Here is a 140,640-nt window from a genome sequence, read left to right as displayed (position 1 = left end):
TTTCACTTTCGAGTTTGGATTTCATGTTGTTGCATCGGTGGGATCCCAACCAATTAGAAAACTATACTCCCTCCATCTCAAAATAACCGAAACACTTCTTTTGGGCACGAGATTTAAAGAATTGATATTTAAAAAGTTAAATTGGATAGAGTAACATACCAGAGATAAAGAAAAATAGAGGAAGAAAAATAGAGGAATGAAGAGCGAAGCACATTGTTGCATTCATTTTGTGCTTTCGGGGTAATGGATGTTATTGGAAGACCATAAATATTAATATTTAGAGTGAACTACAAAAATAGTCCTTGGACTATGCGTCTATCTCGCCAATGAACTCTGGACTTTAAAAATATCCCCAGACAATCCTGGACTAAACATTTATCTCGAAAATTGTCCTTTTTCACTGTTTTGTGACGAAAATACCCTTTTAGGGGGTTTTGGAGGGTTTGGGCAATTTGGTCCTTTTACATTTTAAATATGATATTATTTCAGTTATGTACTAAATCTGATATCAAAATTATCATTCTTCTTCCCTTTTGGCATCCTTCACTTTGTTTCTTTATTTCAATATTAGATTTAATTTTATAAAATTAAATTTTGAATTTCGAGTTTTAAATATCAATAAATTTTTTTAATTATTAAAATTACTATTAAATAACAAATTAATAGTTTTAATCAATATTTGATAGTGTCTACTCCCTCCGTCCCGAATAATTCGTCTCAGTTTTCCATTTCGGTCCGTCCCACATAATTTGTCCCATTTCACTTTTACCATTTTTGGTAGTGGACCCCATATTCCACTAACTCATTTCTACTCACATTTTATTATAAAACTAATATATAAAGGTAGGACTCACATTCCACTAACTTTTTCAACCCACTTTTCATTACAATTCTTAAAACCCGTGCCCGGTCAAAGTGACCCGCATTATCCGGGACGGAGGGAGTAATATTTAATCAATAAGGTACGATTGACACCTTAGATTTAATCAATATTTAATACTAGTTTCAATCATAAATAGATCATATAACACGATTTATTCCGAAATAACTATGCATTTAATGTATAGGAGAATTTGACTAAAAATATTATGAAATTGACTAAATCGTGTTATATGATATATTTATGATTAAAACTATTAAATATTCATTAAAATTAAGGCGTCATTGTACCTTATTGATTAAATATTAGATACTATCAAATATGGATTAAAACTATTAATTTGCTAATAGTAATTTTAATAATTAAAAAAATTTATATGAAAGAGTTCTGACTCCATTTGGATGGAGAGTAACTGGAGAATAATGAACTACATGTGTGGATGCCCAAGAGGAAGTGCTATTTTATTGGTTATTATAACTAATAAAGAACACTAGAAATATAAACATTAAACTCAATAATTTATATTGACGATTTGCTAGTTCCCATTTATTATTGCTTTTCATTTTCCTTCATGGCAAAAAAGTGGCGTTTTGCTAGTTCCATAGTTATTATTGCTTTCATTTGCCTTCATGGGAAAAAAGTGACATTTTGCTAGTTCCCTATTATTGCTTTTCATAATCCTTCATGGCAATGATAGTGATGTTTTACTTGTTCCCTAGTACTATTGCTTTTCATTTCTTTTCATGACAATGGATAAATAGGGAGTACTCCCTTCCCTTCAATTAAAAATAAAAAATAAAAGAGAGAAGATGGTAAATGAAACGAGTTTTAATGTATTGATTAATTAAAAAAGAGATAGAAAATGTAAGAGAGAGAGGGATGAAAAATGTGGTGAAATGTGTGTTAATGGATTGTGGGGTTGTGGCCGAACCAAAATGACAAAACTTGTCTATTTTTCGTAGACGGAGGGAGTAGTATTTTATAAATATAATTATTGATAATGATTTTTTGCATTTATTGAAAAAATGGTTTGCAACTGTTTATTGTATTGTCTTGTAAAATTTAATTAAGCCAATTTTTTACACACAATATGAATGTTTAATCGCGAGAAAGAAAGATGCTTTATTAGATGTCTCAACTCTTAGATGGTAGACCAGCTATATTCGGAAGTAGTTTAAATTTGGCTTGGTGTCTTATATTTTTGGTTCAACTTTTTTAAAACTATTTAAAGGCACTTCAAAATCAGCTTAATTTTAAGCCGCATCATTTTGGTCAGTACTATTATTTTATCAACAGACTATTTTTAAGCCACAACCCTTTCTCCGCTTTGTATTATTTTTCATGATATATTTTAATTTTTTAAAACTATAAATCAAATAAAAATACAAAATAATTAAAAACTATCAAAGCTTAAAAACTGTAACACCCGCCCTTTTTGAACCATAATCGACCCAATATCACCTTGCATTAGTTGTTATTTCTTGTTTGTTCGGTTTAAAATGTGTGCGATCTCGTTAATCAGAAAGAAGACGTTTAATAGTTTTGCTAAATAAAAGAAAAATCTATGAGTTCGTTTAACACAAGTTCAAATAGAATTTTGCAAAGTCCTATGCTATTACAATTTGAATATCGAGAATATAGCAAAAAGAGGAGACGCGCCCCGAGTCTCGGCGGTTGCGTACATCCCGGACCCCCACCTTCATTTCGTGCTCCTATCTGTTGCTACATCGCATACTTCTGGAACCTACAAAAGATAGATAAATATTAGTCGCATCATTATCACATCTTTCAAATCAATACAAGACTTTTGACGAAATTACATTACATCAAGCACTTTACCAAACGACGATACATGTTCCCAAACGACGGCCGTACTTGCTAGCTGTAATTTTGAGTGACAAGATGCAAGATTCTCATCATTTTTGATATATTGAATGAGTGATTTGCCAACTTGCCTCTTCTAGTAAAAAGTCTTTAACTCTTGTTTAATACTCCCTCCGTCCATAAAAATAGATCACTTTTGTCATTTTAGGACGTCCACAAAAAATAGATCACTTTCTAAAAATGGAAAGTTTATCTCTCATACTTTTTCCACTTTTTCTTCCTCTCTCATACTTTACTCACATTTTCTCCCCACCTCTCTTACTTTACCTACTTTTTCTCCTCTTTTATGGACGGAGGGAGTAGTTTGTTCCCTTTGAAACATATAATTATCTATGTAAAACCACGTGATCTATTTGTCTATAAATAATGTTACACCTCACTCTTTTGATCCACCACAAAAATCTCCAATATCTCGTAGTGAGGATTTGTCATTGGCGAATGTATTTGACAAAAATCTCACAAAACTATGTTTCCTAACAACAAATCTACGTGACTAAATTTTGTACAACCAAAATCTAGTTTATTTGACCAAAAATAGGTTTATTTATGCATTTAATTAAAATATTTAGATGCATATATAATACATGGAAAGTGCATAATATTGTGGTCATATATTTATAATTTTTGTATAATTTTTTTATTTTCTTAGAACCATAAATATAATTAGTGCATACTTTAATTCAAATATTAAAAACAATAGAAAGAAAATTCAAATATAAATATAAAAAATGAGGTTAAAGGCTAATAAGTCTTTTTAACTTATCCACTTACTATATTTATAATTTTAATATATAACTAATCCATCAAATTATTAATATAACCTTATTTTGATTGTACAAAATTTGATTATTTATCATTATTTTGAACAAAAATCTCATCCTATTAAAATAACTATGTGTGACAAATATATTTTGAACTATTGGTCATGAAATTCATTGGCGAACCACCAGAATTCCACATTGTTACATTATTGCATGTCAATCGTATTGAATGAGAGTGTGTGATAATGACAGCTGACGGGGGTCATGGTCTCATGGATTCTACTGGGCACGCACGCCACAAGGATTATTATTCATTGTACAAATTTTGAGATGAAAATATGGTATCTATACATAAAATAATATATTAAAAATTATATAAAATATTTTTTTTAAAATCAGAGATGCGGTCATCGAATAGGCTTCGTCTGATTTTGGGGCCGCCGCAAAATTTCTTCATCCACAATAAGGCCGCAAAGTGATGTCTGCAACCTTATTGTGTATGCTTTCTTTAATCTATTGATCCAATATAGAAGTTATTAAAAATTAAGATATTTAAAATTTAAGTGGCAAAATTTTGATTAAATTACTACTTCATTAAATTTGAAATACTATATACTACTTCCTCCGTACCGGCTAAGATGGCACATTGCTTAGCCGGCACGGGATTTTAGGAGTTATTGGTTAAAGTGTTTAATTGGAGAGAGAGAAGGTGGGTGTGAGTATTAAAGTAGAGAGATAAAGAAAGATGAATATTTTAATAAGAGTGAGAAAAAGTGGTTGAGTGTATTAATTGGAGAGAGAAAGTTACCAAAAAAGGAAATATGTCATCTTAGTTGGGACAAACTAAAAAGGAAAACGTGTCATCTTGAGCGGGACGAAGGGAGTATTACTCAACTGTAAGTACAAACAATTTTGTAAATTCAATCATTAATATTGATCTTTGCCCATTATTATATACTAACAATTTTGTAAATTCAATCATTAATATTGATCTTTGCCCATTATTATATGAAGACAAAATGGCTTGCAGTATTTTATTAGTACATTGTTTTGTCAAGGGGACTCCGACGTGTGAGACGGGGCCGCGTGTGAAGTTTGGAGATGTTTTTTTTTATTGTTGCTCTGTGCATCTTTTTTTTGAACTATATATGTTTTTTTAATGAGATAAAATGGTTGCACTTTTTTCGTATTCGTGTTGAATTTTTAATTCCGTATTTGTAAATTTATTTGATTGGCTACGGCGTCGGCTAGTCCTCGTGCTAGTCTATTACTGGTCTGTGGAAAGTCCTGATGATGTTGCATGTTGTGGGAAGTCCTAGTGATGTGGCAGAATGTGTTTTTGGTTAGTCCTAGTGCTAGCCTATTGGTTAGAGCGTCTTATTCTGGATGCTAAGGAACGACGGATGTGGATGACCAAGAGGAATTAATATTTTGTTGCTATATTTTATTATGATAGCTACTAGTGAACTCTCAAAATTTAAACCCTAAAATCATGTATCTAAACTAACGTTTTGCTAGAACGTACCCTAGTTATTATTGATTTTCATTTCCCGTCTTTGCAAAAATTGTGTAACCACATTTTTATTTATTTCATCATTAATATTGATCTTTTGCATTCTATCACCTGAAAAAAATTAGTCTTGTCAAAATTAGTTAAGACTATTTTTTGACATGATAATTAAGAAATACTGCTCCATATTGACTAACAACGATCGTTGGTCGTAACAATTATTATCGAGGAATAAACCGTCAAATTTTAACGACGGATTCCGCAGGCCTAATTTCGGATGGGTGAGAGTAGACCTGCCCAAGGTTTACTGAACAGGCGGTTACAACCGAAACCGTGAGAATTTATCCGATCCGAAACCGTCAATTTTTGAACCGTGGTTCGGTTCAGGTTCAAAAAATTTTGAACCGAAACCGGGCCGGAACCGCGAAAAAACCGCCGAAAAACCGTGAAACCAAGCCGGAACCGCAAAAAATCGACGGTTCGGAACCGAAACTGAAATCGGCGGTTTTGGAACCGGAATCGTAACCGCGAAATACCCTTACGGTTCGGTTCCGGTTCAACAATTTTCAAAATCGGAACCGCCGGTTCCTGAACCGTGGGCACCTTTAGACGAGAGAGTAATCGGTGGATACGGAGCAATGGATATGGTCCATGTGGCATCCGATCGATTTGACATCTAGAGATGAATCATAATAGAATTGATTAATTAATTGCATATTTAATCTCAATAATAATAATATAAACGTAAGGCCATCCGCAACACTGTCTCTTATCCGTCTCAACTCTTAACTATTCATGGGCCCCACTGTACTTTTCAGCTCATCCCTTAACTAAGAGACAACACCTGCATCCCTCCATCTCTTAACCATCTCTTGTCCATCTCTTAACTATTCATTCAATTTCATTTTTTATTTTTATTTCCTACAAATTCAATTAATAAAAACACACTTCATTAAATAAAATAAAATACAATTTAAAGGCCTAAAAAATTATAAAATACATAATTAAAAAATAATATAATTAAATAAAATAAAGGCCTAAAAAATTAAAAAATACATAATTAAAAATTAAAATTTACAATTTTTTTTAAGAATAAATAAATTATGACGTCATAATTCCGACGCTCACTCACGGGCCGGCGAGTGGGCGTCACGCCATCGCTTAGCGTGCGCCACGTGGCTGCGCGCGTCGTCTCGCCAGCTCGAGGCCGGCCTCTTCCGAACGCGTCGCGCGACGAAATGTCTCGTCGAGACGAGCGTCGCAACGCTGTCTCGATGCTGTCTCGTCTCGTCATCGAGCCGCGTTGCGAATGCCCTAAACAACATTTGTACGTGTACGTTCAATAATACTCCCTCCGTCCACGAATAAGAGTCCCGTTTTTCTATTTTTGTCCGTCCACAAATAAGAGTCCCGGTTCATAATTACCATAAATGGTAAAGAGACCCCACATTCCACTAACTCATTCCACTCACATATCATTTAAAACTAATATATATAAGTGGGACCCCCTATTCCACTAACTTTCTTTCATCCACTTTTTTTAACATTTTCTAAAACAGTACCATTTAGAAATGGGATTCTTAATTGCGGACGGAGGGAGTACTATTAATAGGAGTACAGAAAAGGAAACCTACGGCAATGTCAGAGTATATGAGTTGCAGCCTTTTCGCAAAAATAGTTCTGTTCTCACTTCTCACCAATCTGCTAACTTCAGAATTATAAATCCTAATAATTGTTAATTTAACTTAATTAATGGAGTAATTTATAAACTGTTTTACTATGAAATTTATTAAAGTACCTAAATAATAACGGAATTAAATCGCGTGTATAGAAAACAGGTTATCCATTTGCGTTTTTTGGGAATCATTTGTAATTGGTTAATAAATTAAATAAATATTGTAAAATTAGCCATTTTAAAATATTGGAGTATATAATTGTACTCCTGTTACTTTAAAAAAAATATACTCCTAGAATTTCATTTACTTTTTATTATCCGGTGATGGAATACCCATTTTGGATGAGACAAAATGGAGGCGTGGACATATAGTAATAATCGACTGACACTTGTCAATTTAACTGTTATATTTTATAAATTTCTCTTGTGCGATATTAATGGATAACTATAAGTCTATGACTATGCATTAATACTGTTACATTTAATGAATATTCAGTTGAGTTACTACTTCCTTTATCTAATGCCCAATGCAATTGAAACTGTTTTTTAGTAGTAGTATTTTTTAAATAATTTATTAGTAACATACTATATTAAATCAACATTTATTATTAACATCGTTTAGGTACAAATAAAGCGATCACATAATTTAGACGATGCTTCTTACTGTGTCTCAAATCATAATTTTTTAAAGATATTAACAATAAAATGGAATAACTTAAATAAGTGCAATAAACAAAAATAAGAAATAAGGTAAAAAAAACACTTTTAAGCTTTTGATAAATCTGGATATTCCAAAAAACTCCAAATATCTTGACAGATCCAAATCAAACAAAAACCTTAAATGTCAATACTTCAAAAACGATCACCAAATCCCCCAAAAAACGGTGACAAACTTTTGTTATTTTTGAAATCATTTGGCGTTTTCCCACAAATCGATTCATAAATCTCAATTCTTGCTGTTTTTTCTTCTTACTTTTTTGTATTTCATCAAAATTCTCACTGTCTGCAGCCTGCATAAAAATCCACTTTTCCCCTCTGTTTCTGGAAATACTAATACTCTCTCGCTTTTTCGCTGAGACATTTCGTCGAACGCATCGTAGACTTCCTTGTTGTCTCCAACAAGCAACAGTTTTTGCCGTTTTAAACAAAGATTCACTTCCCAATTGAAACGGGTTTGACCAGGAAATCCGTTTCTGATCACCGGATTCTTGGCTTCATCAGTAGTTGATCTGACAGTTTCCGGTTTCAGCTTAAACACCTACCTGAAACGATGGTGCTGCAAAAGGAAATCATCACAAATAGATGCAACAAAAAGGGACTGTTTTCAGACAGAATATCTGATGTTTTATCTACTTCTAAGCTGTAAGAAAAAGCTGGCTCAGATTAGAGTTGAATTCATGTTTCTGTGTTTAGTTTGTGTAAGTATTGATTATGGAAAGATATTGATAATCTTTTAGATAGTGTTGCAAGTAAACAAATTAATAGACAGTATATGCTATACTATTTCCCTATTTACTAGAGTTCACTTTGTCTGCTTTCTAGTAGGACTACTCCCTATGATTTGCTATGGATATGTTCTTACTCATTTTATTATCATTGGATTTTAAATGTTATTTTTAATTTTAGAAACTCATAGTACTAATATAGTAATTACAATTGAAATTGTAATTACAAGAAATGAGAGCTATAATTATGAAGTGCTTATACGGTATTTTTATATGTAAAAGTAGGTGTGTGACTCATGTATTTATACGGTATTTTTAAAGATCTTGACATAATCCGCATAAAAAGTTTTGTACTTTAAAACTAAGGAGTATCACTCACAACTAGTTTCTCTATATTAGTTCGTTTTCTTTGAAAGAGGATAACACGTAGTACTACTATCGAAGAAAGGGAGCGGGAACGGTAGGAGGAAAGAAAGTGACAATTTAGTTAAGGGGTAAAGAGACTCGTTTATGATGTGACGGAGGGAGTACTAACAACTTATAAAATTAAATAATAAAATAATCAAATTATATTCAAAACTCAAAGGGAAAATTGCTATTCATATCAGATGATTAATAATAGTTTTTCATATATCTCGTGAATTTGTAATAACTCGAACCCAAGCATATTGGATAGGAGAACACTTATAATTCGGGTTGTGCTACATAATGGCGATTAATCTAGTTTTATTTAAATTGGAAGAGTGAAAATCTTATGACCTCGTTTTAGATGTTACTAATGTTTAGATTTTCTCTCTTTAGTTCCTCAGTTCTTCTAATTGTCATACAAGTGAGAGAGAGAGAGAGTCGTGCAGCCCAGTGAAGATGGGCCAATGGAAGTATAATCCCCTACATTCAATCTAAATGGGTCAGTTTGGGCCTTATTTTATCTTAGAAATTCGAAACTGGTCCAGCCCAAATTCAAATCCGAGTAATTATTCAAAAATAAAATTGACAATGTTATCATTATTTAATCATCAATTATAGAAGAATAAAAAAATGTGAAAGTTATGTATCCAAACTATTTTTAAAAAATTATGGATAGTGCATGGTTATTCATTTACCAAATGATGATCCAAACCCCAACATAGAGGTGTTATGTTCCCTATATCCCGACTAACAGAGTAATAAGAATAGTGTGTTTGGTTTGAAATTTCCCTGCCTAACTTAAATGCCCATATGAAATAGCAACTTAGTTATGTGGAATCTATACAACGTGGAGGGTGATGAATCGTGGGAGAAAGTGTCGTTTTTAGATGTGATATGATGCCGTGTTGCCCATACTTTGAATTCTTATATTTAGTCATCCAATCTTAATAACATCAAACCGTGTGACAAATCTGCGGCACCACACATATTCCCATGCTTGTTCAGCTCAAATTGAAGACGCAATTCCCTCGTGTTTGGAAATACAGCCACAACTCCTCATGAATATAATCAAAATAAATAATTGAGTTGTTAATTGCTTCGATGCTCGTGTAGTCGTGTATGTGCGTTGAGAATACACTTGAATAACTTTATACAGAAAATATAACGACTCATAATGTCTCTCTCTAACAGAGACTAGTCATTGGTATCTACAAACTACAATATTCCATGTCTATATGGACCCATATTTTCATAATTCAAAAAAGTTTAATCTATAATATCGCTACATATCCAGTTATCCAAAGAATCCGGCTCAATTAAATAATCCACCTAAGAATTCGTCAAGACGATACACCACCCATCACTGCTTATTTCTAAAGCTAACCATATACTACTATCAAACTTCTCTGGAAAATAGATCATTTTTGTACTACTAATAAATAGGTGAGATTACGAAATATTTTTTGAAAAATGTATAGAAATTCCGACACATAATTTAATCAATTCAAATTCGACCGCGAACAAGTTTATCTAATAAATTTAAATACATATATACAGAAGATACAACAAAACCCCCCTATCCAATCGTACCACACGACAATATTTTTAAAAAAATTGAATGGTACTACTATTTGACATTTAATTTGATGCGCAACATATAATATGATGATAGTAACGATTGATTGAAGCAAAAATGAGACAAGACACTGGTTGATAGGTCGAACATCATTCGACCATATGATCCCATTTCATTTTGTGATCACAAGAAAATAAATAAAAAATTGTAAAAATCCAATCAAGGTCATATTCGTCATTTTCTGCATGCAATTTTCCGAAGCTCACATGCATTGTGGGTCATTTCATCACGTTCTCGACGCCAATAGCTACTTCCACTCTTGTGAGTGTTTATCTCAACCTATTATATCTATATCACTATGTGGACTATATAATCTCATATATGTGATGTTTATTAGTGTACTTTATTTTTTTCCTTTGTGGTGATAGAGTTATGCATACAGTATATATATGGCTCAAGGAATGATCCACTTTTTTGGTTGAAAAACATGTTTCCATCATCATATGGTTGGAGGGAATGGTATTCTATTTGATTCTTTCAACTTGGAAAGATAAGTTTTGATGATTTTTTTTTAAATATTCTTTCCACCATATTATATTGTTGGAGGGATTGGCATCATACATGATGTAAACTAATGTTCAATTTTGTTTTTGTATTCGTTATTATGCACAATTGACCTTATAGAATCACCAAAAGTCATATGGTAGAAATGTTGGTAAATGAAAAATAAACAATATCCAATATTTTCTTAAGGAAAGAACTGAAACTAGTATAGAAGTTACATGGAATTAGAAAAAGCCCAAATTTATATAAGAATTAAGGAAAAAAAATAATTATAGTATTACTCAAAACTAAATTACTCTTTTTGTCTATAATCAATAGTCATGCTTTTCCATTTTCGTATGTTGGACTGAATTATTTACTTTCTAGAAGTAGTACTACGTTTCATAACTTTCTCATACTCAATACTTCCACCTATTAATATCTTACACCAACATGTCACACCACTTTATATTAATTAAACAAACAAATCACGCTATCAAACCAAATAATATCCCAATAAAATCCATCCAATTAAGTTAGTAATCCGATTAAACCCAACTCAACCCTTCTCCATAAATTCATTTTTCGGAGTGTAACGTTAAAACTTAAAAGAAACCAAATACTCTACTATTATCCAAAAAATCGGAAATGGAAATTCTCAAAAACAAAAAGGGGGAAAGATGGAGCTGACTTCAAAGAAAATGCCAAAAAGCAAACGCCAAGTGGAATGGAGTTTGTTCTGTTTAAAATGCGAATCGCATTACGTGGCAGAAAATGATTAACTTAAAACCCTGGCCCAGCTTCTAAAATAGAAATTCCATAAATCAAATTATCAGTAAATAAGGGATAGGTATATATATTTAGATGAATAGATATCTATATTTAAATTGAATACTTTTGTAGTCTGATAATTTTACAATTATGAAGTCCCAAATTTGAAATTATGTAATACTCCCTCCGTCCAAAAAAAATAGGATACATTGTGAATGACACGAGTTTTATTGTAAAATTGATAAAATAAGAGATAAAGAAAAAAAATAAAAGAGAAGTAGTGTTAATGGAATGTGGAGTTCATATTATTAGTAAGAGAGAAGGAAAAAAAAAATAAGAAAGCAGTTGTAGAAAACTATTCTTTTTTTAAATATAGTCTATTTTTCGTGGACAATAATAAATGACAAATGTGATCTATTTTTCATGGATACATCGAAGTATCTATTTATAGCAGTATTATAAAATATGTACTCCGTACTATTTGTTCCCAATTATTGAGCTTTAATCAAACTAAGCAATGGTCAATAATGTATGTCGTTGGTGCAAAGCTTACTTATTTTTGTTTGAAGATTTTTCATCTTGGAAGTGATAATGAGTGATATATTTTAAAATTACCTAAAAATTGAGATAATTTATAAATCACATCATACTGACAGAAACATCTAACAAAATAAACTCAAAAAATAAAATTCAAATACTCCACAAAACAAAGCAGCAGTCGTCCAAGGCTTGAATATTGAATAGGGATATCTATCAAATTATTTATTTTTTATGTTATCTCATAAATACCAATCACTTATAAATGACTAATCACGAACAAAATTAGTCCAATCTAGCTAGTTCTTGATATGCATATAGAATAATAATTTATCATATGTCTTATCGAGTTATTGTCTAGCATGAATCAACCTTTTTAACTACATCATACATCATATACTCCGTATATATATTTCTTATGATAGTTAAGATATGGTATAACTAATTAAACTAAACATACTTTATAAGTATATATAGTTTAATCAAAGACTTATCATCAACTTAAGACAAGGACTACAATATTCCCAATAAAAATGTCTTTGACCTTCAAGATTTGTAACAAAACACAATTTTTCAAAGATGTTAATGGTTGAATACAAAATTTATCTGCCAAATTAATGTAAATTAATTAATACCAATAATATTGTTGGAATATTCCGAAGGTAATGATGTTTTCACAAATACTCCAAGTTTAGGTGATAATTAATCTGATAGTAACCTAATATATATGGAGGAGATCTTCATCACGTCTATATATATATATCTAAGAGCTTGAAATTAAACTAGTATTTTAAAAGTTTGATTTATTTTATTATTTGGAATCATGCAACTTGTGCAAAAGCACAACTTGTCAAAATCTAAGTATCCACATTATGTTATAACATTACATACTAGGAGTAATAGAGATGAGGAAATGATATATTTTAATAATTAAAAACTATAGAACTAAATCTATGGTTTTAGAAACACAAGTAACTAATATTGCTGCATTTTGTAATGTTAGTGTTAGGGCCTAAAATCTCACCGACAAAAAGTACTTCAAATTGAATTTCTTTTAAAACTTTAGAACTCTTTTCAAATTTTTGGGCCAAAGTTAGATGCTTTAGAATTTGGTAGAGCCTCATTCATAGTCTTCTAGAAAAAGTAAGTAACAATGATCAATTGAAAATAACCGATCGATCCTACTAATCTTTTACCCACAAAGTAAAATAAAATAACTAAAGGATTAATCCTACGTAAGTTTTACCCGCAAAGTAAAAAGAATCAAATACTACATCCATCCTTTAAAAATAGAAATTATTATTTCGACTTTGAGTCATCCTTTAAAAATAAAAATTTTCTATACTTTCTATTTTAGGATATGAATCCCATAATCCACTAATATTATTTTCACTACTTTCTCTTCATCTCTTACTTTATCCATTTTTCTCTTTTCATTTCTTAATTTATCAATTGTGCATTAAAAGTCGTGTCATTTCAAAAGTTTTTATTTTTCAAAGACAGAGGTAAATATATGATATCGCATAAATTATTTGGTTAAAGTGTTTTTCTTCCAATCAGTATACAAGAGTTTGAGTTTGAGTTATTATTATTCCTTTTTAATCATGTAAAAAAGAAGCTAATGATCAAATATAAACAATTATAGTTGTTGGATGGACATAATAAGACTTCATGTAATTTTAGTATATTAAAAAGGGTGACCCCAATTAATAATAAGAGGTGGTCATTTGGAATTTATGAAGTGTGAGAGAGGTGGCTCAGCCTCAATTTATGGTCATCCACCGCCAGTCACCACCACTACCATCTAATTTTAGTCTTAAGAAATAGACCACTCTATAACAAGACTAATGGCTCATCGATAACCAAATTGCTCAAACCTGAGTCATATACTGGGATTTTTCATAGATATGGGGCACCTCAATCAAGTTGGAATTCTTTTTTTGTCAAAAAAATGGAGAAATGTTTGATATTGAATAATTAAGTTAGACTTCAAATAAAGATTCTATAATGTGGAAAATATTTAATTTTCCTTTTGTGGACTAGTACAGCTTGATTATTGATCTGTTGATTATAGTTTATGACCAATCCTTTTCATATAGGACTACACATATAACACAATCAGATTAAGATTTGCGTGTGAAGGTCAAATTTATCTTTTTTTGAAAAAAAGTTACTGTGCTGAATAAATTGGATTATGGAGTTGCAACGTTCAATTGTTGATCATGGTAAAATTTTCTACTTATAGAAAATGAAAGTTGGTAAAAAGAAAAGAAGTCTAGAGGATGATATTTCAAGTAAAATGAAAGTTGGTAAAAGGAAAAGAAGTGTAGAGGATGATATTTCAAAACCAAAACAAATTTTTTTATGATGTGTTACACATAAAGAAATTTCTACTTCTGTTACCTCTTTTTGACAACTTTTACTTTCTAGAGTATGAATGTCCAGTTAGGCTGAACATCAAAGTCTACATAAGTCTACATGCATCTCTAATTTGAATTTCACTAGAATACTCATAATTTTTATTTTCAAAAATAAATGCTATAGACAAAGACCTTGAGAGAGTAACTATAATTTTCATAAAAAAAGACTGTGGAAATATGAAAATTTTAAATTAAAAACTATAAAAATTATTAATAGCTGCTAGATACCACAAAATATTAAAATTGATACTATGTGAAATAACTCAAGACATAGGTCTTTGTCTACACATGATTAGTCTTGCACTATGTGATGAGATTTTCATGTCCGCCCTCCACAAAATGTCTGGTTTCTCTCTCACCAAAACAATTTAAGTCTTTTCAATTTTACATAATTTAGGGCATCCACCACACAACGCCGGAGTAGTGTGATGTGCATCCGAAAAAAATCGAAGGCCTCTTTTGTGTATAAATTCAATATACTACTAATTTAAATGAAAAAAAAACTAAGTACTCCCACTGTCCAAGGAAGATGACCCCTTCTTTGGGTGGCATGAGATTTTTTTATGCAGCTTTATTTTGTGTGTTAAGTAAGAGAGATGGATAAAATAGAGATAAATGGTACTCCATGACGTTAGCGGACATTAGGCTGCAACTGCAACTAATCTCGCAGGCCAACCTTCCCACAACGCGGCAATGTTCACTGCAAGCCCGATAGAATTGGCTGATGAGCAACAATGTGGATTGATGTTAAGAATTAACGGATGATCATCTTTGTCGCAATGTGATTTACAAGTATTGCATACTAAAAACTTAACTAAGCATACCGAGCTTGAGATTGTTATGTTTGCTATTAACAATTACTTGGCCCGATCCGGTTCAACTCAGTTTAGTCGTTGTTCTATTCAAATAAACATAATAAATATACAAATATAAATTCAACTTAATTATTGTTTTTTTTAAAAATAAGATCAATAATAATTTTTCATTTAATTTTATGATGACTTGAACCCTCAATTATCGGATGAAAGGCAAACATCTTATCGTCAATTTATCTTAACAAGTTGTTACCAAATATTTTCCCTAATTGTGGTTGATCTATTATGGTCTTTAATTAAAACGTATTACCAACCAGATTACCTGAGAAAACCCACAATTGAGTGGATAAAGTCACAACAAATAATTTTCCAATTTGATATTTCTAAAAAGGACACTGCAAAACATTAGAAGAAAATAAATTGTGTGATTGGGGCGAATAGGACAATTACATGGAGTATACTAGAGCCTCATGTCTGAATATTCCAACAATGGGTTGTGATCGTGGGGCCCAAAGACGGCAACCCTCTAAATTCGAATGGAAGAATATTAAAGAGTCAGCATGTTAACTCTAGTTTGACGAATTTTTTTTTTATAATTCACACATTGTTGAATGAAAATTACTAGTAATTTGATAGGGAGTAGTCGTGATTCGTGAGCATGAGTGCCACGGCCGGATGTGCGAGCACATGCCTTTACACGACGTTATGCACAAATGTGCACATCACTTGACGAGAGCAGAGAATGACTATCCATTTTCAATTTTCTTAATTTATACGAGTATTTGAAAAACAAATTCATTTATGTTTTCAACCTTGTTTTTTCTTTTCACCGATATCAGATTATCATGTACTATTCTTTTTTATATGAGAAGTTCAATTGCATTTATTTCTTCAATTTTTTGTTTTTTTTTCGCAAATCAGTATGATTTGTTCGCCTATTCCTGTTAAAAATATTAAGTACTAGATTTTTGGTAGATACTTATGTTCTTAATTAGTGCTGAGAGTTTTTTCCCCCCTATTTTGGCCAAACATATATACATGCATATAATTGCATTAATAAACCACATTTTAAATTAAATCAAAGTTTTATATTTTTAATAAAACGCATTCTGAATTAAATTGTATTTTAAATTAGTTGCAATATAGTAGAATTCTAAATTATACTATGAAATATAAATGAATTAGAAAACTAAAATAAAAATGTACTCTAATTGTGATGTGCTCCATAATTGTGGATATAGGATTTAGGAACACTAAGCTAAGTGTACCTATGTTGTGATATGATAAAGGTATTCCCCCTTATCACGATGCCGGTGGCGAAAAAAGAAGTTCCGGGAGGCGAAATCCTATAGACAACCAGGGTTGATAAAAAAAATGCAAGTAAAAAATATTAGGCGAAAATTATGATATTCATTGATTGGAAAATAGTATCACACACCCATTTATAATTCTAAGGACCCTAGAATTGGTTCGATATACGGGCTAGGAAAGAACCAACAAAGAAAACCCAGTACGGAGCATATTAATTTGCTCGACTCAATAGTTTAATTAAAAAACAATAATTCAAAAGGAAATAACTAACTTTGACTAACTTTGCCCACGTAATCCTATCGCGAGACGAAGTCTCCGAATCAATTTCGGGGCCTGGTGCGCCTTCTCGATCGGTCTCTGCTGTTTACTCGCGGATCGAGACGCCGGTCTTTGGCGTTCCACCATTTCAATCGACCACTCTGGTTGCTTCTGCTGCTTGGACTCTTCCATAGCATCTATGGTTTCAGAATGATCAACACATTGTGTTGTTTTACTTGTATCATCATGATACCAGATACTCTTATTATAGGTGTGTTGTGATCAACATTTATGTCCTAACATGTTGAATCATTACTCTTTAATCGTCTTTTATACTTACTTTATTATACATGGGCATCATAATGTGATCCGTGTAAGGTAACACTTAGTTAAGTTGCGCTCGTCCCACGTGCAGTCCTCCAACATGGCCAAGAGCAACTGTGGATATATATCAGCATAACAAAGCTCAAAATTCTATGCAATAAAAACAAACCATATAAACTAAGGCAAACATACTATTTTTCCAAGAAGACACTCTAAGATTCTTTTAGGTACAGTTACTACAAATCAATTTTTTTGGCACACATATTTTTATATATTTACAAAACATCAATGCTTCATATGTTTGGAAATAAGGTCCTTGGTTGGTCGAATACCTCAACAATATTAAACCTGATTAAGTTGGAAAAAAAAACTATTAGGAGTAATTACATAACCTTGAAATTTCCCATATTTTATGGAATATGCAAATAATATAAAAGGAAAGTTGATAATACTATCGTTTTCCACAGTTGACAAATGTATGAATACAGATGCCAATATGCTTACCATATTTAACCAAATGGCAAAAAGAAAACTAATCAAGTAATAAAACTAATTAAAAATTAATCCACACGTATATTATTGATAACTCTCAACTCCAAAAATATGGAGACTTTTATTCTATTTTACCTACACCAAGCATAACTCAGATTCTACAATCAATAATAAACTTTCATCAAATTCTACTCTCAGTTATAAATCATATTTTAAATATTCGAACTGTTGATTTGTTTTGATTTCCAGCACTTACATGACTTGGTATCACTTATGTCAACAGTAAAATAATACTATTATAGAGAGAGAAATGATAGTTTAATTTATTGAATTCTCTTAAGTCTCATTTTTTGTTAATATAAACTCTAATTTTACAATTGAAATTGTATAACCAATCGAATTCTACTAGTAAAATGTAGTAAGTGTTAGAATCATGATTAGTTGTACAAACAAGAACAAACTAACACTTGAATGATATTTTTAAAATTACTAGTATTAGTATCAATACCATAACTTCCATAAGTCCATATAATAGTAGGACGGAAGTTTATAAATTTATAGTAGTAGTGAAACATTAAGTAATTTATTTATTTTGAGAAATTACCCATTAATTAACTCCACCTAAGCTAGAGGCGCTCGTTTAAGTTCAAAACGGTCGGAGAATCGTCACACGTGGCAAGTTTTGTAAGAAAACCGAAAAGCAGGGGCAAATTCGTCAATAAAATGCTCATATTCTTCCCATCTCAGGCGGCGCCGCCGTAACTTCACGACGGAGTCAGATACAGATTCCTCCGTCTGGACAGCACCCCGTGAGGGCATATTCGTCATTTAGGATACACGTGCATGTAGAGTGTATATGGTATAGCAGCATAGACGATTGGTCGATGATATTTGATTGTTGTATGTATAGGCGTCTCTCCCAATGCCAGCTGAAACAAATGCGAAGCCGGCTAATTTAATCTCTCTTTTCTCTCTCTCTCACACACACTAATTCATTTTATTTTATTTTATCTCACCTTTTTTAATCGTATTTTAATTTTGTCCAGATTGCTTTTTCATTGATTTCCATTTTCATCTCTCTACACAAACCTGACCTCTTCTCTGCTGTTTGTTGGGATTCCAATCTCTTCTCTCTCAAGTCTCACCACATTCCAAATGCTGCCGGACCTCCAATTTTCTCCTTTCCGCCGGCACTAAAACAGAAGAAACAACTAGCTTATCTACGCCATTGACGGAAAAGGGGGGGAAAATGCCGGAAAACAGAGTGAAGGAGCCAAGCGATGACGACGGCAGTCTAGAGAGAGAAAATCAGAAATCAATCGACGCCGCGATAACGACGACCACGACGCCGAGGTCAGTGCTCATCATTCCGCGGAGCAAGTCTCAGGCGACGAGCCGCCGCGTGGCGCCGACTTCTTCAATCGAAGACGCTGCTGGCTCAGATAGGGTTACGGAGAAGCGGCTCCCGAACGGAGATCTGTACATCGGGACATTCTCGAACAACAGTCCGCACGGATCGGGGAAGTATCTGTGGGAGGACGGGTGCATGTACGAGGGCGAGTGGAAGAAGGGGAAGGCGAGCGGGAAGGGGAAATTCTCGTGGCCATCCGGCGCTACTTTCCAAGGGGAGTTCAAATCGGGCCGGATGGAAGGAACGGGCACGTTTATCGGGGCGGACGGGGATATGTACCGAGGCTCGTGGTGTGGGGATCGGAAGCACGGCTATGGAGTGAAGCATTACAGCAATGGCGATTACTACGAGGGGCAGTGGAAGAGGAATTCGCAGGACGGGCAGGGGAGGTACCTCTGGAGCAACGGGAATGAATACATCGGTGAATGGAGAAACGGAATTATTCACGGAAGAGGCGTTTTGGTCTGGAACAACCGGAATCGATTCGATGGAAATTGGGAGAACGGCGTCCCCAAAGGGCAGGGGGTTTTCACTTGGCCGGACGGGAGCTGTTACATCGGGAGCTGGGCGAATGATTTGTGCTGGAGCAATAACACTGCGCAGATATTGAACGGCACATTTTATCCTGCACACACCGTGAGAAGCGCCGGCGGCGGGGATGAGGGGTGTTTTAGCCAAAAACTGTCGGCGCCGGTGGGGGAGGAGGGCGTTGTTGCGGTGGCTGGTGGTGGGAAGAAGCGGGCGTCGGTGGACGGAGGGGCGGCGGAGAGGGTTTTTCCGAGGATTTGCATTTGGGAGTCGGATGGGGAAGCTGGGGATATTACTTGTGACATTGTTGATAATGTCGTCTTCAATCAGGATGGGATTAAGCAGTTTAGGAGGAACCCTTGTTGCTTTAGCGGCGGCGAGGCGAAGAAGCCGGGAGAGACGATTTCAAAAGGGCATAAGAATTACGAGCTCATGCTCAATCTCCAGCTCGGGATAAGGCATTCTGTAGGGAAGCATGCTTCTAACTTGCGCGAGCTCAAGCTGAGTGATTTTGATGCTAAGGAGAAATTCTGGACTAGGTTTCCTTCGGAAGGGTCGAAAATCACGCCGCCGCATCAGTCCGCTGAGTTCCGGTGGAAGGATTATAATCCTGTGGTGTTTAGGTAATAAGGGACTTGCAGTTTTAGTCATTTCGTATCGTTTCTTGATTTGGGTTTATTGCTGAATATTCAATCTGAATTTGTGAATCATCAGACATTTAAGGCAGCTATTTCAAATAGATCCTGCGGATTACATGTTAGCCATTTGTGGAAACGAGGCGTTGAGGGAGCTTTCGTCTCCCGGGAAGAGTGGGAGTTTGTTTTACCTAACACAGGATGATCGTTTCATGATCAAAACTGTGAAGAAATCAGAAGCCAAGGTTGGTTGCTTTGTCTTTATGACTTGTTAAAGTTTGGAAAATGAAGAAAGTTGATTAATTGTTTGTTCTTTTTAGGTGCTTATAAAGATGCTTCCTAGTTACTATCACCACGTCTATCGCTACGAAAACTCGCTGGTGACCAAGTTCTATGGAGTTCATTGTGTGAAACCAGTGGGTGGTGTCAAGGTATGTGGTTGTTGCTGGAGTTTAATTACTGTAACTTATGTTTATATCTATATATGTCGAGTCTAAATTATTTCGTGTTTGTTATCTACTAGACACGTTTCATTGTGATGGGGAATTTGTTCTGCTCAGAGTATCGAATCCATAGAAGATTCGATTTGAAAGGATCCTCCCATGGCCGCACGACTGATAAGCTTAAGGGAGATATTGATGAGACCACAACCTTGAAAGACCTTGACCTTGATTATGTATTTAGGCTGCATACAAATTGGTATCAAGATCTTATCAAGTTAGTTTGCATTTCTCTTCTTTTACGTGTAGTTTATTGCATTTTGTCACATTTGCTGTTTCCTAATTCCCTGCATTGAACTTGCAGACAAATTGATCGCGACTGTGAATTCCTGGAGACAGAACGAATAATGGATTACAGCCTCTTAGTTGGCCTTCATTTTCGTGATGTTAGCACTGGCGACAAGATTGGTTTATCGCCATTTCTTCTGCGCACAGGTAAATTGAGTTTTAATCCATTTCTTTATGTGTATAGACGAATTACTTTTGTGGTAGACGAAGATTGCTGATGACGAGAGATATTGGTTCCTCAGGGAAGAGTGATTCATACAAGAACGAAAAGTTCATGCGTGGCTGTCGTTTCCTTGAAGCCGAACTGCAAGACATGGACCGGGTCCTATCTGGCAGGTATGCACCTTTCACCTTACGCCTTACATTAAATATGTATTTAGATAACATCACTTCCTAATGGCTGAGATTTGATTTGTTTTATGATCGACATTGTATTATTACTCTTTGATATAATTGGGAGGGCCTTCAAATTGGTGGCAATAAATCTAAGTGGTTGTTGATCAATTGTAATTATGTGGGGTATCTATGTGCCTTAGAGTTTGGTCTTGTTTGTAACAGTATTTGCATTGAGTCAAATTTAAGATTTCCGAAGCACACAATTAATGTAGTGTATCTATGGTTTATCAGGAAGCCATTGATCAGGCTAGGGGCCAACATGCCGGCACGAGCCGAGCGAGCGGCTCGAAGGAGTGTGGACCAATGCACACCGGGAGGCTTGAGCAGCCTGAAATCCTCACGCAGTGGTGAAATCTATGAAGTGGTCCTCTACTTTGGCATCATAGACATTTTACAAGACTATGATATTACCAAGAAGCTCGAACACGCCTACAAATCGTTGCAAGTTGACCCCGCCTCAATCTCAGCAGTCGATCCCAAGCTCTACTCGAAGAGATTCCGCGATTTTGTTGGGAGAATATTCCTTGAGGATAGATGAGAGCACGCACGAAAGCTCCTACATCGAATCATGGCTGCAAGAGCAATGCCTGCCTCGGGAGGCACTCGTGGGTGGGGAGGGTTCAGATTCTTGAACCGGACTGAGTTTTTTGTGGAGCCAGGCTGTTGATGGAAGTAAGTTATAAGACTATAGTAGTGGAGTACTCCATGAGATTTTGTACATGGAATTGGTGGGTTGGTTAGGGTGAAAAAATTGGTTGTGGGGTATTTTCTTTTTGAGCCATTTTTGGTATGTGCACCAAGAAGATTTGAAAGAGAGGCATAGGGAAAGGAGCTAGCTCAACTGTTTCCCCAACAAAAAAAGATTCAAAATATTGGTGGAGGGATTTCAATAATGAAGTGTACAGATTACAGGGGAAAAAGTGTTACATATTTTATTTATTTTTTGTTGAAATATCTCATTTCTTTGATATAAAAAGCCCTTTACCCCACACTAAGAAGAAGGGTTGTTTGCTTGTGTAAACACATGAAAAGAAGAGAAAGCAAGGTGAAAAGAAGTGCTTGGTGTTTCTTATTGTTGCCCACTTTGTTTACTCAAACCCCATATCATCACATCTTTCTACAGTACTTGATTGCTAATTATTGTAGTAGATGAAAAAAATTATCATATGAAAATAGGATTTTGTTCTGGGGAAAGGATATATAAATATACTCTTTGAAGCTGTAACTCTTCTCTTCGTCTCTTTTAGATGTCCGTCTTTTCTTTTTTATTTGTCACACTCAATATGTTTATTTTTTATGTTTCAAAATAAATTTCTCTCTCCTTTCTTTTTATTAAAATATTCAAATACTCTTTTATCTCAATTTATTCCATCTAACAATTCCTTCTAAAATCTCATGTCACTTAAGAATGTTGATATCTTAAGTGGGAGATAGGAATCAATATGAATAAGTCTTTTAACTTAGTTTTGTGAATGTTATTCAATCGGCATGATTCGATACTTTTTAATTTTGAGATTGGTCCTAATTTGTGAGTGTTAGTATAATCTTATTCTTATGATGAAAATTAGTTTTTTCCTACTAATCTAGATAGATTCAATTTAATCTTGAACTATTGAGTCGTATGAGGGGCATTTTTGTCAAAAAGATATGTGGCACCGGTCAAAGTTGAGATGGAGAGGTGGGGCCCGTTTACTGTGTGGCTTCTCTTTTGTGGGATTGGGATCTCTCGTCCTATACATCAGTCTCTGTCTCCTCTGTTATTTCTTTCTCTTTTCCTGAAAAAGCTTCAATTTTATTACTATTACTATTACTATTACTATTATTATTATTACCTACTTATTTACGTTTACCACCAGCAGTACCCCATCTGTTCCATTAGAAATGAAACGTTTTCTTTTTGGTCAGTCTTATTAAAAATGAAACGTTTTTAAAAATGGAAACAATACTCTTCTCTACCTTTTCTTTTCTCTTACTTTACTCTCTCTTCATTAACTAACAAAATAACACTACATTAAATCTTGTGCCGAAAAACAAATGTTGCATATTTAATGGGACGGAGGGAGTATTATTTATTCTTCACGTACTGTATTAAGAATTTAAGATACTAGATGCACGTCTTTTGTTTTTGCTTATTGAGATCATTCTTGAAATTGTGACGACAATTTTAAATTTTGATTATATTAAATAAATTCATAGTCCATATATTCATCCTTATTAAGTAAAGTAAAATCAGACTGCCATATATGTTAATTCTAATTTATTATCCCTCTCCTTTTCGTCAAATAATCATAAAGCTTTGATTATTGTGTTAATCTAAATCTTTATATTCTAATTTCCCCTTAATAATAGAAATGGAAAATTGTGCGGTAATTTTCTGTTTAATTACATTAATTGTGTTTTCTTAGTATATGTAATTAAAAAGGAAATGGATTAAAATTTTAAAAAATATTGTAAATCTGACTGTCGGTTTAGATTAGATATATATAATGTAGAAATTAAAAAAGGGTAAACATATGTCACGTGTCACACGCATAGTTCATAAATCATAATGTTTCCTCTAAACTAAACTGTCTTTGTTATCGACTGTGTACACCAAATCTTGATTTCCCCAATTTTTTTTTTAATAATAGGAGTAGTTTGTAATTGATTGGTTTATCTTATTATAATAACAATAATATTAATATTATTGGTGTTTGACAGAATATATCGAAATGCCCTAACCTCCGATTTTGCCCCTCATCTGATCCCATAATATTTTGCCAGCTCCAATTTTGATGCGTTACACAAACTCATAGTAGTATATGTTTATATAGTTGTATTATCGAAAATTGATTTACCCAATGTTGTTTGATTAATAAATAATTTGATAACCAATAATTGATTAAAGTTTGCACTTAATTCTGCCACCCTGTGGGCACTTTGTCCCCTTCATTTAGGTCCCCATATGCATACCTTCAAATAAAGAAAAAGTGCAAAATATCATTTTGATTTATTGTGTATCTTAAGTTGTGGATGCAACCATCGAGGTCTTATTCTTGGAGTCATTTTTTTAGTGCCCATTTTATATAAATATGGGTGGACATTTTCCTAAAGCAATCATTTGAAAAAAAAATGGGGGCATTTTTGTGCAATATACTCCCTCTTTCTTTATTAAACAAGCATTAGATTATAGTATTTCATAACATACATAAAAATATATAGTGATCTTTAAAAATAAAATACCATCTCACTTCTCAATATAGGTGTATATGTAGAGGAGATTATTGTGTCCATTTACTTCGATTTATTCATCAAATACGAGCAAATGCATTTTAGTGTTTTATATGCATAATGTGAAGGTGGGAGTATAATTACAGCAAAAGGAATCCAATCGAATTGTATCTATTTTCCAATTGCTAAATGTCAAAGGAAAGCACACATATTACTACATAAGCCGTCAATCTTTCTTGTTAGACATGATCTGATTAATTATGGATTAAACCATTTTTTCCAAAAAGAGTTTGGATAATAAAAGGATAAAACCTATCCCAATAGTATATGATCGAGTTGAAGGAATTCATCCATTCTTAATCAAAGGGTAGATGTTCAATTCTCGAGTTTAATATGGAGCAACTTAAATGTCAAATCCTTGGGCCAATTGGGTAATACTCTTCGAGATGCATATAGATTACTGAAAGATTAGTCTTGTAGAATTGCTGTTGGATAATTGGTGTTTGAAATAGAAAGGATAAGAGTTGAAGATGGAATCCTTCAAAGTTGAACTGTCTCACACCTAAGATATGAATTTGAAGATAAAAGAAAAGTGCATTGCATTAATGGAATATATTGGTGGATTTAAGCTGTCATTTTCTTTTGCATACCAATTATTGGATATTGATATTTGTATGTTATTCTCTCTTATTTTACTTATCCTCAATTATTATTTTTTCAAGACACATTCACAAGGAAATGTTTTATTCATAATGGAACATATGAATTGCTAAAGTTGATTAGATGCAGATCAAATAAATCGTCACAACTCACAAACAATCTAAATCTCCAATCTAAACCCTAAACCCCAACATTTCATTAATCTATATTTTGGTGTTAAAGTTAAATAAGTTAATTACACATAATAATGCAAGCTGTTTTCGGCAATTGTCTGACAACAAATACAGATATTATACTACTTAGTATGTAAATTAAACTATTGACATTAAATGAAAGTACAATTAGATTGTTTGGCGCAGGTTAGACAAATGTATTATATTTAATTAATTATTCATATTGCGGGTTCTCCGTAACGTTGGTTAGTAAAGAAAGATAATGTTTTATATTCACATGGTAAAATTTTCTTACATTCAAATAAATTAATTTGTACAGTATAAAGTACTGTAATAAGTAAGTACTATTGTAACTTCATATTCAATTATTCTATTAGTACAGACCCGACACAATTTATTTGATGTTTAAATGAACGAAATCGTGTCGGAGTTAATATTTCATTTTATTAACTACGTAGGTTAAAGTTTAAACATAATTAAGGGCCACTTAACTAAAAATAATTGAAACAAAAAAGGTTTATAAGTATAAATTGATCATATTAAATTATTAATTAACTTGATGGGTAATAGTATATACTAATGCATGTAAACCAATTAAAACAAACTTTCGTATACGTCAAAAGTAAAACTCACGAGCATAGTCCAGTCCAAAATAAAGTTTTTAAATCAAAAAGAGTGTTTCAAAAAACAATTTATATATTTATTCGTAAATATTTATGCGTTTATCTCCTAGCAAATATACATCGTATATTTGTACATGTGTCTCCTCTCTTTCTCTCTCTTTGGGTGGTTCAAGCTTTTATTTCCTCAATGAATGAGTTTTTAGGGTTGTCTGTATTGCAAATCAGGTAATACAGATTTATGCCTAAAAAGTGTATAAAATGAGCATTTTAGAAGATCTTGATTTGATATTTAAGTGCTGTAGTGCAGTTGTGACAGTGCACCCATGACCCATCTATATCTATCATTCAATTTACGTTAATTTACTGAAATTGGGCTACTCAAATTATACCCTATTTCTGTATATTTTCGTACAATTACTTTTGTCTTAAATATTAGCCGCCTATGCAGATTATACCAATATAGTTATTTTACTGCACACGTCATTTAATGTTCCTTTTTCAGCTTTAACGTATTTTGGGATTCAATTTGCTTGCTTAATTGGTTCTTTGAAATTCAAACATTGAATCTTGAGAGTTTGCCCAGTTTGATGCCTGAATGCTTTGGTAGACTAAACATTTAACACATTTTCCAAGATTAAGACGATATTAACTTGCTAGGAAGCCCAGTTTATGGGTAACAGTATTTGGATTTTAACCAATAATCAATAGTGTAAATACATAATTAAAAAGAGAAAATATGAAAAAGAAAACAACAAATGAAAAAATATAGTAAAAGCTTTATTTCAAATAATTCTACAGCACAAATGGAAATCACTGGAAATTAGTTTGTTAATAAAAATTATACAATCTATGTTAAAATACCTTCCAATATTTTATAACAGGAGTATTTTCAATTCTGATTTTTATCTTACTCAGCAACAAACTTCAAAAGTTGTACTCCGTATGAAGCATCATAAATATTTCACTGTTGTCAACGTAGAATAAGTTTTTTGTTGAAAATATCTTATTTTTATCGGGTTGAGAAATATAACACATAATAATGTAAAAGAATGAACTACATAAAAAGTCTCTAACGCTTCCGTTTGTGTCACTGCAGGCCCCTAGGGAAAAAAATACCTCCACACAACCCTAACCTTAAACATAATCACATATCTGACTAAAATGCCCTTAAGCCCTAAAAGAGCATTTTTGTCATTCCATTATATTGTTGACATGTGTTTTCTGAGACATTTTTGTCAAAAACTTCTTATGCAATTTTCTAATAAGTTCTGGTACATAATACGTAATTAAAATTTTATCATTATTTACACTTTCTAATTTTTTTTATAGTATACATATTTATCAATAACAACATTAATTAATATGAAAATAATAAAATGAGACCCTTTCTTCCTTAAGACTCATTTTCTGATATTTTTTTAATGTTTTCTATTTCCCCTAATTTGTATTTGTTTTTTACCTTTGATTTATAGATCGATTTTATTTATTATGAAAGTATCCAATTTTGCATTATTAATTTATAAATTTACACTGTCTTAATTTCATATACTATTATTAATAAACCCTATATATTCATATGATGTTAAAAATTTCAGTTGGAACAAAATTAAAATTCTTAATAAAATATCCATAAATATAAAATTGTCTTAAAGTTAGGCTTAGATTAACAAATTAGTTCGATGATATATAATGAAATAATATTTTAAATGTCAGTGTTTTCAAGAAAATAATTATTGTATTATTTGATTAAATATGAAATACTATTTTTTATCCTATGTATTATTGATTCAGATTTTATTTCATAAATAACTTCATTTTTTCATATTTTTTGTTGTTTTCTCAATGAATTTCCTACATGATATAATATTGTTACCACTATTTAGAAATAGAGGAATATAAGAAGTTTTTTTTGTATAGAAATATTGACAAAACTTTAATCACGTATGAAGTACCAAAACTTATTAGGATATCACATAAGAAGTTGTTGACAGAAATGTGATATAATTCACATGTCAGCGAATTTAGGGATTGCCAAAAATGCCCTTCAGGGCATTTTGGGCATTTTGGTCCGAAAAATGGCTACAAATATACGATATGTGGTTATGTTTAAAGTTAGGGTTGTGTAGAGGTATTTTTTTTCCCTAGGAGTCTGCAGTGACACAAACGGAAACGTTAGGAACTTTTTATGTAGTTTACTCAATGTAAAATTTGTTATACTTTAAAGTTCATCTTAAGAAACATAATTGGACTAAGCTTTATAGTTTAAGCAACCAAATATCCCTAAAAACTATAATTAACTCTGTAATTAATGAATTCGTACACACATCTACGTTTTCCAGATTGTTCCAGCCATGCGTGTAAATCATTGGAGTAAATATTTGCTATATACTATCAGCATCAAATACAACTGGTGAATTAAACCTTGATCACTTTTGAATATGGGAAAAGGACTAGTGAATTAGAAAGAAAATGTTCTCCCATTTATGCATGGGAATTATTTCTCCACGTAGTCAATTGCACATGCCATGCATGTACTTATGTACCATGCCCATATGTATTAATGTATCTACAAACATTGAATTAAACACGCGTTTTCCTGTATTAGTATTATAATATACTCTTAATTAGTTTTTTCTTTATTTCGATATTTGATTTGTACATTCTAGTTCGTCAAATCTTGACTTGAGCTACTATATTTCTTGTATCAAGAAAAACTCTTCAAGTACGCAAATAATAGTTCAAAATTAGTTTTTACACAATTACACATATTCACAAATCTTCTTGTCTTATACAATGAGACAAATTTTCTTTTATTTGAGCATGTAGCAACTAGCCATCTTAAGGGTCAAAATTCTCATTGATCATGAATGATTCTCTGAGGCCACCACTCTAAATTAGTAAATTGGCTTCCAGACATTCTCATTTGTTACGACCGACTATTTCGTTAGGCCCCCACTTTCAGTCGTCCGACCTATCAACGAAAACACCAATGTTTAACAAACAAACTAAATATGAGAATTCATCAAATTAGACTAGCCTATTAATAGAGTCAGTCAATTAAATCTACAAACATCTTATATGTTGTCGTACATAATCAATATGGGATAAATCTCCTTACACATATAGTAGTACTAACACTGAAGTCCTAACATATATACTAGTTCTAAGGCATAAGTTGTTCTAGGTGTTCCCCCAGGGAAAAAATTGTACTCCTATTAGCTTCTTAATTCTAAATTACAATTAAAGAATCATTCAATTTAAATAACCAATTAAATAAATAAAACATATATATAGGACATGAACTAAGTTACCTAGCTAAAAATTAAATGGGAAAGTTAAATACTACTAACACAACTATCTCTTTCATTGATGAATGTATATGGCAACATAATTAAACTAATGCAGCTATATGTCGGGTAAAATGGCAAGCATTTCCAGCACAAGGCTTGTCTAAAGGCAGACAAACGCCGCCTTCACCAGTTGAAAAAAAACTACGCATTACAATAAATATTTAATTTAATAAGTTCTCATCATCTTATTAACTTTTTAGTTAAAAATAGAGTCAATCATCTAACTCAATTATTGTGAAAAATTTCCCTATAATAAACTATGAATGTGAATGAGCAATACGTCTCAATAGTGGTCATTTTATTTTGATTGTTTAATAAGAAACGATGTTAGAAATTGTTGCATTTGGCTCAATTTCCAAAAGTTTGACACTACAATCCTCATGTTTTGTGAGTTAGCTAAAAAGTGTAGTTGCCATTGTAAATATAATATAGTATCATTGTACTTGTGTGTTTTTGTAATATTTGGTGGGCTTAGTTCACTAAATTATTTTATTAACTAAGTTTTGTAGTTATGTGCTATTATGGCCTACTAAGACCCTTATTTTTTTTTTATTTCTTTTTCTTGGTCATTTTAAAAATTGCAAGTGATTGGAATTGAAAAGCTTAGGGTCGCATATGGGTCACCATATCTCGAGTATATGTAGATCATGATTCATGAGCAACCGTTGATAAGGATGGCTCGATTTTAAATGCTTCTAGTTCAGATTGGGACTCTGAGTCACCTCGGATGTGTGTGAGAGTTGTAGAAAAGAAAAGAAGCAATTCAGCTATCTTAAATCTTACTAGTATATAAATTAAAAAGGTAAATGGTACGTTTAAAACCGTTGTTTATTACTCCATTTACTTGTTAACATAGAAACGCATTCCATAAAGATCTTTAATGGAAAACGTTTGTTAATTTATCACAATATTCGTAAAATAACCGTTGTACTATATTGTATGTAACTTTATGCATAAAAACTGTAGGAATGCATGAATATGATCACAATTTTCTCGAAAAAAGAAAAGAAGGTAATGATAAAAAAAAATTCAATATACTATAGTCAAACATAATGGCATGTTTGTCTTTAGTGGATATCCATTAGATAAATTTGTTTGAGATGGATGCACAAAGTCCAAACTCCCCATGCTTTTACAAATAAGTATTTTCAAAAAGTTTATGTGGAAAATATTTAAAATAGTATTTTCCATCACCCTTGTCCCTCTTAAAAGTCCAAAGTTGCATTTATACTTACATGCATGTCTCATTAATAATGCCCATATAAAATTATAATATGATGTGCTTGTGCATATTTATACTAGCATATTTTAATTGTCACATTTTTTGTGGTTAATAATAAAATGCTAAATGAATCTCGAGTTTTTAGTAATATCCGAATCTTAGACAATAGATCTTGTTTAACTAGAGCATCCCAAATAACCTCGGTTATATTTCAATTCATTAACTTGTTTAATAACTATTCAGCACCCACATAAGAATTTCAAAATTAAAACCTCATGGTATACTCGATTAATATTTAATATCAAGTTAATTTATAAAAAACTCGTTATTAAGTAATGTCGTAATACAAATTCATAAAAGTTGCTTTAAAAAAATTAAATGTAATAGTTACGCTAAACATGAGGTTCCAAGAGAGGGGACAGTCTCCACCCATTTTTCTACTTGGTTACTAAAAATCAACATTTCTTTTTCTTATTGAATACTACTAATACTACTAAAACAATCCAACTCTTTATAAGTCATCATTCTGCAACTACTTGTCCATAATTAGACAGTAAAGCAATATCATGATAGCTTCTCTAAAGTATTAAAATATTAATAAAGGATTCTCTACTAATTAGTACTATGAAGGTTCCTATTCTTTTCTAGTCATTGGATCCCAAAATATCAAGAATTTGTATTTGCAAAAGGAAAAAGAAGACGAAAGTTTATTCGTTTTTCATTTAAGAACACACGAGTTTCTTTTTTTGCATAATTTTCTAACGAATTCACAAAGTAAATAGGTAAACAGAGGTCTTTTTAAGTATGCTATAGAAACAAATACTGCTACAACTTTTCTATAGAAAAACCGAATGTAATACGGTTCCGTTTAAAAGTTATAATTGGGCTTTATAACATTTTTAGACAATGGGCTTTTCTTCCATGAATGACTGCTTTAAGCTCAACTAAAGCCCACTTAGAATTAATGTAATTATATTTTCTAGAGATATAGTATTATTTATTGTCACATGCACACTAAAAACAAATGAAAAAGGAGCATTTCAACAAATTTAACTCTCCTAAAGCCATGAATAAATAGGAGGAAAGGAAAAACTTGAGATGCTTCTTCTCTCTTCAGCTATATCAGTTGGTGCAAATTATTAACAAAGAAAACTGCATGGAGAGATGTGATCGGTTCAGTGACTTACATAGTATGCAGAGAATGATCTTCATCATCAGAATACAAGTTCAAAGGTGATTCTCATTGTCTAAAACCGAGACGGTATAGCACATCCTTTAGTACTTATATCTCACAGATGCTCCAAACCACAAACTATCCATATCCTTCAGCAAAGCCTCTAGTGCACACCGCTACTTGAAACACATCCTCTACATCACAGAAACAAATAAAATCAGCAAAGCGTGCCTATTAAACTGACAGCCAATGATGCACTGCAAGTTTTGAATACCAAAAAGACACACATGCATAGAGAGCAAACACAAATCTATAATAAATGGTTGGTGCGGTATGTTAACAGTGGTGACAGAGTGCATGGTCTATTTTCATAGTTCTAGCATGGAAAAAGTCAAGTGAACTAATAGAAATCCACAGGGTTCCATCCTAAGACCAATTGATGATAGGAGGAGTGGCCCATTAAACTTATATATTGGTTTCAGTTATCTCTTTAGACGTGGGATACTGTTGTATTTATTTTTCTTTCATTTGCCAACATTAACAAGACATGGGGCTAAAAGACATGAGAAATATGTAAAATTTCTAATTACCAGACATAACAATTACGAAGTGACAACAAACTCGCATGCACACGATATAGCAACCTTCAAGCGAAATCGCCAGATATTCACAATACACAGAGCTGTAAAGTAAAAGGGCAACAAGAGTAAACAAAGGATAAACAGACTCACTAGGTCAATTATTTTGGGAAGATGAAAAGTTTCTATATCCCCCAGATACTTGCCCAAAACCTCCATCTTGTGAAGAGCCGTAATTAGTATCTTGCGTATATCCCCTTTGTCCAGGTCGTGCATGGCTCTGAGTCTGATGTCTTCCCTGTTCCTGTGCATAATCAGTCTCAAACTCTGCTTGGTTGAAGTTTCCCTGAAAAGAAGGCGTAGCATTTCTTTGATTGTGTTCTGAGATACTATAGCCACTTCTTTCACCCGATCCAGCCGAACTATTATTTGGATGAGGTGGTAAATTAGGTGAATTTGGATAACCTCCACGTGGGTTTGGCACATAGCTCTGCTGTGATGGAGATCCGTAGCTGTGTTGTGGCTGTGGTGTATAACTGGTCTGTGGTGGCTTGTAGTTCTGCTGCTGAGGTGATGCACTGCTCGGGTAGGGTGGTGACCCATAATTTTGCTGGGGTGGAGGCCCATAGTTCTGCGGAGGTGGTGTCCCAAAGTTCTGCTGGGGTGCTTGCCTGACATTTTGTCGTAGTGGTTGCCCATAGTTCTGTTGTGGTGGTGGCCCGTAATTCTGCTGCGGTGGTGGCCTGTAATTCTGTTGTGGTGGTGGCCCATAATTCTGTTGTGGTGGTTGCCCGTAGTTCTGCTGTGGTGGTTGCCCATAGTTCTGCTGTGGAGGCGGCCCATAGTTATGCTCTCTTGGACGCCTATCCCTGTTGCTTCTTCTCCCATAATGCACTGGAGGCGGTCTTGGAAAAATCTCTCCATTGACATACTTGTCCCCTACAAATGTGATGGCCATGCTTACAATAAGTAAGAACAATGGTTCAATCCAAAAGACACATTCAGAGAGTCAGTAATGGAACTAACCTCCGTATTCCTTATTTACTGGATCAATATAGGAATCTGGCAATACAAATACCACTTGCGGAATGCCTAACGACAGAAACTTTTAGTCAACAAATGGCTGAAACTCCACTGTGCAGTGTAATTGTCGCAAAAGCTACACTTACTTTTAAACTTTTCAGATGTCTCTTCTGAACACTCAACCTGAAAACCTTGATATGTTGTTGTACTCAGTGCATATATTTTCTTCTTTGCCTCTTCGACACTAAAGAAAAACAATCAAAGGATGAGTCAGGCAATGTATCAAGCTATGCTCACAGCCCTAAATGCATTTACAGTATGAACTGGTGCAGCCAACAGTTGTAATAGTATAATTAAGTGCAGGGAAATCAGTACACTGTGTTTAGCTCCAAATTATCAAGAGAAAATATACCCAACAAAAAAAACACCATTTATACTAGCTTACTTTTCCAAGAAGTTATATCGGAAATTCGGAACACCCTTCCTAATTTCTAATCAGTAACAACGGACAAAATGAAGAGGAAAAACAATAATGATAATACATGGTGTGAATATAACCGCATCGACATTCAACATATAAGCATGTTATGTTGATTTGATTGAAGTGTCAAAAGCCCCCGTTTGATCCCTAACCTTAAAGTTGTTCCTCTAAGATCCACCCAATTTTTTGCTCTGGGAGGGAGCCATTCCTTAAATCATCAAATAATTCATTATCCTAAAGCGAACACCAATCAGCATCAGTCATCCCAATCCCAGCAGTTTTTATCAAATATAATTAAATACTGTTCAGAAAGCACGATACGGTGGCACTATAACCACACTCACTGAAACCAGCTAGCATTTCGACTTCTGTTCAATTGATGAAATAGTGACCTATCCATTCACTAACGGTACAAATCACATTTGAATTAGCCATAATTTGATCACAATTTAACAGAAATAGGGATGAACCGACAGACCTGCCGAAGACTTGTGCAGCGATATTGATATAGGTTTCGATCATCTGTTCGCGTGGAATACTGGAATCCTTGGGGAAATCGACGGTGATGAGCCAGTGGTTGTAATCGCAGCCTTCGAAGAGGATTGTGTCGGGCCCGATTTCGTCCGTCTCCGGATCGAATCCCTTGCGGAATAGGGTGGTGGAAGAAGTGAAGGAGCGGCGCGTAAAGTGCGGAGGCGGGGTAGGGGATGGAAGAAGGCGAGCGGCGGAGAGGAAGGACAGTGGTTTGGGTTTGTAGCCATAGCCATGGACAGAGTGGTCTAGAAGGGAAAGAAGGCGTCGGAGACGAAGTGGACGGAAGGCCATAGCTTCAGAGAGGGAAGTTAGGGCTTTTTGGGGGTTTAAGGATTTGGAAGTTACTTGTAACTAGTATCAGGGAGATGATCCATTTATCATGCGAGATTAAATGTAAATTTGTTTTTAGTGTTAAATAAAGAAGAATAGAATATCGTACTAATATGTTTAATTTTAGATATATAGTAGTTCGTTTTGTCAGAGACAAAGTAAAAATAAAAATAATTCTTCATTGAAAAAACATAAATTGAAACTACATAAAATAATTCCTCTTTTGATATCATGCACCCTTTGCAATATCGATCAATGTTTGATAGTGATTTCAAATCCCCTCATAATCATGGACACTCGAACAAAATTATCACTTTCTACCATTAATTTTTGAATATCCGACGATTTTGCTAATTGTCTTGCTTATCGTATTTATTTAGTGCTTTTCTGTAATTGTATCGTGCTTTAATCTATACTAGGACTACCAAATTTCAGGAAAGAGGAAGAGAAGATGAAAAAGTGTTCAACTTTAGCAAATGAATAGTATAACACCCAAATGAATATGCAATGAGTACGTATTTAAGGTTGAAACAACTTCGCTGCTTCATCTTTGCCAATACATTCGATTTCAGTTTATATAGGAGACATACACACTTATATATATTCATATATGTATATTTGCAACTCATACAGACCAATCCTCATCATTTCCTAACTACTACCAACGAACAAAACTAATCAAGGACCAATTTCCCTCTCTACGTCAGTCTATAGTGTGATCAGAATGTATATTACCAAAAACATCGTGGCATGCTTCCCAGTTGCCCTGTTCCCTAGCTTCCCAGTATCCACCAACATAACGGTATGTCTCCGATCCTTTGTCTTTCGCAAACCAACGTGGCTTCCACCCCTTCTCTTGCATCGACCTAGCCTGTGTTCCCAATCAAATCCACCACATGCTTTAATAGATTGAACAATCTTCACCATGTCATTTCTTTAAATACTCAATCTAATGTGTTGTCAATATAATGTATCACTCAAAGTAAACGCCCCCGCCCTCATGGCTTTATATGATAGCCGAGAGGATACGCACATGTTGCTGAACTTTAATGTTTAATCAGAGAAGTATCATGGAAGCTTATGGGCTAAAACGGCTGAAGCCTGCATTAGTCGTAAAAATGTTGATCACGCGTGTAATTTCAAGATCAAACTAGTTACCTGTCGTTGACGTTGCTCTAGCCGCAATTTTTCAACGTTCGCCTTCTCGTACTCACCATTTTCCAAGCACCTCTGGTCAGGTCTCAATCTTGAATCTGTTGGGGGTAGCTTCTCCTGCAAAAAGGTGTTGAGTCGGTGTCAGTGAATCCAATGTCAATACAAAACCATAAAACGAGTAATGACACATATACATTCTGGGATCCATGTCATGGAATCGAGTCCACAAGACTAAACAGAACTATTTCACAATAACATGCTGTAATATATTGTAGGCCAACAAAACTGGCTTCGATAGGTAACAAACAGGACAACATTTGTACAAAATTAATTCGTCTCCAAAAAGATCACCTTTAATCCTGGAGTAAGCTCATTCATTGTGATGGCAAAGCGAGTCAAGTTATAACGTGTTGGGAACTGCGGAGGCTTGCTGCGTTTCCATAGCAATCGAGCTTCAGACAGAGATTCATGACCTTTTCCTTTGGAGCAATCTCCATCAACATAGTGCATGCTCTCATCCCATTTCCCAAACAATGTTGCCACCGTCTTTCCACTCTTGTCTTGGACAACTCCATGCACCTACATTCTCAAAGTTGTTTTATGGAGACACCCTTAAGAATAATACTCCAGAAGCCTAATTACTAAGAAGCATAAAAATATATGCTTAGACACTATTTGATTGCAGATTATTTGTTTTACAATTTCACATGGAAAAAATTAAGATAGTTCAGTTCCATAAAATATGCCGTTCCATTTCCTTATAATTTCCAACTATACATGAGTATGAGAGAGCACCTGATGAGGATTCCGGTCTATGATGGACTGCTCCTTGAATTTAAGCTTACAAGAGTAGTCGTAATTTTCTTGTATCCGCATAGTACCATAGTGGTCACAATATAGTTTTCCCAAAATGAGATTATATATTGATGTTGTAACCTGTCAGATAAAGGTCTTTGTTTGTCTATGAAATAAACTTGGAGAAGATAAAAATCAGCAATGATTTGTGAGAATACCTTACTCCATTGAAATACTGTTCCATCATCGAATTCGACAGTCAGAATGCCCACTGGATCAAGCTGAATGGACCGACCCCAGAATTTGCTTTTCAGATTACTATCGCCATAAAATCTCCAGCCTGTGCCCTCGCAATGGCATGCTACAATCATGGGGTGATGACTCACCTGATCCAAAGGAGCCACTTTCGTACACATTGAAAGTAAAAGAAAATAAAAAAAAGAAATTCACTTATAACTTAGCACTCTGTTTAGATTAGAAGTGGTAAGTTCTTTGTTTTGAGCTATTGTGCAGTTATAACAAATTCAGACAATTTTTACAAGATTGTAGCCAGTCAAAGATCTCCAAAGCAAAGTCAACAAAACTATCTTAGCAACCAAAATTTTTAGTTCCTCATAACAAACTGATACCTTTTCTGAGAAAAATCGCAAGCCTTTGTCTGGATAATCAGCTTCATAAGTCTCCCCTAACAATGGATTAAAAGGTTTGCAAATTCTTCCTTCTGTAGAAGCATAGCCAGATACAGCAAATGCAGCTACATTTAGAATCCTCATTAGGTTGTTACCCTAAAAAGAATTTAATAGTAAATCATAAGTCAGTTGCTAAAGGGTGAAAACAGAAGCATCTTGCAAGAGGAGCACCCATGATACATCAAACTCTAGAAACTAGATTAATATGTTAAGACCAATTTTATCGAAAACGCAATGCAAATCAACAACAAAAATTCAGACCTCAGAATAACACAGGTTATCTGCACCATAGCACCAGCTGATTGGACGAAAAAAGCTAGAAAGGTAATACATACTAGTATCAATTATGAAACTTTCTGTTGAACAAAATGGATGTCACTTTCAATGACTACAAGGAGGGTGCTTTGATGTATAGGAAATGCAAAACATCATAACTTATTTGGCTAACATGTAGTGCACCAAATTCAACCCTCAATTCCCAGACCTATAAAAACCAATTGCAATGAAATATCAGAGAACACACTGTACTAACTTTCTATTATGTCAACTATATAGAGAGAGATGTAACAAAGAAAACATGTCTGATGCAATTGTGCAGCCAGTGTATCAACAAAATAAAGTACCAGCAGATAATAAGATAAACATTAAAATCATTACCTTCTTCCCCCATTCATAAGCTCGATCAAGAAGATATGAATATTCAACATCTTCAAAACATTTTTGCAGAGAAGAGAGAGGCTCATTGAAGTAGACAGGGAGACAAACTTTCGTGAGATCCTTCCCGATGTTGTCTTTGATCATTGACCATAAACTCACTCCTTTCTCCTTCTCGACAGGATCGGGTAATTTTTTCCTACGCTTAACATGAGGAAAGTTTCTTCCGGCAGATCTAATGTCAGGATCAATACCATCCTCAGATTCAAAAGTACTAAGATCGTCACCAGATGACAATGACGATGTCCTAAAGTCGGACTCATTGCTCTTAAAAGAGCTAGAAGAAAGAAAATCCTTGGTGTCAAAGAAAGTATTATCTTCTTCATCTGTGTCTTCGTCAGCTGCACCAGCTCCTTCATTTTCATATTCAGACTCACTGGCACTTTCTGATAGAAGTATACAGAAAGGTAGTGAGGAGTGGCTCAGTTTATTCAAACACTAAATTGGAGATGCAAGATTTACCATATACTAGTATTTATGGATGTATAATAATAAAAAATTTAAAACTAACAAAACAGAATGAAAAGTTTGACAGCATTAGGCAATCAAACATTGTCACTCCCAGTATATGCTACAAACTAACGAATTGCAAAGTCTAAATTTCAAAATACTCCATGATAAGCGGTATTTACATGTACATTTACGAGCTTTTTAGTCCAACTTGTTGATCAAATCCATTGAGATCCCCCCAAACAAAGATGATGGCAAAGGTTGTCAGCATGAAACAATATGTAAAAGAACTACAGACCTACTGACAACAGAAAACTTGGGAGCTTAAATAAAATACCATTCACATGGTCTCGGTCATCAGGACTTAAGAAAATCATGATTTGGCTTAATGATGTTAAGTCAACCAAAAAAATTAGAATGAATGGGGAAGCATACCACTATACTTATCTTGCCTTGATCTAGAGGATGCTCCAATTTCTTTTAACTGCCTCTGACTCTCGTCAACAACTGTATTCTCCAGATCCACTTTTTCTGTCTACAAATTTAGCAACAATGTTTCAGCCACAAACTAATGAAAAACAATAAGTAAAGAAATAATATTGTGAGTCTCGATATATCTTCTGCAGGATGGTTCAACATAATGCACAAGATATACCCATTCCAGAAAGTGGTATTTGCATAAAATAAACCATATGCCTTTAACTGAAATGGCAACAAAAGAATGAGTGGGTATTTTAAAAATTGTATACTACTCCAGAAGGCTAAAAATGAAACTACAGCCAATGAGGCCATCACAGAACTTAGTCACTGAGTATATGATTATAAGAGAAACATTGGGTGTATAAAAAAATGTAAAGGGCTTGAATTAAAGGTATCCAGGATGGGTATGATATGACACAGAAGAGCACCTCACACAATCAACAATTATCAAAATCTAAAGAAGCTAACTCTATGCAAGTTTCCCTGCATGCAAACATATAAAAGGTGGAGTAGTTTTTATTGATATGATGAGCAACAACAAAGAAATTATCAAAATCAAGGATTTTCACAAACAAAAAGTATCGAGTCAATCAACGTTACGTACAACAGAACCAATGAAAAAAGACATAAGAACGATGATGCATCTACCTCTTCAGAGCAATAGAAGACAACACCTGCCAAATGATAACTGGTGGCTAATTGTGAAAGACGTTGAGAAACCATTAATGAACTGTCAGAGTAAATTCTGCTACTGAGGAATATTATATTGTTTTAAATAAGATGGTTGACGATAAAACCCACTTGTTTATGAGTGAGTGAAACCAGAAATTATCATTTATATGGTACAAACCAGAGCAACCTTAGATCATCAGATCTGTGCCGATGGGACTTCCAATTTCAACCAAAAATGAACTTATCTACCACATTATCCATTCCAATGACCCCAAGAGACCAACATCCCAGTAATTATAGATTATAGGTATAGGGTAATCCATTTCTTACAACGAGGGGAGCTAAATCTAACAGCCTATGCATACTACCAAGTGTTAATGAGTAAAAACTTAAATTAGGATAAGATAATTAATATAATAATAATAATTATTATTATTATAATAATAAATATTTAAAAAGAATAAAAAACACCTTGATGTTGTACAGGCTGAAAATAGAGCAAAGGGAGAAATAAGCCTCAAAGGTGCCTCACTAATATAATTTATACTTTTAAGAATATAGTAACAATGAGTACAGTGACATTCAGAACCAATTCTAGTTCTAGAGATCTAGAGTGTTTATAGTCAGTCTACAACAAGAAGAAAAAAATCACTCAAAACACCAAGTCAGCCACTAAAAGATCTAAATGTACAGCACTTTAATGTGCATAACTCTGTGAAGAAGCTATAGAATAACTCCGAAAAGAATTTGTAAGAGAATTTCTACTAATCTTGACATGTACCTCTAACTGCCGCAATGTGTCCATGAGAAACCAATGCTTCTGTTTCAAGAGCATCAGCTGATTCTGCAGTGAAGAGAACTCATCCTTCATGATCTGCTCACTGTCCTGAATTACAGCCTCGCTCACCCCTTCTTCCAACAACCTCCGCCTCAGCTTTTCAGTCGATACAGCTAGGTTGTCCACGGGAGCCATTAACTCACTGTTGGACATCCTTGGAAACATGTCCTTCATAGTCTGCAATACCTCCATCCATGCTAATTTATCCTCTCTGCTCTCAGCCCTTAGATGGAGCCTCTTTGTACCCGTAAAAATAGAGAATCTCCTATCATCTGATCGGCTCTCTCGAATAGACGAGACCTGAACAGAGATAATCATTTTTTAAAAGACCTAAGACACATTTCTGTAATATTGTACTAGTATCAAATAAAATCCTAAACATGTTGCTGCAAAGTTGAAACCAAGTTAACCAACACCAAAACAGTAAGTATTAAATGAATCACGGTGATGCAAATCAATAAATACAATGCATTCTTGAGCATTACTAATGTAATAAGACTTGCGTTCAGTGGCAACACATGGCCAATCCTTTCATTCCAATTTTCCAAAACAAGATGAAGCAAAGAGGAAAATCTTAAGCTGAATGAACAAAAAATAAAACCAAAATCTTCATTCAACAACACTCAATTTCCCAATTCAGAGATAAAAAACATAGTCCGCAAATCACGAATGCTGATGATGAACTACAAAAAGAAGGTTTAGAAAAAGAGAATCGAAACCTTCAAATGAACTTCACCAACTGGCGTCCGGCTCTTCCCCGGAGAAGTTCCATTCCAGTGATGATGATTCTGGTAGCTATGCTGCCTCATAACCCGCCGCATCGATGTCTCCCCAATCACCCTAGAACCGCTCTCCGTCTCCTGATTAACAACAATCTTATCCGGCCCATGGATCTTATAATAGCTCAACACTCCGTCTTGCAACACGAACCACCGCGGCCGCCATCCCCTCCCGTAATTCACCCACTTGTACAGAATCCCCGAAACCCCGTCCCCAACTATATCGTTAATCTTCAAATCGCGGCTCTGACCATGATTATGACTGTGGCGATTGCTGTTCGAATTGCTCAAGCTCACAGCACCGGCGCCGTGATCGGCGGCGGAAACACGCGCCGACGAAACCCTCGAGGTCGCGGCGGCGGCAGGGATGGAGGAGTTGCTGATCGCCATTGATGAGACGCAGCAGAAGGGGTACATTCCGGAATCCAGCATAATTTACAGCTTCGATACTCGGATCATTACTCCTTGCCTTCTTAAAAAAATTGGTGGAGAAAATCAAAGATGAAAGAAAGGAATGAATAAGAAACAGTAATTCAATTTTGTTAGAGAGAGTTGAGGTGTGAATAGATACAGGATACAGAGGAGAGTGGTGAGTATAGGTTGGATATGAGATTGATATTGAATTTGGAAGAGAGAAGTTAGGGGCTTCGCGGAGAGTTTTCCGGTGAGATGATGAGGTGGCTTTGGGGCGGAGATGTAGTCTTTGTTGAGGCCGCCGGTGAATTCATTTTATTATGCTGCTCCTTTTTAAAACGGCATATATATAATTACGTGGAGTACTAATTTTTCTTTTCTTTTTTTAAATCTATCATGGTATTTTGGTATATTCTACTGAGGTTCTCTAATGCTTATAACAATATAATTCAAAACTAAGACTAAATTTACACTCTTAAATTTTGAAATGAGTGGATGAGATTGCTAATAAATTTTCAATAATTAGTAGACAAAATATCAACAAAAAGTAATATCGGGATTATGTTATCATATGATAATTATGTTTTTTATATCAACATAGTGTATTACAAATATCAACAATATAACATGACATTATCAACACAAGTACAAGAAAATATCAACACGGTTTTATTAATATGTTACTTACATTATATTGAAATTTTGCATACACTATATTGATATTTTTTTTGCATTTGTTGATAAAATCTGCTTATCAACATGTACGAAAATTGAAATTTAATTTATCAAATCTCATCTCCCGAACATCGTCGGAACATTTGCAATTGAAATCTCGTTGGAATCCTTATAAAATTATCTTTAATTTGATATATTTTTTATGAAAAATAATTTAAATCGATAGAGTTACGTAAATTTAAAGTTTTAAGATGGTTTTAATGAGAGTGAATCGACGTTAATACCCTTTAAGTTTATTTAATAACTTTTTTTAATTTAAAATATAATTTATGTGACATTATTTCTATGACTAAAACTTCTAATCCAATAACTAAAATTTAATCTTAATTTGTGATGGCTAATTAATTAGCAATTGATGATACAAAGTTACGCTATTTTGTGATAGCTGAGCGGCGTTAATACATTAAGTATTTTTTTCATCTTTTCATTTTAACGAGTGAAAAAATATAATTCAGATATTAATTATATTTAAAATTTATGAGAGTTATCAAAATTTAAGTAATTTTCATGATATTATTTTTAAATATTTGATTGTGTTTAGTTATATAGTAGATGCTGGTCATATGATATGATTGGCTTATTATGAGGTGGTCGATTTTAACTTTATGCATATAATAATTGGTACTTAGTGGAATTTACATACAAATATAATTACTAGTATATAACTATAGTTAAAGTAGGCGTGACAGTTATTTAGTGATCGTCATATAAATTTTATATTCATTTGACATATATGTGATTTCGTGTATGGTTGAAGCTTTTAGAAAGTGATCATATCCTTGTGCAGTCACTATATGGTTTTTTAAAAAAAGCTATTCAATTATTCTATTCGATTCCGATATTAAGGGGGTGTGTCTTCCTTATAAATAGAAACTATAAAAAATTAAAAGTCGTTAATTTTTGTGAAATCTTTGAAATAAAGAATATATTTAATCATCGACAGATGGAATAGTAATTCTATTGAAATTTGAAAAAATCTACGAAACCATATTTTCAACACGTGGTATAGAATGACTAATGAGAATGTATGTATCGAAATTACGACTCCATAGTCTCATTTTAGAGTAAAATAATGAATGTGTCTATTTATGAAATAGTGCCACCATTTATCTAGATTCTACTAGAGTAGTCAACAAATACCTTTTTCTAATTTTATTTCTTGGTCATGTTTGAAAACTCAACTCCTTCTCCAATTAAGAGTAATATAGTTGTAAAAAATATTTAATACCCATAAAATATCCCATTAGTAATATATGTATCATGTGCTACTGCTAGAGGTTGCAGCTTTAATTCAAGTAAAACATCACATGATTATTTTAATTAGTTGGTCGTTAAATTTTTTTTTCCATTCAAATTTACAGCTGGTACTGGTATGAATATTGTGACATGTAACAGAAATCCAATCTCATTTGTACATTCAAAACAATGATATGTACATTCTGATAATGAAAATTTAGACTCGTGACATTGTGCTATTATAGATTTTCTTCTCACTTTTGTAACACATACTACAAATATCCAATGTGAATTTGTTCACTAAAATTTGAATATTGTAAATTAGTTAATTAAGGAAATAATGGTGTCGTGCATAGATGAAATTCAGACAACCTGTAAAGTCGTAACTAATTAAGGAAAAAATGGTGTCCTAACGACATTATTTAGTGTCCAAATCTATCGATTTATGTAACTATTGTATATTTATACATAAATGTATGGAATATTTCATAATTTAAGGCTAGACTGTTTAGTTCCAGCTGGTTGTGTTAGGAAATTTTGCTGTCACACTTATCTATACATCTTTTTTTGGTAATTTGCAATTTGAAGATTTTGGAAATGCCTATTGTAGATATGAAAATAATGAAATTATTTGTGATTGAAAGTTGGGAACGTGAACTTTTATATAACTTGTGGTTATAATTGGCGTAAATGAAATTTAAATTAGTATTTTAATTTGGTCTTGGAATGTCAGAACGGTATTGCAGACTATGATTTTGCTAGGTGTAATATTTGCTTGTGTTTTTTACTTAGTAGCAATTGATTAGATTCTTCACTAATTTCTGTCTTTGTTTATTTATTGTGGATTCTTTGGTGATTTTAGCTTTATCTTTAGCTGATTGTTGTAGATCTTGTTTAGAATATACTAATATGGCAATCATCAAAATAGTTCTCTTTCGTTTTTACACGGATTAAAAAGGTAAATTTAATATTCTTATATATGATTATTTTATTTTGTTCTTATTGTTCCACATTTTATTTTAACAAGCAATAATAAACTATTTAGATAGATTAGTCGATCTAAAATTCAATGAAGTGAACTAGAGCTTTAGTCTTACCAAACCAAATTTTTTTTAGAAATCATCCTTATTAGTCATTAGTAATTATCATTATGGAGCTTAAACGAACTTTTAGCACGGTCAAAAATATTGTTGATCTCGCTAAGCATACAATATAAGTATATAAACTGCTGATTTTTTACAACACATGCATAATCTTAAGTAACTCAAAATTTTGATCATAGGAAAATAAAAAAGTTAAAAACTCACTACCGAAAATGATGAAGTTACTCTAATCTTTTCTTCAAGTTCAAACAGCACAAACGACAACTATGCAAACCAAATAATATCATTCGAAAATTGAGGACTGCGACATTATTAAATCATGGATATTAATTTGTAAAATTATTTAGGATCTATATTTATTTAATCTTAATTATAATTTTTTGATGGGTATATAAATGAATAAAAATTTAAATTATTTATTTATGAAACGCCAGCCTTGAACAACGAAATATCGTAGTTTAAAACGTTATTTTTATCTATATAATTATTTTTGCAATTTGGCCTTTGGTATGAAATTCAATATGTCAAATCTCAAATCACAATTAGCACGTATTCACATAACGAAGCATTATTCTCGATTCCATCCTAAATTAATAAACTGTAGTAACATTAATAATAATAAAAAATACTCAATTCTCTCGTAACAATATGCACTTTTAACAATATGCACTTTTGATTGGATACAAATTTTAATATACAATTAATAAAATAAGAGAGAAGTTGAAATAAAAGTAATTAAACTATTGTTAAATGAGTTTAACCTTATAAGAGATAAATTTTTTTTATTAAAATTAAAAATTGCATACTAGAGGAAAGAGTGTATATTTTTGTGGGACGGACGAAGCAGCAGTCAGTTTCCCAAATTCATCTAGGTTAATCATGCTTTAAATGTTATAAACTAAATTGGGAGTCTAGACCATGGACCCCTATGATGGTAGCTAATTATTGTCATTAATAAATCTAGTAAGTAGGTATTTAATTAGGGTAAAAAATCTACAATGTTATACTAGTATACTACCATGTGAAGTAATAATCATTACGTACGAAAAGGAAGCAAATATATCGATTTTCAAGTTGAGCGTGGCGCGTCACTTTCTTCGAAATTGTTATAGTAGTATAAATTAGATCAGCCATTCATCATTAACTAAAGTGAAAGATGGTAAGACAATAGTAGTTTTTTAAAGGGTCCACTAAACGTGATCAAGCATGTGAAGTTTTAAAGGATGATTGACCAAAAATGGTGGAGATCCAATATCTATTAAAAGACCCATGATTTCATTGATTTGATTAAAATGCAAAGCACGATTTTATTTGCTTTATCAACTCGACAAATAGGATCTTTGACTACAATGTATTAAATAAATATAAATATATCACAAGCATTACAAAGAAATTGGCTTTGCCGAGCACTCTTAAGTCGTAACCAAACACTTAAAAAAAAAAATTCAAAAAATATTGAACACTTTCACATTATACTCCAAGCTTATTACGATAGCTTCGAGCATTTTTCCTAGTACCAAAACACCAATACTTGAGTTTGTCGGTGTTCATTTGTTAAGTTTATTCTCCACAAATACTCTTTCGAAAAGATTAATTTAACCCTCAATACAAATACTCTTGAAATGATTAATTTAACCCTTAATTAATTTTAATTTACGAATCGAGCGTTTCTAATAAACTCTAGTTGTTGCTCAATTTTATGCTTCGCCATTATTTATTATCCAATCATTGGAATCGAATATATAATAGCATTATCATCGGATCGAATGCGAATAAACTTTTCTCTATTTTAATTAATTTCCCGACATTAATTTAATTTGATTCGTTTCCAACATATCGGCAGCAGCCCATTCCTCATAAGTCGTGACGATTATTAATCACCATTCCGTATTTGGTAGACCAACAAACATTCAATCTCTATACTAAATTTACAATCCAATACATAAGTGGCCTTTAATTTGAACACAACTAATTTTTAATACACAAACTAAAACAAGACTAATCCCATACATGTAACGAGCCTTATCCTATATGTCTCTTGACATTTGTGTTATAGATATAAAATCATATCGTTTGATGTTCTCGAAGGGGCTTGTGGTGTTAGAGCATCCCCAACGGCACGTTCCAGGGGCAAGATGGCAAAGGGATGCGTTGCAAGGGACAGAGCTCGATCGGAAGGGATAAATCCACAAGCTTTCGCGGCCAATTTCTTTGTAAATATAATTGTGTTAATTTATATGGAAACCGAATCAATGAAACCCAAACCAGGCACTTCATCTTTTCATTTTTCTTTGATTTTTATCAATAAATGGTATATTTAATTTTTCTATCATGTGAATTTAACTACGCATATAAACTTAAGTCATAGCATACAAATGTAATTAGCATATGAGTTTAATTAAGATATAAAATTTAAAATGTAATTAAATTTATTTTCGATATTAATTTATGAGGTTACTATGATAAATTTATAATGAACATAGTAGTGCCATTAAAATTTAAAATATAGTAGCTAAATTAAAACAAGACATTTTATACAGATATAAAAAATAATAAAGAAAGAAGTAAGCAAAAAGTCGATCCTGTTGAGTTGCATGTCTTCTTCGAACTAATGATTCAAAATCAAAGCTTGTCCTTTTTCGTCAAAAAAGCCAGGCCAACCTACGAATTTAATCATGCCAAAACTGAGTAAAATGATTAAGTTAACTGTGACATGTAAAATAAAGCAAGAAAGAAAAAAGGAGAGTCAAAATTCATGAATTCACATGGAGAAGATGCTGATGTCCTCCTTTTTCCTTTATAGGAATGAAACTTGTTCAAGCCAATTTCCTTCTGACCAGTCCTTGAAAGAAATCGAAACTGTAACAAAGTAAGAGCATCAACACACGCGGATAGAAAAAAAAGCCACATAAATGCATATGACGAAATTGCATTAAACACTTGAGGGCCATGGGTGTCCCATGCCCCCCGTCTACATAAACGGAATAAGGAATGTGAGGGGAAGTAGTGGCATTGTTCTTCTCTTTCCGTTTCCGAGTAAAATTTATGAAGAGGGCGGCTGAATAGTGTTAAATAGAATATCAGTGTGATAGCACAGTGCTTGTTAGGTAGCGAAAGGGAAAGGCGGAAGGTGCTTGTTCCTGATGGAGTTTAGAGCCTCTGCCAGATCGATAGAAACATAAGTTCGCAGTCTAGTTGTGATATCTAATAGTAGTAACGGTGGAATCGCAAAGGAATCAATCTAGTATCTTTCTGAACTTCTCCTTCTATCCTTTCTTAGGTATGGGAATTCGGGAAAGAACAGGAAAAGTTAGAACCACGGTGCACAAAAACGAGCAGGAGCTACATGTCTTCATGTTTCACATGTGAAGAATATTTGCCATTTGGCATTAAGACAAATGCAACAGAGATGATAGCTACAAAATACCAAGCACAGGTACACCTTCTAGTTGCGGGCATCACTTTCAATCATTTAAATCAGAAACAGGACAAGCAGGAAACATCAAATCAACGATCTAACTTGATGAAACTTACAAAGAAGTTCAGGGTAATTTTTTTAAAAAAAGATAAAAAAGAGAATATCACACAGGATTAACACTTCTTATAAACCCGAAACCTGAAATCAACTGCATTATAGTGTTTAACAGAAATTGGAAGGCTAACAACGAGCATGGCTTGCAAAGGATAAAAATAAGAACTACCCACTAGTCTATTTAGACCAGTACAATAATTTCAATTGTTCAGAAGTTTTGAACAAAAAAAATGATAATTTTAAATTCTCTAGCTACACAAGTATTGATTTTGACGTGCTAAAAAAATTGACATGCGATTAAAATTTCACTGCTAGTTGCCTATAAAAACATGTTATATTTCAATAATGTTCCTATTTTAGGAAACTATATTTGTACTATAAATAAGCAGACTATTTCATGCTTCTGTAGTCATACTAGTTGAATTGCTGGACTGCTTAAAGATTAGAAATAGCGGGATATATGTATACCTATTTCCATCTGGATGAAGCTCACATATCTGACCATCATCAGTGGCAGCCAATAAATATCCAGAAGGAGTCAATCCCTGAGAAGCAGAAGGTTTTTGGTGTAACGATAGGCACTTGGACAATAATAAGTACTCCTCCGGTCCCACAATAAGAGTCACATTTCACTTTTACCATAAATGGTAAGTAGGTTCCACATTCCACTTCACTCACATTCTATTATAAAACCAATATAAAAAAGTGGACCCAATATTCCACTAACTTTTCCAATTCACCATTCTTTACATTTCTTAAAACCCATGCCCACATCAAATGTGACTCCTATTGTGGGACGGAGGGAGTAACAGTAAGGTCACTGTTATGGTAACTTCAGTTATTTTACACGTACTTTACACGTTCATACTAAATAGGCTAATTCTTCCTAACTCAAGATATTTTTCTGTAAACAAAAATAATAGGTTTTCCATATCTGTGCAGCTCTTATGTGCTTCAGCAATCAAATGAAAGTAATAGTAAACACAAAAGGTTAAAAAAAGCAGGGGTAATAAGAAAAGCAAAGAGCTGTTGTTAATGGATGCAAGCTAGGATTTCTTAAAATGTGCATTCTATCTTCCTTCAGAAAAGAGCTCTCAGTGAAGTGGCCCCTCAATAATGACAATTCAGAGGGGTGGCACTGTTAGGTTGTTAGTTCACTATATTATCTCTGTGAAATTAAAGCTGTTCAAGTGTAAATTTGTTGTGGAATTGTTCTGAACAATCAAGTTGAATTTTTTAAAAAAACTGACATTTACCTTGTAGTATTGTTTCATGTAAAGTTAGAGATCATTAAACAAACTTTCTGAAGTGAGATTGTAAGAGTCACCACCAAATGCTCGAGTAAAAAAGCAAAGTAGATGCTCTGGTGAACTGAAGAGTTTTTCAAATAAAATCTAAAGGATAAATTGGATTATCTTGTGCCAATGTTTCAATAATATTCACCTGGATTGTGACAACATTTTCAGAAACTTGGTCTTCGCTCTCATTCTTTTCCTGTACAATAACTCGCTGTCCACTGCATGCAAGTTACATAATAAGAAGCAAGGAAACCACCACATTCTAGTAAATCATTGTTAATAAATATTCAGGCCAGATCTTTACAATACTGGAAACTTTAAACTAGTATATCTCTTCTTACGAATCAAAACCTAGTTCTTTCATAAATAAATAACACGAGAATTACACTGTACATAATAAATGACGTGAATACTTTGCCTTCCTTTTTTCATCTTCTTTTTCTTTTTCCAGTTTTATGAATGCAATGCATATAGGTGGTCTAAGTAATGAGTAATGACAAGACAAGAGATAATGACATGGTGGTCATCCATAGGCCAGATATATTCATTTTTTATGTAGATTCAGTATTATAAATGCACCTCTTCTGTACCAACAGAAACATGTAAGACAATAAATTTCAATCTATTTTTTAATGTACTTCTTCACTTCCATTCCTTAGTTTCAAAATGCAACATTCTAGAGCAGGAGATATAAGCATAATCATTTTTCGCTTGTGAAAGCCTGAATATATGTTTCTGCATCCCTAGGCATAAACTTAGATGAAAACATCATATATTTTCCTGGTATTTCCTTTTTCATAGGTCATCAATAAGGATCTTATACAACTTCTATAAAACAATTGGAAAGTATCTATATACACATTGATGGCAGTCAGTCTCTAGTCACAATTATCAAACCATGTTCAGGGAATATACAAGGAAATTTGAAAAATAACAAATAAACATAAAAATACGGTAACTTCATATTTTTCAAATTTACTAATAGTATTATCAACCTAATCGCACAATAGAGAAACCCAAACATATTTTCGTAAACTAGATACAAAAGGCTACATGTGATTTCTTTCTCAGCCATAATCGATATGGCTTGTGCCAGGAATCACCACTTTATAGTCTTACCTGTGAAGCCATGTTTTGTAGTAGAGATTCTCCAGTGCTTGAAAGCCTACATAACAATATTAACCATATAATGTTCATTCAATGTCTTGATAAGTTGAATATATTTATATTGGTTGAATTGATAAGCAGGTGTGAAAGTGAAAAATAAACCCAAATGGAATTAAAGAGTGCCATACTGAAAGTTAAACTGTAAACATCAAATCCCAAGACCTATTCTTTTTGGCAAAACAAAATCATGCGTATGAGCACAAATTAAATTCTTAGGAGATATATTTGGTTGTTCAATGGCACAAAATACATTGTCATTGTTTTAATTCATTAATTGAACTGAGAACCATGCAGAGAGATTTGAACAAAGAGATGATTCTGATACCCAAATAGAATTTTTTATGTCGAAACCAAACTCTAGATATAAAAGAATATGTCACCTCCAATGTTTAATTCACATAGCACGTTACAGCCACGCAAGATAAAGAAAAAACCTTAACAAACTAGCACAGAGAGAGAAGAGAAGAAAAATGATCACCTTGGCTGAGGAACATATCATGAAAGACCTCGAATTTATTAAAGAAAGCTGATATGATATCTTCACGTTGCAATTGATTCGCAGCATATCCCAACCTCTGCAGAGCAGCATTCAAGCATGTTGTCGGTTTTTGATTATCAATATTCAAGCCGATTCCTACAAATATAAGACAAGTACCTCAGTGGAAACCCTTGTGATTTGACTATTGTTTGATGTCATACCAGTATATAGTAATATGACCATACATGACATGACTCAGTTTCAATAGGTGGGAAGGGGGTCTGTCAGAAATAAAAGAGTGAATATACCAAAGCAAGTAAATACATGGAGAACTTGTCTGCTAATAACGCATAAAAGAGAAGAGTATTTACCAGCACTGATATTAAACTTTTTGGACTTATACGTTGATGTGCACAAAATGCCACCCACTTTAAGACCATCTAAATATAGATCATTTGGCCACTTTATCCGGACATCTAGAGAGGGCATTCCCTGAAATGCTACGGGTATTAAGATGTGAATAACAAAAAAGAAGTACGGAGTAGAAAAAAAGATAAAGAATAAGCTAAAGATATGCACTGTAAATTGGAAAATGAGTTATCAAAACTAATCAACAGATAAAATATAATATACTACCCCTGATTTTAGAATCTAAAGAAGCAAGAGAATATAGCTTAATCATTTGCAGAATAACTCAGTTTCTTTATGTAAAAGCACAGTTTCTTGATACAATGAGTTAACCCCTACCATATTCTCTCATTGGAAAAGCACACAATGTCCTGCTCAGAGTCGTGGACACTAGATTGAATTCATCAGAACTACTGAAGAATATTAGCCTACTTAATATATAATTTCTTGATGATGAAATTCAATCAAATTGAAGAATTTCACATCTACGAACTTATGTAGTTTATAAAATTGTACATGAAATTAGACATAATCATTGGTAAAGAAGTCATACTCCACACTTACACATTGTAGCGAACTCAGTTGTATTACAAGTTAGTAAGTTACAACCTTTATACCAGCCACACTTGTGACCATAGCCTAAAGAAACATCACGTGCCTAACCTCTACTGAAAAATTCCAACAATAAGATCAATTTTCAACATTTCATACACTCAGTTCGCATGTAAGCTCAGTGTCTGCAGTTATAATTGCATTAAGCCCCTCGTGATGCAATTATAGCTTACAGAAAGGCTTCCACAAACAATGCTCTTTGTAAAGAATGGGCCTTGACTCAATGTTGTGTGTGTAACTAACATTAAACTAGAGACCCTTGTGCTAGAGCTGAACTGCTGACGCACTTGCATAGCAAATGCATTAAGAAACTATCATAACAAACTAAGTTTGTAACATAACGTGACATCTCAAATTTGAATTAGTAGAAAGGATAATCCACCTAAACCTAATTTGGATCTTGATTGGAGCATGCATGAAAATAGTATTTTGATCATCCACTCAGCCTGAAATTCTAATGAACGATTAATTTCAGGCTACTCCTCAAAGTTATCATCATCACTGGTTGCCACCAGTTGATATGCAAAATCTCTATTGGCCTCACTTATTCAATTAGTGAAGCATGATACATGATTCGTGTATCTTTGTTATAGATGTCAATATCTACACAGGTTAAAAGTTGAGCACTGTTTCACATAGCTTGGGCAGCTAAATAGTTTTATCATGTAACTAACTCATAAAGAAAAGGCAATCGGCACATTTCATAACCATGCAAACGATGTTCTATCCTACTTGCGTTTGACAAATGGACACAAACGAACTCAGAAAAAGCACTTACATTTCTTCGACAGGCATCATTAACTGCTTCAGTCATAGCCAAAGAAACCACATACTGCACAAGTGGTACCACTCTCCCATCCTCCATCTGTATTGTGAATGAAAAGAGAAGGCATCCCTTTGGTGATTCCCACACATTCTTCGACCGGCCTTGAAACCCGAGCCAGATGTAATCAACAATTACACATAACATGAACATATAGATGCATTCCAACGCACAATATGAAAACACAAATCAATACCTCTGCCCTTAAGCTGCACGTCAGCAACACACACAGAGCCAATAGGCAATTCACCAAAATTACTGCCCAAAAAAGTCAAAACAAAACATCACAAATGAATAAACTCATATTAACATAAAATACATTTACGGTTCAGGCAAACTAAGAATGCAATAAACGGAAGCCTTACTTGGCAACAACATCATGCGTGGAAGCTAATCGTGGAGAGTAAACCAGCAGCCTTCCGAAACGAGAAGTCGAGATAGAATTCATGTACGAATTCACACGAAAAACATCGTCGTTATCATTACCAGCTCTGTCACTCTCCGAATGCAAATAGACAGTCACCGGAGATCCATCGGGGAGCTTCAAAGCGTTGTTCGCCTTCAAGCACCGCGCCAATTCATCCTCCGCAGCCGACTTCCCGCAAAGCATGAGCTTTGTGGATGATTCTGACTCCATTCCTGAGATGAAAAAGTTAGTTAGGTCTTCATATCACAATTCACAAACACTGATCGAGGAAGCTAATTGAGTTATACGCGTTGATAGGCAGAGATTCTTCGGGGAGAAACCAAGGTTTTGCAGAGAGAAAAATGGTGGAGGTTTGATTAGAGAGAGAAGGCGAGGGGAGCTGATTACAAAGAGCATGGTAATGAAGGCGGAGAAAACAATTTTCAGTTTTAACATTCAAAACGGGTCGGGCCTAGTTAAGCTGGGCCCAATTAATAACGGCCCGAGAAAATAGAAACTTAAATTCCTACTGTCTCTGCAGCTTTACACAGTAGTGAAATTCGAGTTTCGGCGTCAATGGACGAACTAAAGAAGGCATTAAACGAAAAAGGTTTAAAATTTTCGACGCTTCCAGAAAAGGGCCGCTGCCTTTTCGCAGCGCGTGATTTCTCCCCAGGTTTGTCAAGAAAGATGTTGCCTTTTTTTTTCTTTATCTTCGATAATTTGTTTGAGTTGTTGCAGCTATTGATTTTGATTGTATCGAGCTGTAGGGGAAGTGATATTGAGTGAGAATCCATATGTTTGTGTCCCAAACAAGAACAAGTGTGAGTGGTGCTTTTCATTAACCAACCTGAAGAAATGCTCTGGTTGCCGTGTTATTTGGTATTGTAGCAGCGAATGTCAGGTGAATATGTTGATGTTTGGTGTGCTTTTGGGTTGAAAAGAATGGAGAATTTTTTATCTTGAACACGAGTTTAGTTTCTTGTTTTGCGGATTTTCTGGGATAATTTTTGTATTGTGTGTGATAAGTAGCTACATTTTCTGATTAATTTCAGAGGTCAGATTGGAAGCTGCATTCTGCAGAGTGCAGGGTGCTGTCGAAGGTCGACAAGCAAAGAGTGAATTCGCTCACGCCATCCTTACGATTGATGGTGAAGCTTTGTGTAAAGCGAAAGCTGGAAATTGAGAAGGTGAGTGCCTGAGCTTGATTATTGTTGATGGTAAAGTAGCAGATTCCATGTTAGACTTGTAGAATCGAAATTTGGATCAAGAAGAAAAGGTTAATGAAGAAAATTGTAAATGGATGTAAAAATGTAGTAATAGCTCATGTCTCTTTCAAGTGAGGAAGGCTTTCACCTATCCCTGCCCTGGCACTGCATAATTATGTTAAGTTGCATAGAAATTCTTCATGTAATAGATACACTGTTTCGATTCCCCGTTTAGCATCGTTGTCTAACCTGAATGTTAATTTTATTTGTGGCATTCACAAGGTTTTGATGCACCAAGTGCATTTTGAGTAGCCTAATATTTTCAATTTCAAGCTAGTTGCTAAATCAAATAGAACACTCGGGAAAATCTATAAATCTTCAACTTATGTATTGGAAGTTTATCTGTCATGGAATTTAACAACTGCCCTAGGTGTTTTTATCATTAATGTATGCTTAATTAATTGCTTTGTCTTTTACCATATTTCTGAAGTTCTACTCTGTTGAGGGGTAAAATGTTCATGCTCAACTCATACAGATAATTGCAATGAGCCCAATGATGGTTGATGATTTTAATGCTACTAGGTTATCCCTACATCTGCTACAGAAAGTTACAAGTATGTGGAAGCGTTGGTTTCTCGTATCCTTGGGAAGTGTTTAGTCCAGACTTATGCATTCTATGGTATAAAGCATGTTAAACTTCTACAGCTATTGTATTCTTAACAAAACTAAAATAGATATGTCAGATATCAATGAGAAACAGCTGCTGCTGTATGCACAGATGGCGAACCTTGTCAATTTGATACTCCCGTGTCCCGATTTCGAGATCAACGTCAAAGAGATTGCAGAAAATTTTTCTAAGGTATTTAATGAACTAAAACATCATTTTTACATTTTTAGTTGTCTCTGCTCATATATTTCATGTCTGGGAGATTTCTCGATATCCCACTCGTTGCTGAAGTTACAGCAGGAAATGTTATTCTTTGTTGCATTAAATCCGTATTTTGTTAAATGGCTTTAATGTGTAGTACTATGAAATAAGGCATTTGGTGGTTAGAGTCACATATAAATTTAGAAACTGAAGCATTAGGAAAGTAGTTTGTACTTTATTTACTGACTATTGGGATCATTTGAGTGTCAGTTCAAGTAAATGTTCCGGTCTCAATGAATTATTATCTCATTTTTTATTTTCAACACCCAGCTAGCATGCAATGCACATACTATTAGTGACAGCGAATTGAGGCCCCATGGAACAGGGCTGTACCCTTTCATTTCTATCATCAATCACAGGTATTTTCACAGATAGTCAATAATCTGCCAAACTGCAACACAGCCTTGCCACAATTGTCTTTCTGACTAGTTTTGGCTATTTTAGCTGTTTACCAAATTCTGTTCTAGTATTTGAGGGAAGACTTGCAGTTGTACGGGCCATGCAGCATATACCAAAAGGTACTGAGGTAAATATCTGATGATGTCCTTTTGTTTGATACATCTGCAAGTTTTTGAGTGTTGAAGGTGGTTATGCTATCAATGGTTCTTCAGATTCGATGGGTATTCTCATGCATTGTTCTCACTGCTTTCTGAAGGTATTAATCAGTTATGTAGATATTGCTGGAAGCACTTTAACACGGCAGAAGGCTCTTAAAGAACAGTACTATTTCAATTGTGCTTGTTCTCGCTGCATAAAATTGGTACTTTTGATAGCCCCTCTCTGTTTCTTAGCATGATTCTTTAACAAATTTGAGAATCCATCTACTGTTTTCTGGTCTTCTGAACCAGTGCGTTCCATGCTTAAGGGACAATCTGATGATATTCGAGAAAGTGCAGTTCTGGAAGGTTATAGGTGCAAGGATAGTCAATGTGATGGATTTCTGCTACGCGACTCTGGTACACCTTTGTTAATAGAGAATGTTGTTACCTTCTGTATCCCTCTGAAGTCACTTTGCTAATCTCTATTATTTAACGACAGATGACAGAGGGTTCATTTGCCAGCAATGTGGACTTCTTCGGGAGAAAGAAGAAATTACTAACATCACTATAAAATTGAAATCTATGTCAGAAAAAGCCTCCACGTTGCTTTCTTCTGGTCGTATCCTTGAACTTTCTGATTTAGTTACTTGCATTGTTCATCTCTCCTCTCTAGTAGGGCTGGGAAACGGTCGGTTCCCAACTGAACCTAAATGTCGGTTAAACAACGCGGAAAATGACGAAAGTCGAAAATGGGACCGAAACCGAGACGGAGGTGCGTTCAATTAGTCGGTTCCATTTTTAGAACCGAAATCCAGCCACTGTCCAAAAATTTTCTAAAATTGTTACAGCAGGGATTCGATCTCGGGTGAAAGCACTAGAATGAAGGTAGGCTATTTGATTCTCGGTTCTAACCAAGAATCGACGGAAACATAATGCCCCAAGCCGAAACCAGACCTTGACCTCTGATTTCGGTTCTTGGTTAACCAAGAATTGACATTTTCAGGTTCAGTTCTCGGTTAATTGAAAACGGAAAACCGTTTCCCCAGTCCTACTCTCTAGTAAGGTAGTTGATAAAGCTTCTGGTTTTCATCAACACTAGTATATGGAAGTCAAACTGAAAGAATGAGAAGCAATGAGATCCTTAAAATGATTCAGATAAGACTGAGGCAATTGAGGCTTATAAGATGATTGAAGGATTGCAATTACAGCTGTACCAGCCATTATCAATCAGTCTTATGCGAAATCGGGAGACTCTCATTAAGGTTGTTTGCAGTTTGAAATACTTTCTTAAAAGTATTTTTTGTTTTGTAACTGTTTTCCAAATGACAAGGTTGGATCCTTTCTTTGCCACTGACTATTCTATGTATTGTACTAATTTTTATTCGGAAATCCTATTTCTTTAGATAATTATGGAGCTGCAGGATTGGAGGGAAGCACTTTCATATTGCAGACTAACAATTCCAGCATATGAGAGTATGTACCTCATTTATCAAATGCTCCGCTCCTCTAAGCGGGAATATGTGAATTTTAGATGAATGCTGATGTATAATATTTCGGGCTTTTACTCATATACTAGCATTCCAAGATGTTTTAAACTGATAGTTGACGATATGATATGCTACATGAGTATAGTGCATCTGGCTTGTTTGATTTTTAGTTCTAGACGATCTTCATGTGTTGCCGTTAAGAAGAATAAATAGATGTTGCAGCTGCAAAGTTGATGTTTGTGATGTGCTATTCCACCTATTGGTTTCTGAGTGATTTTGTATACCATTGTAACTTCAACAGCCCTCACCCCCTTCTTGCGTTGCGGCTTAAACATTCTTTTGGTCATGCAGGAGTCTATCCAAGATCTTACCCTCTGGTTGGACTACAATATTATATGTGTGGGAAATTCGAATGGTGAGAATTTTCTCCGAGTCAAGTGGGCATGAAATGCCTCTCTGTAGAATAGTTGTAGCGATCAATCTAGTTGGCGCCCACCTCCTTGATCTACCATGGCCACCCTAGCTGAGTCGGCATGTCTGAATTTGCAGGTTGCTGGGAGAGACAGAAGCGGCAGTTAGATCACTGACGAAAGCATTGGACATATTGCGAGTGACTCATGGAACAAAGAGTCCGTTCATGGTGGAACTCGTGAATAAGGTGGAGGAAGCTCGTGCAGAGGCTTTGTACAAGCTTCATTCTCAAGTCGAAGACCAATCCTCGACTCTCACTGCTAATCCTCGATTTGAAGAATGGTAATTTGACAGTCATTGCAAGATTGTGTTACTGCTGCTAAAATGGTGTTCATGTTATGTAAGAGTTACCAAGTACTATTAGAGTGCTCTACCAAAAAATTATCGGCACTTTTATAGTGACTGAAACAGTCAACTTTTTGATTATACTACATCATTCCCTTTTTCCCTTATTAGTGGCATTCGAACTCAAAGCAGATAACATCAGATGCTTATTCAACTGATAAAGTTGATCAGTTCAAATAGGTTCAGAAAATTTTGCTTCAAAAGCTGAATCCAACAAAATATGCTATTACAGCTGTAGCTACAACATGAAAGGATGTTTGTGAAGATGGTGGCATTTCTTAGTACTGCCAAATATTCTACACATATCTATCTGTATATTACAAGGCCAACTCTTTCCACAAATGAATAAAGCTTAACAAGGGAACCTAAACCACAATAAGATTGTCACAGAAATAAACAACTCTAAATCTTTTCAAGAAAATGAAGCATTGATCTGGTCTTCAAGTTTCTTCGCGAGCTAGCTAACTGTTCCCAGAGCTCAAAGCAAACGGTTGAGGATTTGCAAAAACTTGCGCAACTGGTCCCTTGATACAGACGCTCTTGGGCCCGTTAGCATGCCGTGAAGTTGAGAGCATAGCAGCGCACCCTTTTGATCGTCTGCGGTTGATTCGGCAATTAGTTGAAGCAATGTACAAAGTTGGTCAGGAGGGCTAGGTGATTTAGGTGGAACAGGAGGAACGAGAAAAGGGTGTTGGAGTAGTTGAGGAATCCTCCAACGCTCATTCCGGTCCCAAGCAAGACATTTCTTCAAGAGATCCAGAAGCCATGGGTTGGGGAGAGGTTCATATATGATCTCATGATTCGGATTAGTAATGACTTTGAATTTTGCCCAGAAAGTTTCGTATTTTGCAAAAGGTGTTCATCCATAGACCATTTGGTAGAGGATGCAACCAAGGGACCAGATATCAGAAGAACGGCCACATTTTATTGTGTTTCCGTTAGCATCTGTCTCATTACACATATATGCTTCTGGAGACATGTAACTTAGAGTCCCGACCTGCAATCCTTATTCGTAATGCTAATATTAATGGGTACTGTCGTGAAAAAAACTAAAACCTCGAGCTCAAGACATAAATTTCTCAATGAAAATAGTACTATTATAATAGCCAGCGTAAAGACTTGAAAGATCATTGGGGATTTTAAGAGAATTTTTGTTAATGCTCAATTTTTTTAGTATAAAAGACAATGTTATCATATTTTTATGGATTTAATGACTTTCTGGCATGTAAAAAAATACTTGCAGGAGGTAACTACTAACTAGCATCCCAGAGTAAATACAAGTTTTAAAATGATAGAAGGGAACCTGCGAGTCCCGTTGAATGTTTGTCGTGTCACTCATTATAGCCTTGGCAATCCCAAAATCTATTAGCTTCAGGAAACCTCTCACCAGAAGAAAATTAGCTGGCTTCAGATCAGAATGCACGATACGCTCCTCATGAATAGTGTTTACTGCTTGAAGTATTTGCTACAACATAATATGCAAAATGAGATGTTAATATAATAATAATAATAATAATAATAATAATATTATCATCTTGCTTTATTCTTTGGCAATGGCCAGTTTCTAGAGCAAGTATAGAGTTAATGGCGGAATGGAGTTCGTGAAGGACCTGCCAATAAAATCGGAGCCAGTTCTCATCTATAGTTGCATTAGAACCATCCAGTTCCTTCCATTTTTGAGCTAGCATGTGGGCTAAATCAATTTCTCCATACTCAAGTACCATGTATATAAACCCATCATCTCTAACCCTGGCTTCCTTATTGCTTATTGAACCATGCATCACTTCCCTGAGTAAAGTCTTATCTGTCACCTAAAAACACAAGAAGATATAAGTTTGTATTTTGTACATGTAATATTCACATAAAAAATAGCACGAAGAAGTTCTTTCACTTTAAATTATAATTTCAGCAAATGATTTCCTTTCATCTCGCAGAACATTTTACAGCACCTTATATAAGTGTTTTATTTCTCAAATCAACTTTGTAACCAATTTGTTTAGAAAATCTTACCAACAGCTCAAATATGTGTGTGTACATATTATTTTAGTGCATTCTAATGTAATTTTGGCAATCTCTACAGTGTGTGAACTAGTTAAGCAGAGTTAATGCTGCTTCATTTATATTCACATAAAGTAAACCTAGGTTGTTCTCTATATTAGCGGACCACTTGAAGACAGGGAAACAAAAATTGCTGCATCTATTCCAATCAGTTAAAGTGAACATCTAACACTTATGGTGGTGCCACACCTGTGACATAACCGGGGTAAACTTATTTGGGAGATTGAAGCACAATGGTTATGTTCTTATTCTTGCTAAAGCAGCATTTGCTTAGTACTACTTGCCATTTATGAACGAATACCTCTATTTTAGCGGACCACTTGAAGACAGGGAAACAAAAATTTCTGCATCCATTCCAATCAGTTAAAGTGAACATCTAACACTTATGGTGGTGCCACACCTGTGACATAACCGGGGTAAACTTATTTGGGAGATTGAAGCACAATGGTTATGTTCTTATTCTTGCTAAAGCAGCATTTGCTTAGTACTACTTGCCATTTATGAACGAATACCTCTATTTTAGTAACGACTAACAAACCAAGTGATAAGGATCTCTTACAACTAATTGGCAAAAGCATCAAGTAAGCATGTCTGCAGAGGAAAAAGTATGTTCAGTATGCTAAAATATAGGTGAACTTGTCCATGATATGGTTATAATTCCAAATTTATAGTTCAAAGCTACCTTTCACAACAAATCGAAGGAGGAGGACCACAGTGTCATCAAAATAAACTAGTTAAGGGTATTAATTCAAGCATACTTTCAGGATGCAAAAATGTTCAGACACTCCATCCCAAAACATAGGCCTAATGGGGTGTGGCACTGGTTTTAATAAAAACAGTTGGTGTGTTGTGAGTGGAGAAAGGATCTCACCAAGGGGTAGTGTTAGTAATGATTAATAAATGTATTGTGAGTGGAGAAAGTGGTGGAGAAAGGGAAAACAAATTGATATATTGATGATAATAGGGACAGGGGAGTAGTTGATATTTAAAACACATAGTGTGACCTAACAAGTTCTAAGTGGTATAAATACTCAGAGTTAGAATCTGATAGAGATAGTACCTCATAATCAATCAGCTGAATGATGTTGTTCTTTCCCCTCAGTATGGTTAGGTACTCTATCTCTTGGCAGAATCCAAATGCAGTGGCATAGTCACGGCCTTTAAGTTTTATCCTCTTCAAGGCATAAATTGTGCTATCGGATGATATAACTTTGTGGACCTCACTACTTCCACCACTACCTATCTTGCCAAGTCTTTGATAGAGCTTTCCATTAACTTTGAAAAATAAGTCAGGATCATAACCCTTCTTACGAGAAGTTGATGTTGCTTTACCAGTAGCCTCTCTTCCTGGTTTCTCTGACTTAGAATTTTCCAATTTTTTATCTGATAGAGGAACATCTGATGGTTGATGTTGAGATTTTACATTGGGAATATCTCCTTTGACTGGATAGCTGTTGTCCAATTGTGCAGAATCTTTAGCAATACTATAATCATGTGGCAAACTAGTGTGTAACTCCTTACATGAACCAGATGATTTATTGACTTCCATTGCTGTTGCAAGAGCAGAGCTGATAGCTTGTGAGGTCACGGCTGATTGAGGAGCTGATTCTCCACCAGAGTTCTTGGATAAAGAACATGATGGCTGCACAACGTCCATTTGACCTTCAGCTTCTTCAGCTGGCCCAGTGCCCAACTGAGCACTGCCTGCTTGAGATTGCGAGCAATAAGTTGTTGAACTAATCATAGGAGAAGAGCTTGAGTTCATCAGCGTTGAAGTAACACAAGATGATCCGATCACTGAAGACTGTGTGATGGCATTATTTAAATCATTATGTAAAAAGTTTCCAAACTGATGGAGCTGATCACGAACACCTATTGTCCCTCCAGTCAATATAGAAGAAATACCTCCCTCAGACCTAAGACTGTTTTCCATTTCTATGCTTTGAAAATTATGGTTTCTCCAGTCCTGATTGACAGCAGCTGAAGCATCCACTTGATTACCCATACCCGTCTCTGTTTCTGTCAATGCAAGTGAATCCATATGAGACAACAAATCACCTGTTCCGGTAGCCATTTGATCATCAGCCCCTGCATAGACAATTTGCAGTATCTTCTATAACTGAGAACTGCTACTAACCCCTAGTTTTACCACTCTACTTGGCATCCATTTACATAACATTTTAAGTTAGTTATCTCTTTTTTATTAATTAAACTTGCAAAACATTCTGACATCCCATTGAATCATTAACTAACAAATATGATCGATAATTACCACGAGATGTGGCAATGTCATTTCTAGAAAAATGAACCTTCCTCTGTACTTCCCCTTGAGCATTCCCAGGGACTGGTCTCAACGAAGCAACTGCATCATTGATCTGAGGCCTAGTAGGTTGGTCTACATCATGTGCATTTAGAGTGGTAACCCCTTCTGAAGGTGGAGTTATTGAAACATCGTCATTATTGGCACATCGTCGCAATTGTATCCTCCGACTCTGCAGGATATCCTCTTTGCATTTTTTGGGTTCAAATATTGATTGTGGTTTTATACTTGATTCTTTTGGAGTCTCTCGTTGAGGAATCACATTTCTTCTCGGCTTATGCATTACGGCTAATTGTCCATGCAAACAAATCCAGTACAAACGTTTAGCAAAGTTAAATTGATAATACACCAAAAGCTTGTACACCGGTGACTAAATTTAAATTAAGTACCACGAACATCAACTTCAAGCACATACATCAACTTCAAAATCACTACCTATATCAACATTTGAATCACAAAGCTAGCTTGAAGCAAAATTAGAGCAAATTTTAAGACTAAGGCACTACATTTATAGCATGAGGTAGAAGACATTAAAGATCGTATCTTTGAAAAAGAATTCATCACCATATGAACTACTGGATTATACTATAAAAATGCAGTTCACGAGGTAGAAACCAAAAACCCCAGCACATTCAACCGTCTACAGTCAGAAGTATCCAAAATTCTAAATCATTGCTGCAAGGGAACACAGTAAGGTACAGACTGCAGGAAAATATCCCCATTTTTTTACGCATCCGATTCCTAATTTTTCCTAATTCATGGTCTCCCAATTCAATTCGAGCATGCTTAAAACCCCTAGCCACAGCCACACACATTAACAAAAGTAAAAAACACACTATACCTACGGGACGGTGTCGTTTGAAGGTGGCTTGAATATCGCGAACGAAATCGGGAGGGGAATACGACGAGGACGACGCAGACGAGTTGAAGGTGGAGGTGGTGTTGAACGAACGACTGAGATTAATCGAGTCGGGGTTGATGTTAATCGAACGGCCCTGGTCGTGGTTGAAGAACTTCGCCTCGGCAGATGGGGCCGGAAGTTCAGGCTCCCCTTCCATCGATCAATCGCTCAAGCATTTCCGATTCTCCACGAATATTTGCGGAGAAGACCACATCCACCACCAAGCTGAGAGAGAGGATTTTGAAATTGCGCAGAGCGGCAACGGCGCTCTATGCTTGTCTGCTAAATTTATTTTAACTGGAGTAACTATCCATGCTCAATTAATTCAACCACTAATTTAATCAATTGATTATTATATGAATTTAAAATATACTAGGAATAAATAGTGAGTTACGTATTTTAGAATCCTTTATTTTCATCTATTATATTTTACATGTTGTATACTTCCTCCGTCCTCCCTTAAGAGTCACATTTTTCCATTTCGATCCATCATCAATTAAGAGTTACACTTCATTTTTACCCTAAATAGTAAGTAGGTCTCTAATAAGGCTAATTTCATGCATCGGTAATGTGCGAAAAATGTTATAATTTGCTGGGTCTAACACTTTTCCTAAGCCAGGTGTGTGAAGAAAATTGCTAGATCAAGGAAGTACTGAAGGACTAGATCTAGCGAAGGAAAGGAGCGAAGTGAGCAGGAATTACAAGGAAATTGGCGTGACAGAGGAGTCAATAGCTGAGGGCATCAAAGTCTTATCTATACTGGGCCCCACTCAAACGCCTATATACAGAAGAGCATGCAACGCAAGAAATCATCACTTTTTCACTCTTCTTAGCTCACACACATTACACACACACTTGGGAATGGATCTGGGGTAGTCGGGAACGGAAGGTTACTTTCTTAGAAATTTCGTGGTTGGCAACACTGTCCGAGTGAGGGCGAAGATACAATTACCTTTAATTTCAGTTGTTTTGCTTCTCTTTACCGTCGAACTTCACTTTTGGGAGTCGACCTTGATGTTGATGATGCTTATTTGTCTTTCCGTTTGTTGATCTGCGTTTAGCAGTTAAATTTCAAGTCAATTTGCATAGATCTCTCTGCTATTAGTTTATTTCTTCAAATGTTATGTCGTTCTCTGTTTATTTTGATGTTGAGGTGTTTGATGTGGAATTTGGTGATAGATCTGTGGTTGTTTGAGAATTCGGAGTTCCTGGCTTGAATCTGACGTGATGGAGGGTTTCTGTTGTTTGGAGTTCATGTCGGACGCTTGGATCCGGAGTGAATTTAGCGTCTGAGGTTGGATTCGACGTGTGGAAAGATAGTTGTTCGATAGATTCAGTTTTTTTTTTCTTCTTGATTTCTATTTTACTTCGTCTAGAGTATGCAGATCTGTTTAGTTCTTCGTTTATCATGCATTAATTTGATTTCAAGTCAGTTGCTCTGTTTTAATTTTGCTTATGTTGCATTCCTTAAGAAGTTTTACGCAATTTGGTTGTAGAAGACGATGTCGCTGTCAGTTAGTACGAGAGTTAGTTATTCTGCCAACTTTTCATTCGTACCTTGCTTTTTCAGACATGGTCCCCACAGTAGGTTTATTTCCTAGGTCTAGTAGTGTAGTGGTTTCCTTAGATCAAGTGTCGGATAGTTAAATTTCCTTTACTACGCTCTTTCATGATTTTGCCTAGGTCTAGCTGTTAGCTTAAGAATTTTTAAAAGTTCCCAAGTCAAGTTAATTTCGTTTCTCCTCAACCCAAGAAAATGCGTGGCAGCAGCCAACACCAAAAACACACCCAAATCCTTGAACCTGAGTATTACGCATCCTTCTCTATGGGATCGATCCCTACTTCCCTATACTAGGTTTAGTAAAGTGGTTGAGGATTTTTGAAAACAGTACTTTGTGTGTCCGACGACCGGGATTCCTCGCGTTCAACGAGTTCTTAGACCACGTGATCTAGTGGATTTGCTGGATCTAGGGAATCTGTTATTCTCTATTTTTTGAACACACGCACACACATAGTAAGTACACCCGACTTTTCAAATGGCGCCGTTGCCGGGGAAGGATGGAGTTAGCTGTTATTTCATTTAAGGATTTGGAGTAAATTTTAATTTCTGTTATTTTCTTTCTCCCTGACAGTTTATGAAAGCAGGCTTCCAATCTGGAAAGTTGGGCAAGCTCATCTGGATCAGGGAGTGGCCAATACAAGTGGCGAGTCAAGGAATCTACATCTACCATCACCACCAGATCATGATTGAGGACGGAGGATCCATTCCCGTTCGAGTCAGAAAGTGAAAAGGAGTGGAATTCGTCAACAGAGGAGAACCCAGGGTCATCAACAGAACCAGAGCATTCCGAGACCGAGGAGGAGAAGGACCCAGATATGGCTCATCTACTAGACCCCGATCCGGAAATAGGGTCGCTCACCGCACATCTTGACGGTGAACCTGCTCATGCTATAGTCTCGAACCCACGACGGAGGTCGATCGGCATCAAGACGAATGTACTTGGAGTTCTACCTACTTTCTCTGGGCGTAGGAACAAATGCCCCTATGAATTTTTGAACGAGTTCAGCAAACTATGCAGCATTCAGAAGCGACCCAACGAGGCAACAGAGGAGGACTACCGTCTTCGAGCAATTCCGTTTGCTTTCAAAGGGAAGGCGAACACTTGGCTGCTAAGGCTTCCACCGGACTCGATCAACACGTGGAAAGATTTTAAACTGGAATTTCTGGATTACTTTTTTCCATCCAACAAGACGAATGCCTTGAAGAAGGAGATTCAGGAGTGTAAACAAGAATACGATGAGTCTCTGAGTTCTTATTGGTCCCGCTTCAAGGGGCTGCTGGATGCTTGTCCAAACCACAGGATGATAGAAGCGGAGACTTACTATTTGTTCTATGAAGGTGCAAACCCTGAATCAAAGGACTTGATGAACTCCTCGAGCGGGGGAAATTTTACCAAGAATAAGGCAAGTGAAGCTCGGGAAACCTTGGGGAGACTGATCGAGGCAAAGAAGGCCTATGATAACCCGCGAAGCATATTGAGGAGAGGATCAGCTAATGCAGTAATGGATCAAGAAGATAAGAAGGTGGAAGATAGGATCGATAAACTGGAAAAGGCCCTGCTAAATGCAATTGAGAAATACAATCCGCATGCTCCAGTGGAAATTGAGAAATCCTCTGGTCAAGAGGAAAGACAACTGCAACCATACTACAGTCAGCCCTGCGAAGGGGAGTGTCAAGCTCAAGCAAATTCGATGGGAAGTTGGAATCCCGATGGAAGTTGGAATCAAGGAAGACAGAGGGACGCTCCATGGAGGACTCACCCAAACTTTAGATGGACTGACCATTATCAAAGCCAGCCACCTCCTTTGCAGCTCACGAATTTTGCACACCCTCCGGAGAGGCAGTCCAACTGGTCAGGGAAAGGTCAAGAAGGACAAGTGCAGCTGGGGTACAGGAATCAGGACCAAGCTAATTGAGGAAACAAAAATCAGAACAACCCAAGAAGCTCCTATGTGCCACCTCATCAGAGAAACAATCAAGGGAATTACCAGAACTCCCAACCGAATCATCAAGGGAATCAAGGGTCTGGTGGCCAGTACAATAACCATCAAGGAAATCAAGGGTGGAATAACCAAGGCAACAATCATCAAGGCAACTATCGACAGAACCAAGGTCAAGGACAAAATTTTGGTCAACTCAACTTCAGACCACAGCGGAGTCTGGATGACATGGTCCATGATCTGGTAAATTCACAGCAGTTCATGCAAGGTAACCAACATTCCAACAATGACATGGTGCACAAGTTGCAAGATGCTCAGTCTGAACATAATGCCGCCATGGACATGATGGCAAAACAACTTTCCCAGATCGCAGTTTCCTTGAATGAGATGCGAGGGAATGAAGGCAAACTTCCTGCTACCGTCAAACCGCCGGACCGAGCAAACATTAGTCAAATCACCTTGAGGTCTAGGCGGGGTTATGAAGGGCCGACGTTGGAAACTGATGAGGAAGTGCCTATGCAAGCTAAAGAAGGGAAACAGAGTCAGAAACATCAAGAGGAAGGCACTAGACCGAGGGAGATCCTTATTCAGAGAGACCTCCAGAAGGGAGATTTAGGGGGATCCCTACCTCGATCGAGGGACCCGTTCTTCCTAGACCCCGAACCTGAGGAAGTAAGCAAGGAAGGATACAAAGCAGTTGATGAAACCCAGGCTGGGACTTCCACAAATGCAGTTAAGCGAGCAAAACCATTTCCATATCGTGGGGAGGCAAAGAAGAAAAAGGATGATACAGAGGATCTCATGGAGATTTTCAGCAAGTTGGAAATCAACCTGCCATTCTTGCAAGCCTTGAAAATGCCCGCCTTCAGTAAGTTCAACAAGGAGTTTATTGCAGGGAAAACCAAGCCAGATGGGAAGATTGTGATTGGAGAAACTGTGTCTGCTGTGATACAAAAAAGAAGGATGCCCTCGAAATGCACCGACCCAGGTATGTTCACATTACCCATCTCCTTAGGGGATATCAAAGTAGAGCATGCTATGTGTGATCTAGGGGCGTCAATAAATGTTTTGCTACTTTCGATCTATAAGAAGTTAACTGGGGTAAGAATGGTTGCTACCAAGGTAGTGATCCAGCTAGCAGATAGAACTTGCATTTTCCCTGAAGGAGTGTTGGAAAATGTTATAGTCAAAGTGCATGATTTTCTATATCCTGCTGATTTCTATGTGATCAAGATGAATGATAATGAGTCTGCTGAGTCTAGTGGGGTACTTCTAGTGAGGCCATTTTTGCGTACTGCTAAGACCATTATCGATGTTTTTGATGGAACAATTTGCTTGGTCTATAATGGCGAAAAATATACCTTTAGCATAGATGAGGGGATGAAAAGGCCTTTAGATGTTGAGAATCTCTACGCTATTGATGTTATTAACCCTTTAGTCCAAGAATATCTTGAGATAGAATTGATACAGGAACAAATCGACAACTCGGAGTTGAGCCATTCGATTGACAAAGAAGTTGTGGGATGGTGTGCAGCAATGAACACAGCAGAATTGATAGATGAAGAGCTCACAGAGGCCATTATGGAATTCTGCAGAAGCCCGGAATCAGCTAGATCTAAGGGATCAACTTATGTGGCCAGTTTGGAAAAATCTCCTGGGTCTGGGAAAGAGACTTTACCAGAAATTGCAGACAAAAATCCCTTGCCCCAGGAGACGAATGGAACGAAAAAAGAGCTGAAGACACTTCCACCAGGCCTCAAGTACGCTTACTTAGAGGAGGATGAGACATTTCCAGTAATAGTCAACAGCAACTTGACTAAGGAGTAAGAGAAAGAGTTGTTGGAGGTCATCAAAAGAAACAAAAAGGCAATAGGATGGACTCTCTCAGATTTGGTGGGAATAAGTCCTGATCTTTGTATGCACCACATTCGTTTAGAGGAAAGTGCAAAGGCTCACCGAGATGCACAACGGAAACTGAACCCAAACATGCGAGAGGAGGTCCTAAAGGAGGTATTGAAGTTGCTTGCTCTAGGAATCATCTACTCCATTCCTGACAGTGAGTGGGTTAGCCCTGTCCATATGGTGCCGAAGAAGTCTGGGATACAGGTTGTTAAGAATGAAAAGAATGAATTGGTACCCACCAGATTAGTGACAGGATGGAGGATGTGCATTGACTACAGGAAGTTGAACGAAGCCACGAAGAAGGATCATTTTCCTTTACCTTTCATTGATCAGATGCTGGAGAGATTGGCAGGCAAACAGTATTTTCGTTTCCTTGATAGATACAGTGGCTATTTCCAAATCTACGTTAATCCGGAGGATCAAGAAAAGACCACATTCACGTGCCCTTTTGGTACGTATGCATACCGAAGGATGCCATTTGGATTGTGTAATGCACCGGGAACTTTCCAACGGTGTATGATGAGCATTTTTTCGGATCTGTTGGAAGTATGCATTGAAATATTCATGGACGATTTCACTGTATATGGGAACTCATTTGATACTTGTTTAGCCAGCCTTGATCTAGTGTTGCAGAGATGCCAGGAAAAGCATTTAGTGTTGAACTTCGAGAAGTGCCACTTCATGGTGACTGAAGGCATTGTCCTGGGTCACGTGGTTTCCAAGAGGGGTATTCAGGTAGACAAGGCAAAGGTGGATGTGATATCAAAATTACCATACCCTACGAATCAAAAAGAGGTGAGAGGTTTCCTAGGCCATGCAGGGTTTTATAGGAGGTTCATCAAGGATTTTGCAAAAATCGCACAACCACTCACTCGGTTATTACATAATGATGTGGAGTTCGTCTTTGACGAAGGGTGCGAAAGGGCGTTCCAGCTGCTTAAGGATAGGTTAATATCAGCACCAATTATCAGGGCACCAGACTGGAGCCATCCTTTCGAGATAATGTGTGATGCGAGCGATTTCGCTGTGGGAGCTGTCCTAGGACAAAAAATTGATGGAAGAAGTTATGTGATCTTCTATGCTTCCAAGACGCTGAATCAGGCTCAGAAGAATTATGACACCACGGAAAAGGAAATGCTGGCTGTCGTATACGCGTTTGAAAAATTCCGACCCTATCTCCTTGGGTCGAGGGTTATCATCTTCACGGATCACGCGGCGATTAAGTACTTGCTGGCTAAGAAAGAGTCTAAGCCGAGATTAATCCGTTGGGTGTTACTCTTGCAGGAGTTTGATTGGGAAGTGAGAGACAAGAAGGGAACGGAAAATAGAGTGGCTGATCACTTGAGCAGAATACATCAAGGGGAAACAGAAGAGGCCATACCCGATGCCTTCTCCGAGGAGCACTTATATCTTCTGGAGGAATTGCCTAGACCACCTAACTGGGAAGCAGTTTTGGCCTTGACCGGTCTAGGGGAATCGGATAAGGGGAAGCGCACACTGAATGTAGAACCATGGTTTGCTGACTTAGCCAACTACTTGGTCACGGGAGAGATGCCAAGTTCGGACGAGATTTCCCGAGCCCAGAGGATGAAGATTAGAAGTGAAACTAAATATTACTTTTGGGACGATCCTTACCTATGGAAAATGTGCTCAGATCAAGTGATTAGGCGCTGCATTCCCGAATGGGAACAAAGAGATGCGTTAAATCATTGCCACACGTTAGCATGTGGAGGCCACTTTGGGCCAAGGAAGACAGCGAGGAAGGTTTTAGACAGTGGTTTTTATTGGCCGACGCTGAATAGAGATGCTTTTGAATTTTGCCAATGTTGCGACAGATGCCAGCAGACGGGGGGGATTGCAAGAAGAGACGAGATGCCTCAGGTCCCAGTGATAGTGTGCGAAATTTTTGATGTGCGGGGAATGGACTTTATGGGACCATTCCCGTCGTCTTGTGGGAATACATATATATTGGTTGCAGTGGACTATGTGTCTAAGTGGATAGAAGCTAAGGCCACCATAACATGTGAATCGAAGGAGGTGGCAAAATTTTTGAAGGCCAATATTTTCAACCGATATGGAGTTCCTCGGGCTATTATTTCGGACCAAGGAACTCATTTCTGTAATCGCACCATCGAGGCTTTGATGAAGAAGTATGGGGTTCACCATAGAGTGTCGACTCCTTACCATCCTCAGTCTAATGGCCAGGCAGAGATTTCTAATCGCAAGATCAAGGCGATATTGGAAAAAACAGTTAATCCGTCAAGGAAGGACTGGAGCAAGAGACTCGGGGACGCATTGTGGGCTTACAGAACTACTTTTAAAATGCCTATTGGAATGTCGCCTTACAGACTTGTATTTGGTAAAATGTGTCACTTACCTGTTGGTATTGAACACAAGGCGTATTGGGCAGTGAAAGAAATGAACATGAAGCCGATAGCTTGCGAAGAAGAGGGGAAGTTACAATTGCAAGAGTTGGAGGAACTTAGGCTGGAGTCGTTTGAGTCTGCCATGTGGTACAAAGAAAGAACGAAGTTATGGCACGATAAAAATCTCCGGGTCAAGGAACTTCATGTGGGGCAGAAGGTGCTCCTTTTTCAATCTCGACTCAAGCTAATGCCAGGGAAACTGAAGTCTAAGTGGATCGGCCTGTACACCATCGTTGGCATCCGAGCAAATGGAGCAGTGGAGATCCAGGGAAGTGCTCCATACTCTGTTCCTTTCCTTGTAAACGGTCATAGAGTGAAAGTCTATAGGGATAATTCCGAGTTGTGTGTTGTGGACGAGGTTCCACTACATACACTCCCTATTATTGCCTAAACGGCCGGAGGTAATTTCCGATGAATTCCTGGGTCAAGGAGTAAGTTAATAATTTTGAAATTCAAACTGAACTAGGGAATCTCGGAAATACAACAAGGATGTAAATAGTTTAATTGCTTTCTTTTAGAAAATCTAAAAAAATATTTTCGAAGCACCAGACTCCAAGGGGAACCAATATTTTATGCTCTGACCTCGACCTAGGGGTCTGGAACCTTCATTTTCTTTGTTTTGTAGGACATGGTCGAGGGAATTAGCTAGAGGAGAATCTGAGGGAAGGAGTCAAGGGAAGTCTGGAGGAAGGAGTCAAGGAGGGAAAAGATATTTCGAATTTCAAATTCTGGCCGATAATTATGGGAGACGTACGGTTGCTTACATCACGCCTGCAACCGCACCATTTTTTCACCAGAAAAGCAACCGTCGTCCTTCTCTGTCCAGTTATTCCTAATTAGACGAAAAAAAATTTATTTGCTCTCCCGTCTCTCTAATTTCATTTTTTCTCTCTCTCTAAAAACAAACGAAACCCTAACCAAAATTTGCCCAGTTCTTTTCAATTTTTTCAGATCTACACTGATGAATTTTACCCAAAGCACTGTGTATGACCCAACTTTGTTGGCAGAGTTGACGCAGAAGGTAGGAAGTATAGAGAAAGCAAAGGAGGTGTATGCCCTATTCGCCGCCAGTCTAATGCCGTCTGCGCCGGTCGCACCATCACTAAAAATTCCGGCAGATTCGGCTGCGAAATCGGCGAATCTTCCTGAAGAAGGGTCGTGAGTCTCTACATCACCGCATGCAGAAACCGCTTCACAAAGAGCGGAGGAAGAGGGGGCATTACACAAGCAGTCGGAGGAGGGTGAACCGACTCACGACGAGACCTTGGTGGAGATAGAAGGGAAAGAAACTGAGAGCCCTAATCTTGGGGGTAGGGAAGTGTGTGAGGGGGAAACCCCTATTTCTGTTGAAGTTCGTGAGGGGGAAACCCCCGTGTTAGATGAAGTTGCGGAGGGGGTAACCCCTATGGTGGAGAATGTGGCTGAGGGGGAAACCCCTGTGTTTGAGAAGATTGCTGAGGGGGAAACCCCTGTGTTTGAAAAGACTACTGAGGGGGAAACCCCAACTTTGGAGAGAATCGCTGAGGGGGAAACCCATATTCTGGAGACGGGGGATGGGACCCCGGTTGATTTCAGGGGTGCAACCCCTGAGTTCGTGGAGGAGGGGGCAACCCCAGGAGATGTCAGGGGGAGAACCCCATTTATATCGAGGGGGCAACCCCAATGTTGGTTGGAGAGGGGGAAACCCAGAAAAGCTTTTGGTGGAGTCAGATCTACATTCAACTGAAGTACCGGAGCCCGAAGAAGGGCTGAAACTGATCGTGGACCTGGTTGATGACCAGGAGGAAAGTGAGCCCAAGGTTGATGAGATGGCAGAAAGGAGGCGCACCAGGAGGAGCCTCCTTGATGAAGTCGATGACTTAGTGCCTGACGCAGCAGAGGCAGAGGCGCGCTTGGCCAAGGAAAAGGCAAGAAAAGGGAAGGCGCCGGCGACCTCATCCACCCGGTCCAGGAAAGCTCCCTCCGTCCAGGAGGTCGAGGAGACCCTTTCCCCTGTGACCGAGGAACCCTCTGTTGAGGAGCACGACGAGCCCATCCCTGAGCCCAGCTATAACTCTGAGGAGGCTGAAGAAGAGCCGATTATGGGACGGCCGGTAATTTGGCTGACCAAAAGTTTGCTAGAGGAGATGAGGCAGTTCGACGATCAAAAGAGGATCGCGGTATACAAGGAGAGGTGTAGCGCCGGGAAGATGGCTAAGTCAGGAAAGCAGTACAGCTCAAGGGAGCTCAAAATGATCGCATGTGACAAAGATTTCCGCGCCTGTATCCGAGCGATAGGGTTTGAGTGGCTGTTGCAGCATAGCCAGGAGAGGGTACCAGTGGATTTAGCAAGGGAGTTTTTCTCCACTTTTCGTTTGAAGAATACCACTGACCTGGACGCGGATTCTATCACATTCAGGCTTTTCAATCAGGAGTACGAATTGAGCATTAGGGAGTGGTCTCTGCGGATGAGGTTGTTTACCCACGCAGAAGATGAAGAGGGGGCATGGAACGACAGGATGGTCGGGATGCCAAAGAACACACCTGGATTCAAAGTCCAAACAGCATGGGAACTGGTTACGCACCCTAAGTCAGGGGCGTTTAAATCCAGCTACTCCAAAGCCTCCTACATCGAAGACCGGGTCCTCCGTTTTGCTCAAACATTTGTCAGCTATAATTTGATGGGCAGTGCGAATTCAACTCTCACCACTTCCGACCTCTACTTCACATGGTGCATGGCGAAGGGTGTTAAGGTGCACCTCGGATATTGGTTGGCGCAGGCGTGCCACCAAATGACGAGCAACCCGGGGCGTCATATGTACACCTGCCACCTCATTGGTGCTTACCTCCAGAGAAATATTGAAATGAGAATTGCCAAGGCCGCTCCGCTAGTAGTCATGTGCGAACCCCCGGAGGTGTTTAGTGTTGATTATTTCTTCAACAAGGGGTTGCTGCAGACTCAAGGCACCAAGACTCTCTTCTATTCGTTGGGAGACAAGGTGAAGGCAGAGCCGGAGGAAGCCGAGGAAGCCATGCCGAGTGAAGAGGTTGAGGAGCTGCGCAAGGAAGTCCAGGACGTGAAGAAATAGATGCAGATGATGAGAAGAGAAATGATCAAGGAGCTAGGTGGGATAAGGAAGGAATTGATGAAAAATCGGGAGGAAGTACAGACCCTGAGGGGCAATATTGATGATTTGGCGGTGAAGTGTGCCAAACAGAATGAGCGGATGCCGGAAGCGGTGGAGCTTTCATTGAAGATGCTAAAGTGGTTGCAACAGACGCTCCCCTTGACCCAGTCGAGAACGACTCCTGGGTCCAGCAGTGAAGTCAGGCAGCCCACTCAGAGCAGTCCCTCCGTCAGGCAGTCGCAAGAATCGCTCAAGCAATTGATCTCCCCGACCGTTCCCATGCAGGTTCCAGCCCCACCAAAACAAAGTCCATCGTGAGAAAGCCAGTATCTAAACAAGCAACACTGGAGGAAGAAGAGCTGGAGCAGCCAGCAAAGAAGAAAATCAAAGTGACCCGACCCGGAATCCCACCCCAGTCTGGCTCTCGAGGGAGCCAGCCCCAGAAGTGACCAATCATCTGTTGACCAAGTAACTTTTATTTGTCATTCTTTTAGTTTTTTTATTTTTTCCGTGTTATATACATGTTAATAGTTGCTATATCTTCTCCCACTTAGCCCACTGCGTGGTCTAAGTGTGAGAAGTTTTGTGTTTCTGTTGTTATGTTTGTTTTCTTATGTTTCTGTGTTTCTTCTCCCACTTAGCCCATTGCTTGGTCTAAGTGTGAGAAGTTTGTTTTTTTTTTGTTTGTTGTGTTGTTTTCTTATATTTTCTGTGTTTCTTCTCCCACTTAGCCCATTGCTTGGTCTAAGTGTGAGAAGTTTGTGTTTATATAGACTGTTTTGTTATTTTGCATTGATCTCTCTATTCCCCCTTCACGACGATGGCTTGAGGCCAAGCTTGAGTGAAGTGGGAGGGGGAGAGGAGTCAATGCATTACCTTCGTCTGCATATTAAGAGTCTGTTAGTCTTAAGTGTTGTCGCATGAGCCAGTGGATATAATACGGCATGATTCCCTTAGTGAAAGTAATTGAAGATAGGAGGCATTTCAACTTAGAAGCTTTTTTCCTTAAATAAGCCTAGTTAATTTGAGTGAAGCGAGAACGAGGGAGAATGCCTCTACCTACTTAGTTGTGAAGCCCTACTATATAATGAGTTATAAGCCTTAGATAACTTCAAGCTAACACATGTTTAAGGGCCACCACTGAATGCTTAGGGAGAAGAGCTATGAAGGAGAAAAAATTGGGAATTGGGTTATGAAGGTATAAGCTGGACGAAGTCCAGGGAAAGGCGTTATAAGCTGGACGAAGTCCAGAAGAAGGGAGAAGTGGAGGAATAAGCTGGATAAAATCCAGAGAAAAAAAAAAGAAGAAAAAAAATATAATATATATAAAAAAAGGAGGAATAAGCTGGACGAAGTCCAGGGGGGGAATGGTCTAAAAACAGGAATGATAATAGCCTGACCCAGGAAGGAGGATCTCTCATAACCCGATGCTTCAGTGGTGTAGCATTAACTTAAGAGAGAATCGATCCTAACATCCCTGGTGAGGAATGAGTGATCGAGTGAACCCAACAAACGGGTAAGTGGAAGCTATCTTGACAAGCTGACAGATTAGCTAGGTAAAGGAAGGGGAAGGGCCTATTTGGAGGAGTGCAACCTATTGAATTGACCTTAATCTTGTGGGGACAGATGCCTAAAAATTGAAGCTAGCTCATGCATATGTGTTTATGTGTTTGTATGTTTTCTTATATTTTCTTAGTTTTTCTTTGTGTCTAGGTCTAGGAGTCGGTCAAGAGATAACCGTGCTTGAAATTCGCCTTATTTTCTTTCTTTTTTTGTCTTTATACTTGAGGACAAGTATGGTTTAAGTGTGAGCAGTTTGATAAGGCTAATTTCATGCATCGGTAATGTGCGAAAAATGTTATAATTTGCTGGGTCTAACACTTTTCCTAAGCCAGGTGTGTGAAGAAAATTGCTAGATCAAGGAAGTACTGAAGGAGATGGTCTAGCGAAGGAAAGGAGCGAAGTGAGCAGGAATTACAAGGAAATTGGCGTGACAGAGGAGTCAATAGCTGAGGGCATCAAAGTCTTATCTATACCTCGCTGGGCCCCACTCAAACGCCTATATACAGAAGAGCATGCAACGCAAGAAATCATCACTTTTTCACTCTTCTTAGCCCACACACATTACACACACACTTGGGAATGGATCTGGGGTAGTCGGGAACGGAAGGTTACTTTCTTAGAAATTTCGTGGTTGGCAACACCGTCCGAGTGAGGGCGAAGATACAATTACCTTTAATTTCAGTTGTTTTGCTTCTCTTTACCGTCGAACTTCACTTTTGGGAGTCGACCTTGATGTTGATGATGCTTATTTGTCTTTCCGTTTGTTGATCTGCGTTTAGCAGTTAAATTTCAAGTCAATTTGCATAGATCTCTCTGCTATTAGTTTATTTCTTCAAATGTTATGTCGTTCTCTGTTTATTTTGATGTTGAGGTGTTTGATGTGGAATTTGGTGATAGATCTGTGGTTGTTTGAGAATTCGGAGTTCCTGGCTTAAATCTGACGTGATGGAGGGTTTCTGTTGTTTGGAGTTCATGTCGGACGCTTGGATCCGGAGTGGATTTAGCGTCTGAGGTTGGATTCGACGTATGGAAAGATAGTTGTTCGATAGATTCAGTTTTTTTTTTCTTCTTGATTTCTATTTTACTTCGTCTAGAGTATGCAGATCTGTTTAGTTCTTCGTTTATCATACATTAATTTGATTTCAAGTCAGTTGCTCTGTTTTAATTTTGCTTATGTTGCATTCCTTAAGAAGTTTTACGCAATTTGGTTGTAGAAGACGATGTCGCTGTCAGTTAGTACGAGAGTTAGTTATTCTGCCAACTTTTCATTCGTACCTTGCTTTTTCAGACATGGTCCCCACAGTAGGTTTATTTCCTAGGTCTAGTAGTGTAGTGGTTTCCTTAGATCAAGTGTCGGACAGTTAAATTTCCTTTACTACGCTCTTTCATGATTTTGCCTAGGTCTAGCTGTTAGCTTAAGAATTTTTAAAAGTTCCCAAGTCAAGTTAATTTCGTTTCTCCTCAACCCAAGAAAATGCGTGGTAGCAGCCAACACCAAAAACACACCCAAATCCTTGAACATGAGTATTACACATCCTTCTCTGTGGGATCGATCCCTACTTCCCTATACTAGGTTTAGTAAAGTGGTTGAGGGTTTTTGAAAACAGTACTTTGTGTGTCCGACGACCGGGATTCCTCGCGTTCAACGAGTTCCTAGACCACGTGATCTAGTGGATTTGCTGGATCTAGGGAATCTGTTATTCTCTATTTTTTTAACACACGCACACACATAGTAAGTACACCTGGCTTTTCAGTCCCACATTCCACTAACTCAATTCACTCACATTTTATTATAAAATCAATATAAAAAAATGGGTCTCACATTCCACTAACTTTTTCAATCAACTTTTCTTTACATTTCTTAAAATCTGTGTCCGGTTAAAGAGTGACTCCTAATAGGAAACGGAGGGAGTATTTAAGATTCTTTAATACTTTTTCAATATATTTTTGATCCAAAATGCCCCAAGTTCATAAGGAGCATTTTTGTCCTATTACTTTCCGATTACAGCCGCCATTTTTTAGATATTAAATTTTCCAATACCTTAGAATGTGATTTAACTTTAATTTAAGTATGCAAAACGATATTTTCACATTGCTGTTTAAACATTACAGTTTACAGATGTTTATATTACAATTTTGTGACGTTTTGATACCTTAAACGATATTTGTCATTTGAATTAGGATGTTATTAGAGCATCCTCAACGCTGACTCGATGCGGGTTCGGTCTCGTCTCGACGAGACGAGCCAGCATCAAGACAGCGTTGCGAAGCTCGTCTCGACGAGACGAGATGAGACATCTCGTGGCGCGATGCGTCTCGGCGAGGCCGGCCTCGAGCTGGCGAGACGACGCGCGCGCCCACGTGGCGCGCGCTGGAGCATGGCGTGACGCCCACTCGCCGGCCCGCGAGTGGGCGTCGGAATTATGACGTAATATTTTTTTTTATAAATTCGAAAAATTCGAATTTAATTAAAAAAATAAAATTCAAATGGTCGAATTTTTAATTTTTTTTTCTTTTATTATTCTATAAATATACTCCATACTCCATTCACCATTTTACACACAAACACTACTCTCATTCCTCTTCCATTTTACACACAAACACTACTCTCAAATTGTTGAAAAAATATCCGGCGATGGAAACTCCAGAGGCGGCGGCTCCGGTGGCGGCAGCGGCTCCAGCAGGTGGCGCTTCGGCGGGTTCGACTTGAACTCGTTCGAAGATTGGGCGAGCATATACAAATGTTTGGGTACTCCCGGTTCGTCGCCGGGCACCCAAGGCTCGACCACCCCGCCGGCGTACCAAACACCACATTTTGATGTGGATGCATACTATCGTCCCTCCCCCCCAGAGGTACGGGCAATCGCCGGGATTATCCCAAATTCCGGAGAATTTTTTGGCGCCTGAACACAGTTTGCCCGACTAGCCAATAGGTGGAGGCTCCGGCTCCGGCTCCGGCAGGATCAGCCTCAGGCTCGGCGTCAATGCCGAGGAGGAAGCGGAGGCAGAGGTTGTGGGAGACGACACCCGTCATCCATACAGCCAAGACGAGACGTTGGCTCTGTACGACGCTTGGATCAGCGTCTCGTACGATCCTGTTGTCGGGAATCAACAAACCCACAAGTGTTTTTGGCTAAAAGTCACCGAAGTTTACAACGCACGAAGGCCGAAGAAGACCGTTGCCCGCAACGTGAAGATGCTCCGTAGTCATTGGGACCGATGCGACAGAGATGTCAAAAAAATTTGCGCAATATACAGGGGAGAAGAGGCGAATTATCAGAGCGGAGCCAGTGGAGCCGACATTCTGAGAGCGGCGTTGCGGGTCTTCAAAGACGACGTCGGCAAAGATTTCAAGCTTGTCGATGTTTGGTCGCAAGTTCACCACCTTGAAAGGTGGGCTGGCGGTGTCGAGTCGGGCTCGAAACGCACGAAGCGCACGGCGCGTGGCCACTACTCGTCTAGTGATGGCGGCGAAGGCAACACCTCACGTGAGGGCACGCCAACCGATGATGCAGGGGGATCTTCTTCTGGTACACGACGTCGACCGCAAGGGAACAAGGCGGCGAAGGCGGCTAGAGCGAGGGGAAGAGGGAGAGGGAGAAGGAGGGGCCGCGGCGAATCAAGCAGGCGGGCGAGGGCTCGGGCTCCGGCACGGGCATGGGCTCACACACCCTAATGTCCATGTATCTGGTCGCCACGATGGCGGACCTTTCAAAAATGACTCCTGACCAAGTTTCAACCCATATGGCTGGAATTGAGTATATGAGAGCTCAACTTGGTATAGGTGCACCGCCGACTTCGGGGGATGATGATTCGCCGGCGGAGTAGTTTTTATAGTTTAATTTAGAGTATTTTAATTATGTATTATTTTTATTTTTTAGGATTTTAAATTATGTATTTTTTTTTTATTTTTTAGGCTTTTAAATTGTAATATTTATTTTATTTTAATGAAGTGTGTTTTTATTAATTGAATTTGTTGGAATTAAAAATAAAAAATAAAACTGAATGAATAGTTAAGAGATGGTTAAGAGATGGAGGGATGCAGGTGCTGTCTCTTAGTTAAGAGATGAGCTGAAAAGTACAGTGGGGCCCATGAATAGTGAAGAGATGAGACGGTTAAGAGACGGATAAGAGACAGCGTTGCGGATGCTCTTAGGGTTTAGGGCTGGATACCTTAGAAGAAACGAAACAGCTTGAAAACAATTACATTAGAACAAAACAGATATAATATACATACGAAAACAAATGCTTCAATATTGTACATCTGAAACTAAAATACCATAATTGAAGATAATTAATTTATCAAACTAATCAATAAGGCCAAAAATACATAAATAAAAAGCACCACAAAACAACAAAAACAACCTACCTATGTTTCCATCTACCTTCACGACAATGTTCCATTTTTTTAAACTTCTATTTTCACTACTTCGTACTTTGGGCATTTTCTGATAGGATAAACCTCCTATCGGGTTGATCGGCGATCGATAAATATCTGTCGCGGGCGAGTGTCCGATTCGCCCGTCAAGTAAGACGGTTTTCTCACTTTGGAGAAACCAATGAACGATAAAATAATATTGATATTTTTGATTGATTTCAAATGATTACAATGACTCCTATTTATAATGATAATAACTAACTTAATGAACAAGAAAACAAAGATATGAAAAATATAAGTGAATCCTTAAATTATCTAAACAAAATATGAAATATGCTCGTATCAACTCCCCACGGTTGAGATTCACCTTGTCCTCAATGTGGGAACTTCGACACAAGGAAGAGAGTCGAAATCATCAGCTTTGGCGGGCTATTGGTGGTGCGATGTCGGGCTGTTGGTGGTGCGATGTCGGGCTGCGGAAGTAGGGTTGTCCGGCGGCTAGAGCTCGGCAGACAGGCGGGACTCGGCAACCAAATCTGGTGTTGTGCGCGGAACATCTTCCGTCGGGCAACGGCGCAGCTTTGGTTCGAGATGGTGGGAAGGCTTAACTAGTTGTTGTGCGCGGGTGGATTCCCGTTGGGCAACGACGTAGCTATGATTCGATCGGTGTGGCTAGTTGCTGTGCGCGGTGGATTCCCGTCGGACAACGACATAGCTATGATTCGATCGGTGTTTTGGAGGGTAGCTCTCAATGAAAGCACCAATTTGATAGGATAAACCTCCTATCGGGTTGGTCGGCTCCGTAGATCGGCGATCGATAAATATTTGTCGCGGGCGAGTGCCCGACTCGCCCGTCAAGCAAGACAGTTTTCTCACTTTGGAGAAGCCAATGAATGATAAAATAATATTGATATTCTTGATTGATTTCAAATGATTACAATGACTTCTATTTATAATGCTAATAACTAACTTAATGAACATGAAAAAAAAGATATGGAAAATATAGATGAATCCCTAAAATATCTAAACAAAATATGAAATATGCTCGTATCAACTCAAGTTGTTAAGGGTTTTCTGAAAGAGCCAGTTGTTAAGGGTTTTCTCCTTAACGGTGGTCGTCGATGATGCTCGACGACCAAAGCAATTCCGGCGCCCTCATAAGGGTCGGCGGACGAATAGAAATCAGGTTGTGCGCGGGTTCGCCCCGTCAGGTAGCTTGAGAACTAGGGTTTGTAAAGTTTGACAACGATAAGTTGGGCAAAATATTATTTCATTAATAATGAGTCTACGAACAAAAGCCCTATTTATAATCTAAGCACCCCAGGGTTGATTCGACCTAATCCTATTCATCTCGGGAAAGAATCAATAAAGAAAATCCGAAACGGAGCTTATAATTATGCTCGACACTCACTCAAAAATAACTAATAAAATACTAATATTCAAAAAGGAAATAAAATAATAAAAGGAAAAAAACGTAAACTAATCTCTATAACTAATCCTATTTGGCGACGAAGTCGCCGAGCTTCTCCGGTGGACGTACGTTCCTCTTCGGCTTCGAAGTTGCGATAGAAGTTTGGTTCTGCAACTCTCGGCTCTTATCTCGTCCTCCTCTCGTCTCTTCCTCCACCTCGGTCGTCTAGGCCTGATGCTGTTGCGGCACCCCATCATGTGGTTGCGGGACCGTATCATTTTCTCAAACATTCCACCGAGAAAAATTACACCCACCAACCTTTTTTTTCTTCTCGCACACAGAGTAGATCATTTCATTCGATTGTCGTTTTGAATCAGCTACTCCCTCCGTTCCTTCATAGTTGAGTCATTTTTCTATTTCGGGAAGTTCCCTCATAGTTGAGTCATTTCCATTTATAGTAATTTTTTCCAATCTCTTACTTTACTCTCTCTTACTTTATTCTCTCTACTTTATTCACTTTTTACTTTATTCTCTCTACCTTTTTCTCTTTCTTACTTTTTTATCTATTTATTTAACACACTCAACATTCATTTCTTAAACTCCGTGCCGAAAAGTTCCACCTCAACTATGAGGGAACGGAGGGAGTACTATTTTAGACAAGCTCTTTGGCGATACCAACAATTTTCATACTCCCTTCGTCCCAAGATAAGTGACTTGTATTCCTTTTTAGGGTGTCCCACTATAAGTGACCTATTTCCATTTTTAGCAAAAAGTCATATCTCTTACTTTATTCTCCACCTACTTTATTCTCTCTTCTCTCCTCTACTTTTCTCTCTCTCATACTTTACTCTCTCCACTATAACTTATTTAAATACCATTCCTTAAATTCCGTGCCCAAAAGAAGTAGGTCACTTATCTTGGGACGGAGGGAGTACTTATTTGAATCTTGACCACCTACGCTCATTTCCTCGGTTTGAGGAATTCGTAGACATCATAAACATATGTGACGGAAACAAGAAAGAGGAAAGAAACAACATTTAGAACCAATGGTAGGAAGAAAATGAAATCTAAACACTAATTCACAAGTTAAAAAGAAGAAGAAAGAGGAAAGAAAAATGAGAATTGATTTGACAATAATCCATCTTCGAAAGGCCCAACAATGCTACTGTTAAATTAAAATTGGCCCACTAAATAAAGAAAATTACAGGACCTAAAACTAAATAAATACAGTAAATAATCGCATCCCTCGCGTTTCCCTCTCTCTAAATTTCTCCTCAATTTTCCGGCTAAACCCACCAATCCACCACCACTACCGCCGCCTCAGCCCATTTTCTTCATTATTCTCGGTCGACAGACTAGCACTTCAGCTCCCCGCCGCTTCCTTCGTGGACTCGTGCTCTTTGCGCCTTCTTCTCAGCCTCGGCTCAACGACATCAAGAAGCCCTAATTCTATTTGTTCACCAGGTTAACTTCTTTCTCACCGATGCTTCTTCTTCTTATTATTCTAAGTGCAATCTCTCTCGGATTTTGTAATGAGATATGCCTAAGCTTGCTCAATTTTTCTAAACTGGAATTTATGGATCTAAAATTTGGAATGATTAAATTTATGAAATTGTGAATTTTGACCAAAAACATGTCTGCACTTGGCTTTGTATATATGTATATTATCGATTGAGGACTTTTAAGATATAGATATTCCCTCAATTTCTCAGAGGTTCATCGTATTCAAGCTATTCCCACCAATTTCCATGGAAGAACCGAAAAGCAAGTCTAGAAGGGATGGCTCTGAAACAGACGAAGTGAAAGCAAATCACCATAGAGAGGATCGTAAGCGTGAAAAAGAGAGGAATGGGGAGAGGCACAAGGACAGGGACCGTGACAGTCGCCACGAGAGAGAGAAGAGTGTTGATGACAAGTACAGGGACAAAGAAAATAAACGTGAAAAGGAGCGGAATGGGGAGAGGCACAAGAACAGGGAGAGGAACAGAGATCGTGATAATCGCCACGAGAGAGAGAAGAGTGTTGATGACAAGTACAGGGACAAAGAAAAACACAAGTCTAAGCGCCATGACAAGGAACAAGAACAGGAGAGAGGAAGGAGCCATGATGATGAGAGGCCCAGGGATAAGGCTAAAGGCAGAGAGAGGGAGAAAGAGAGGGAGAAAGAGAGGGAGAAAGAGAGGGAGAGGGAGAGAAGGGAAAAGACCAGGGACAGAGAGAGAGAAAGAAAAGAGAGGGAGAGGAAACATGAAAAGGAAAAACGCCGAGACAGGGATAGGTCACACAGTAGTGATGATGATGTTAAGGACCATGAGAGGAAAAGGCGCAAGAAAGAGGAGGATCATCAAACTAGGGATTCAGAACAAACTAGTAAGGCCAACCGGCATAGGGATGACAGCGAAGACAATAGTTCACGGAAGAAGGGAAATGTAGATTCAGAAGATAAGAAGGAAAAGAGTTGGGAACAAGATTTAGCTGAAGAGCAACAGAGATTGGATGATGAGATGGAAAAAAGGAGAAGAAGAGTTCAGGAGTGGCAAGAGCTGAGAAGGAAGAAGGAGGAATCCGAGATAGAAAAACATGGGGTGCCTGTTACTCATGAACCTGAATCGGGAAAGACTTGGACACTGGAAGGGGAATCTGATGATGAAGAAGCTGGTCCGCAGGAAAGAGAAACAATGGATGTTGATGAGGACGAGGATGCAACTATGAAGCCTGTTGCGGAGGACATGTCTGTAGACTCTGCGAATGAGACAGCTCCATCCATGCAAAGTGTTGGAGACAATGCTGTTGATGATGAAGAAATTGACCCCTTAGATGCGTTTATGAATTCTATGGTTTTGCCTGAAGTTGAGAAACTAAACAATATTGTGCCGTCTGCTTCAAATGACTCTGGTCCCGAATTAGTTGAAAAAAATGGTAAAATGAACTCCGAGAACACTAAAAAGGGGAAGAACAGATATATGGGCAGAATTATTCCTGGAGATAACTCTGATTCAGACTATGGAGAAGTTGAAAATGAGGAAGATCCTTCAGAGGAGGAAGATGATGAAGAGTTCATGAAACGGGTGAAGAAAACCAAAGTGGAGAAGCTTTCAATAGTTGACCATTCAAAGATTGATTATCCCCCCTTCCGTAAGAATTTCTACATTGAAGTGAAAGAAATTTCAAAGATGACTTCTGAAGAAGTGGCTGCACATAGGAAACAACTTGAATTGAAGATACATGGAAAGGACGTGCCTAAACCAGTCAAAGCCTGGCACCATACAGGATTGGCTACTAAAATTTTGGATACTATTAAGAAGCTCAATTATGAGAAGCCAATGCCAATTCAAGCGCAAGCCTTGCCCGTAATTATGAGTGGTCGGGACTGCATAGGTATTGCAAAAACTGGTTCCGGGAAAACCTTAGCCTTTGTCCTGCCCATGCTGCGGCACATTAAGGATCAGCCTCCTCTAATGTCAGGTGATGGGCCTATCGGGCTTATTATGGCTCCGACAAGGGAGCTTGTCCAGCAAATCCATAGTGATATAAAGAAATTCACAAAGGCTTTCGGCCTCAGCTGTGTGCCTGTATATGGAGGTTCTGGGGTTGCTCAGCAGATTAGTGAACTGAAGCGAGGGGCTGAGATTGTTGTTTGCACCCCAGGTAGAATGATTGATATATTATGTACTAGTGGTGGTAAAATTACTAATCTGCGTCGTGTCACTTACTTGGTCATGGACGAGGCTGATCGGATGTTTGATATGGGTTTTGAGCCTCAAATAACAAGAATAGTCCAAAATACAAGACCTGATCGGCAAACTGTGCTATTTTCTGCTACTTTCCCACGCCAAGTTGAGATTTTGGCTCGTAAAGTATTGAATAAACCTGTTGAACTTCAGGTAGGTGGTAGGAGTGTTGTGAACAAGGACATTACCCAACTAGTTGAGGTTAGGCCTGAGAGTGATAGGTTCCTTAGACTCTTGGAACTACTTGGAGAATGGTATGAGAAGGGGAAGATACTAATTTTTGTCCATACACAAGAGAAGTGTGATGCACTGTTTAAGGATTTACTTAAATCTGGATATCCGTGTGTGTCACTTCATGGGGGAAAGGATCAAACAGATCGTGAATCCACATTAGCTGATTTTAAGAGTAATGTTTGCAATATATTGATTGCCACAAGTATTGCTGCTAGAGGTTTAGATGTCAAAGATCTTGAACTAGTCGTTAATTTTGATGTCCCTAACCATTACGAAGACTATGTCCATCGTGTTGGTAGAACTGGCCGAGCTGGTAAAAAGGGGTGTGCTATCACATTTATCTCAGAGGAAGATGCGAGATACGGACCTGATCTAGTGAAAGCCTTAGAATTATCCGAACAGAGTGTCCCCGAAGACCTCAAGGCCTTAGCTGATGGCTTCATGGCCAAGGTGAATCAAGGGCTTGAGCAAGCCCATGGGACTGGCTACGGTGGTACTGGTTTCAAATTTAACGAAGAGGAGGATGAAGCCAGACGAGCCGCAAAGAAAGCTCAGGCGAAGGAGTATGGTTTTGAGGAGGATAAATCAGATTCGGACGATGAAGACGAAGGGATTAGAAAAGCAGGTGGTGACATATCTCACCAAGCTGCACTTGCTCAAGCTTTGGCTTCTGCTACCAAAGCAAGTGCTGCTGCTTCAGTAACAGCGCCCATGGCGTCTGGGCAGCTCATTCAAAATGGTGGCGTTGCGGCAGCTGCTGTAATCCCTGGAGGTGGGCTGCAGACGGGTGGTAACGATGCAGCTGCCAAAGCAGCAGCTCTGGCAGCGCTAATGAATCTGCAGCATAACTTGGCAAAGATTCAGGCAGACGCGATGCCTGAACACTATGAAGCAGAGCTGGAGATAAATGACTTCCCTCAGAACGCCCGTTGGAAGGTGACACACAAGGAAACCCTGGGTCCGATATCGGAATGGACGGGAGCAGCCATCACGACTCGAGGCCAGTACTACCCGCCGGGGAAGATTGCAGGGCCGGGAGAGAGGAAACTGTACTTGTTTATTGAGGGCCCGACGGAGCAATCTGTCAAAAGGGCAAAGGCAGATCTCAAGAGGGTCTTGGAGGAGATCACAAACCAAGCTTCATCGCTTCCAGGCTCAGCGCAACCTGGCCGATACTCTGTTGTCTAGGCTCTACCTTTGAGAGATTTGCCTTCATTTTCCTACTTACTGTTTACTGAAATCTTGATTACAGTATATGCTCAAAATATTTTATATTTTGCATCCCTATATTAACAATCTGGATTAGATGGAACATATTCTGTAAGATTTTGTTACGTTATTGGTTTACACTGCTGTGTGTTGTTGTATAGTTACATACCCCTTTTGGCTGTTGATTCATGGTTTTTATGCTATAATCCCAGTATGCGAAAGCGAAATTTAAAGGCCTCTCAATGTATAATCCATTTTCCCATTTATACATAATTTTGAAATGTATTTTAATGTTACAAAAGAAAGGAAAAGAGTTCAATAGATGATAGAAGAAAGAGTTCAAAAAACAAAGAGCTACTACAATTTATCGATACTAAAATTAATAGTCTAATTAAAACCTATCATCCCTATTAATATACTAATATCTCTAACTAATGGTAATTGATGGCACCCGCATCATCCAGAGCTACTCTCCCATGCACTGTCATTTAATAAACGCCACAATTTACCGCCAACTATTCATCTTAATTATTAAGTACTAAATTACTACAATTAAAACTTAATTACCATCATTAGTATTAATCTCTTTACTTAATGGTGTGCACATCATACCGTGAGCACGGAAGTCTTCGTAAAATCTACCAAGTGTACCTTGTGTAAAAAGACTTTAGTTTCTACGCAACCTTTAAATTTAAATTCATTTACTTATTTAAATTTTTTTGTACAGATTTTCGATTAACTACAAGGCATTTTCACTCCCAAAAACAAATCTATTGTAATTAACGAATTCTAATTTTGAATAATTAAATTTAGGTGGAGATATAGTAATGTTAATTGAAAATTTATAAATTCTAATGAATTAATCCAATTATTTTAGTTCTTTTATTACGGATAATGGATGATCTATGGAAATAAGTTTTAGTTTTGAGAAATAGAAAATAAAAAAATTATTTTACGACGACATAAGAAGAATGCCACAGCATAGGTGCGGGATGACTATAAATAGCAATTGCTTGGCGCCAAATTCATTCGCATAGTCGTTTCTCATCTCTGCTCCTGCAAAAAATCCTCTCGGCGAGGACGCTCTTCGGTTTGGATTCTTAGGGTTTTTGTTCACAGCAGAGGTAAAAAACCTGATTCTCTAATAGGTTCGATTTTTTTTTACCATTTCAAACGAAGTTTCTCTATCGTATTTCCTCACGTTTATGTTACTTTATTCAATAAATTACTTCCGACTGAAATGTTAGAATTGTGGAATTTGAAGGTTTGAGATCGCTTTGGCGTTGTGCTGCGGATTTCGTTGGTAACTTCGCAATGAGTAGTAGACTTCTAGGTTTGTCAGGCATTAGAAGCCTGGATCAGTTTAAATCTTTGTCTGGATCTAGTTCCAGAGCTGCGAACAAGAAGATTATGCCAAATGCTTCGCTTGGAACTCCAGAGTCGGTTTCTTCGGGCAGTTTTGCCAATCTGAAGCTCACAGCAGGTTGTACTGGCCTTTCGTTGCATTTCTTCATTGCTCGGCAGATTTTACCGATTTTATGAGGATTTTGAAAAATTGTCTGATTTCTCGTCTTTCACCAGAAAAATTGGTCAGAGAGCAGGCTTCTGCGAGAACTGACCTTGAATTGGCGGTAATATGAGAAGAAAGTATATAAGTCTGTTGTTAACTTCTCTACGCACTACAAATTCCTACAATTTTTCAATTTTATTTTATTTTAATGATATAGTATATCAATATTGAATGTTCATGTATATACTTGATGTGCATATATCAGTATTAGATTTGGATGAGCATATACTTAATACGGATTTTTTCTAGATTTAATCATCCTATAATATTCTCGTATGCAGAGAGTCTCTTCTGTAGTATTCAAACCAAAAACTGAGATCCAAGTTAATGGACTGCAGGAATTTTTGAAGTAACTTTTGATATCCTAAACTGCAGAATTCTAAGCTCAAGAAACTGACGGAGCAAATATATGTACTGGAAGAGAAATTGCAAATCGCATACAATGAAAATGCGAAGCTTAAAGTTATGCAGAAAGAAGATGAGAAGCTATGGAATGGACTTGAATCAAAGTTCTCATCAACAAAGATACTGTGTGATCAGCTCGTCGAAACCTTGCAGCAGCTGAATGGTCAAGTTCAGCAAGGTACATGTTCTTCATAAAAGGAATATCTCATGTTCATGATATATATACGTTCTGCTGTTCTATTGACAGTAGAATTCCACAGCTGAGAAAGATAAGGCATACTTTGAAGATAAACTGTCAACGACTTCAGTTACTCTCAGTGATTTGCATGAGAATATGAAGTCTATGTGCTCAAAGTTGGACTCTTCTGAACAGACAATTAGAGATCGTGAGTAACATAATATGTGCTGTTTCAGACTAGAGCTATGTTTATTTAGTTTAGTAATTCAGTTATTGCCTTTGTTGTGTCTTTTGTAATAGATTATTTAATTTCTTCTTATGTTATATATCAAGGCGAGAAGGAACTACTGGAACTTGGCTTTGAAAAGGGAAACCTAGAGACAGCCTTAGGAAATGTACAGAACAGAGTTGCTTGTCTGATAGAAGAGAAAGGTAATGCTAATTTGTCTGAACCTTTAAAAATCATTTGATAGTATATCTTGCAAAACTCGAATGCTTGTTACTATTGTATTCAAGGAGACTATGCTACAATATACTGCTTCAAATGCTTGAACTGTCAGGAGGATAAGTATTAATAAATTCTTCGTGAAGGTAGTATAGCTTTAATTTTTTATGTGGCCACTTTACATTATCCATAAAATAATAATTACTTTCAGTAACATTATTTCCTGTTATTCTGTTGGACACTTTCAGTCTTGCAAATTTATCAGATTGAAAATCCTCATAAAACTCTAGTTGCATCTCAACAGTTTAAAAGAAGGTTATGCTTGGTTGATAGGCCTTACCTTTGGAGATCAACTTGTTGACATGATTGAAACTTTAATTTTTGGTTTTGAGCTAGATAATCTGGTTAAAACTCCCAAACACATGAGTGAGTTTAATCATTGCTGTTTTAGTATTTTGCACAATCCTAAGTGAATTATGCAAAGTGGCTTAAAATTTCAAATCCAGAAAGTTAAACTATCACCTGAACTCAAAATATTACTGCACTGTTTTCCATGTTACAAGGATACATGTGATGAAAGATTGTTATCAGCTCATGTTTTCGAAGATACTGATGCATTCTGCATATTTTCTCATATCTGAACCTTTTACCCTTTCCTTTTTGCATTTATGTACATGAACTGGTTTTTCCTTGTTCTTTTTCTTGTAGGTTGTTCAAATAAATCTTTTCATATTCCAATTGGTAGAGTTTTCACTTATTTTTTTTTGTGTGATACAGACAGTGTGCTGAAAAAGTTGGAGAAAGATGGAGCAGCACACAGAACTGCTTTAGAAAATCTGACTACCAACATGGAAAAATTGCAACTTGAACTGAGAGTAAAAGAAGATGACGTGCTTGAACTGAGTTTCTCCAAGGAAAAATTGGAGAGAGAAAACAAGGACCTGTTATCTAGCAGAGATGATTTTTCTGACAGATTGCAACTTGCACTCCTGGAGGTCAAGAATCTAGAAGAATATGTGACTATGCTAGTTGAGAAGTTCAAAGAACTGGAGAGGAAAAGCCTGGAATTTTCAGAAAATTTCATTCAGTTAAATGCTTTATCTGATTCATGCTTGAAGTTGGCTCAGCTGGAGAAAGACCTTGTCTCTAAGTGTGCTCAAAGAAAGTTTGATCAGATAAATGACCAGTGTGCTAGTGCTGTATCTGAGAAAAATGCTTTGCAATTAGATAATCATGAACTGAAAAATAAAATTCTTGAGCTTCAGAAAGAGCAGGAATTTTCAATGGTACAGCACGCTGAAGAATGCCGCTTAGCAGAAGAGAAAATTCGGAAATTGGAGTCTGAAGCAGAAACTCTTGTTTCGAAGCAGAGTGAGATGCATGCTTCGATACTTAAATTGGAGGATAACCTTAGGGTTTCTTCAGAGAACTCTAGAATATCAGAAGAAAAAGTGGTATAAGCTCATCTACTGAATTTTGGTCTTTTGTGTAACTGAATGTGGCATAGGTTAAATTTTTTTCTTGCCATGCAGCAAGATTTATCAATGAAACTTTCCGAGTTAGAATTAAGCAGCAAAGGTCTTATAGATGGACTAAACACAGAAATCCTGAAGAAGCAAGAAGAAAGTGATGTTTTGCAGAAGGAGGTTGAGAAGCAAGAAGAAAATACACATTTACTTGAGGAAAGAGTGAAAGAGCTTGAGAACACGGTACAGGAAAAGGAGCAGCTTCTTTTGGAACTCAAGAAAAGAGAGGAACAGATTGGTAACCAGAAAGCAGAGGTATTCTTCAATTAGTTTATCTGATAAAAATTTTGTACAGCTGTCTCTTCGATGATCCATAACTACTGGTCTTCTGTTTTAAGGTTATGGCTTCCCTGGCTGACACAGAAAGTAAGCTTCAGGAGGCCAAAAAGGAATATAATCATATGTTAGAAAGCAAACATTTAGAACTATCAAAACATTTGAAAGAAATCTCTCAAAGAAATGATCAGGTCATCACTCTTTTCCTTCACTATTTAACTTCTAAAGGTTATGCATATCCTTGTTGGTTTATAGATACATGAAAATGACTATACGTTGGAATCTGATCAGGCTATTAATGATATACGGATGAAGTATGAGGTGGAGAAGCAGGAGACTGTTAATCTTGAGAAAGAAAAGGTTCACTTGGTTACTTTTCTGTTATGCGGTTTAGCATCTGTGATTCAGTTTTTTATAAAAAAAAATTTCTATCAATTTTCAGGCAGATAAAATAATCCAAGATGTGGAAAAAAGATGTGAGCAAAAAGTTGAGGAAATCAAAGAAGAATCTCGGCAACGTTTGCTGCAGGTGCAGGAAGAACATGCTGCAGCAGTAAGCACTCAGTCCTATTTAATTAAAGGTTTTCAAGTTTGTGAACCAATGATTCTAATACCATTAGTCCTCTATTTCACCACATTCTGTAACATAGCCGAAAATTACTTCTATGGTTATACATTTTACAAAGTTAAATTCATTATACCCACCATTTCTCTATATTGCTCTTCTTTGAGGCTGTGTTGTTTAATCGCTGTAGGTTTGTAAAGTATATTTAAATATATAATTCTCTTCTTTGTTAACTCTTTCACTAACCTTTAGTTATTTTAAGCACCCTTTTTTCCTACACTAGACTTTAAGCAAATAGCATGCTTGATCATGGGTGCTTTGTAAATTAAGAGCAATCTGTGACATAAGAAATTTTATTCAGTTTATGGCAAAACCTGCATTATGAACATTTTATTCCATGCTTTCATACACCATATTTTGGTTTTGTTTCTGCTATAATGCACAGAGCACAAATATGTGTCTTGTGCTGAGACATCTGTTGAATTTTCGCTACAGGTCAGCAACATTCACAAGGAACATGCTAAACGAGAAACGATCCTCACATCTAAGCATACTGAAGAACTAAGGCGCACTGAACTTCATGCCGAAGCTGAATTAAGAGAGGTATATCATCCATTAAATATCTTGCTTTATACTGCTACTTTGAGCAGTTGGTATCATTTATCTTAATAACTATTCCTAGCAGAAAACAAAAATGCTTAGGTCTGAGCATGAGGCTCAGTTAAGAGCTTTGAGATGCGAGCATGAAGATGAGTGCAAAAGACTGGAGGAGGAGTTGGATATTCAAAAGGAGAAGGTGAATTCTTTGATTCCATCTGTACTTTTACTACAACACTAATGATGTCCTTTATAAATTTAGGAAGAGAGGCAGAGAACTTTATTGCAGTTGCAGTGGAAAGTAATGGGTGACAATCCACAAGAGGACCAAGAAGTGACTTCTAAAAAGGTCTGCCTAATAACATTACTCCCCTCCACCCCTACAGTAATAGAAAGAGCTCCCTTTTACATAGCATGAATGCTTGATGGTAGAAATCAGACAACCTTATGATTTAGTAATTCCATTGAACATTGGGCTTAGGTCAGGCAGGAGCAAATTTCCCACAAATATAGTATGTGCTATCTTTTCTATACGGTCAATTGGTCGATTATGTCTGCTAATTTTGAGAATAACAGATTGTGATTACCACAACAAGTAACATGTCAGATCCAGGGCATCCCAATTGGATATTCTTGGACGACAGTTTCTCATTCCGAATCTGTAAAATCACAATTTTGATCAATCAATGCAAGTTTGAAGTTGAAAATTGTGTATAGTATAAGATACAGAAAAGTAATTTTGTATAATGACATTATCTGAGTTTACTTTTATTTCTTTCTTCTCTGTCCTGTTTTTGGTATATAATGGTTCTTATTAGTTCATATTTGTTGCATAAAGTTTCCACTATCTGAATGATATAAATAACTGATACTGTGTCTAACTATCACTTAATAGTTATTGTCAGAATATCTTGTGTAAGTTGCTACGAAATTCTACCTGCGATTGTTTCTGCCCCTTTGTTATGAGCTTATACTTGCATATAAACGAGATTATTTGATGAAGTGAATATTATGCAGAACTACTCCATAACTTCTAAGATGAGAAACAAAGAAAGCAACAAAAGAATTCAGCAGTCTCTTGATAGAGCAGAAGTTGATGAAAAGGTGTCTCCTAATACAAATTAACATTTGATTTGTCTTGTTTCACTGATATGAAAGTACTTGTGGAGTATTCACGTTCATTTGAAATTTATTTTTTGTTTCACTTCACCTCACAGGCAATCCAAACTCCCGTTTCAAACATGTTGAAAAAGGCCGAGAATGTGAATAATCTGCCTAAACATAGTAAGAAGGTGAGGATTTTACTACAAGTTACTTTTAGATTTGCTGATAAATGGGTGAACTATTGACATTTGCTCTTATCTTTTTCTGTGCACATGAGTTTTTCAATCACTATATCTTCAGGAATAACAAGATAAAAGAAAACACTTACTTTTGATGGAACTTATTATGCTAACATATCTGTAATGCTTGCACCTCGCAATTAGCAGGTGACTCACCATGAATATGAAATCGAAACATCAAATGGTAGAACAATTACAAAGCGAAGAAAGACTAAAAGTACAGTCATGTTTGGGGTCAGTAATTATTCAATCATTCAATGTTAATCAGTTCTGATGTTGCTTTAGATAAGAAGACAGTTATGACTGAAGTCTTCACTTTGCTGTACAGCAGGATACAAGGAAGCAAAGGAAGAAAGACACACCAACGGCAAAGACTCCCAAAAATGTTATCCAGGCAAGTGTCTACTAACCAGTTGTTCGTAAACCTGTTTGCATTTTCCCTTCGCATATTGTATCCTTTTAAATTCTGTTAGTTATTGTTCTTGATTTCAACCAAGTTCATGGATAACAAAAAATGTGGTGTGGGAAATAGATACGAATTGGCAGTTGTTGATCCACCTGATATTTATCTACTGTGTACATCTATGATCAAGCAATATGAAAACCATATTTGCCTGCATTTTTCAACTTATACTCACGAAGTCTTCCCTAAAACACACAAAAAAAGATCATGTCTGGAATTATGTTGGCATGTTGTTAATACTAGTTTTTAATATGATCTAGAGAGGCAAAGAAGGAATCCCTCCAAAACCTTCCAACATAGGCGATTTGTTCACTGAAGGATCTTTGAATCCTTACGTAGACGACCCCTACGCATTTGATTAAAGGTATTCCATTTTCTCCGTTCAATTTTCTTGAAATACATGTTTACGTAACTATTGCTGGACTATAGCACTTGGCATTTATCACCTTTCTTGCACTGTAACTATTCTTGAAAATCTTAAACAACTATGAAAAAAAATTCCTGTTCGGCTTCTCTAATGCAGTTTCTCTTCTCACAGCCTGATCTGGAAGTAATTTCTACTGCAAATGAACACGAATATCAGCTGCACTGCACACAGTCATGCATGAAACTAAAACTCAAACAGACTCACTATCCCAAACATTAATCATGTACATAAAATTTTACTGTATGATTCTGTCTCATTAAGTGCCATAAATTCTTCTTGACCTCATTCGTGCCAGCATTTCAGTCGTCTGTTTGTTGCACGCGTGGTGTGTTTATATAACTGTAGTTGCACGACTAACATAAAACCTTTTATGTTGAAATCAATTGTGCATTCTGTTCGTCGCCTCCTCTGTCTTTTGTGCATGCTTTAGTAATATGGACCTTTTGGGTAGATATATATTCATGATTCATGAAAGTAGACCGTGACTACGTTTTAGAGATTATTTCAGCTATTTGTCTCAATCAATATCAAGCTTGCAGATTCAGAGCCTTTTTCACTCTCCAAATCCTTTTTAGATCCTAGTGCTTGCTTTAGTAAATATTTGGCAATATCCAATTTTTAATGGACTTATATGAAACATATATATGGTAGATTTACACATCATAAACAATGGAAACCATTAAAAAAGCTTATATAAATGGGAAAAACATAAAGTAAGTATCAAAATACGTGACTATCTTTAAATTGAAGTGACTTTTATTCCTCTAATAATTAAGTTCCGAATCCACTCCCCATATTCTGTTAATTGTTCTGAGTTCTTTGTATCTAACAAACTGGAATCAACATCTAATTAAATTTTGATAATAAAAGTACAAGATTTTATTCCATAACATATGGGCTTTAATATGATTTTGAGGCATAAGGAATCAAACCAGCTTTTTAATTCAAAGTTCCATTAATTATGATGTAATTAGTGCTTTTCTTGTTCTTAGCAATGCTCTTAGTTCTAGATATTCTAATTAAGCTTGTGTCCCACTACCTTTTTTAACTATTCAACCAAATTATGACATTATATAATTTTTCGAAAGTTAGAAGACAATCTTAAAATATGAGATATTAATTAGAAGCACAGTAAGTACGACTTTGGAGTACATGTAATTAAATGCTATCGAATTTGACATCGGTCACATGGATTAACTGTGCAGTTTCACTCGTCATTCAGATTAAATAAACCCAAATTAACCTTATGTTTAAAATGAACCTTTTGAGTTCAAAATGAACTTAATTTTCAATTGCTAAGAATATTAGCTCATTTATATGTAATCACAAAAGTATCTAAGAGTGGTTTGGTAAAAAAACTATTAGTACATATTTGCAGGTTTATCATAGCTTTTTGAACTCACAAATGTGAGGTACAAAAAGATGGAGATATGAATATTATGAGAGACTACCCCAAAAGTTGTATTTCCTAGTTATCCGGATGTCCTACATTAGGCCATAAGACATTGCAATTAATAAGCTCATAATTAAATAAATTTGTCTTTGGCTGTGACAGTTAATTTAAGATAGTCTATTGATTAAAGAAATCAGAGATTCCTTCCACAACAGTCTCTATTTAATTATTTACACATGCTCTCTTTGTCAGTTAGTATATGATGTCTCCCTCAGTGTCCCCCTTCCCCATCCTTTATATTATTGTAGTTCTCTTTTTCCTTTTACAGAAAATAAAGGTAGAGTATTTATTCAGTGAATATACATAAATAATGGCATGGACTTATGCATAAACATATGAAGGAACAAAAATTAATCATGGATAAAAGTTACTCCTTCAAAAGACCACACCAAGAATTGTTGCAAACCTATTTTAGCAAGTAGGAGTATTAGTTACTAGGAAGTTAACATTCCATAAAAAATAAAAAATAAAATTAAAACTAAACAAACCAAGAGGTGAGCCAAATACACAATAATTTAAGGTGATGAATACATATTTTCCGAAATTCAGAAGTCATATTTCAGCTTAGTTAATTGCATATCCTCTTTTACCAATCACACGATGCTGAAGCTTCTGTTATTGTATCATCCATGCACGCCACATGTATTGAATGACATCATATTTTTACACATCATTTAGTAAACCTTAATAAAACCACATGAATAATTCAACTTTGCAGTTTTGGACATTTTATTCCACTTTTCCAAAATTTCCAAAGTTAGCACTTGAGCTTAATAATCTTTAACCGGATTCTAAAATTTTAAATATTCTCGATGTCAGCACATATTCAAACTACGCTCTAATATATTCTCTACAAGATCTTTTAAAATTAATTAACTTAGTAAACATTTCCCAACAATTCCTGGTACAGAATTGTACACATAAAAAACCAATGCACTATGCAAAAACACACACACACACAAACAACACAGAGAGAAGAGAAGATAGCACCAACTCCTCATCTCCCTCATTTACCCTTCCACCCTCTGTAAAAGTGCATGTTTGTACTCACTTTCTTGAATCTTCTCACACATAAAAAACACACAAATTAAAACCCCACACCAAGAACTTCCCAAAACCCCTCCTACAATGGCCAAAAGCAGAAACCCCAGAAACCCAAAACCAAAAAAACACCAAGAAAAACCCCATTCATGGGCAGCTGTTCGAAGCCTCTTCACCTGCAAGTACCTCCAGGTACAACACCACCAGCACCTGGTACACCTCCAACAACAACCTCAAGACACCCCCAAATCCAAGAAACACCCCAAACAACAAGACACAACATCATCAACAACAACAACAGACGAAACAAACAAGAAGCAATGCAAGAAGAAGCTGAAATGCTCAGGCTCCCTCTGCAGCATGCAGAAGCCAGAGATACTCATCTCTTCATCTCCCAACAAGAAGAGGGCCGCCGCCCATCTCTCCTCCTCAGAGAGCAGTGATGCCTCAATCACCAGCAGATCAATGAAAGCCACTACCACCATTAACTCCTCTTCATCCTCGTCCTCTTCCTTCCTCACAGCCCCCTCGGCCTCCCCCTCCGTCTCCGGATCCTTCAGGAGCATGCCGTTTAGGAAGCTCTCCGGCTGCTACGAGTGCCGGATGGTGGTCGATCCCGTTCTCGGCATGACAAGAGATCCTTCCTTGAGGAATACCATCTCTTCTTGCCCACAATGTGGCCAGGTTTTCATGAAACCTGAGAATTTGGAGTTGCATCAAGCTGTTAGGCATGCTGGTAATTTTACCTTTTTTTTTATTTTTATTATAGTTATAATAATTATAGTCATGTAAATTACTAAAATACAAAATAGTAGCCAAAATTTATGTACTATAAAGGAGTAATAGTCCAAAAATGGATGATAATTGATATGATTGATATCTACATGCATCTAATTTTATTTTGCTTTATGGAATTAGCTTAGAATGACTCATTAATTCTCTTGTATTTTTTGAGTTGAGTTTGGTTTTAAATTTTGTGAAGATTTTCAAATTTTAATTTTGGAGTCAAAGTAGTTTCTTCAATTTATGTGGTGTGAGTATTTCAATGCCTAGTAGTTCTTCACAATGTGTTTAATAAGTACAGATTGGAATTTCCCAAATGCTTATTCAAAATTGGTCCTTTTTTCCATGCTTATTTTATTACTCCATATTACTACTCTAACATATTTTATGCTTATATAATTGACATAATATTATTGTAAAAATAAAACAGAATTGTGATTGGGTTGTTGTCTCCTAAGTAGTCTTCGAAGATAGGGTCATAATTCCACAATTTCTCATCCGTTTCACTCTTCCCAAAATTTCATTAATGATGCTATATATGTGCGTGTATGATGATGGGCTTATCAAGAAATGGCACAAAATTATAGAAAATTCTAATTTTTAAATTTATGACATGGAATTAAAAATATGAATTGAACAGTGTGTGAACTGGGAGCTGAAGACACAAGCAAGAACATAGTGGAGATTATATTCCAATCAAGCTGGCTGAAGAAGAATATCCCAGTTTGCAAGATTGATCGCATATTAAAAGTCCAAAATACCCCCAAGACCATATCCAAATTTGAAGAGTATAGAGACACCATCAAGGCCAAATCCGCCCGCCTCCCCAAGAAGCACCCGCGCTGCGCAGCCGATGGCAACGAGCTCCTCCGCTTCCACTGCACCGCTCTGATGTGCTCTCTCGGCCTCAACGGCTCATCCAATTTGTGCAACTCCATCCCCTCCTGCGCCGTCTGCAGCATCATCAAAAATGGCTTTAAGGTCACCTCACAAGTCTCTTCAAAAGGTATTTATTTATTTATTACTGACGAAATAGCGACGAAATGTTATACTAGTAATTATTAGCGACAATTTTTTACCGTCGTTTTTTTTTTAATTTTTTTTTTTGATAGGTATATTAACAACTGCGACTAGCGGAAAGGCGCATGACAGCTGTTGCGTGGCTGCGGATGAGGGGAAGAGGGCTATGTTGGTTTGCCGAGTGATTGCCGGCCGGATAAAGAAGAATCCGGAGGGGAATGTGGAGGACTATGATTCCGTAGCCGGAGCCGTTGGAGTTTATTCGAATTTGGATGAGTTGTATGTTTTTAATCCAAAGGCTATATTGCCATGTTTTGTTGTAATCTATAGAGGTTTTTAATATATGATGGATCTTAGAGCATTTAGCTCAATTTTCTATCTATTGTTGGATTTTATTGTACATATTTAATGTTTTGTAATTTCGAATTGTTGGCTTAGTGCCAAGTTTTTCCATATTTTGTTTATTGTATTTCTTATTCTCATTTTTTCATCCCAACTATATAGAACAAAAAATTACTTTAATTTGCATCTTATTAATGGCTAAAATAGATTTAATTTTTGGGTTATGAACGCGGAGAGAATTTAATAAAAGACATTAGTATATGTATAACAGTTGGAAGCTTTTTTTTATAAATCACTGGGAATTAAAGAATTTGTTAGTTTAATAAAAGCGAAACCAATAAATATGAAGTGTTACATTGATGATGGGAACTGAAAAAGTTAAAGATAATAAAAAGAGCAACATGAAAATGTGAAGTTTTTATTTGGGGTGGGCAAGTCTGCTTTATACAACGGTACATTTGTCTTCACATATTAAGATTCCATCATCATCCAACTTACAATTCTTTAATACACAGTTAAAGATGTTAACTAAACGTTTCTTATCTCGATCAGCTTTTATTTATTCTACGAAGATATTTAAATCATGATCTTCATCAAAGATTGATTCAGTTATTTTTATATTTTTGAACCTATCTAGTTTGCTGGAAGAATACAAGTTACTGTCATAAAATTATTGTAACTGGAAAAGCGTAGATGCTCAAATTAAATTAACTTGTTTGAACGTTGCCTATTTTACAATAGTGTATTTTAATTATGAATAATTATCAAATAAAGCATTGAAGACGACCTTATGGTTCGTCTCACACTTTAAAATTCTGAATCATAACACACAATAATGTAATAATCAATTTTAAACACGTCACCCACTACATAAATATGCATGTATCACCTTAAGGCCCATGACATTTTCATAGGTTTATGAAAATTACAACTTCGTGCATTATAATTTAATTTTTGAAAAATGTGCAACAAATCAAAATTTGATCATCTTTAGTAGTAATTTATTTAATAATTTACCCGTTTAATTAAATGTTAATTAAGCGCAAAGTGAGGTACGTACCACTGCCCATTTTTCGTGTACAATATACCTATGATTTATGAACATTCTCTGAAAGTCTGAAACTGTTTATGCTTTTTGCTGTTTGTTTTTTAGCCTGAACCATTATATGTTAATGGTCGCGCATGAATTTCTTTTTCTGTTTAGTTTCAATCGATCCTACTTCCCTCTAACTAAAGATTTTATTTTATTTTTTATTTTGAATTTTGACTATTGTTTTGTACTACTCATTGGCTCATCATTTCTGCATTATGGCCATGTTTGGTTAAAGTCAAGCACCAAATTATGGGCTTCAATTCTTGTTTATTACCACTATTGTAACATTAAATAATGTTCAAACTTCAAACTCAAAACAAACAGATAAAAACAAATTAACTACTTGGGTTTGGGCACCTATGCGCCGTGGACATTTCCACTCTTCTCGATTTATTAATTAATTCAACTCTCCCATCATCTCTAATCAAATAAACATATTTTACTTCCAATTATTTTTATTGTTTGAATTGACATTACATATATTTCAGTCTTGGTACCTTATTTGAGATACAACTGACCTTTAGAAGTAAGAAGTAGGAGCAAAAAAGATTTTAGATATGGGTTTTATTTTTGTAGTCAAATCGATATATACATACTTATTTTCTTTTACTTCTTATTTTTCATTTTGACATGTTCTTTTTTAGCAGCAATGTTTCTTCGTTTCATTCTCTAATTCATCGAATCATGCAATTACCCCCGACAACTTGTCTTCATCAACGCCAGTTTAGGAGTAAGCGCTAAAGATATTTTCAAACAATTTCGACAAAATTAACAATAGAGAAAAAAGGAAAAAAGGTGCATAGTAGAGACTTAAGCCCCTTCATCCTTAATCCGTACACAGGACATATGTATAGTTCTTTCAAAAAAACCATACATTGAAAATCGATTGTTTTATCAGTGAGGTTTAAAATTCACACCTCCCCCTCGACATTTTCCGAATAAAAAAAAAGTGGATACATACATTTCTACTAGAAAATGTTTCACATACACACACCTTGTGAAGCATCATTTTGGACATAGAGATATGAGTACCAAGATAAGGTTGCAAGGTTGTAATGATATTATCTCAAACAAAAAGAGGTTGTAATGATATTTGGTTATAGCATGAGTTCGAAAAGTGTGACATGAGGGGACCCTCAAATTGAATGATATATCACACTCACCATCATACTATATTATGTCAAGTCAATTCCCTTTTTCCTTTTAGATAGCTCATAGCTATCTAACACTTTTGTCCAAGTTAAGTTTTATATAATTCGATGTGTGATGGAAATAATTCGAATTCTATGTCACTTATTGTTTGATTTGACTTTGTAATGATTTTTCATAATATGCACGATCTCAATAAATCGAGAATTGGAATAAAAAATTTGGAAAGTTAAAGCAATTGCATTTGCATTAAACTTATATCTTTCACTAGGAAGACTATTAATAGTAGACGAAAAAAATGTGTTAGATATATGTATTTTTAATTGAGCTCTGATGGGCCTGAAAATATATGTTCGTTTAACAAAACAATATGCATTTTTACACTGGGCCCTTTCTTTTAACAATGTGTTTAATTTGGGCCTCTAGTAAGCGACACTATCACCTAAATTAAAGGGTAATCTATAAGTTATAGCCCAGCCCAATTGACATGTCTATATCCTCTTATTCAGATAATAAAATTAAATTGTTAATAGATCGACACTTTTATCCCTATCGTCTCCAAAGTTTCAATTTCATCACTTCAACTCCCAAGAAAAAAAGGTTTGTGCTCAACCAAAATATCTGTATTGGCCACGATATATTTGAGATGAAAAAATAATCACACTTTCGCAAAATCCTGAAAACCACAATTTAACTCAGGGTCATTTGGTACACTGAAATTATATTAAAATTGAATTGAAATTGAAATTATATATATAAAATTGAATTCGAATGAATTGAATTCGAATGAATTGAATTCGATCCTATTATACCCTTTCGTTTGGTAAAATGAAGTACTCCCCAGTTCCATTAAATGTGATACTTTTTTTTCACGTGTTTTGAAAAAATATATAAATACACTAGTTAATTAAAGTTGACAGTATGTAAAATAAGAGAGAGAATAATGCAGACTAGACTCGCTTGTACATTATTCTCTCACTTTTACAATTTCTACACTTTAATTAATTATTATTATCCCATTCCCAAAATACGTGCGAAAAAAAATGTGTCACTTATAGTGCGACAAATAGAGAAATTAATATAAATTAAATTTTAAAAAAATTTGTGCACCCACACAATACATGCATTGCACACACCCAATACATGCACACACAATACACGTACGCAGATAATTTCGCTTGGATGTGTTTAACTCTAATCAAGATTGGGTACAAAAAAATCATAGTACAACCGATTTTTTTTTTTTTATACATTTGGCTAATTAATGTGAACACGCCCATCTAAGGCCACTGTTTTGATCCGATTATCACCCTTTAATTAATACATATAATTGTGTCACGGTCGTTGAGTCTTTGTGTGATACGGTCCAATACAATAATACAAAATGTTTTTGTTGGTATTAGTCCTAAGCTCTTGGTATCCATCATTAATATTACAAATTAAATATCCAAATCAATAGTGGATGCTCGTGGAAAACAAATTAAGATTATCAAATTTCGATTACCACTAATTAACAAGTTAGTGTTCAATCTTCGTTGTGATGTTTGGGACTTTATTATATGAAAATAATTGAATTAAAGATGTGGAAATGATTTTGTTTTGTTTCGTAAAATGGATCCTTCAAAATTTTCAACGATACAATTATTAACGATCGGAGGCAGACAGATGCATTAATATTTATAGTAAAAACAACGAGAAGAAAACGACATTTATAACTTAACTCCAACATGTAAATAAATTTATAGTAAAAACAACGAGAAGAAAACAATACTCTATGATCAACTGTTAGCTAAGAATGCGATCCATATTCTTGTCATTCTATTTGCCGCTCATTTTCTTCTCACCTAATCTATTCATATAAATCCATCTTTGGTCAACCCAATGATATTACCCAGAATTTTAATTTAACACAAGAAAGAAGATATTGCAACATGAGAAACACCTCCAATTTCACAACATTTATGTAACTGAGAAATTTAAGATTCAAACACCACCATTAAAAAGCAGACCTAAAGTAGCGAAGTTCCTTGTCATGTAAGTTCCGATCCACGCAAAAGGCATAAAGGACTATCTAGGCACTATCTCAGTGAAATAGACATATATATGTATTGGTGCACACACACATATATATACAACACAACCAAAAAAAAAAAAAGTGAAAAAAAAGGGAAGAAAATATTAGCAGTGCGACCAGCCAGCAAGGCTCTCAGCCAACAGCATCTTATCAATGGAAACTCTCTCCCCAAACCGATACGAAAACCTAACCGCCCCCTGCGAATTAGCGCTCCCGATCTGCACCGGCAAGGTGAGGACGGCGCTCCCACCGCCGGCCTCCGCGATGTCGAAGAGCTCCTTGAGCGAGGTGTGGACCTCTCCGATGTAGCGGTCGCAGGCGAGGCGCCTCCAGCTGAAGAGCTTCACAACAAGCATGGTGCCGAAGTGTTGTACCTGCTGCTCGTTCAGGTTGTACCTCGCCGTGAAGTTCCACGCCGGATTGGAGCCGCCGTGCCAGTCCGTCGGCGACCGCCTCTGGACCTCCGTGGCGCCGCAGATGGAGACCGTGGCGTAGACCTTCATCCGAAGCAGCCACGTCAGCCTCTCGAGGTTGTTGGCGGAGATTAGGGTTATCTCGAATGTCCGGCATTCCATTTTCGATTTTTTTTTTTGGAAAATAATTGAGGGTTTCTCAGTTTATATATAGGAGGAGGTGAAGTAAATTAAATGTGGCTAGTTGTATGTGATGATCAAAGAGGAAAGCACGCCGAGGGGAGAAGTGTGATGATCTTGGTATTTATTTTTGGTGTTTATATAGGAAGAATAAGAGAGATAAATACTACTTACTCCCTTCGTCCCATAATAAGAGTAACATTTTTTCATTTTAGTCTGGTCCCATAATAACAGTCACACTTCACTTTTATCATGAATGGTATGTAGGTACGTTCCACATTCCACTAACTCACTTCACTCACATTTTATTATAAAATCAATATAAAGTGGACCTCATATTCATTCAATTTTTCTAACCCACTATTCTTTACATTTCTTATAATCATGCCCACACAAAACGTGACTTCTAATGTGGGACGTAGGGAGTATGTAAAATAACTTAGGGTTTATGATATGCCCGCGATATTAAAATTCAGTTGAAAAAACCACGACGTTAGGATATGTATGCAATTATTTCATGGTGAATTTCTTTGCCAAAATTTTATCAACCGGAAAATGATACGTGGACGTTTACCACCCATTCATTAAATGATGTGTTATAATCACACATAAAACGCCGTCTTTTAGTTGGAAAACACTGACAATATACTCCAACCGTCCAACTCTAAGTGACACATTTTCCTTTTGGGTTGTCCCACTCTAAATAATACTCCCCCCATCCACAAAAAATAGAGCAATTGGTGCATGACACGAGTTTTAATATAGAATTGGTAAAGTAAGAGAGAAGGGAATAAAGTAAGAGAGAAGGGGAAAAAGTAAGTGACAAGTAGTAGTGGAATGATGTGTGTGGTTATTATTTGTTGAAAACTTTCCATAAATGAATGTGCTCTATTTTTTGTGGACGACCAAAAATGGTAAATGTGCTCTATTTTTTGTGGACGGATGGAGTAGTACATTTCTAAATATGGAAACATCAATATCTCTATTTTTTCCTCTGTTTTACTTTATTTTTTCCTCTGTTTTACTTTATTCTTTCCACTTTACTAACAAAACAACATTACATAAAATTCCGTGTAGAATTAGAATTGCTCCACTTAAAGTGAGACTAGTGTTTTAAAAATCGGACCGGACCGGCCGGCTAGTCCGGTTCGGCCTTGAACCGTCGGAATCTGCCGGTCGGACTGGTTGAACCGAAAACCGGGAACCGGTTTTTATGTTTAAAAGCTTGTTTAAAATATGAGACTAGGGGAGATTGAACCCTAGACCTCTAGGTAAGAAACCAACACCTCTACCACTCACATAGTCTTGAACGAAATATTATGAACATTAATTATTGTTATATATTAACTCTATAATTTTTTGTCCACACAAATTAATAATTTGTGTTTAGTTTTATACTTTAAAATAATTTTTAATTATGATATGTTTAATTTTAATTATAAACCACTAAATTTTATTTTTATTGACGTAATATGGAGTATATATTATTAATATAGTTTATTACTCCATATTTACTAATAATTCAAGTTTAATTTTATGTAATAACTAATAATACTATTATAGTATATATTTATCCAAATTAACTAAAAATTGATGTTTAGTTTTATATATTGTCTATTTATTATATGTAAAATATGTATTTTTTTGCTACATTAATTAAAAATTTATATATTTAATAAATATTTAAATTTTACCGTTCACTTACTTTAAATACTCTTAATATTTAATTTACTTAAAAGGTTTATATGTTTTTGGTAAATGTTAATATTAATTGTAATATATTACTCACTAAATTTAATATATTTTGTAATAGCATATTTAATTTTATATTTGCAAGGTAAAACGGTTCGACCAGTGATTGAACCGGTCGGACCGGTTGAATCGTGAACCAGTAGCCTCACCGGTTCACCGGCCGATCCGATTTTAAAACATTGGGTGAGACGGATTGAGTATTACACATCAATGACATGATTTATTCGCCAATGAAAATATTTGGAAACTAAGAATCATACGTGGATGTCACAACTAATTGGTTAAATAATAATTCCTCCGTCCTTAAAGAATATGCATTTTTAGTTCGGCACGAGTTTTAATGTAAAATTGATAAAGTAAGAGAGATATAGAGAGAAAAAGTAATTAAAATATTGTTAGTGAAGAATTAGTCCCACCTCATTAGAAATTTTTTTTTTCCCAAAATTAAAAAGTGCATATTATTATGGAACGAAATTAAAAGAAAAAAGAATATATATTTTTATTGATTATACATAAAATATCATCGTTGTTTAGTTGAAACACACTAGCTATATAGATATAGACGACATGATTATTTTGCCATGTCGTTGGGAATCTCTCCGATGAAAAAAATAAAAGACATGATTTTTTGGCCATGAAATTTTTTAAAAATCAATTGAAAAAAAATATGAAGTTTGGATGTATAAACAATTATTTTCCACCATAAAATCTTAAGAAATAATGTATCAGTCGAAAAACTCAATATCATTAGTGAACTAAACAATACTACTATATTCTATTCATACAACAAACATCGTGGTTTTGTAATTTTTCAACCAATGATTTAATTAATATAGGTGTCTTGATGATGACGTAGGCATGCGTGACATAAGCAAGGAAGTTCGATGGCAATTTCTTTGTGGGCTAGAGGTAGCATAAATACCAAAATTAGTTATTTAAACCCGTAGTTTTGTGGAAATTTCTTTTGTGGGTCAGTGTAAGTACAAATTACCAATTTCAATTTGTAAAGTGGTCTAGTTAATCTACGAGACAATTTTGCATAATTTAAGTAGATCTTTGTAACTGATTTTTTTTTTCCAATCCGGGAATTAGGTATCTTATGTGAGCCTATATATATTAGTACAAAATTTACTACGACTTATTTCAATAGAAAAATAAAATAAAGCGCATCGCTAATTTGTCAAAGAATATAAACTATCGATTAACTTGTGGTGGGGGAAAGTTAGAGCTGTTAGACGTCGGTATCGTGCATAAAATATTTCCGTTAATTACCTTGCATATATCTATACACGCATGTAAGTTTATTTATTAATCAAATTTGTACTAGCTTTCTTTGACTTTTTGATCTTAATATAGTTTGTGAGTTAATTTACGTCTTGGGTCGTTACTGCATTGATGCAAGGAAGCTAAACTCAAACACGACGCAATAAGAAAACACTTCATACGAATGCGAACATGAAACAACTTATTCAATCAGTCACAAATACAACACATACATAATAGCAATACTATTTCATTCGTGCCTAACACAACATATTATGTAAACATGATAAAACATGAACATAAAAAGACTTGATAATAAATAGTAATTCACTAATTTCTTAGGTGTTCATGTCATGTTCAAAATTAGCAATCGCCTATATATATTAGGAATAGTATCATGTTCAAAATTATGTCAACACATTGGAAATGTAACCAACTGTTATCACCCGAACAGGCATATTTATGTGAGGACCAGGTCCGCTCTTAATTCAACGCACTTATATGAAGTCGTCTCATATTGGAGTATTTTAATATCTTGTGAACTGAATATTACTATTATTATTAATCTTATCGATATGGTTTTGTTCACATAGTATCGATAAAGTTAATAAATAAATACATACAAGATTATTTAAGATTCAATTCTAAATTGTAAGGGACCACTTTTTTATTTGCTGTGAGACGAGTTAAGATTCAGATCTAAATCTGTATTCTATTTCTAACTACATTTGTAAGGGTACAAGAAAATTGCAAATATATATGTAATACAAAAAAACTGAATTTGGATTCGAATTTTAACTCGTCATTTTTGTTTCCCATGCACAAAACTCCAATTTCCAAAAATAATATAGTAAATATCGATGATAAATAAAACTTTTTGGATGTAGAATAGACGAGTATATAGAGATGTGATCAAATAAAAACTCTAAATATTGTACAAACTCAAAACTATGATCTGGACCATTGGAAAATGTCAATAGATTAAAAAAAAACATCAACAGGAAAAAATGTCAACAGAATTTCAACGGTAGTCAATTATTGATGTTGTGTTGATATTGTGTTGATACTGTGTTGACATTAAAATTTTGAAATTTTACACTGTTTTGATATTATATTGAAACTGTGTTGAAGCTGTGTTGATGAATTTTGAGTTTGTACATTATATAAGTTTGCATTTTATCACTACCACGAGTATATATATGTAGTAACCGACATAATTAACTAGGTAATTTTTCAATTTATTTACACACAATTTTCCCTTTCGTCTTCTATTCACACCATCATTATACTTAATTAAATGTTGACTTTAATATTTGACTACACATTTTGTCATTATATGCTGACCAATTATGAAGTCTTTGATTTTAATTAAACAAATAGAAATGCCAACTTGCCAAGTATGACCAACTAATTAGGTGGTGAGCTTTCATGGAAACTCTACTTTAATGTCGACAAGCCCTTTAATTAACATGCCTGTTTTATTTGTTTTTTTTTTTTTTAAATTCTCTCTTTCAAAAATGAGTAATACAACTAGTCACTCACCAAATAATAACCATCGTGAAAATAAAAAAAAAATCTAGGAGTTTCTTCTTTGGTATGAGGAGTTGACGACCATCAAGAAGTTGGAAACTAAAAGTTCATTTCGAGATTTGCAAACACACATTAGACCTATTATTGCTTGTACTTATTCTCCGTATAGTCTTTATACATGATGAGTTTCGGTATAGAAAATTCATGAGCAGTTACAAGCATCATATCCCACCATTGCGAATGCTAACAGTAAAATCATAGTGTGGACGACGCCTTTCAGTTACCATTGTTGCATATATCCTCTGCAGAGCAGCCGCTGTTTCAATCATGTTGATTCTTTCGTGAGGTGAAACGGCTAAACATTTCATTGCCGACAACACGCATTTCTCCTTATCACTGAAATCTTGATCTTCTATTGATAGCAAAGTGGGTGCAATAATCTCAGTTACCGCCTTTTCTTGTAACGCATCACTCACCCACTCTTTTAACTTCATTTCCCCATCAAACATATCATTTGTTGGCTTCTTTCCTGTAAAAATCTCGAGCAACATTATCCCGAAACTGTAGACATCTCCATTTGTGGACACTTTCCCTTCCATTCCCAATTCTAATTTCATCACATGCTTAATTAGGATCAAATAAAACACTTACATTTAAAAAGAACTACTATGACAATATTGAAGTTGGAAAGTTTAGCATTATGCATCACCTGGCGCTGTATAACCGATGGTCGCCAATGTTTGTGTTTGGACGTAAGCTTCCCCGCAGTCAAAGAGCTTCGCAATGCCAAAATCACTAAGATGAGCGACCATATCTTGATCGAGCAAAACATTGCTTGGCTTCACATCACAATGAACAATTGGAAATGTATAGCCATGGTGAAGATATTCCAAGGCTGCTGCAATATCTACTACTATCTTCAGTCTCTGTATAAGATCTAGACAATATATGTGGGAATATAACAACTTATCCAAGCTCCCATTAGGCATGTATGTGAGAACCAAAGCTTTAAACTCAGGTTTACTACAACACCCAATAACTCGAACTATGTTTCTGTGTCGAATGCTCCCCAATGTCTCTGTTTCAGTATCAAAGCTTCTTTCAGCTCCTTGTAAATCCAAGTTGAAAACTTTCACAGCAACTTTTAATCCATCACAAAGTGTTGCTTCAAATACCGAGCCAAAACTTCCTCTCCCAAGAAGGTTGCTCTCACTAAAACAACTTGTTCCTCGCTCTAGTTCTAGGTAAGAAACTCTTCTATATTCAACCACCGGTGAAACATCATTGGGAAGTGCTGATTTCTTCAGTTTACTTTTATTTATAAGCACCAGCATGAGAATCACTAAAATCACAACTAAAATCACTAAAGGCCCCAAGAATTTCGTGAAGCTTCTTGATCTGTGATGGTTTTCTTCGCAGGGTGGTACTTCAAATCTTATCGGACTACAGAGAGCAAGGTTGTGGGAAAATGACTCATCACTGAAGTTACCAAAACGCCCCCCAACTGGAATTTCCCCGACCAAATTGTTGTGAGAAACATCTATATACCCAAGAAACGGGAGATTCTCTAAGGACTTGGGTATAGATCCCGAAAGATTATTGTGAGATAAATCCAATTCTATCAAACCTCTAACATTTCCCAAGGATTCAGGGATAGGTCCTTCCAACAAATTATTTGATAAGTAAAGAGTTTCTAATGACTGGCAACCATCTAATAAGCTGGGAATATCACCTGAAAATTGATTAAAGGACAAGTCCAGAGTATTGATTGCTGTCAAACTTGTGAGTTGAGATGATAATTGACCTTTAAAATAATTTGAGGACAAGTTTAACACCAAGATGTTTGTGAGAGTCCAGAAGCTGGGAGGGATGGTGGAATTCAATTGGTTGGATCCTAGGTATATCAATCTCAAGGATTTAACATCACCCAAACATTCAGGTAGTGGACCTACTAGCATGTTACCAAAAAGGAGCAACTCCCCCAATGCATTCATTCGGCAAACATCGTTAGGGATACACCCTACCAACTGATTCCCATAAAAATGCATTCTTTGTAGTTCCTTCATATCCCCAATTGTTGGTGGAATAGGTCCACTCAATTGATTCATACCCAAATCTATAGTTAGTAAACTGCTCAAATTTCCAATTTCAGAAGGAATGACACCCATGATATTGTTATTTCCTACCCAAATATTTACAAGGGAAGATGAAAAATTGCCAATTGAAGAAGGTAGGATACCACCCAGTGAGTTGTATGATAGGACTAAGTACTTCAAATATCGACAATTAGTTAAAGTAGAGAGAAATGTCAACTCTTGTGTTGGAGAATTTTCTGCACTCAAACTATTCCTTCCGAGAAATAGTTTTTCAAGTTTGGAAAGCGAATGACACATGCCCGAAGGAAGTGAACCTGAAAACATATTGAATATGCTTAAACTAACATGAAACTATATATGGAAGCACATTCGACATGCAAAACACGTTATGTGTTGCGCCTCAATGTTTGATAGATCGTACAGCGTTTGGATACAATTACCTGATAAGTTATTGTTGCTCAAGATTATGAACTTCAAAGATGATATGTTGAAAATGGATGGTGGAATATTTCCGGTTAGAGAGGCACCCTCAAGGTCTAATGTGACTAGTCTCGAAAGATTTCCTATTTCTGCCGGAACTCCACCTGAAATCATGTTAATTATGTTATGTACATGCATGTGAACGAGATTCCACAACCTATTATCCCAGTAATTATATGCAACTTGTAATTTGAAAGTGGTGAATATTTTATACTCCTACTACTTGATAGGATAGAAAAGAAGCGTTATACGAAGGAATTGCTTTTGTGATGCGTAAATAACAATCAATTTGACTATCGCTAAATAATAAACTATAAACTTTGCATGTTTTTATAAAACTATAAAATCATATGTACTGATATACAACTAAGAATCCATATACATGTTTGATAATTTTGCAAACATTGCTAAAGTGTGTGTACCTTGGAAATTGTTCATGTTCAGGTACAATTCTTTAATCACGCTCAAACTACCGATTTCACTTGGGATTTTTCCGTTGAGATTGTTGTAGGCTAATGCCAAGAATTCAAGATGTCTGCATTTCCATATATTTGGTGGAATTCTTCCTTGAAGTTGATTCTCATAGAGATAAAGTACTTTAATGTTGGGCATATTGCTGCACATATCACTTGGTAGCAAACCTGATGGTTCGCAACCCATAATATTAGTATCGCTGCCTTATAAACATACCTTGTAAGTTGTTATGAAACACATTCATATGGATAGAGGTTAGGATACTTACCGGATAACCTATTTTTATCCAAACGTAAGGATGTCAAAGAAGATATATTGAAAATGGAAGATGGAATATTTTCAGTTAGAGACGCGCTTTGAATGTCTAACATCTGTAGTCGCGAAAGTTTCGCTAGTTCTGCTGGAATTCCACCTGAAATTTTTGTTATTAATTTACTATTGTACACCGAAATTATACATTACCTATCACAGAATTTACAAATTCTACAACACCAAATAAAGTTTATATATACAAAAGTTTGATATTTTTGCAAACAATGTTGTAATGTCACGCACAAGAACAAAACAATATTTGCATACCTTGGAAATTGTTTTTGCCCAGGTTCAACCATCCAAGCATGCTCAAACTCCCAATTTCACTTTGAATTTTTCCATTGAAATGATTGTTGAACAATATCAGGTTTTCAAGGTGTGTACATTTCCATATGCTTGCTGGAATTTGCCCTTGATATTGATACAAATAAAGATTAAGTGTTTTGATGTTTAGCAAATTATTGCTTATACATCTTTTTGATAGCCAAGATGATAATTTATTACCCTAAGATGATCGTAGGGAAAACCAAGTGTCATGAATACTCTATTTTACTAGTTTCAGTTAAAATATTTTGCCGTTGTGGTCTTAGAGGGCATATAAATAGCACCTCATATCAGTGGGATAAAATAAGTCTCATTGAGTCATTCTTCTGATATAACTTTGGCTACGAATATTTCTTTCTTTTTGTGTTCTCCGCTTTCTAGTTTCAACACACATGAGATATTTTTGAATAAACTGAGTTGATATTAATAATACCTTATAGGTTAATCCCTCCGGGCTCCGTCTCATTAAATATGAAATATTAGGAAATCGACGCGAGATTTTATGTAGTGTTGTTTTGTTAGTTAATGAAGAGATAGTAAAGTAAGAGAAATGCATGAAAAAGTAGAGATAAAGTTGTTTCCATTTTAGGCGACATTTCATTTTTAATGAGACAATTCAAAAATAAAAACATTTTATTTTTAACGGGTAAGAGAGAGTATTATGGAACGCATACATATTTTGTGAGTAACGGAGTTGATATTTCCAATTATAAATGTACCTTATAAATTGTTATGAAACACATATAAACCCTTTAACTTAAGTGGTTCAAGAAAAGTTGGCATACATGAAATTAAGTTAGGCATGAAGGCTTGCCCCCCAATCTATACATTGTGGAAAGTTTGGATACTTACCTGATAAACTATTGTTGGCCAAATTTAAGGATATCAAAGAAGATGCGTTGAAAATTGAAGATGGAATATTTCCGGTGAGAGAGGCCCTTTGGATGTCTAACATCTCTAGTCGAGAAAGATTTCCTATTTCTGCGGGAATTTCTCCTGAAATTTTTTATTGTTAATAATTTACTATCATATCACTGAAATTCTACCTTATCCCAGTATTTACAATTTGTAGAACTAAGCAGCAATATACAAGTTTGATATTTTTGTAGACAATGCTGTAAAATAATAATAAAAAAATGTGTGTACCTTCGAAATTGTTTACGCCCAGGAACAACCATCTAAGCATCCTCAAACTCCCAATTTTACTTGGGATTTTTCCATGAAAATTATTGACAGATAATTCTAGGATTTCAAGGTGTTTGCATTTCCATATGTCGGCTGGAATTTGCCCCTTAAGTTGATTCAAATAAATATATAGTTCTTTCATGTTGGGCATATTGTTGCACATATCACTTGGTAGCCAACCTGATAGTGATGAATAATTATATTATATTCTACTCTATGTCTCTATCCATCTCTTTTTATTGGATGGATGGAGTATATTTTAGACTAAAACTTGGGGCGGACATCACACACAAATATAGGCACAATAATTATTAAATTTATCGTGTTTATGTTATTAATAAGTATTAAAGACAATTTTAAAATGTTAATATATACTTACAATTTTAAAATGTATTGTAAACTGTGTCGAGCACCATGGTGGTTTTGCAGACTGTCTCTAGATAACATATTACAGTAGTACATTCAGTTACTCAATAAATCTGGGATATATACTTACCTGATAAGCTATTGTTTTCCAAGCCTAAGTGTGTCAGAGAAGATATATTGAAAATGGAAGGTGGAATATTTCCGATTAGAGAGGCGCTTCCAATGAGTAATATCTCCAGTTGTGAAAGATTCCCTATTTCTGTTGGAATTCCTCCTGAAAATTTTTGGTGTCATTAACTTACCAATATATCCCCAAAATTCTAGCTACATTAATTATCCTGGTGGTAATTACTAATTCTACAACTAAAGCATCCCATGTACAAGTTGATATTTTCACCCTATGAAATACGCATATACCTGAAAAGGTAATGTATGTACACCTTGGAAATTAAATCGTTCAGGCTGGAGTACAACCATCTAAGCATACTCAAACTCCCAATTTCATTTGGGATTTTATTATTGAAATTATCGACTAATAATATTAGGTTTTCAAAGAGTATGCATTTCCAAACGTTTGCTTGTATTTCTCCAAAAAGTTGGTTGCTCGTAAGATCAAGTCAGTCGATATTTTGGAGATTATTGAACATGGAAGCCAACTTAACATGTTATTCCTAATTCTAATTTCTCACATTGAAAGACACATAGTAAAAAATAGCATGCGTTGTGGCCCCATCCAACTGATTATTGCTTTAATTCCAATATTTGAAGGGAGGAAATATTTCCAATCTCCACTAAACTGAAATTCATTTAGGTGGTGTTCGATTTGCTAGATAAAATAATACCAAGATACAATCTAGGATTGAGTTGTGAGATTATTTTAGTCATATATATGGGGTTAGCTATGACTAATTATCACATGATTATCCATCTAGGATTGAATCTCATGAACCAAACACACTACATATTTAATCCGGGATACAATCTTACAAACCGAACACTTTCTACCTGTACTATAACATAACACCTGCAGCTTAGAATTACTATCAAACAAAGATAAAGGAATTGTACCTGCGAAATTGTTGTTATGGAGATAGAGTTTCTCGAGTTGAGGCAAATTACCCAACCATGCAGGTACTTCTCCGGTGAATGAATTCATTCCGACATTCATCACTTTCAGACGCCGCAGGTTAGAGAGCTGAAAGGGTAAGAAGCCCATGAAATTGTTGAAACTGATGTCCAAATATCTGAGAAATGTTAGATTTCCGAGATGTGGAGCAATAGTTCCAACAAGGTCGTATCCTGAGAGATTGATGGCGGTGACACGGCGGTGCTTCACGCCGCACGTGACGCCTGCCCAGTCACAAACTGATGTATTCTCCGACCAATTTTTGCTCAAGATAGCATCTTCTTTCACATAGTAGTTCTTAAAGTAAACAAGTGCTTGCTTGTCTGTGGTGGAATTGAGAAGTGGAGTGGCCATGCAAAGCGTTATGACTTTTAATATCAAGATTGAATAAATAGCAACGGAAAAGATTGGATTCTCCATTAATTTGCTGCCTCTTTTCATTCGGCTTTCAGTTTGTGGTATTGAGCTCTTGAAACGGTTGGTTTGTATGTATGTACACACTGCCTTCACAATCCTAATCAAATATTCAATTACTTTCACAGAATACTGTTTTTCCTATGGAATATCACAACTCTTCTTCATGATATTTTAGTAATTAATCAATTACTATTAATTAATGTGAAAGACATATTGTATCACATCTTTTTCCATTGTGAAATTGGAACCTTATGATAAGATAACATTATTGACTGTTATGTATGGTAGGGATGTTTTATTCAATATCTACCTCAAATCCTATATTATATTAAGAATTTAGTAATTTAAAGTAGGGGTACAATGTACCTTATTGAAACTCTCATACCATACGTATATTTTACCAAAAATATCAGTATAAGTTTATCATACCTTTAGCTTAATTATCAATTTTTTCGGTATATCGAATTTCGGTATGCCAATTTTCAATACCGTTATCGTACCAATTCTTCAGTGTGTTGGTTTTTTAGTATCGTAATGATACCGTAACTATACCTACGACTACCAAAATATCATTTCACCAAATCATATTTCCTATCGTTATATATACCGTACTATAGTATATATTGCTACTGTGGTGTATACCAAAAAATACGATATATATCAAATTTTCTAGGAGTATTTAAAATTATGCGAAGACTAGTTATGCGTCACTACATATTCTACATCATGATTTTGGAGTATATACATTACGTGGTGGATAGGGCAAAGGAGGCTGGGTTGCCGTCGTCTACTCGTCTTCAAATATTTGTTTTCATGTTAAAATATGAAACAATCTATCAAATTAATTATTATTGCAATTATATTATGTGGTGTAAGTTAATTTGACATTTCTAGCAATTACGAAGGCCATCTGATACGGACCTTGCCTCGCGAAAGCACAAAACCATACGGGCCTTCGCCCTGTTTACTGATAGGCCCATATGATCTCCAGATGGGCCTCATGCTGCCAAGCCCAAGAAAATATCTAGATTTTATCAATGAGATAGCAATCTAACTCATGCAAACGTCACTCAAAATGTTTAGGACTAAAACTTTTTGTGTTAATTTCATACTAACAATTTTACTTATGTTTGTTTTCTTTTGTTGTTTTTGTATTTTTCTTTTGCTTTTCCATTTCTAAAAATCTTATATTTAAATTTCTGTATGAATATAAATAGAGTATTAATTTAAAAATCTCATTAGTATTTTAATTGAATTTATTAGTTTAATTTTTCACAATACATTTTTGGCTTTCTATTATTAATAATCATAGATATTTTCAGCTTCCACTGATAGTGATATAATAAGCAGATGCACATACACTTGCTCTCTTCTTCATAATTAACCACTATCAACATACATAATCCACACTAGTAATAAAAATCGTAATCTTCAGAGTGGAAGCGCTTCGTACTTATATTCCCCCACACCTCATTCCTCCTCCTCCTAGGCGGTGACGGCGGCGATGGCGGTTGTTTCTCCTCGAAGCAGTAGCGGATAAACAGCCTCCCACAAGCAGTCCCCGCAACCGGGAAGCCGAGGCTCCCCTCGGACCTGAGCCCCCGGTCGAAGAGCGTCTTCATCGGTATCAACGCACGACCAACGACCTTGTCCCCGCCCAGCGTGGTCTCGCAGTAGAGATCGACCACCGCGTCCACCTCTGGGCCCCGCTGCAGATGCGCCTCGGGTACGTTGAACACGAACGGGAAGTCCCATGTCGGGTTCGTCTCCCCCTCCCTGTCCGTATGTGTCGTGCCCGTGTACCCGTTCACAGACACCACCGCGAACACTTTCATCCGCCCCAAGCGACGAATGTCGGGGAGGTTCTCCGCCCCGACGATCGTTAGCTCGAACCTGCGGCTTCCCATTACTCGATTGATTGTTTTTGTTTGGTGTAATTTGGTATTTCGTTTTTCATCCCGTCGCTATTTATAGACCGTGTTTCAAAGAGTAACTTAGTAGTAGTAGTAATTTTTAATCATCTCGTGCATGTTTTATTTATTTATTTATTTATTATTATTATTATTATTATTATTATTATTATTATTATTATTTTTCATTTCATCTATTGTGTAATTTCTCGATTCGAGAGGTGTAAAAGCTAACGAATTAACTTGTATATCATCTCGTGCATGTGTTTTGTCCATTAGATATTCTTCTCAAACAAGTGGGTATTTTTTAACTTCACACTTTTATCATAAAAGATGCAAGCATATATATAGTGTAAACTGTGTAGTCATATCCAAGCTAAGTTTTATACCAAGAGTAGGAGATCATATATTTATTTGTTCGATTATGATTAATTAAACATGGCCATGACTACGGATTAAACGTTAAAATAATTATAAAACTGATTTATTATATTATTTACCATCTCTCAACAATTTTCAATAGAAAATATAACTAATAATTTATTTTCGCTTAGTGCTTCCCACCATAATTATTTAGAAGTAACAACTGAATTACTAGTTTTATTAATCTATTTATAATACTTTCTCAATCCTATAAAAATAAAAACTTTTTCTATTTTGGTCAATCCCATAAAAGTTCACTTCTATTTTTAATAACTGTTTTTCACTCTAATGAGAAGCCCTACTATCCACTAATATACCGTTATACCCCAATATCTTTTCTTTCTTTCTCACTCTTATTTTACCAATTATTGCAAATAAAACTCATACCGTCCCAAATATTTTTTTTTTATGACGGAGCAGCAACAGAACCAGCATAGGCCAAGCCACCGCGCCAACAGGGGCTTGGCCGGCACCGAACCCTATCACCCCGCCCCTGGAAGTTCCAGAGAAGGTAGGGGATATGAATGGAATTTTAAATTTAAGCTAGGGAAAAATGATACTCCCTTCGTCACACAATAGGAGACACATTTGGTGTGGACATGAGTTTTAAGAAATGTAAAAAATAATGAGTTGAAAAAGTTAGTAGAATATGTGGTCCACTATTATACATTGGTTATATAATAAAATACTACTATGAGTGAAGTGAGTTAGTGGAACGTGAGACCTAATTACCATTTATAGTAAAGTAAAATGTGACTCTTATTGTAGAATAAACCGAAATAGCAAAATGTGACTCTTATTATGAGACGGAAGGCGTAAAGGCAATAATGAAATAGGCACCTATAAAACTCCCCTTTCTAGAACCTAACATGTAGTAGCAATTTACTTACTTCTAAGTTCTAATATACTGTGGAGCAATATATTTGTACTCACTTTTTATTTCATTTGAAAATATGTGTTAAAAACTAAATATGTGCTATATATACGCGCTTTGTAAATTAATTGGATGATCAATAGATCAGAGACGGTGAAAAATTAAATTAAATATGGTCTAATTTTCCAGTTAAATCTAGTTTTTTAAAATTATTTAGACGAGGCTCAATACTATATTTATGTATTCAATTTAAAATTGCACATTTAAAAATTCTGACAGTGTATTTAAATTTGTAAATTACTACTACTATAATTTGATATATTGATTTTGAAATGAGATAGTTAGGGATTTGGGTTGTGTTTTGTATTTATGATGGTGTGAATTTAAGAATTTTGGGATTTAAAAATTGTAAAAATATTACATTTAAAATTAAATATTACTATTATTTAAAAAATTTCAGCCTCGGCTTACTTAAATTTCTAGTTCCGTTACTAGAGCTGAGAGAGTAGTAATTTATTATTTAAAACCTGAAATCTGAAGTTTTATTTATAAAATTAAAGTTAAATGTTTTTAGATTACTTGTTTATACATATAACGTTGCTGTTTATCAGCCCTCTTAAAAGTGTATATCTGGAAGACTGGAATATTATATAATCTGAATATATATCGGTTGTGGAAATGAATCAATGATTATATTCTTCAAGTTACGATTCTCTTTTGAATGCATAATGTATAGTTTTATATTATCTACTTCAATAATTGAAGTTATTTAATTTCGAATCTTAATGTTCTTGCATATCACTTATCAAGTACAGAATTTATTCCGTAAACAAAAAAAATAGAACGTGGATTATGCTACACTTAATTTAAGACCAATTTCCCTTTTCGTTTTTAACCAAATTCCTGTCGAGTGTCAATATGTCATTTAACAGAAATAAATTGATACATCAATTTTAACAGAAATAGATATATCGCGAGTGAAAAGGAGTTGTATCTTAAAATATTGATTAGTACTCCCCTTCTCCATAAAAATAGAACTTTTGGGACGGCACGGGTTTTAACGTTAACTGGTAAAATATGAGAAATGTAGATTGAAAAAGTGATTGAATTATTGTTAATGAAGAGTGTGACTCTTCATATTAAAGGCAAAAAATTTACCAAAAAATAGAAAATTTACTATTTTTGTGCGACGACAAAAATGAAAAAAGAAGGCTATTTTATGGGACGAAGGGGGTACTATATGAGTTGAGAAAATTGTAGGTAAACTTACGTAGTAGGAATGCTGAATAAATTGATATATTAGGAATAAGGGATGTGATCAAATGAAAACTCTAAATATTGTACAAACTCAAAACTATCATATGGAACATTGAAAAATGTCAACAGATCAAAAAAAAGAATCAACAGGAAAATGTCAACAAAAGTTTAACCGTAGTCAATGATTGATGCTGTGTTGATACTATATTGAGTTTATACAATATATAAGTTTTCATTTTATCACTACCCTTAGGAACAATATATATGTTGCGAGGTTTTACTTTTATCTAATTAATATGTACTAATATATACAAATAAAAATAAAGTAATAAGATATCTTTCGAAAATAATTGATAATTTTTTCTTTTTTACAATGAATAAGATATCTTTAAAAAATAAAATAAAATAAATAAAATGTTAACTAATGCAATCCAAAAATTACTAACAAACGATACGAAAACATCCACACCAACAAGTAATAGCACTAACAAGTATGCATAGAATAACATAGATATCTACTATACATGTACATATACACACGGATACAGAGGGTTCTAAGGGGCCTCAGCCCACCCTACTTCTTTTCACTTTTTTTGGGGGGTAAAGTTACTACTCACACACACCTATCCAAACTAGCTAGCGATCAGTTGATCAACGACGAAAAATCTCCGGTCATGAGGGAGAGACCTCTCACTAGAATATCGAGCCCATCTCCGTCTTCCCACGACGAACTCCTCCTCCTTGGAGGCTTCGCCGTCTCCTCGAAGCTATAGAGAATATTGAGCTTAGCGTGACGAGTCCCGGCAATGGGGTAGCTCAAACTTCTCTGAGATCTGAGTCCTCTATCAAACAGACTCTTCACTGGGATAATCACTTGACCTACAAGCTTGTCTCCCAGAGTCCTCTCACAGAAGAGCTCCACCACCACGTCCATCCCCGGCTGCCGGAGATACGACCCGTTGATACTGTAGACGAAGGGGAAGTTCCATCTAGGGTTTGTGTTTCCGTACTTGTCCACGGTGGTCTCCCTCATCGTCTCGTAGTCTCTGTTGAGGGAGACCACCGCGTACACTTTCATCCGCCCCAGACGCCGGATGTCCGGGAGACTCTCCGCCGAGACCACCGTTATTTCGAATCTCCAGCTGCCCATGATCGGAGGAGGTCTTATGTTTTTTGTTGAGCCTTCTTCTTGTTAATTTGCTTGCAATATATAGAGGGGTTGGGAGTGGCATTGGCCATGGATTTATATAGATTTTTTGGGGTAGTTTTGTAATTCTACTGTTAAAATGAAATTCTGATTATAAAATAGGCCTAGTATAAATTAAAAAAATATAAAATTATAGTACTAATTAGTCAATTGAATGAAAAGTATATAATTTATTCAATTATAAATCTTAGAGATAATTTAATAAAAATTTATTTATTGAGATAAAAGTGATAAACCGCTAAAAGACAGTGTAGATTCTAATAAGTCTGGCTTGAAAAACTAGTCTAGATTCTTCTTATCCTATTAGAATAATGGTTTAAGTTTTGCAAGCATGGTTTGTTTATATTATCTGTTTTGTAGTGTTCTACACATAAAAGTAGTTAAGTTTCTTTCGAATCTTAGAATTTCTATTATGATTCTATTCAATAATTGTATAGTAAAAAGGTGTCAAAGCTCAAATTACTCTTCCGAATCACAATATTCCTTTACAATAGATTTTTTTTTGAAAAATCTAGCCTTAATTACAGGCATTCCTGTTTATTGTGCATTATAAATGAAAATTGTCCTCCTCGTATATTCAACAAAAACAGTCCTATTTTTTTACGGTAGTGTATTTATTTACGGTAAGTTTCTATCTCTTATAGTTTGCGACTCATTTTTCGTGAACATTATATTTCCACCACATTTTCTCTCAATTTTTCTCTTATTTTATAAATTTTGCATCAAAACTTAAGTCTTCTACTATCAAGATTATTTTTCACGGATGAAAGAGTATAATAGAAGATAAGCGACGAGATCGTGATGGAAAGACCTTCGCATCTTCTCTCTTCTTTTTGCATTATATTTTCTGTAGGTTTCCTTAATCACGCTAATGCCTTGCTAACGTTTATTCACGTGTTAATGCCCTGTTAATGACAATTTATATGTGTGGATAAAAACTACAACCAAGTGAAAATCTGCTATGAAGATAATATGCAATTCCGTTACTAAAGCTTGAAATTCATTAACTTCGAATTTTACGCTTGGGTACCAATCTGAATCATGAATAAACATTAATCAAAATACAAAAAATAAATTTCAGCAACTTGTGGATTGATCTTGGCCTACACATCATCATTTTTTTTAAAAATTTGTGCCTCATGTAAATTTATAGCTAATATTGAATGTCCCTTGAACAGTTACAGGACATGCCTTAGCATTCACCCTTGAGTCACGCCACTTATCAAAGAGTTCACTCAAACCTATTTCCACCTCACCAGTCACCAATAAGAGTGTTGCCCACAGTTCTCTTATAGTAGAGGCGCACCACCAGTACTATAATAGGGTTGAATTTTTCTGTTTGATGTGTTCACCAATCACCATAGCTCTCTTGATGAAGTGAGTATAAGCTTCGATCTTCGCCCACAATTCATATTCAAAAAACAACAAGAAAAAGATAAACGATGCAATGAGCTTGAAACTCATCAACTTCGATTTCTACACTTGCATGTGTACTAATCAAAATACAACATCTTAGCCTACACTTGATCATTCATTTTATCTGCCTCATTGATACGTGGCTACTTCCACATATCAGATCGAGCCAAGAAAAAGATAAAGAAGGCTGATTTCCGGTGCCCAATCGTAGGGTCGGCGGAGGGGATTTGATGACCGTGCGCGGGAGTCTCCCGTCGGGCGGCGCTAAGATGAGATTTAGATAATTCTCACGTTGGAGAAGGACTAACAATAATTATATTTCTCATTTCTTCATTCCATGATAAAAAAGATAACAATATTATCCTATTTATAATACTAGAATTTTTACCCTAACTTACTCAACAAGAAAATAAATATATAGAAAAGATATGCTAAATCCTTATAATATCAAAACTAAATAAAGGTGAATATGTCTCGTATCACTCATAATTTATCATCATAAAGGTGAATATGTTGGACATAATTTATCATCATATATTCAAGAAGACATAATTGAATATAAGTAAAGCAAGATCTTCGAACATCATGTATTTCACGTAAAACCATAAACATAATAGGATTGAAACATACCTTGGCGATCCATAGCGGAAGCGAATGAGGAAGGAGGAGACGATTTCCTTGAACTCCTTTTTTGGCGTAGTAGCACAGCTCCAACTCCAAGGATTTGTTTCTCTCTCTTTCCCTCGTTTATGTGTTCTCTTTATGTGTGTGTTTTGATGGGATCACCACACTTGTATTTATAGGCAGAGAGAGGACAAACCCTAAGTATCAAACCCTAAAAGCCCTTTCCATCAAAGAGGCCCAAAATAATGGATCACAATCAATTCTAATCAAATCTTAATAATATATACGCATGATTCTTTACTTGATGGCCAAGGGAATGAATATTCATTCCATAAAAAGATTATATAATCAATCTTTTCCATTCATTGGCAATCAATTGACATATATATATATATATATATATATATATATATATATATATATATATATATATATATATATATATATATATATGAAATGAATATATATTCTCTTTGGAGCAATATAACATGATTATTTTATTAATTGATATGTGACAATAATTAATTGATAGTCAATTAATTAGGGTAAAATGTGTCTTATACCAAATATATGTATTATACTAAAAATCCAATTCTATTTAGGATTCTATCACATGTCACATATGTGAGACATAAAACTTACATTCTCCCACTTGGCGAACATGTGGGACACAAAGTTTTCGATTCTCCCACTTGTCACACTTGACAGAGCCACAGTAAAATAGACATAATAAACATAAGGTGCGCATAATATTGGACTTTATAAATACTTTCATCATTGGTAAACATAAGTATTATATTAGAGAGACTACTAATGCGGGTCATGGTGGGCGTATATCATGCAATCGACATAGTTCCTTCCATGTACCACATCACCAATAACCCCACTAATATAATCTATAAGTGACACAATGTCCATAATTGTCTTATTTCAAGACTTCCTGCATTAATACTAAAAACGTACATATGCATATGAAATAATAAGTATATGCAGGAAAAGTAGAAACAACTTTATTGAATTCAAAATATCCATAACTTAAGTGTCTGAACCAACATGGAAACATAACGATTAGACGTTTCCATACCCAAGACCCATTATGTTAACTTATTCCATAAATGTCTTAGGCGGTAACGTCTTAGTCAATGGATCATCAACCATAAGCTGTGTGCTTATACATTCTATAGATATTATTTGTTCCCGAAATTAATCTTTCATGACGAGAAACTTTAATTCCATGTGTTTAGCTTCTTTGAATACTTGTCATTCTTAGAGAAAGATACGATTGCACTATCATTACAATACAATTTCAACGGCTTGGATATTGAGGAGACAATACCAAGGCCTGAAATAAAATTTTGCAATCATTAATGCTTCAAAGCAAGCCATAAATTTAGCTTTAATGGAAATCCAATCATTTCTAGTTGATCAGATGTCCTTAATGTGAGCATAAAATCTTTTGTTCCCTTTAAGTATCTCATTATTATCTTTGCAGCTCTCCAATATTCAACACAAGGGTTACTTTGGTAACGGCCTAGCATTCCAACTGCAAAGTTGATGTCTGGTCTAGTACAGACTTGAGCATACATCAAACTTCTCACGTTAGAGGCATAAGGAATATTATTCATCTCTTTACGTTCCAATTCAGTTTTTTGGATATTGATCCAAACTGAATTTGCCACATTTATGAATTGGAACAACACTTGGAGAACATGCACTCATGTCATATCTCTCTAAAAGATTCGATCTATGTAGCTTTTATGAGACAATCCAAAAGTCCACATGATTGATCACAAGATATTTCTATCCTATGACGTAGGATGTCTCACACATATCTTTTATGTTGAAACTTTTAGAGAGGTAATTTTAGTGTCATGTAGTAATCCAATGTCACTACTAGCAAGCAATATATTATCAACATACAGAACCAAAAATATGAACTTGCTCCCACTAACCTTGAGGTATATGCACCGATAAATGGTGTTTTCTTTAAAACCAAAATCAGTAATAGTGTCATGGAATATAAAATACCATTGTCGAGAAGCCTATTTCAGTCCATAAATTGATGTCTTAAGTTTGCAGACTAAATTTTCATTCCATTTCTTAATGAAGTCTTCAGGTTGTTTCATGTAGACTTCTTCTTACAAATCATCAATTAGAAAAGCTATTTTCACATCCATTTGATACAGCTCCAAGTCAATATGGCTACAAGTACCAAAATGATTCTAAGTGAGTCCTTCTTTGATACATTAGAGAAAGTCTCTTTATAATCAACGCTATCTTTCTGAGTATAACCTTTGGAAATAAGTCTGGCTTTAAATCGTTTGACTAAACCATCTATGTCGAATTTGGTCTTGATGACCCATTTACACCTAATATACTTTTGTCTATTAGGTAATTCGACAAGGTCCCAGAATTTATTATAATCCATAGATTTTAACTCTTCTATCATGCATTAATCCATTTATTAGAATTATTACACTTAATGACTAGTGAATATAAAACTGGATCATTACGTATTCATATATCACATTCGGATTCTTGGAGATATGCCACATAGTCATCAGAAATGGCCACCTTCGTTCTCATTAAGAAAGCATTAATGGCACATCTGGAGATGCTTCTTCCATACCTATGTTCAATGACTTTGGCATCATCATTAAGTGGTTGGTCATTCAAATATTGTTAGGCTGTTCAACAATATTTGACACACTTAATTCTTGAGGAAATGAGGGAAGAAGGTTATACCCTTATTTCATTAATGACCGTATTACAAGTGTTAGAACTCCCACTGATCTCACCATTCTCAAAGAATCATATATTTCCAGTTTCCATAATTCTCATGCTATCATTAGGACAATAAAATCGATAACCTTTGGATTTTTGCAGTAACCCACAAAATAACCACTAACTGTCTGTCCAAAATCCATTTTTCGTTTCTTGCAAAGAGTATACTCTAGTTTTCGCTGGACAGCCCCAAACATGAAGGTGCTGGAAACTGGGTTTTCTATCTGTCCAAAGTTCATAAGAAAGTCTTTGGTACAACCTTACTAAAAACTTAGTTTAATACATAAATAGCGGTTCTAAGAGCATAAATTCACAACGTTATGGGTAAGGTAGAATTATCATACTTCTAACCATTTCCATGAGAGTTCGGTTTCGTCTCTCAGCAACATCATTCTGCTGAGACGTACTTGGCATAGTGTATTAAGAACAAATGTCATGCTTTTCTAAGTATTTGGCAAAAGGTCCATGTAATTGACTTATTTTAGTGGTACGACCATAACAATCACCACCTCTATCAGATCGAATAATTTTCACATTTCTATTTAATTGCCTTTCAACCTCAGTCATAAAATGTTCAACTGTGCCTGAGATTTTTCTTGCAATAAATAAATCCATAATGCGAAAAAATCGTCAATAAAGGTGATAAAACGTTTTTATCCACTAGAAGTCGAGACATCAAAAGGTCCGCAAATATCTGTATGTATAATTTTAAGGAGCTCATTGCTTCTTGTGGAATTTTTAGTACTGTGTTTGGTTTGTTTACATTTAATACAATCCACACAAACGGTAATGCTTGTAAAGTCTAAATTCGAAGGAATATTATCCTTTATAAGCCTCTTAATTCTTTCACTAGAAATATGATCCAGTTCCTTTATGCCATAAGAATGATAAATTCGAATGAATATTATCCTTTTGACGCTCCTTCGGTTGCAATATGAGCATGAGATGCACCCATTCCATACTTCTTCATCTTATGCTCATCCTAGACCAATACGTTTCCCAATTCTTTAAGAGTCCACTAATCTTTTATAGTGAATCAATTTGGAATGGTCTGAGGATATAAGGAAGTTAGAATGAATTGAACAATGAAATCCTTATCCACCTATAATCCTAACTTTTCCAGCTTAGAAGAGATGTTATTTATTTCCATCAGATGCTCGTACATAGTCCGAGAACCATCATATTGCATGCTCATGAGATCCTTCATAAGTTTTCCTGCAATAGACTTATATGCAGTTGTGAAGCGATCCTCAACATTATGCAAATATTCTTTTGCAATATCAGTCGTTGAGAGACTTTATCTACAACGAATATTCTAATGAACTGTAAACTTAGTCCTGTTAGATTTTTCCCAAGCATTATGGGCAATCAACCAACTACTTTGATCAAAGATAATTGGATTATCATTCAACAGTGTTAGGTTCCAAGTCCATTATTCCAAGAGTGAACTTAAGTTTTTCTTTCCATTCAAAGAAGTTAGTTCCATTAAGTTGGGGAACGTTTGAAGTAAACATACTAGTAGCAAAAAATATATGTTTTTACATTATAGGAGCAATTAAGAAATGAATGCTCACATATAAAAGCTTTGAATAATAACACGAACATTAATTTGAAAACCCATATCATGAGGCAATTATGAAAACTCCTTTGGGTAGTCTTCATACAATAATAAAAATCATGCTTTTAATATCCATATCTCAGTTCAATAATTGAGTAATAATAAATTGGCGTTACCTTTGGGTAATCGACACCAATTTAAATTATTAACTCCATTAGTGTTTATTATGTCGCAAAGATTATTTCCTTTGGGAATCTAGACCTTACAACAAACAAACTATTTAGATGATGAATAGCCACAACAAGCATGATGATTAATTGCATACATAGATTTTCATATTAACTTGATTATAAACTCTTCTCATTTTACCTCACTTTAGTGATTGCAAAATAAACATAATATAATCAAGAATGTATAACGATTAATTGCTTAAGCAGATTTTCACTTAATTTGATTATAAACTATTATTTTACCTCACTTTGGTGATTGCAAAATAAACATAATATAATCAAGAATGTATAGCGATTAATTTCTTAAGCAGATTTTCACTTAATTTGATTATAAACTATTATTTTACCTCACTTTGATGATTGTAAAATAAACATAATATAATCAAAAAGACATATATTAAAACATAAAGTGAATCATGTAATCCTTCATTCCATATGATATATGCATAAATATGGAAACTACATAATTTTTCGAAACAAGTCTCGAAACAAATCTCAATAAAACATAAATTGAATCATGTAATCCTTCATTCCATATGATATGCATAAATATGGAAACTACATAATTTTTTCGAAACAAGTCTTGAAACAAATCTCAATAAAACATAAATTAATTTCGTTTATACAAATACAATAATAACATAATTAAATATTCCATATTCATACACAATACTTTATTCCTCATAGCCGGCGGCCATATTGAGGTACCCAAAAAGAAAGCAACTTTACGTCATACATGATTCAAGATCAATTGCCAAACCGATTTTCAAAACATCCAAATACACTAAAGCATATTATATGAAGCGGCAGCAGTCAACTAGCTAGTTCCTTTTTCCTTTTATAACAACCAATTCAGAACAACTTAAAAAGGTATGTATACACTACTGTTTACATATATATCATTACATATGCAATAAATTAAAACTTTATCTGAAGTCATTTCATAATCACATAATATTGAATCAAATATTGAAAATTATGGTTTCAATAATACGAAAATACATGAGTTCTCAACCATGGCTCTGATACCACATGTTGGACATAATTTATCATCATATATTCAAGAAGACATAATTGAATATAAGTAAAGTAAGATCTTCGAACATCATGTATTTCACGTAAAACCATAAACATAATAGGATCGAAACATACCTTGGCGATCCATAGCGGAAGCGAATGAGGAAGGAGGAGACGATTTCCTTGAACTCCTTTTTTGGCGTAGTAGCGCAGCTCCAACTCCAAGGATTTGTTTCTCTCTCTTTCCCTCGTTTATGTGTTCTCTTTATGTGTGTGTTTTGATGGGATCATCACACTTGTATTTATAGGCAGAGAGAGGACAAACCCTAAGTATCAAACCCTAAAAGCCCTTTCCATCAAAGAGGCCCAAAATAATGGATCACAATCAATTCTAATCAAATCTTAATAATATATACGCATGATTCTTTACTTGATGGCCAAGGGAATGAATATTCATTCCATAAAAAGATTATATAATCAATCTTTTCCATTCATTGGCAATCAATTGACATATATATATATATATATATATATAGGGGTGCGTTAGGCTCCTTTGCACCCTAAGTGTCCTATTTCCTTCTTAATCTCAGCCCTTGGATCCTTGAATTGGATGGTTGTGATCAATGCATTATTAGTCTATAATGTTGCATTATTAGCCGTTGTGCATTATTAGAATGAAAATGTGCATTATTAGTCTATAATGTTGCATTATTAGCCATTGTGCATTATTAGAATGAAAATGTGCATTATTAAATGACATGTGGCATTAATCTAACCGTCAGATGACAAAATCGTGGGGCTAGGATTAAGAAGGAAAAAGGACAAAAGATATGAAAAGGTTTGTGTTAAAATGACAACCCCTCTTAAAATGACAACGTGACAACGCTTATACAACAATATTATAAACGCTACACAACAATATTGAATACGGTAGACAGCAATCTATAGATTGCTGTATAGTGTGTCAGATATTGCTGTTCAAGAAAAATTGCTGTTTAAAGAACAGTAGATTGCTGCCCGTCTTTTTTGGGGGTTTTTTTTTTTGCCACGTGGCAGCTTATTATTCATCCACGTGTACAAATGATTGGCTAGAAATGGTGGTGTGATGTTATTTTAAGGGGTGGTGGCACCCTAACATGCCCCTATATAGGGTCTTGTTAGGTTGAGATTATTTAGCTAAATTGAGAAATGAGATGCAATATGGGCCACTAATCCACAAGATTAACAAAATGTCAACAAATACCACATTATGTCAACAAGGGGGGTATAATTGTCTTTTCATTAAATTGTGTTTGAAATTATTTTCTAAAATCCTCTCTAAAACTCTAGCTTCAACATTCAAATCTTCAAATCTTCAACATTCATATCTTCAAATCTTCAACATTCATATCTTCAAATCTTCAACATTCAAATCTTCAAATCTTCAAATCTTCAACATTCACATCTTCAAATCTTCAACATTCAAATCTTCAAATCTTCAAATCTTCAACATTCATATCTTCAAATCTTCATCATTCAAATGTTCAAATCTTCGAATCTTCAAATCTCTTCAACATTCAAATCTTCAAATCTTCAACATTCAAATCTTCAAATATTCAACATTCAATAAAATAACACTTATAATTCACATATAAATACCGAGAATATCGAATGTCAACAACTCGTATTAAAATGTCAACAACTAACAAATAACACTTACAATTCACATATCAATACCGGGAATATCGAATGTCAACAACACGTATTAAAATGTCAACAACTAAAAAATAACACTTACAATTCACATATCAATACCGAGAATATCAAATGTCAACAACTCGTATTAAAATGTCAACAACTAACAAATAACACTTACAATTTACATATCAATATCGAGAATATCGAATGTCAACAACTCGTATTAAAATGTCAACAACTAAAAAATAACACTTCCAATTCACATATCAATACCGAGAATATCGAATGTCAACAACTCGTATTAAAATGTCAACAACTAACAAATAACACTTACAATTCACATATCAATATCGAGAATATCGAATGTTAACAACTCGTATTAAAATGTCAACAACTAAAAAATAACACTTACAATTCACATATCAATATCGAGAATATCGAATGTCAACAACTCGTATTAAAATGTCAACAACTAATAAATAACACTTACAACTCACATATCAATATCGAGAATATCGAATGTCAACAATTCGTATTAAAATTTTAACAACTAACAAATAACACTTCAAACTGAAAATGACCTTAAAATAGGGGTACTGCAGTTCAGAACTATATGCCCAATTCTTAAAATTATAATTGACTTGACTTGTAAATGATGTATTCTACCAATTTTAATATCTAAAAGAAAGAATTCTGAAGTTGGTCAATAATTGTATGGTATGGTCATTTTTCTTTAAGAAAAAACACCTATATTTTTCGTACCTTTACATGTAGATGACATATACTCAAATAAAAATCATCTTAATTTATTGTAAAGTGGAATTGTACAAATTCGTGCTACTGATTAAAGAAATTAATAATATACTCAGCAAAAAATAATAATAAGGGAATTAATGTGTATGGTTGAGGGTAGTTCTCAAGCAATAAATGTAGAGAGACGAGCAACTGAATCAAATTTGAATTAATGGAATATTTAAGAGTGAACTACAAAAATGGTCCCTGGACTATGGGTTTATCTCGCCCATAGTCCCTGAACTTTAAAAATATCGCCAGTAGTCCCTGGACTAAGGGTTTATCTCGAAATTGGTTCTTTTGGCTTTTTTTGGTACGAAAATGCCCTTTTGGGGGGTTTTGAGGGTTTTGGGCAATTTGGTCTTTTTACACTTTTAACATTTTAAATTTGATATTATTTCAGTTATGTACTAACTTTGATATTATTTCAAATTTATCATCCTTTTTCCCTTTTGTCATCCTTCACTTTGTTTCTTTATTTCAATATTAGATTTAATTTTACAAAATTTTAAATTTTAATTTTTAAATATCAATAAAAAATTTTAATTATAAAAATTATTAAATAGCAAAAATTAATAGTTATAATCAATATTTGATAGTGTATAGTACTATGTAATCAATAAGGTATGACAACGTCTTAGTTTTAATCAATATTTAATAGTAGCTTTAATCACAAATAGATTATATAACACAATTTATTCTGAAATAAATATGCATCTAATGTAAGACTAATATAATTTTCGTTTATTAATTTGAAAACAATCAAAATTTACTAGAAAATTTCAACAAAAATACTCCTATATAAAATTTTAAGTAGGATCAAATTTTTAGTCAACTTCATAATATTTAATCACAAGAAATTATAACAACCGAACGGAGGCTAAATAGAATAACTCTTATTTTTCCATCATGATTAATATTATTTTTCTGTACTTCTTCAATTCAATTGAATATTATATTAAATAACAAAAATTAATAGTTTTAATCAATATTTATAGTGTCCATGAATTAATAGTTTTCATTAAAATTTTTTATTGATATTTAAAAATCTAAATATTAAATTTAATTTTATAAAATTAAATCTAATATTGAAATTAAAAAAAAAACAAATTCAGTGAAGGATAACAAAATGGAAGAAGAATGATAATTTTGAAATAATATCAAAGTTAGTACATAACTAAAATAATATCAGATTTAAAATGTTAAAAGTGTAAAAAGACCAAATTGCCCAAACCCCCTAAAATAATATCAAAGGGTATTTTCGTACCAAAAAAAGCCAAAAGGACCAATTTCGAGATAAACCCTTAGTCCAGGGACTACTGGCGATATTTTTAAAGTCCAGGGACTATAGGCGAGATAAACCCATAGTCCAGAGACCATTTTTGTAGTTCACTCAATATTTAAACATAACAAGAATACTGTGAAATTTTTCGCAATTGAAGTTTGAATTTCAATATCGGCGTCGTTTCTGCTGCCTACGAACAGAGTCGGATCTACATTCCTCCTCCGCAGATCCGACATCGAGAAGCTGAAATCCGCCACCAAATCGTCGGCGTTGTCGTTTATCGCCGCCGCGGCGTATGTCTGGAGCTGTATGGTGAAATCGAGCGACAAATCCGACGAAAATGCGGCGGAGCTTTTCATCATACCTGCTGACGCCAGGGGGAGGAAGGATCCGGCGATACCGGAGAATTACTTCGGAAATTGCATCGTCAGCTCGGTGGCGCGGGTGGAGCGTGGGAAGCTGGCGGCGGAGGACGGATTCGCGGCGGCGGCTGAGGCAATTGGCGCGGAGATCGAGGGGAAATTGAAAAACAGAGATGAGATTTTGAGAGGAGCGGAGAATTGGATGTCGGATATCTTCAAATGCTTCGGGAAGAGCGTGCTCGGAGTTTCTGGATCGCCGAGATTCGTTCTGTTGAAGGCGGATTTTGGATGGGGAAAGGCGAGGAAATTGGAGGTGCTGTCGATTGATGGAGAGAATTTCAATGTCGCTGTGTAGCTCGAGCGATTTCAATGGCGGATTTGAGGTGGATTAAGAGAGAGAATGAAGAGAGGTGAGAAATCACGGGAGACTGTTTCAATTGTGGCTGTTTTCATTTGTTTTCACTGAATTTACTATTATACCCTTTCATAATAAATTAATCTAAAAATGTATAACATGATTATTTGATTAATTGATATGTGACAATAATTAATTGATAGTCAATTAATTAGGGTAAAATGTATCTTATACCAAATATATGTATTATACTAAAAATCCAATTCTATTTAGGATTCTATCACATGTCACATATGTGAGACATAAAACTTACAGTATCACTCACACAAAACGATAGGCAATATTCAAATCCCCCTTGGGCAATAGGAATGTCGCAGTATTCTGACGAGAGTCACGCCAACCATCGAAAAGTCTGCTCACATCAATGTTCACCTCACCAATACAAGTGTGTCCCACACTTCTCTTATAGAGTTATAGTAGAGACGCACCACCAGATTCCCTCCCGTTACATCTGCTACAGGGTAATGCACGGTGAAGTTCCACGTCGGGTCCGGCCCTCCTGCCTCGTACGTGTCGGTTTTCGTGACCTTGCCGCCATCTAGTTTGACCTCTGCGTACACTCTAAACTGGTGGCCGATCCGACGTTTACACTGGAGGTTGTCGACCGAGATGAGGGTTAGATCGAAGCTCGTTGCATCTCCGAATGGTGTTGTTGGTATGGAGCGGTTATGTTTTGGAGCGGAGTAGTAGTGGTTTGTCATTGTTTTGTTTTAGAGGAACTGGTTTTTGAGAATTAAGCTTTTATTGTTGTACATAACATATATATAGTAGTACCTCACAACTGAAATGGACTCCATTTGACTTGTACTTTGTTGTTGACTAAATCAAATTATTGGCCCAATGATTATTTAATTAACAACTTGGATGTGCCCACTTGAAGGAGGAAGTGAAGGAAATACTTAAGTTATTAGGGCTTTCACAAGTTGAGATGTAATTAGGTGTTAAATTATTTATGGGAATTTGACACCTTGTGAGATTAAAAATAAGGCACATACAATGACACAAAAGACTACAAAAACCAACTGGGCATTTGATAATGGCTTGGTTGGAGCCGTCGGAATTGATGAAGAAAGATTCGCATGCAAATTGGAGTACTACTGATCTTTCTCCGTAACTTCTCCCTCCCTAATAATCATACACAGAATTGTAGCAAATTAAGTTTGATCACTACAAAAAAAAAAAAAAAAAAGTCGAATTATCAAAGGTAGGCAATCCCTCGGAAATTACCGACATAGAATAGTCTTACCGACGCAATTTTCGATGAAGTGCTCTTAGTCCGCAACTAAACTTTTTTCACCGACACATTAATTACCGACGGAATAATAGGAATTTCCGCCCGTCAGTAAAATTGTTGATTCTTATAGTGGATAAGTCGATAATTAATCTTCAAATATGTGTAAATAGGACCTAGCTGGCTTGCTATGTGTTCTTTTTCTATATATTAAAGGGAAAATTGCTAGAAACAACAATAATTCAGGTTAAATTCTTGTAGGCACCATAATTTTAAAAATTAGTCGAAAACATTATGAAATTTAGATTCGTTTGTATTTATCATACGACAAAAAAAGATGATTGTCCGCGTGTAATGTATTTGTCGCCAACTAATGATGTTTTCCTTATGAATGATATCAATGTATGATTTTTCGACTACCTTATCGAGAATATTTTAGACTTAAATCAAATTACAAAATGCCAAATGGGGAGCCACCACACAGAGGAAGATGGAAGAGAAGAATAAATCGCCAAAGACTTATATAAGTTGACTATTTGACTGTAGAGAAAACTAAGTCCCTTCCAAATTCCAATTAATGCTGCGCGTGCAAATGAAGTTTCCTGAAAATTTGTGTATCACCAACCATTTCTAGTAACCGAAGCATCCTCGTTAACTATGCTAGATCAATGAAGAAACAACAACTAACAAATACACCTTAATTCCAACACAAACCATACAAAACAAAAGCAACATATATAGATGGAGTAAGTGGCAAAGCCAGATTTTAATATTGAACGCTCAATTAATTTTAATATTTATGATATACGCCAATTAATTTTGGATGGTCCAATTATCTGTGAAGGCCGATTAAGTATAAATAAACTCAATAAATGAAGTATGTCTTGAAGAATCTGTATAGGATTATATTTTCTAATTAGGATAGGCATATGTTTCCTAGGCCCAGTTTATCATATGTGTACCTATTTATATTGAAGCAGGGCACATTATTATGTGATCTGAGATCCAATCTGTAGCCATAATCCGAAAACACTCTGAATGATATATGTTATCCGTTTCTGCCCGTGGACATAGCCAACAACATTGGTGAACCACGTAAATCTGTGTCTTCTTTACGTTTCTGTTTGTCTCGATTACACAATTGCTACTATTCTGTCATAACAAAAATCTTATCCATCCTTATTAAATATTCATCTCTAATTCCATTTATAGTTATTTAAACTGTGATATACTTTAATTGTCCCATTAAAAATGAAACGTTTTCTGAAATAGAAACAACACCATCTCTACTTTTTCTCATTTCTTACTTTACTTTCTCTTCATTAATTTCACAATACAATATTGCATAAAGTCTGGTGTTGAAAACCAAACATTTCATATTTGATGGGATAGAGATAATATTTAAAATTAAATTCATTAAAATTTAAATTATAGTTTAGAAATTGAATAAGTTGGGAATTGGGATTGTATGGCTTGACGCACTTGAATAGTTGTGGTCTCATGCGCAATTAGCTACTTAATTATTTTCTGTTTCATTTTAAAAACTCTAGTACTCTTCCATCTCTCCGGTCCAAAAATAGGAATTACAGTTGGTATGAGCACGTTTTAAGAAATGCAAAGATAATGAATTGAAAAAGTTAGTGGGACATGAGACTCACTTTCGTATATTAATTTTATAATAAAAATATAAGTGAAGTAATTTAATGAAATATGTGACCTACTTACCGTTTATGGTAAAAGTAAAATGTGATTCATGCTAAGAGACTGAGAGGAGTAATAAAATGGGCCACACAACTAAAAGTCTAAAACTGAGTAATAGAACTGTCTCTCTCTTCATAGCTTGAAATTTATCAACTTGGATTTTTACACTTGGATACCAAACTAAATAATGGAAAACCTTAACCAAAATACAAGATAAAATTAGAGTAGAGGCTCGCTAGCAACTTGTGGACTGGTCATCATTTTACCTTTTTAATTTCCAGCTTGTGCAACATCAAAACGATAGGTAACATTCAATTTCCCCTTCGGCAAATCGTATGAGATCCCAGTATACTGACTAGGGTCACGACAATCAGCGAAAAGACTACTCAAATCTAGGGTTGCCTGACCAATAAAACCGTCCGGAAGATAAGATCTCTCATAGTAGAGACTCACCACCAGATCCCCTATCGTGTTATTTGTTAAAGGGTAATGCACGGTGAAGTTCAACGTCGAATTCAGCCCTTCCGCCAGGTACCTACTGGTTTCCGTGATGTCGCCGCTGTCTAGTCGGACCTTCGCGTACACTCTGATATTCGGGCTGAACCACCGTTGGGACAGGTTGTTGACCGAGACGAGGGTTAGATCGAAGCTCGTTGCATTCCTGAACCCTCTGGCTGGTGGGTGACCGAAAAATTTAGGCTCGCTGGAGCTTCCCATTTCAACCTTTTATTTTAGTTTGGATGATGAAGCTTTTTTTGTTCCACATATATAGTGGTGATGATTACCTCGCAAATATTAGTACTTGGTTAAGGTTTACTTTTCTATGGTTGTTGAATGATTACGCCATGTACCCCACTTCATGAATTGGTCCACACGTGTTTTCCTATCTCCATTCGTTATATTTCTTTTTTTTTGGCCGGATAGAACCAGCGCTTAGTAAGCTGCGGTCTAAGGACCTTTCTAGTACTCGTCAAGGGGCTAAACTTCTTTCTCCCTAATAAAGTGGAACCCATAATCCACTAATAACAAGCACTAATTCTCGTGCCATCTCAAATGACTTTATTTTTATGGGACAGAGGGAGTATAAGGGTGTCCACAGTAGTTAGGGCCATGACCAAGTCCAAGCCACAAAAACTTGACCAAGGCCACAAAAAAACTTGGCCACCCTAATAGTGGACAAGCCCAAGCCACAAATTACTTATTTTTTTCATTTTTTGTACATTTTAATTTAACTAGAATAAAAATTATCGGACTATAATAATTATAAAAAAAATGCAAAATTTAATAAAAAAAAAATTAAAACTAAATTTTCGTTGTATTATAGAAAGGGGAAAATTATACAACGAAAATTATCGACATCACACAAACAACAACACCGCCGCCGCCGCTTCCTCGTCTGCTTCACGTTACACCTCTTCAACCAGTTCATCGAACTCCCTATTGATCATTTGTTGATACTCATCATCGTCGGTATTCATTTGTTGGGTGGAGCCGTGGCTCGCGCCCAAGAGCCTCGGCCAAGGCGTCTCCGTGTCACCAACCAATGATGTTTTCTTTATGATTTCCTGACTATCTTATTAGATAAAATTTCATACTCTCTCGCTGTGTGTTCTATGTTCCCAAAATTGAAAACTCTTCATTTTAGAAAATGGACTCTGCAATCAATTAATACTATACTACTTTTTCTATTCATCTATCTTATTTTATCCATTTTTTTCTCATTTCTCTTACTTGTCAATTTTTTATTAAAACTTGTGTCGTTTCCACAGTTCCAATTTTTTGGAAATGGAGAGAGTACTTCGTAATTTTTCAATTTACCCGTAATTAAATTACAAAGTTCCCATCGAGGTGCCTACAAATCAGCATGGGTCCGTCGGTAGATTTCCTTGGCAATTACCAATTTTATTTTTATTTTTATTTTTATTTATTTATTTATTATTTTACAAAATTCCAATAGGGGAGCAAGTTGCCTCCAAGTAACGAAGATGGAAGAGAAGAATAAATCGCCTTAGACTTGCATAAGTTGACTATTTGACTCTAGAGAAATGCTAAGTCCCTTCCAAATTCCAATTAATTTCATGGAAATTTGTTATCCCCGACCATTTCTGATTATTAAACGAAGCTTCATCGTTAGCTCTGCTAGATCCATAAAGAAACAAGAGCAGCATCTACAACACCTTAACTCTAACAAAAATCACACAAAATAAAAGCAACATATATAGATAGAGTCTGTGGAGAAGCCGAAATTTTTATGACATACGCCAATTAACTAAAGTACTGATCTGAAGGCCGAGTCGTAAGTATAAATAAACTCATTAAAAGAACTGAAAATCTTATTCATCCATATTATACTAATATTCATATCTAATTCCATTTTTAGTTATTTAAATTGTGATATATTTTACATTAAATTCATTAAAATTTAAATTAAGGTTTTAGAAAGTGAAAAGTTGGGAATTGGGATTGTATGCTTGACGCCCTTTAATAATTGTAGTCTCATGAGCTATATATTAGCTGCTCACGTTTTTAAATATTTATCGACGATGTCATGTGCTATTTGACACAATACAACTTTATCACCAAATTATTGTTAGTATTACTTTCTGTTTTATATTAAAAACTATACTTATTACTACTTCTCAAGACAAATTAATAGTAATAAATTGGGCCACACAACAAAGATTCTAAAACTCGAAATAGTACTCTGTCTCTCTTCATAGCTTGAAATTTGTCAAACTTGGATTTTTACACTTGGATACCAATCTAAATAATGAACGATCGAGTGAACCTTAACCAAAATAAAAGATAAAATTAGAGTAGAGCCTCTGTAGCAACTTGTGGATTGATCATAATTTTACTTTTTAATTTCAAGCTAGTTTAAAACTATACTCAATCTTCAAATTCCCCTTCCGCAATTTGATGGTCTCTGTATTCTGATGAGAGCACCAACGACGGAAAAGTCTAGTCATATCTATGGTCTCCTCACCAATAGAATCGTCCCGAAAAGTTCTCTTATAGTAGAGACGCACCACCAGATCCCCTCTCGTGTCTTTTGTTATAGGGTATTGCACGGTGTAATTCAACGTCGATTTCGACCGGTCCGCCAGGTACCTACCGGTTTCCTTGATGGCCCCGCCGTCTAGTTTGACCTCCGAGAACACTCTGATATTCTGGCTGAACCACCGCTCGCACTGGAGGTTGTCAACCGAGACGAGGGTTAGATCGAAGCTCGTTGCATCCCCGAACTTTGTGGCTGGTGCGTGACTGCAAAATTTATGCCCAGTGTAGCTTTGCTCATTGCAGCTTTCCATTTCAACCTTTTATTTTATTTTGGATGATGAAGATTCTTGTTCAACATATATAGAGGTGATGATTCCCTCACAAATACTACTTGGTTTACTTTTCTATGGTTGTTGATTGATTACGCCATGCACCCTACTTCATGAATTGGTCCACGCGTGTTTTTGTTTATAACCATTCATTATACTATACTCCACCCGCCCTTTCTATTTTGATTCATCCCATAAAAGTATCTCCTTCTATTTTTGGTAACTTATGTTCTTAAATTGCGTATATTATACATTTTAGTATTTTGATGTATTTATTGATAAATGATGGAAAAAGATAGAAAAAAGGTGCAAAAAGGCCAAGGTGCAGCAGCCTCTGTTCGAGCCCATTTTGTCAAGAGTTTGAAATCCAATCAGTGCCTACTACATACCATTCTCTCTGTCTATGAAAGAGCTTCGCGTGGGTACCTTGAACATCTAAATCGGAGTTCTGTGGAGAAAGTTATGGTCATTTTATGAATGTCGTGCAATGCAAGCTGGCGAAAATTAAGGAAAGAAACAAATTGTTGCCAAATCTTTCCTAATAATGAAGAGCTCGAATTTACCATCTTTCCAATTACTTGGAGGATACTTTTTACCAATTCTAAATCTTTTTCAAGCCTATATATACCCTATAACCTATTTCATACTCCC

General features: G+C 35.7%; 13 protein-coding genes across 22 annotated transcripts; 5 read left to right on the top strand and 8 right to left on the bottom strand.

Moving 5' to 3' along the window:
• Nucleotides 1-18,412: 18,412 nt before the first annotated feature.
• LOC125224366 (phosphatidylinositol 4-phosphate 5-kinase 1-like) lies at nucleotides 18,413-22,440 on the top strand. Its single transcript, XM_048127759.2, has 7 exons — nucleotides 18,413-20,172; nucleotides 20,264-20,429; nucleotides 20,505-20,615; nucleotides 20,708-20,901; nucleotides 20,989-21,119; nucleotides 21,215-21,308; nucleotides 21,600-22,440. Exons 1-7 carry the CDS (start codon nucleotides 18,860-18,862, stop codon nucleotides 21,904-21,906), a joined length of 2,316 nt encoding a protein of 771 aa, XP_047983716.2. The 5' UTR covers nucleotides 18,413-18,859; the 3' UTR covers nucleotides 21,907-22,440.
• Nucleotides 22,441-31,686: 9,246 nt separating this feature from the next.
• Nucleotides 31,687-34,767, bottom strand: LOC125185448 (uncharacterized). The gene is made up of 5 exons (XM_048081981.2): nucleotides 34,341-34,767; nucleotides 33,528-33,625; nucleotides 33,385-33,450; nucleotides 32,512-33,297; nucleotides 31,687-31,974 (listed from the first exon to the last, which is right to left on the bottom strand). The coding sequence occupies exons 1-4, from the start codon at nucleotides 34,685-34,687 to the stop codon at nucleotides 32,516-32,518; spliced, it is 1,293 nt and encodes a 430-aa protein (XP_047937938.1). The 5' UTR covers nucleotides 34,688-34,767; the 3' UTR covers nucleotides 31,687-31,974; nucleotides 32,512-32,515.
• A 456-nt stretch (nucleotides 34,768-35,223) lies between these two features.
• Nucleotides 35,224-42,032, bottom strand: LOC125222481 (oxysterol-binding protein-related protein 1C-like). Its single transcript, XM_048125122.2, has 10 exons — nucleotides 41,239-42,032; nucleotides 40,463-40,819; nucleotides 38,965-39,064; nucleotides 38,023-38,465; nucleotides 37,306-37,461; nucleotides 36,895-37,062; nucleotides 36,677-36,817; nucleotides 36,233-36,460; nucleotides 35,885-35,998; nucleotides 35,224-35,597 (listed from the first exon to the last, which is right to left on the bottom strand). The coding sequence occupies exons 1-10, from the start codon at nucleotides 41,728-41,730 to the stop codon at nucleotides 35,430-35,432; spliced, it is 2,367 nt and encodes a 788-aa protein (XP_047981079.1). The 5' UTR covers nucleotides 41,731-42,032; the 3' UTR covers nucleotides 35,224-35,429.
• Nucleotides 42,033-47,192: 5,160 nt separating this feature from the next.
• Nucleotides 47,193-53,966, bottom strand: LOC125221333 (biotin--protein ligase 2-like). 2 transcript variants are annotated; one of them, XM_089065169.1, is made up of 11 exons: nucleotides 53,819-53,966; nucleotides 53,470-53,743; nucleotides 53,301-53,362; nucleotides 53,060-53,208; nucleotides 51,633-51,753; nucleotides 51,262-51,417; nucleotides 50,736-50,781; nucleotides 49,762-49,834; nucleotides 48,787-48,863; nucleotides 47,552-47,645; nucleotides 47,193-47,470 (listed from the first exon to the last, which is right to left on the bottom strand). In XM_089065169.1, the coding sequence occupies exons 1-10, from the start codon at nucleotides 53,964-53,966 to the stop codon at nucleotides 47,603-47,605; spliced, it is 1,149 nt and encodes a 382-aa protein (XP_088921295.1). In that variant the 3' UTR covers nucleotides 47,193-47,470; nucleotides 47,552-47,602. The 2 variants fall into 2 exon arrangements, with proteins under 2 accessions (XP_088921295.1, XP_088921292.1); XM_089065166.1 differs by having other exon boundaries at nucleotides 47,193-47,447.
• A 93-nt stretch (nucleotides 53,967-54,059) lies between these two features.
• Nucleotides 54,060-58,595, top strand: SDG37 (SET domain group 37). 2 transcript variants are annotated; one of them, XM_089065162.1, is made up of 14 exons: nucleotides 54,060-54,186; nucleotides 54,252-54,414; nucleotides 54,566-54,700; nucleotides 55,301-55,355; nucleotides 55,453-55,577; nucleotides 55,917-56,005; nucleotides 56,091-56,172; nucleotides 56,302-56,406; nucleotides 56,512-56,602; nucleotides 56,685-56,804; nucleotides 57,341-57,447; nucleotides 57,589-57,658; nucleotides 58,024-58,087; nucleotides 58,222-58,595. In XM_089065162.1, the coding sequence occupies exons 3-14, from the start codon at nucleotides 54,659-54,661 to the stop codon at nucleotides 58,427-58,429; spliced, it is 1,158 nt and encodes a 385-aa protein (XP_088921288.1). In that variant the 5' UTR covers nucleotides 54,060-54,186; nucleotides 54,252-54,414; nucleotides 54,566-54,658; the 3' UTR covers nucleotides 58,430-58,595. The 2 variants fall into 2 exon arrangements, with proteins under 2 accessions (XP_088921288.1, XP_047978171.1); XM_048122214.2 differs by having other exon boundaries at nucleotides 54,061-54,186; nucleotides 54,281-54,414.
• Nucleotides 58,596-58,693: 98 nt separating this feature from the next.
• LOC125220080 (serine/threonine-protein kinase MPS1-like) lies at nucleotides 58,694-64,044 on the bottom strand. The gene is made up of 6 exons (XM_089065160.1): nucleotides 63,708-64,044; nucleotides 62,819-63,154; nucleotides 61,607-62,634; nucleotides 60,099-60,299; nucleotides 59,792-59,953; nucleotides 58,694-59,485 (listed from the first exon to the last, which is right to left on the bottom strand). Exons 1-6 carry the CDS (start codon nucleotides 63,922-63,924, stop codon nucleotides 59,348-59,350), a joined length of 2,082 nt encoding a protein of 693 aa, XP_088921286.1. The 5' UTR covers nucleotides 63,925-64,044; the 3' UTR covers nucleotides 58,694-59,347.
• A 19,257-nt stretch (nucleotides 64,045-83,301) lies between these two features.
• On the top strand, nucleotides 83,302-87,367 carry LOC125219031 (DEAD-box ATP-dependent RNA helicase 45-like). Its single transcript, XM_048120872.2, has 2 exons — nucleotides 83,302-83,519; nucleotides 83,768-87,367. The coding sequence occupies exon 2, from the start codon at nucleotides 83,804-83,806 to the stop codon at nucleotides 87,206-87,208; it is 3,405 nt and encodes a 1,134-aa protein (XP_047976829.1). The 5' UTR covers nucleotides 83,302-83,519; nucleotides 83,768-83,803; the 3' UTR covers nucleotides 87,209-87,367.
• An 844-nt stretch (nucleotides 87,368-88,211) lies between these two features.
• LOC125223445 (synaptonemal complex protein 1-like) lies at nucleotides 88,212-95,427 on the top strand. 8 transcript variants are annotated; one of them, XM_089062994.1, is made up of 20 exons: nucleotides 88,212-88,353; nucleotides 88,494-88,712; nucleotides 88,811-88,860; nucleotides 89,175-89,382; nucleotides 89,465-89,590; nucleotides 89,716-89,814; nucleotides 90,605-91,281; nucleotides 91,360-91,608; nucleotides 91,692-91,820; nucleotides 91,921-91,989; nucleotides 92,072-92,182; nucleotides 92,690-92,797; nucleotides 92,880-92,990; nucleotides 93,054-93,140; nucleotides 93,809-93,895; nucleotides 94,009-94,083; nucleotides 94,282-94,368; nucleotides 94,466-94,528; nucleotides 94,858-94,961; nucleotides 95,136-95,427. In XM_089062994.1, exons 2-19 carry the CDS (start codon nucleotides 88,544-88,546, stop codon nucleotides 94,957-94,959), a joined length of 2,607 nt encoding a protein of 868 aa, XP_088919120.1. In that variant the 5' UTR covers nucleotides 88,212-88,353; nucleotides 88,494-88,543; the 3' UTR covers nucleotides 94,960-94,961; nucleotides 95,136-95,427. The 8 variants fall into 8 exon arrangements, with proteins under 8 accessions (XP_088919120.1, XP_088919118.1, XP_088919119.1 ...); XM_089062992.1 differs by having other exon boundaries at nucleotides 94,463-94,528; XM_089062993.1 differs by having other exon boundaries at nucleotides 94,279-94,368.
• A 1,886-nt stretch (nucleotides 95,428-97,313) lies between these two features.
• On the top strand, nucleotides 97,314-99,785 carry LOC125219775 (uncharacterized). The gene is made up of 3 exons (XM_048121834.2): nucleotides 97,314-98,254; nucleotides 98,942-99,307; nucleotides 99,414-99,785. The coding sequence occupies exons 1-3, from the start codon at nucleotides 97,606-97,608 to the stop codon at nucleotides 99,659-99,661; spliced, it is 1,263 nt and encodes a 420-aa protein (XP_047977791.1). The 5' UTR covers nucleotides 97,314-97,605; the 3' UTR covers nucleotides 99,662-99,785.
• Nucleotides 99,786-103,827: 4,042 nt separating this feature from the next.
• On the bottom strand, nucleotides 103,828-104,679 carry LOC125221334 (protein SRC2-like). The gene has a single exon (XM_048123457.2). It carries the CDS (start codon nucleotides 104,552-104,554, stop codon nucleotides 104,084-104,086), a length of 471 nt encoding a protein of 156 aa, XP_047979414.1. The 5' UTR covers nucleotides 104,555-104,679; the 3' UTR covers nucleotides 103,828-104,083.
• A 4,556-nt stretch (nucleotides 104,680-109,235) lies between these two features.
• LOC125218171 (uncharacterized) lies at nucleotides 109,236-116,064 on the bottom strand. The gene is made up of 9 exons (XM_089062679.1): nucleotides 115,423-116,064; nucleotides 114,485-114,628; nucleotides 113,656-113,799; nucleotides 112,747-112,890; nucleotides 112,436-112,579; nucleotides 112,116-112,334; nucleotides 111,654-111,797; nucleotides 109,827-111,527; nucleotides 109,236-109,724 (listed from the first exon to the last, which is right to left on the bottom strand). Exons 1-9 carry the CDS (start codon nucleotides 115,919-115,921, stop codon nucleotides 109,339-109,341), a joined length of 3,525 nt encoding a protein of 1,174 aa, XP_088918805.1. The 5' UTR covers nucleotides 115,922-116,064; the 3' UTR covers nucleotides 109,236-109,338.
• A 1,242-nt stretch (nucleotides 116,065-117,306) lies between these two features.
• On the bottom strand, nucleotides 117,307-117,804 carry LOC125221335 (protein SRC2 homolog). Its single transcript, XM_048123458.1, has one exon. It carries the CDS (start codon nucleotides 117,802-117,804, stop codon nucleotides 117,307-117,309), a length of 498 nt encoding a protein of 165 aa, XP_047979415.1.
• Nucleotides 117,805-121,004: 3,200 nt separating this feature from the next.
• On the bottom strand, nucleotides 121,005-121,511 carry LOC125221336 (protein SRC2 homolog). Its single transcript, XM_048123459.1, has one exon. It carries the CDS (start codon nucleotides 121,509-121,511, stop codon nucleotides 121,005-121,007), a length of 507 nt encoding a protein of 168 aa, XP_047979416.1.
• Between the last annotated feature and the right edge of the window lie 19,129 nt (nucleotides 121,512-140,640).

Source organism: Salvia hispanica, chromosome 1 (assembly GCF_029641045.1).
Source record: "Salvia hispanica isolate PSC_SH4W2 chromosome 1, Shi_PSC_v1, whole genome shotgun sequence".
NCBI classification, from domain to species: Eukaryota; Viridiplantae; Streptophyta; class Magnoliopsida; order Lamiales; family Lamiaceae; genus Salvia; species Salvia hispanica.
Note: the sequence above shows the minus strand (reverse complement) of the source record. Positions and strands in the feature narration are given on the sequence as shown.

Coding starts and splice junctions, on each gene's coding strand:
- LOC125224366 (XM_048127759.2), top strand. CDS start 18,860: ATGCCGGAAAACAGAGTGAAGGAGCCAAGCGATGACGACGGCAGTCTA. Junction 20,616..20,707: donor AACCAGTGGGTGGTGTCAAG/GTATGTGGTTGT, acceptor GTTATCTACTAG/ACACGTTTCATTGTGATGGG. Junction 20,902..20,988: donor TGGTATCAAGATCTTATCAA/GTTAGTTTGCAT, acceptor TTGAACTTGCAG/ACAAATTGATCGCGACTGTG.
- LOC125185448 (XM_048081981.2), bottom strand. CDS start 34,687: ATGGCCTTCCGTCCACTTCGTCTCCGACGCCTTCTTTCCCTTCTAGAC. Junction 33,626..34,340: donor GCTGCACAAGTCTTCGGCAG/GTCTGTCGGTTC, acceptor GTTTTTCTTTAG/TGTCGAAGAGGCAAAGAAGA. Junction 33,298..33,384: donor AGTAAATAAGGAATACGGAG/GTTAGTTCCATT, acceptor TCACATTTGTAG/GGGACAAGTATGTCAATGGA.
- LOC125222481 (XM_048125122.2), bottom strand. CDS start 41,730: ATGCTGGATTCCGGAATGTACCCCTTCTGCTGCGTCTCATCAATGGCG. Junction 40,820..41,238: donor TTGGTGAAGTTCATTTGAAG/GTTTCGATTCTC, acceptor ATCTCTGTTCAG/GTCTCGTCTATTCGAGAGAG. Junction 35,598..35,884: donor TAGAGCAACGTCAACGACAG/GTAACTAGTTTG, acceptor TTGGGAACACAG/GCTAGGTCGATGCAAGAGAA.
- LOC125221333 (XM_089065169.1), bottom strand. CDS start 53,966: ATGTTAAAACTGAAAATTGTTTTCTCCGCCTTCATTACCATGCTCTTT. Junction 51,418..51,632: donor AAAGTTTAATATCAGTGCTG/GTAAATACTCTT, acceptor TTATATTTGTAG/GAATCGGCTTGAATATTGAT. Junction 49,835..50,735: donor TACAAAACATGGCTTCACAG/GTAAGACTATAA, acceptor ACTTGCATGCAG/TGGACAGCGAGTTATTGTAC.
- SDG37 (XM_048122214.2), top strand. CDS start 54,087: ATGGACGAACTAAAGAAGGCATTAAACGAAAAAGGTTTAAAATTTTCG. Junction 54,701..55,300: donor GAAAGCTGGAAATTGAGAAG/GTGAGTGCCTGA, acceptor TAATGCTACTAG/GTTATCCCTACATCTGCTAC. Junction 56,006..56,090: donor ATTTCTATCATCAATCACAG/GTATTTTCACAG, acceptor TGGCTATTTTAG/CTGTTTACCAAATTCTGTTC.
- LOC125220080 (XM_089065160.1), bottom strand. CDS start 63,924: ATGGAAGGGGAGCCTGAACTTCCGGCCCCATCTGCCGAGGCGAAGTTC. Junction 60,300..61,606: donor TTCAGCTGATTGATTATGAG/GTACTATCTCTA, acceptor TTGTGTTTTTAG/GTGACAGATAAGACTTTACT. Junction 59,486..59,791: donor ACATTCAACGGGACTCGCAG/GTTCCCTTCTAT, acceptor TAAGGATTGCAG/GTCGGGACTCTAAGTTACAT.
- LOC125219031 (XM_048120872.2), top strand. CDS start 83,804: ATGGAAGAACCGAAAAGCAAGTCTAGAAGGGATGGCTCTGAAACAGAC.
- LOC125223445 (XM_089062990.1), top strand. CDS start 88,544: ATGAGTAGTAGACTTCTAGGTTTGTCAGGCATTAGAAGCCTGGATCAG. Junction 91,821..91,920: donor TCTCTCAAAGAAATGATCAG/GTCATCACTCTT, acceptor GAATCTGATCAG/GCTATTAATGATATACGGAT. Junction 93,896..94,008: donor GAGCAGAAGTTGATGAAAAG/GTGTCTCCTAAT, acceptor TTCACCTCACAG/GCAATCCAAACTCCCGTTTC.
- LOC125219775 (XM_048121834.2), top strand. CDS start 97,606: ATGGCCAAAAGCAGAAACCCCAGAAACCCAAAACCAAAAAAACACCAA. Junction 98,255..98,941: donor TCAAGCTGTTAGGCATGCTG/GTAATTTTACCT, acceptor TGAATTGAACAG/TGTGTGAACTGGGAGCTGAA. Junction 99,308..99,413: donor CTCACAAGTCTCTTCAAAAG/GTATTTATTTAT, acceptor TTTTTTTGATAG/GTATATTAACAACTGCGACT.
- LOC125221334 (XM_048123457.2), bottom strand. CDS start 104,554: ATGGAATGCCGGACATTCGAGATAACCCTAATCTCCGCCAACAACCTC.
- LOC125218171 (XM_089062679.1), bottom strand. CDS start 115,921: ATGAAAAGAGGCAGCAAATTAATGGAGAATCCAATCTTTTCCGTTGCT. Junction 112,580..112,746: donor GGGCAAAAACAATTTCCAAG/GTATGCAAATAT, acceptor CAAAAATTTCAG/GTGGAATTCCAGCAGAACTA. Junction 111,798..112,115: donor GAACATGAACAATTTCCAAG/GTACACACACTT, acceptor ACATGATTTCAG/GTGGAGTTCCGGCAGAAATA.
- LOC125221335 (XM_048123458.1), bottom strand. CDS start 117,804: ATGGGAAGCCGCAGGTTCGAGCTAACGATCGTCGGGGCGGAGAACCTC.
- LOC125221336 (XM_048123459.1), bottom strand. CDS start 121,511: ATGGGCAGCTGGAGATTCGAAATAACGGTGGTCTCGGCGGAGAGTCTC.